This window comes from Kogia breviceps, chromosome 3, assembly GCF_026419965.1.
Source record: "Kogia breviceps isolate mKogBre1 chromosome 3, mKogBre1 haplotype 1, whole genome shotgun sequence".
Lineage (NCBI taxonomy): Eukaryota > Metazoa > Chordata > Mammalia > Artiodactyla > Physeteridae > Kogia > Kogia breviceps.
Window position 1 is genome coordinate 163,018,355 of NC_081312.1, and position 125,152 is coordinate 163,143,506.

The window sequence follows — 125,152 nt, forward strand, 5'->3', positions numbered from 1 at the left end:
GCAGTGTTCCTTGGGGCCACCTAAGGCCATATTTATGACTTCACAGCTGCCATTTCTGCCGCATTAAAGTGAGATGTGTCCATGTTTCTACTGGTGAATGAACCTCAAGGAGATCTTCTGACTGGCATACATTTGAGAGCAGCCACAAAGACATTATTAGTATTTATTTACCAAAAGTTAAGATTTGAGATTGGAATTCTGCGCACACCAAAATTATTGCCCTTGTACGAATTTCTTTTAATATAACTTGATTATGATAATATTTGAAAAAAGTCACACTTTTTATTCTACTGCAATGCCATTAACATATTATGCAATCATTTGTTTTCAGTTCCCTTTTATTCTTTGTCAGGTGCCCCAGTTGTTTCATGGGAGCTGATGAACAGAAGACACTGTCCTGGGAAATGTCTGTTCCACCCAGTTCCATGTGTAGTGAGGAAAGTGTGCACAGTGTGTGGATCAGTTCCTTAACTGAGTTAAGGGACCTACCTGAAATATGAGCATTTATGTCTCTCACTGTTCACTCACTCACATTTACTTGCTTACCGCCCCCCACACGCCTGTCCTTTCCTCTCTATCTAGCCTAGCACATTACAGACCAGTTTGCAAACTCATTTCCTACTGAGGCCAGGCAGGTAATAGAAACGAGCAAGGTGGACTGGGCTTAAGGGAAGGTAGGAAGTGGTGGAAGCTGAGGGGAACTTGAGAGCTCAGGAGGCCTTTATCTAAGGGAGGCAGCTGCCAGTGAGTCCTTATCTTCCAGCATTTAAAGAGGACCTAGGTTGTTAAGAGAGTGGATCCTAAGAGATCTCATCACAAGAAAAAAAAACATTTTTTTCTTTTTCTTTTTTGTATCTATATGAGATGATGGATTTTCACTAAACTTACTATGGTAATCTTCACAATATATGTAAGTCAAATCATTATGCTATATACCTTAAACTTATACAGTGCTGTATGTCAATTATATCTCAATAAAACAGGAGGAAAAAAGAAAAAATGAGAAAATATTAATATGAAAAAATGTGAAAGCTTACAAACTAGAAAAAAACATTAATATGGCTGTTTCTGAAGGCCCAGTTACCTAAGATTGTCACCAAAGTATCAACAGGAAAGTCTGTTACAAATGCTTACAATTCTGATATGTATTATGCCACAGCATAATTTTGTTTCTCCAAAACCAATTACTTAGAAGTCACCCCCTCTTCCCTCCATTCTTAACTTACCAACTCTAGATGCCTCTAATGGGCCCTATTACTCACCATACCTTTGCCATTCAACAGAATCCATTTCCACATACCCGGAATAACACTCTGTCAACAGCTACTTTCTACTTTCAAAATGGATTCAATGTACTATCATAAATTTAAGTTGGAATTCTTTACCATTTGCCATAAGGAACTTGGGAATTAAGTCAACATTCCAGTCTCTTCCTCTCCCCATTGATGCTGGTGGTGCTCCAGGTATTTTAAATCTTTTGTATAACTAAAACCAAAACAAAAAACACCCATAATGTAACAAAATTTAACTTTCATTGAACAACTATTTTTTGATGAAGTGATTTTGGTATAACTAAATACCACCAACATGAGGTAAAGTACAAGTACATTTCATTTTTAATCAGAACATTTAGCACTATTCCAATACATATGTAAATTAAATATATTACTCAACTCATGAATGCCAAGATAAATATTGCAGAGGTGGTGTGTGTTTGCTTTTAACTAGCAGGAATACAAAACAAACTATTTGTTATGATGTACTAGTTTTGCAGATACATCCCTTACTATTTGTAGAAATCATTTAAACTCATTCTCTATTGAATAAAAAGCTAACAAAGGCTTAATTTTGCTTCTGTGGTTACATAGGGAGTTAAAAATAAATTTTGGATTTTTCAAATCATAAAAGACAATTAAAATTAGTTCCAGTTAATTTATAATTTACGTGAGTTTGAGGCTCTAAAAGCACCTTGCAGCTTAAAATTTAATATTCATTCAAACTCATGAATTCTATTGCTAAGGTGGAACAGAACAAGCAAAGGTGGTATATATTCACTCAATAAAAACCCCCAGGCTTCCCTGGTGGCACAGTGGTTGAGAGTCCGCTTGCTGATGCAGGGGGACATGGGTTCGTGCCCCGGTCCGGGAAGATCCCACATGCCGTGGAGCGGCTGGGCCCGTGGGCGATGGCCGCTGAGCCTGCGCGTCCAGAGCCCGTGCTCCGCGACGGGAGAGGCCACAACAGTGAGAGGCCCGCGTACCGCAAAAAAAAAAAAAAAAAAAAAAAACAAGTTCTTGAGTACATTAAAAAAGAGAGAGTACACAACCCAGTCAAAAAATGGGCAAAACATCTAAACAGACATTTCTACAAAGAAGACATATATATGGCCAAAAAACACATGAAAAAATGCTCAACATTACTAATTATTTGAGAAATGCAAATCACCTCACACCAGTAAGAATGGCCATCATCAAAAAGTCTACAAACTATAAATGCTGGAGAGGGTGTGGAGAAAAGGGAACCCTCCTACACTGTTGGTGGGAATGTAAATTGGTGTAGCCACTATGGAGAACAGTATGGAGCTTCCTTAAAAACCTAAAAAGAGAGCTACCATATAATCCAGCAATCCCATTCCTGGGCATATATGTGAAGAAAACCATAATTCAAAAAGATACATGCACTCCAATGTTCACTGCAGCACTATTTACAATAGCCAAGACATGGAAGCAACCTAAATGTCCATCAGCAGAGGAATGGATAAAGAAGATATGGTACATATATACAATGGAATATTACTCAGCCGTAAAATAGAATGAAGTAATGCCATTTGCAGCAACATGGGTGGACCTAGAGATTATCATACTAAGTGAAGTAAGTCAGTAGAGGAAGACAAATACCATACGATATCACTTACATGTGGAATCTAAAGAAAAAATGATACAAATAAACTTATTCACAACACAGAAACAGACTCACAGATTTCGAAAACAAACTTATGGTTAACAAAGTTTGAAACATGCAGGGGAGGGATAATCTAGGAGTTTGTGATTAACATACACACACCACTATATATAAAATAGATAATCAACAAGGACGTACTATATAGCACAGGGAACTCTACTCAGTATTCTATGATAAGCTATATGCGAAAAGAATGTGAAAAAGAATGGATATATGTATATGTATAACTAAATCACTTAGCTATACACCTGAAACTAACAACATTATAAATCAACTATACTCCAATATAAAATAAAAATTAAATTAAAAAAAAAAGAAAGAGGACAGCTTGCTCATCTTACTTAACACTAGCTAATAAATATACTAGGTGAAAAAGGAATGACGCCAGCGCATCGCTCCACAGATGATTTACGATGGAGAGTTCGGTGGTCATCACCTCAACCAGGTCAAACTGAGCATCATGAACAGTGATGCTGATGCAGGCACTGTGCCTCCTTATGGGATGCAGTATGAAGTGCCCAACAATACCTTCTTATAAACTGGCCTAGACTTCCCAAAAGAAAAGAGGCGGCGAGACTTTTGTAGATTAAGAGAATAAAGGGAAACAACACAAAAGGCAATGAATGCTTAAACTAGTTTTAAAAAAAAGAAGACAAACCACTCCTAAACAGCAATATACAACATTCTTGGGATCAATGGGGAATTTGAATATAGTCTGGATATTATGGTTAATCTTAAGTGTGATAATGGTATTATGATTATGTTGGAGAATGTTGTTCTTCACAGATGAATGCTGAAATATTTAGGTCAAGTATCACGTCTATTACTTTCAATGGTTCAAAACCAATAACACAAACAGACAAGAAGCAAAAAAATATTCCACTGGTATTATTCTTTGAACTTCCCTGTATGCCTGAATATAGAGAAAAAAGCTTTCTGATATAAACATTAAGTTTATTTCATCAAAGTCACTATTTTAAAAGTAACTGACAATATCTATATATCTCCTATAAAGCACAGTACAGCTCAGATTCATACGCATGGATGGTAAACAAACCCTACACAGAGAAATAAATATATTTAGTAAAATACACTTTGGAAACGCTTCATGTGCTCATTTTCTAAAGAAGTAGGAAGCACAGAGTATAGCAAAAGGAACTAAGCTTTGACATGGAAACACCTAAATATCCATCAACAGAGGAATGGATAAAGAAGATGTGGTACATATATACAATGGAATACTACTCAGCCATAAAAAAGAATGAAAGAATGCCATCTGCAGCAACATGATGGACCTAGAGATTATCATACTAAGTGAAATAAATCAGAAAGAGAAAGAAATACCATATGATATCACTTATATGTGGAATCTAAAATATGACACAAATGAACCTATCTACAAAACAGAAACAGACTCATAGACACAGAGAACAGACTTGTGGTTGCCAAGGGGGAGGGAAGCTAGGGGAGAGATGGAGTGCGACTTTGGGATTAGAAGATGCAAACTATTACATATAGAACGGACAAACAATAAGGTCCTACTGTATGGCACAGGGAACTGTATTCAATATCCTGTGAAAAACCATAATGGAAAAGAATATGAAAAAGAATATATAGAGAGCTTCCCTGGTGCCACAGTGGTTAAGAATCTGCTTGCCAATGCAGGGGACATGGGTTCAAGCCCTGGTCTAGGAAGATCCCACATGCTGTGGAGCAACTAAGCCCGCGTGCCACAACTACTGAAGCCCGTGCACCTAGAGCCCGTGCTCGGCAACAAGAGAAGCCACCACAATGAGAAACCCGCGCTCCACAACAAAGACTAGTCCCTGCTCGCCGCAACTAGAGAAAGCCTGCATGCAGCAACAAAGACCCAATGCAGCCAAAAATAAATGTAAATAAAATAAATTTGAAAAAAGAATATATATATGTATGCATAACTGAATCACTTTGCTGTACAGAGAAATTAACATAACATTGTAAATCAAATGTACTTCAATAAAATTAAAAGAAAAAGGAACTAAGCTTTGGAATCATATAACCTGGGTTATCAGCCCATCTCCGTGATCTTCAGCCCACAGAAACTATTTTGCCATCTAAAAAATGGGGATAAAATCTTTTTGAGTGACTGGGAAGATAACTAAGACCATGTGGAAAGCACTGGCACTGTGCCTGGCGTATGTTAGGTCTTCATCAAAAAGTACCCTCCATGCACCGTCAAGTCTACGCTCTATTAACTTCGAGAGAGAACAGATAACTGCTCCAGATGGCAAAAAAGGTCACAATTTGAATTTCTACAAGCCCCAAACTAGGAGCTCCTGAAAATTATGATGTTACAGATAATGTTACAGATAATGATGTTACAGATGTTACAGATAATGTATTTAATAAAACAAAATTAAAACCATCTATAAAAAATTCACAAGTAAAAGACTCAAAGTACAAAAGGGATATTAATTTATTTTAATACTTACATCTTCCAGCGGTGTTATAGATGCACTCTCTCCTCCATAATATGGGTTTCTATCCATGTGAAGAACTTTCTTTCCATTCACTGACATTATACCTGACAGGATACATTCCTACAGGGAAAGCGTAAGTATCTTCAAAGGAAGGAAAATGCTACTGCATGTTTCAAACAGATAATTTTTACAAGCCTGTTATTAAACATTCTTTTAGTAATTAATACTTATGTATATGCAATATATGATATAATTTTTAAGGACAAAGCCCTAAAGCAACCAGGGTTCAAAGTGTGTTCTGTGGCCCGAGTCCAAAGGTTTAAACTATTTTCATAATAACACTAAGACATTATTCATTTTTTCCCACTGTATTACACTTGCACTGACAGCACAAGATCAATGGTAGATAAAACAAATTAAGGCGGTGGCTCTAACTGCACTAGTCATTATATTCTTCACCACAAGGCACTCATGGTTTAAAAAAAACAAGGCCAGTTTCACTTAAGACTATCCTTGATGAAGCATTAAAAATCACCTCTGTTAACAATACCCTTGAACACCCACCTTTTAAATATCCTGTGTAGCAAAATGGGAAGTTCACATAAAGCAATTCTGGCTCAAGGAAAGCCTTTGTGCGACTGATTTGTAAGCTGAACTAGCTACTTTTTTCATGGGTCATCATTTTTTTTAAAACTATATTTATTTTTATTTATTTATTTTTGGCTGCATTGGGTCTTTGTTGCTGTGTGCGGGCTTTCTCTAGTTGCGGTGAGCAGGGTCTACTCTTCGTTGCAGTGTGCAGGTTTCTCATTGAGGTGGCTTCTCTTGTTACGGAGCACAGGCTCTAGGCGTGTGGGCTTCAGTAGTTGTGGCACAGGGGCTCAGTAGTTGTGGCTCACGGGCTTAGTTGCTCCGCGGCATGTGGGATCTTCCCAGACCAGGGCTTGAATCCGTGTCCCCTGCATTGGCAGGCGGATTCTTAACCACTGCCCCACCAGGGAAGCACCATGGATCATTATTTTTAATTGGAAAAATAACTGACAAACTATGATTATTCAGACTTAGGATTCTGGCAGACATTTTCTCAAAAATGAATGTCAAGGAAAATAACCAACAGTATTTGTTGCCAAAAATGAAAAGTCAAAATTTTGAATGAGGGACTTCCGTGGTGGTGCAATGGTTAAGAATCCACCTGCCAAGACAGAGGACACGGGTTCGATTCCTGGTCCAGGAAGATCCCACATGCCACGGAGCAACTAAGCCCATGTGCCACAACTACTGAGCCTGTGCTCTACAGCCCACGAGCCACAACTACTGAGCCCATGTACCACTACTACTGAAGCCCGCACACCTAGGGCCCATGCTCTGCAACAGGAGAAGCCACTGCAATGAGAAGCCGGTGCAAGCAAGGGTAGCCCCTGCTTGCCACAACTAGAGAAAGCCCGTGTGCAGCAATGAAGACCCAACACAGCCAAATATTAAAAATAAATAAATAAATGTATTGAAAAAAAAATTTTTAATGAAAATTTGAATTTTGGAAAACTTACATCCACCACCATGGGTACATCAGATCCCCAATACTTAAAGGACTTTTCAGACAACATCAGTGATATTAACAAATATGAGCTTTTGATATGGCATAACGAAATGTGTCAACAATTCAAAAGACCTGCATTACTAAGTAAAACAGTACTTTCCCAAGTGACCAATGAATGATGTTACAAAATCATACAGGAGGTTAAAAGAGAAATTCAAAGTGCAAGCTAGATTAACTGATTTTAATGTAACGGAACAAGAAATGTTCACTGATGTGGTTTCAAATTTCATATTGTAATTAATCTTTAAAAATACCCTGCCACTTGTGTTTAGGTGTAAATTATAAAAGGGTACCTACAACAATCTGAAAGGCTATTAAAATATTCCTACTTTTTCTAACTACACATCTGTCTAAAGCCTGATTTTCTTCATATACTTCAGCTATGACAAAAATTATGAAAGACTGAACAACACCAAAGCAGATAAAAATCAGCTATCTTTTAAAATAGATATTAAAGAGATGTGCAGAAAATGTAAAACAACCATACTCTTCTCAGAAATTTTTTTGTTTTGGAAAACAGTTATACTTCAAAAAACTGTTATTCATGTTAACATGTAATGAGTTTATCACCATTATCTTTAAGTGAATAAAATCCATTTTTAAATTTCTCAGCATTGATTTCTAATAGGATAAATACTGACAGATACTCTTACAAGCAAAAGCTCTTCAGGGACCTCAATTTTTAAGAGTGTAAATAGATCCTGAGACCAAGAGTTTGAGAACTAGACCCCTAAATGAAGCATCCAGGACAACCATTAATCAACTGACAATCAACAGAGGATTATAAACCATCACTCTCAGTAAAAAGGTAAACAAAGTGTGAATACACTAAGACATACCAAATCAAGATGGGGTGGGGGAGCAGTCAAGAAAGTCAATCCAATCAATGGATTAATGAGAAGAAACACAGAGATGGGATATTCATTCACCCAAAACCCTTATACCAGAGTTTAGGTGATAAGAGCTTTATTTTTTTTAATGACAAAGGAAATTCTCTGTAACTATAAATCCTAGTGCTTCTCAAATTTATCCAAGACTCCAGACAACAAGCTCATCCCCCTAGAAGCCTAACTCTGAAATCTTTATTTTCAAAAATTCATACATATCTCAAATTCTCCTCCATCATGTACTATTCATTTTAATATTTTTAAAATATTTTAAATTAGTTACTGTCAGGTTCAAATTTTACTCCAAGAGGGTGCATCATTTCTTATTTAGATCAAGAAACATTATGAGCACTCCAGGCCACCTCCAGCCATAACCACTCCTCAGCCCCAGCCCCCGCTCAGGACTTTTTTTTTTTTTTTTTTTTTTGTGGTATGCAGGCCTCTCTCTGTTGTGGCCTCTCCCGTTGCGGAGCGGATGCGCAGGCTCAGCGGCCATGGCTCACGGGCCCAGCCGCTCTGCGGCACGTGGGATCTTCCCGGACCGGGGCACGGAAGCCGTGTCCCCTGCATCGGCAGGCGGACTCTCAACCACTGCACCACCAGGGAAGCCCACGCTCAGGACTTTTAAGAGCAAAGATTTGTTCTACCTGTTTTTGAACTCTGAATAAATGGCATCTTGTAGTATACACCTCTTGTATACACCTTTTAGTCAACATATGTTTACAAGATTCATCCATGTTTTGTTTGCAATCGAAATTTTCTTACTCTTACTGCTATACAGCAGGGGTCTCTAAAGTACAGGAGCCAAATCCAGCCTGCAGGCTATATTTGTAAATAAAGTTTTACCGGTAAACAACCATGCCCATTCATTTACATATTGCTGTTTTCACTGTACCACAGTGGAACTGTAGCTGTGACAAAGTCCACGTGGCCTGAAAAACCTGTGGATTTTTACAGGTTTGCCTAGCCCTACCAACAGTGGATTTCAAAGAGAGCTCCTGATTTGGTATCACCTGTGAACTTGTTAGAAATGTAAATTCTAAACAGATTCTGAAAGTTTACTTTGCATCCACATCATCGGTATGCCTTGCTACAACAGAACGCAGGGCCCCACCCCCAGAGCTTCTGAGTCAGCAGGTCTGAGGTGAGCCTGAGAATCTGCACTTCTCACCAGTTCCCAGGTGAGAATACTGCTGGTCCAGGACCAGTTTCAAGAACCACTAGTAAAGCAGTGCTGCTCAAACTTTATTAAACACCTGGGGATCATGTTAAACTGTAGATTTTGATTCAGCGTAACTGGGGTGAGGGGTGTAACCGTCTGCATCTCTAGTAAATTCTCAGATGTTGCAGAAGCAGTTGATCCATGGACCACACTGCGGGTAACAAAGCGATAGGAGTCTTTTGAATGAATACTCCGCATGGATATTCCACAACTTATTTATCCATTCTATTACAGGCGGACATTGGGATCATTTCCAGTTTGGGGCTGTTACAAATAATGCTCTATAAACATTCTCAATGTGTCTTTTATGTATGCACTTGTTGGACAGATATCAGATACTGCCAAACAGCTTTCCAAAATGGTTGTACCAATTTCATATGCTGTGTCAGCAGTATATGAAAGTTCCTGTTGTTTCAAATCTTTGCCCAACATTTCTGTTCTGGCCTTTTAATTTTAGTCATTCTAGTTAGGATGTGGTTTAATTTACATTTCCTGACAAATAATGAGGCTGAGCACTTTTTCATAGTTTAGTGATAATTGTAGTATCTTCTTTTGATAAGTGTCTATTCATATTATTTGCCCATTTTTAAAGTGGGGTTGCTTTTTTTTTTTACTGCTATATAAAAATTCCTTATATATTCTAGATAGTTAAAAGTGCTTTATTGGTTATATATATATATTGCAAATATCTTCATTCCACAGCTTGACTTTTAACTTTCTAATGAGGTCTTGATAAACAGAACTGAAAGTATTTTAACTGTAAAAATTAACTCCAATAGTATCAAAAGCAAATCACCTGCTTTAAAAAAAAAAAAAAATCTAGCGGCTTCCCTGGTGGCGCAGTGGTTGAGAGTCTGCCTGCCGAAGCCGGGGACACGGGTTCGTGCCCCGGTCCGGGAAGATCCCACATGCCACGGAGCGGCTGGGCCCATGAACCATGGCCGCTGAGCCTGTGCTCCGCAACGGGAGAGGCCACAACAGTGAGAAGAAGTACTAACATAAGATTCAATATATTATATGAAAGTAGAATAATATTTACAATCTCAAAAACAGATTATGACATAAACAGAGGAAAACCAAATAGTCACATTTCCAGTCGACAAAAGTAGACTTCACAGTTCAACTTCTGGAAGCAAAAACACAGCAAGCAACTTTGAGTGTTGCACAGCTTCTATATATAACTTTTCATACTCTACTGCAAATAAGCATGACCCACTCACTGGACCATGGCTCCAAAGCAAGCACTGAAGGCTGAGGCCTAATAAAGGACCCAGGAATATGAAGATTCAGCAGTCCAAAGAGCTGATACTAACTACCTTTAAAGGCATCACTTGGAGCAAATATATTAAAAGCTAATTAATAATTTGCAGGTTCACTGATTCTTCTAAACCCATTTATAAAAGATTGCTTTTACAATGCCAAGAGAATACATAGAAGCACAAATGTAATACTTTAAATTTTACTTTACAACATGGGATGAAGTCATTAATTCACTGATAAAACCAATCACATCTGAGTATAGGGTGTATATTAATGATCCCAAAATTTTAGTATCTTCCCAAATTAACAACTCAAAATTAAAATCTACTACTATCTGGTGAATACAGAATAAAAAGCAAAGCACATCAAAGTCAGAAAATACTCTAAGTGAATTTCCTTTTTTCACACTAGAAAACGTGGACCATCCATCATCTATGTCAAGAATACTGATAATTTTTACCAGGAAACATATATGAATGAATATTAACCAACACATTAGTTTTAAAACTAACAGATGAGAGTGCTCCACACTTAATTTCAAGTTCACCCACAATTGACCTGAACAGGATAATATACACTCACAACCAAAATAACGAAAACTGTAAAACCATCTTCAGAATCCAAGTTTTTTTTGGTATTTTGTTTGCTATTATGCCTTATTTATTTTTTATTTTTAGGGCTTAGAGCATATTAGGTGCTCAGTATGAATAAGTGAACAAATGCATGCATGCATGCATTAATGATGCACACAGGATGCCTGGCAATCTCAGGTGGGTCTTTCATCCAAACTGAGCTCAGGCCCAGAATCCAAGTTAAGATAATGGCATCTGCCACCCAAATGGCTCTTCATGTTGGCCTACATAAAGAGGTAACCAGATTAAACTAAATGTGTGAAGTTCAGCTGCAGCAAAATTCTAGTCTGTGCAGATGTGTGGGTGTGGTGATGGTCAGGAAGTACCAAAAACTCAGTGATACTGAGGCTCACTTCCCTTCAGCACCTACACATAGCGCTAGGTTTGCCATAATCAGAGTAACTAACTCAAACGGACAGCACCTAAATATACTAGGCGAAGTAGGAGCCTGTATAGTGTTCCCATATATGAATTGTGACGAACCTAAACAGAATTGCCAAGGCCACTGGTACTAAATAGTATACCAGTATCCTGGAAAAGTTAATGCCCACCCCCCTTCCTACTTAGAGGGCAACTCAGGCTTGGAAGAGAATAGAACCAGAGTATGTTAATATTCTGATGTAAAAAATAATAATTCTGATGTAACTTCCAAGTGACCAAACTAAACACTATTAACACTCTAAATCCTCCTGCATTTTCAAGTTCTGGAGTGATTAAAAAAAAAAAAAAGAAAGAAAGAAACAGAAAGTAAATGCACACAAAAATGTGATCAGGAAAACAAGGTACCTAATAACTCATCCTAAAGAAAAGTGCCTTTCTACTTATCTAGAAAATGTATTAACTAGAAAACTTTTAAATCATTTAATCTCAGTGGTATATGTCTTACAGCAATAACCCAATAAAAATGGATGTTAGTTTTCAGCAGAATAAGTTTCTTTAAATGTCTCTGTCCCTCTAATGCATCTCATCAAAAGCTGTGAAAGATAACTTTTCTTGAAATTTGGCTCTACTTAGATCATTCCTGCTCAAAACCCTCTCTCACTGGCCTAGAAGATATAATTCAAACTTCTTAACCTACTATCTTCAGCATCCTTGGTGATATACCTTCTTTCCAACACTGTTTCCATTACACCTCTTCATACCTTCTGTTTCACACAAAATAAACTCCTTATCCCCTAAATATATACCCTTTTCTTAATACTGACTTATACTGCTCTCTGCCTAGAAAATCATTCCTCCTCATGTTCAAAACTTACCAATATTTTTTAAACTTTTTCAGTTTTATTGAGATATAACTGACATACAGCACTGTAAAGACTTAAGGTATACAGCATAATGATTTGATTTACATACAACATGAAATGATTACCACAGGTTTAGTGAACATCCATTATCTCATATAAATACATTAAAGAAATGGAAATACATTTTTCCTTGTGATTTACGCTCTTAACTTTCATTCATAACATATAGCAGTGTTAATTATCTTTATCATGTTGTACATTACATCCTTAGTACTTATTTATCTTATAGCTTAAGTTTGTTCCTTTTGATTACCTTCATCTAATACCCCCTTCCCCCTACCCTGCTTATCAATTATTTTTTAAAGCCAACTTCAATAATTCCTTCTTTATGCAGGTTTTTCTGATTCCCCTGTCTGAATTCCCACATGCATGAATTCCCTATGGCACTTAGTACTTTCTCATATTAACTCATATTATAGTTACCCCCACATGAGCAAAAGCTATTCATAGACAGTTGTGTTTGCCTTTTTATTGCCCATAATCGAGCACAACAGTCACAGGTAACTGAAATTGAGTAGGCCATTACTCCAGTAAGTCTTTAATCAGGTACTGTGAGAGGGGACATAAAGGTAACTGCAGGGTATCAGGTATGTGAGCCAAACGTTTACCTAGCGGTCTTTCCAACCAAATGTCTCACTACTACCTCGAAAAGCTGAAATATGTCTGATTTTACTTCTATTCTACTGGACCAGTATGCTTAAGGCTGATTTAAAATACAGACTGCCTACATAGTATTTACACCTTCCAAAAATAAGACATCTGGACACATTGGTCCTATGATCACTACTGCAGTGGAAAGTTGTTTGTCCACAGAACTCTAACAGCAATGACAAGGATTTTCAAGGCGTAAATATAAAAGGCAATTCAAGATTTTTAAATCAGGTACAACAACTCCTCTTTGAAGTCACAAAATTTTAATAAAGAGAAAGGATGAAAAGTATGGCTGGGATATAAAACAATGTTTTAAACAAATGCTGCTGAGAATCATCTGGTTAGATACCACTAAAGTCTCCTTTTCAATTCAAAACTCCTTACGAAAATTACCATGTAGCAAAAAACAAAACACTGCTGGGAAGCACAAGCAGCTGTGGAGCTAGTTACCCTTATTTTATTATTTATTACTATTTCTAAGAAGACTCATGAATTTATTGCCAAGCCCAAAGTCAATCAGAAACAGCAAACTAAGTGGTCAGAGGCTGTCAACAGTCAGCAGCCTAACCAAAGTAAGCAAACAGGAAAAAATGAAAAGTAGACGGTAGAACTAACTGCCAAAGCTGAGCAGTCTAAGAGGACTTAGTAAGGAGGCCAAAGTTCCTACAAAGCTCCCTAGGTCTCAATGGCTTCATTATGTTATAGCATAACAGTAATTAATCCTCCTGATGTAAAATCTTTGTTATCAACTACATTAACTATGTTCCTTAGTTTGTTAAAGAAGTTGTGATATCATTTGAAAGGTTTTTAATCTAAAAGTTATGGTTGTTTAAAGGGATAGCCCTCGCGCTTCCCTGGTGGCGCAGTGGTTGAGAATCCGCCTGCGGATGCAGGGGACACGGGTTCGTGCCCCGGTCCGGGAGGATCCCACATGCCGCGGAGCAGCTGGGCCCGTGAGCCATGGCCGCTGAGCCGGCGCGTCCGCAGCCTGTGCTCCGCAAAGGGATAGGCCACAGCAGTGAGAGGCCCGCGTACCACCAAAAAAAAAAAAAAAAAAAGGGATAGCCCTCAATTCCTTAAAGAACTCAATTATATGAAATATTCTATTTCTCCTAGACAGAATGAAGATTTTGCTCTAGTTTATACTAAATTGTTTTATGCCTTCTTTATCAAAGTTACTATCAATATTTGTGCACTATTATGACCTTATTTTAGATGTAACAATCGATACAAAACAATGACATTAGGCAACACAGAGAAACCCCAACACTTCCTTACACTTTATATTAAAAGTAACAAGTTAATCGCACTAAAAAATGCACTGACACACAGGCATCATGCAGTATTTGGTACCCACAACTGATAGCACACACCTGTTTTTAGGTTCTTAAATCTCAGACACTAAATATTTATAAAACAAAAATTAAGAAAAGTAAATGGTATGTTCACATCAATTACTCAAAATTAATTATAATTTGAGGCTTTTTAACTTTGGTGATCTCTTCATTTAAGTAATCAAAGTCCCTGTATCACTAAAAATGAGGATATCAGATTTTATCACTATCAAAATCATCCCGGGACTTCCCTGGTAGCGCAGTGGTTAAGAATCCACCTTCCAACGCAGGGGACACGGGTTCGAGCCCTGGTCCGGGAAGACCCCACATGCCGCAGAGCAACTAAGCCCGTGAGCCCCAACTACTGAGCTTGCGCTCTAGAGCCCGCGAGCCACACCTACTGAAGCCCACGTGCCACAACTACTGAAGCCCGTTCGCCGCAACCACCGCAATGAGAAGCCCGCACACTGCAAGGAAGAGTAGCCCCACTCCGCCACAACTAGACAAAGCCAGCGTGCAGCAACGAAGACCCAATGCAGCCAAAAATAAATAAAATAATAAATGACAGCAGAAATTTATCTGATTGCTAGTTAAGTATGCATCTATCATTCACCAAAAAGGTCACAACTGATCCAAATGAAAATTTAAATAAGGTGCATTATCTTAACTTGGTTGTTATGCAATAAGACTGTGCCCTCTTTAAGACAAAGTGATACTTCTGAACTAGGCATACAGAAACCTGCATGAGAAAGGATTTGCACTTATTTGTCTGTGTTTAACTAGCCTAATCAAGAGCAAATCTGAAAGACCAGCAATAACCGTAGAAAAACAGTGGAACTAACTAGCTCTTACAATATGCTGGCAACAACAGTGCCCATTCCAGTGGGCAAAATCCACCACAAACTAATAAGCTCAGCTCAGAATCCCAATTAAGCACTTAGAAAATGAAAAAAGAAAATGAAAAAAACCACCCTGCAGTGGGTAGGCTATTCATTTAGGCATCTAACAATCTTCCAACTCACCATCAAAAAAGAAATTCAACCCAATACCTCACATTCAAAATGACTAAACAGCTTTCTAGGTAAGTAATCTCATCTACTCGGTACTATTTCCTAGCCAATCCCATTTCTTTTTCTGGACTGTTGAAACATAATGAAGCATTCAGAAATGAGTATAATCCAACAATCACCATAAATCACCATAAACAGAAAAATGACATGCCAGAAAAGTGCCATTCTAGTTCCGAACAATCGTTTCCTAAAAAACTGGCCAAATGCAAGTTTGACAGTTTTCTCTTGTCCAGAGAAATCTAAAATAGTTACTTTGGAGTGTTAGCTGAAAAAAAATGTTAATTTGATCTTGAGAGATTACAATGCATTTCAACAAATTTGTAGTGGTTTACATTAAATGACTCTGGACTTTGAGATCAGTCTGTATGGGATACACAAGATCAAAATCAGTATTCATCTTTTAAAACAAAGCAGTCCAGTGTCAGAATTTCAAAATTCCAAAAAACTTTTGATAACGGAAATGGTCCTCTCTTCAAATGGAATTCTTTTGCAAGATGAACAGTCTTCATTTTCTTTTAAAAGCACAAAAAGAAGTAAAACATCTGCCTGTATTATTTGCAGAATATTATCTAAAGTTCTCTAAGCAGACAGCCAGGAAAATAAATTTACCATATTACGCACACCATGCAGCAGTAGAGAACCTGGCCTCTAGTACCCCATCACCAACCTCTTTCTCAGGGGAAAACCTCCACAAGAGACAATGTAGGCAAGGACAGACCACACAGAAGGAAAAGATGGCAAAGGCCAGGTGAGAAAGGACTAGACAAATTTTGAGGAAACTTATTTCCAATTCTACAGTTGCTCAAGTGGGATGGGGGGTGGCTAAAAGGAAAGGATAATGCTTCTCACCTGAAGTGGGGAAGGAGAATAAGAAATCTAATTTTCTCCAAAAATACAAGTTCATTGAACTTAATTACCTACCAAACAGTGATTATCCCAGTGACTCGTCACCGACTCCGACTAGTAAATAGTAGAGGCTGAAGTCTAAGTAGGAAATGCCACTGTGATTGGCCTCCACCCTCCCCCACTCCGCCGGCTGCTTTTCCGTTTCCAATCGCGAGAGGCCATCAACCCGTAAGGGAGACGCATCAATACACCAATCCGGGCTTTTCCGGCCTCTGCTGCAGCAGAGCGGACTCTCGTTTCCCACCTACTCTTATTCGGCCGTCACGACTCTCCCAGGCACCTGCCGGACCGGGCTTTCCATCCCCCAGTGTCTCCTCCCCGTCCAGATGCGCCGCCCGGCCCGCAAGCCCCGCCGCAGGCCCGACCCGCCTCCGCTCCAGAGCGCGGCCCGAGACGGCGGCGGAAACCGGCCCCACCCGGAGACCCTCGGAGGAGACCCTCGGACGCGAGGCGCGGCGCGGCGCGGCGCGGCCCGCGGGGATGGGGAAAAGGAGGCTGGGCAGGGCGTGCGGCCGGCCCCCTCCCGACCCTGGACCCCAGCCCCCGGCCCCGGGACCCCCGCCCCTCCCCGCCGGGCCTCACCGTCAGGCCGGTGCCCAGCACGATCACGTCGTACTCCTCATTCATGGCGGGGCCGGGCGCGGACGGAAGCCCAGAAAAAAGAAAAGGTTCCGTACTCTAGGGGACGGGAGCTAGGCGGCCACCCTGAGAAGGCGGAGGAAGCGCTCAGGCACGGCCCGGGCACAAGGGAAAAGGGAAGCGGGAGCAGAGGGAAACGGAGCTGGCAAGGAGGGAGCCAGCCGCCACCTCAGACGGAAAGAGAAGAGCGGTGCGAGGAGGGAAGGGAGGGCAAGGAGGAAGAGAAGGAGAGGCGGGCGGCAACCGGGGCCTCCGCAGCCGGGGCGGGGCTTAGAGGAGGCCGTCGATCACGCCCTTCCCGCTCGCTCATTGGCTAGATCCCCGTCGCCCGCCCAACCTTCTTCCTTTCCTACCTCTCGCGAGAAGAAGGCGGGCCGTGCCCCTTGTGGATTCCGGCTCTCCACGCGGCGCGCTGCCACCGTGGTTGGGGGCGGAGGCGGTCGCGCGCTGGCCCGGGAGGGCAGGGGCGGGAGCGTGCTTGCGGCCGGGGGGCAGCTGTCCAGTTCTTTACTCCCGCCGCCCAGCGGGAGCTGAGGGTGCGCCCTGGGCCCAGACCCTTGCCGCCGCCCTTGGACTCTGGGCCAGGACAGCGGGCGGCCGCTGCCGGGGGCCCCGCAGACCCGGAGCTGACGCCATGTGGCCTGACCCTGGCTGCGGCTCAGCGCCCTGCGCCCCTACGGCGCGCCTAGGCTGGTCTTTTGCAACTTCTCTTGCTTTTCTTTTTATCCTGCCTCCCTTTCCTGAAGGAAAAAGGACCCAACATAGTTTAAGGAATTCAGAAATCACTGTTTTCTCTTACTTCCCGCTCTATGTCGTCCTTGCTTGATGCATTGCCCCTTGTGCAGCCTTAGGACATTTAGAAGAATTTTAAAAAACGAAAAACGAACAAAAAAACCTTCCTTTTAAAAAGTAACCCTTCGCATAAAGGGGAAGGCCAGATTTGATTGGAAGCAGGTCTGCGCCTACTGAGGGCTATAACTTAAACCAGCTGTAAAAATAGCTAACCAGTATGTGCATCGGTTTACGCCATGAGAGTAGCAGAAAAGAGTCCCTGTTTGCCTTCCATTCCCTCTACCCCTGACCGCCCGGCCCTCCAAACCCACACACCTTTTTTTAGGATTCTGTTTGTCATCTCCAGCTCTGGGTGAGGTGTAAGCAGTGGCTTGTGTTCTCAACCAGAGAGTAGACCCTATACAGGCCTTCTAGAAAAGTGATTTTCCTAAAGGCCTTGACAACCTGTGTTTTCAGCCTGTGATAGGTTTGCATACTCAGCAGACAAGAGTTGCTATTTCCTTCAAGATTTACTCTCAAACATACCTGGATAAGTGCTATTACGAATAACATAATAGCGTAAAGTAAATCTTGGTAGACGGATCTGCTTTCCTTCATGTTTAAATCACTCTGATTCAGGAAAGAATGTAACAATTTTTTACAATGTTTCTTCACCCCTAACCAGAGGTTAAGAAGGTATATTATACTGGACGATGGACCTTTTTGGGGGGGTGGGGGGGAGAAGAAAGCTGCTTAAATTTACAATCTTTTTTTTTTAAGATGTTTTTGATGTGGACCATTTTTAGAGTCTTTATTGAATTTGTTACAATATTGCTTCTGTTTTATGTTTTGGGTTTTTAGCCAGGAGGCATGCGGGATCTTAGCTCCCCCACCAGGGATTGCACCCCCTAGTTAGAAGGTGAAGTCCCAACCACTGGGCCACCAGGGAAGTCCCTACATTCAATCTTAATTGGATTTGTATACATTAGTAACCAAATGAATTTTTACAAGTAGACAAAAATCAAGTGCAAAGTTACTAGACTACTGAACAGATTGTGTAACAGTGTAACTGACTTTTCTTTGGGTAAACAGATGATGCCTTAAGAAAACCCTGCTGTTGCTCTCTAAGTAGTCAGGTGTCACGTGTATCTAACATGTTTACAAACAACAGGAATTTATTTCTTACAGTTCTGGAGTCTAGGAAGTACAGGGTCAAGTTGTGTCTGGTGAGGACCAGTTGCCTGGTTCACCCTGCCTTTTCACTGTGTCCTTATGTGGCTGAAGGGACAAGGGATCTCTCTGGGGGCTGCTTTTATAATGTTACCTATGTTTTTAAACTGACCAAAAATATTGACTCATTTTTTTTAAACTAGAACCTTTTTCACATATTGCCATCAGCCTCTGAATGTTGAAGAAGCTTTTAAGCATATCAGCTGAATTATGTTGCCATGTCTTAAGTGAAGGATTGTTCAATACCCACATGGAATTACTGAAAAACTTAAAGGTATTAGATAAGAGAACAGAATTTAAGGTTAATAAGTCTCCTCAGTCTGATCCCTTACACTCGTTTTTTTGTTTGTTTTTACTTTTTTGTTTTATTTTTATTACACACTATAAAATACACTGCATGCTACACAATACACTGCATAACCTTCTAGCAGGGGTAGACAAGCATAACTGAGTTATTTTTCATCAATCAGGAAAATGCTTCCTTAATCAATGTTCTCCAAACCCTTTGACACATAGTAACGATTAACTCCAGAGATGCGCGTATCTCTTTCCATCAAATTCCACTGATATGAATAATGGGCAACCCTTTTTTCCTTGCCCCCGTTAGTGAACCTGTGGATGCGTGCAGTGGCCATTCCCGGGATGAATAAGCACGCGGCCATGACGGCGATCCCGGGGAGAATCTCCTACACTCAAGTTTAGGTTTGTTGGCAGATAAGTCCTATGGCCCTGCAGAAGAACAAAAAAAAAAAAAAAAAAAAAAGAACTAATCTTCAACAGATTGAGTCCACCCCACCTATTCCAGTTGCCAAGGAACTTGGCAGACAACAAATTCTGTTTATGGTGCAGTGGCTTAAAAGCCACTAATTGGTTCAGTGTATCAAAGGCCACAGATGGCAGTTCCTGACAAGAGTGTGAAACCTTAGGTTGGGGGAAGTAGGTTGGTGGAGAGGAGTAGAAAACACCATCAACCTTGAAAATGTTTCAAATCTTTACACAAAGCAAGAGGAGTCCGGAGACAGTCTTATTTATACTTGGCACTGGGGAATAATTGCTGATCTGTTTCTCTGCCTGCACTTCACAAAGGAAGAGACAGAGTCCAAGGAAAAGAAAATTAGAGTGAACCTTAGTCCAGGCTGTCTCTCTCTGTCCAAAACCACAACAGTTTCTCAACCAGTATTCCCCCTCCTGGGTGTTCTCACAATTATCTTCTTAAAACTTGAATCAGAGCATGTTCATGCTTCTGCCTGTGTTTTGCACTTAGAGTAAAATGCAAATTCTTCAATAGGGCCTAAAAGGTATTGTTTAATCTGCCTCTTCTCCCCCTCCTGCTCCGTCTTGCCATACTTCTGGCTCACTACCCTCCAAACACACTAGTCTTTCAGTTCCTAGAATCTGGTGGAGCTTTCAACCAACCGAGGGCCTTGCACTCTTAGCAGTCCTGTGGCTACCGACCCTCATTTCCCCTCCTGCACCTCTTCTCACAGCTAGTTCTCTCCACTTCCTTAAGTTTCAGCTTAAAAATCTTCCCTGACCACTTTATCTAAAGTGGGTTCCCCTCAACTTTTATTCTCCATCAGCCCCCCTGCTTACTTCTGTCATTCCTTTTTTTAAAATAAATTGGTGATCATTTGCTTGGTTTTTGTCTGCCTGTGGATCAGAATGTAAACTCCCTGAGTCCCGCTGAGTCCCTGGCAGGTGATGAGTAAATATCTGATGAATGAATAAGAGACCTGGAAGTTGATCCCTAGATCTACAAGGACTAAATGTGATGAAATAGGTAGGTACCAGCTCCTCTTGGTACTTTTGAAAAGCACAGCTTTTCTTATGGCAGAACATACTAAAGTTCATATTTTAGAGGGTCTTAAAGGTAGGAATTGGCAAAACATAAATCTGTTTAAAATCAGGATGGCTAATGCTGAAGATAAAACATGATAGGATCTAGAAAAAAATTTAAGGAATTTCCAAAGATATATATTTTCTCATTTATGATAGATCATTTACTCCCCCATCTGACCCCCCAAACTCTTCATCTGTCCATGGTCTTCATCTCAGCAGTGACTGGCTCTACCCTGGGCCCAAACCAGAATTCTAGATATTGTCCTGATTTTGTCTTCTTTCTCTCCTTCCACATATATTCCTGTTTTCTTTTGCTGTGTCACAAAGCACCCTAAAACTTAGTGGCTTTAAAACAAACAAACCAACAAACGTAGTGGCTTAAAACAACAGGGTACTATTACCTCTTATGGTTCTGTGGGTTGAATGGGCTCAGACGCATGGGAATTGCTTGGGGCTGGGGCTGGGGTCATCTGAAGGCTCTAGTGATCTGGACGTCCAAGATGGCACCCACATGGCTAACAGTTGTTGCCACTGTCGGCTGGGAGCTCAGCTGGGGCTGTCAACCAGAGTGGCTATATATGTGTGACTTCTCCATTTGGCTTATACTTCTCAAAGTATGGCAGTTGTGTTCCGATAGTAGAAATTCCAAGAAGCAAGAAATCAAAAATAGAAGCTGCAGGCCTCTTAAGGCCCAGAACGTGCCACAGTGTCCCTTGTGCCATATTCTTTTGTCAAAGCAGTTACAGAGCACACCCAAGTTCAAAAGGAGGAGCTATAGAACCCAGCTATCAGTGGAAACAGGGTCAATGAATCTGCAGCCACCTTTAATTGGCCACAATGCCCCATTATGTTCTGGCCATTCCACCTCATAAAAAGCCTTGCAGTCCCTTCTCTTTACTCTCACGGCCACTACCCTAGTACCGGCCACCATCAAATTCTCTCCTAGATCATTGCAAAAGCTTCCTTCCATTTAGGGGTCTCTATGTTATAGCCCAAATGATCTTCATAGAAAGTGACTGAGTTGACCATGACTTTAAAGTCTTTCATGGGTCTCCATTGCTCTTAGCATAAAGTTCAAACATCTGGTCATTTCCTAAGAGGAGCCTGAATGATCTGGCCCTCAATTACCTAGTCAACCAAATCCTCACCCCAGCCCTCCTTCACCGTATTTTCTGATCCATTGCTGTATTCGTTAGTTGCCAGTCACAAAATCAGAGCCGCTCTAGGTATTTTAAACAGAGGCAGTAAAATATATGGAATTGCTTTCAAAACTTGTAAGGGCTGGAGGGGCGGCAAAAAAGGTGACCCAGAAGTGAGGAAGTGCCTGGGTACTAGGCTGGAGCAGAAGGGAAGTGTGTTACCCAACGCTCATGATTGCTGGGCTGCTCAGGCCGACCCACTGCCGGTACAGCCACTGCAGGGCCACTTTGCCACCACTGCCCCAGGAGCCCAGGAGTGCCCCTCACTCACTGATGCTACTGCTGCCCCCTCCCCGAGATGCTACAAGGGCAGGGAACATGGCTCCTCCCTCCCTCCTACCTCCAGTCTCCTACCAGCGCTTCCCCTCGGCAGCACCTCCCCAGAAGCGCCAGAAGCGAGTTGGCAGAGGGGTCTGGTTGGTGAACTCTGCTGACTCAGCCTCCTGCAACATAGGGAAAAACAGGCGTGGAGCCGGGAGCCAACAGGCAGCTGAGCAGAGAGCTAAATGCTTCTGCGTTCCGTGAACTCACCAGGCTGCTTCCCTTCTGTTTTCTGTTTGTTTGGCGGCACCGTGCCCTGCGGCATGCGGGGATCTTAATTCCCCAACCAGGGATCGAACCCGCGTCCCCCGCAGTGGAAGCGTGGAATCTTAACCGCTGGACTGCCAGGGAATTCCCCTCTTTCCCTTCTGAACATACTTTTCCCTCTATCTGAAATGTTACTTCCTTCTCCTTCTATTTGACCTTGCTTTCTCCTGCTTGTTAGAATTCTCAGTGCAGATGTCACCTGTTCCAGGAATCCTTTCTTAATGCCCAGTCGGGATTAAACTCCTCTATTCTGGGCTACACGGTTCTACCAACCCTCTCTTGACACTTGTCACCTGAGTGTTTACTGCTCTGTAGTCTTACTAAGTTGTATTCCACTCAGGGGTAGAACACTCCCTTTTCATCCTTACCACCTAACTCATAGTAGGCAGTAAATAAATATTTAATGCAAGGCTCAGAATCTGGGGGATAATTACAATGGCCTCTCAAAGGTCTGTGAGCCCTCAGATTTGTATGCAAAATATAGTGCTTATGTGAATTTTTCCAGAGAGAGGATCCACCACCAGATTCCCAAAGGGGTCAACGACTCCTAAATATTTAAGAAACTGTATGTATGGATAACGGAATGAACTCACAATATTCCTAAAATGTAAAGAAAAATGTAACTGCCAGGAAGAAACTGAGTATCAAAGACCATTTCAGTGTCTTAGCCTCCATCACAACTTTTATTGAACTCCTGTATGTAGAGAAGCAAAATCAGTACCAAGACTGATGATGTACATGGAAATACAAAATAATCTGCAAAATAGAAATCATTAGCAAGTGTAATTATTAGCAGCTCTGCAGAGATGCTTTGTATATGGACTGGGAGTTGGTGGAACTGGATGGGGCTCAGGTGTGGTGGCAGGACAGGTAAGCCAGGTGTCCTGATTCCCAGAAGAATCACAGGCACAGAGCAGGCATGTTCTAGACCCCTTTGCCCTTCAGGAAGATTCAGCTCACTCTAGCACCTAAGTGTAGAGACCTCATGGGATGAAGAAGTAATGACAATTAACTATTTCATTTCACATATGTGTTCCATCTTGAAAGACTAGACAGATCTCTAAGCTGCCCAAGCCTTAATGTTGCTTAGGTCACTTTAAAACCATTCACTTGGGGACTTCCCTGGTGGCGCAGTGGTTAAGAATCCGCCTGCCAATGCAGGGGACACAGGTTGAAGCCCTGGTCCGGGAAGATCCCACATGCCACGGAGCAACTAAGCCCGTGTGCCACAACTGAGCCTGCCCTCTACAGCCCACAAGCCACAACTACTCAATCTGCGTGCTACAACTACTGAATCCCGCACTCCTAGAGCCTGTGCTCCGCAACAAGAAGCCACTGCAATGGGAAGCCCGCGCACCGCAACGAAGAGTAGCCCCCGCTCGCCGCAACTAGAGAAAGCCCGTGCGCAGCAACATAGACCCAACGCAGCCAAAAAAAAGAAAAAACAAAAAAAACCGAGCTAGGCTTACAGCTACTAATCTCTTCCCACCTCCCCAAACAGTGTGCTGCTCCTCCAGTCCCTTGTAATCTACATCAGCATCTCCCAGTGCACTCAAGATGCTTTTCCTGGAGAGAGTTCCAGGGTCATATAAGTTGAAGTGCTGCCTTTTATACCCTCTTTCGGGAGAGCCACAATGAGGATGTAAGGGCTCTAAGGAGTTCTCACTGCCATAGCCATTCAGGAGAGAAACTGGCAGTATTTAATAAATGTAACATGTGTACACCCTATATCCCATCTCCCTACTCCTGGGTACGCATCAAAAATCAGTTTTCTGGTGTATAAGAAGATGTGTTAAAATGTTCATCGGATACCAATATGTAGCAGCAAAGAGTTGGAGGTAACCTTCCTGCAGCAATCAGAAGGATTAATCTACAATGTAGCCAAGTGAGGGAGGCTGAAAACAGAACGGGATTCCCAGTACAATGCCATTATTGTAAAACTGTAAATCACATGCATCTTATACATTGTTCAAAATATACTTATGTTTAAATACTTATGTTAAGTAGAATTGCAATGGCACTCATTAGAGAGCAGGTGCACGTATGGGGTGTCATCGCGTCCGAGGCAAGGAATAGTGACTTTATTCGGAAAGGCAGCTGACAGAGAAGATGGTGGACTCGTGTCCCAAAGAACCATCTTATCCGAGTTGGAATTCGTTCGGGCTTCTTTAATGCTAAAAGGGGAGGGGAGGTGGCTGGTTGTTGCAGACCTCTTGGTGCCAGAATCCTTTGTTCTTGCAGCTGTCCATGTAGGTCTGGTCACAATGTTCCTATAAACCTCCACCAAGACAACTGTTATTATCTGTTCTGCAACTTTTTATCTCTACATGAAAGGAAAAGTGTTATACCTTTAAAGGTCAAAGCCTTGAGAATGGGCTACCCCATAAATTCCAGGCTACAGGCAACATTCTTCTAAAAAAGGTGCAGAGCCAGCATGACTAAGCACAGGCAACAGAGCCCAAAAGTTAGAGCTAAAGGAACAGATCCAATATGGAGTCAGGTTTGTTCTTCTCTGTTACAGGGGAGCGGAGGCGGGGGGCGGGGGCACAATAATAAAATAAAAGAAGGAACATGAGATGATGTTTCGCAGACTGAACACATGCCTTTAATCTGACTCCTTCCTCAAAGTCTGCTAAAATGGCAATAAGGGAATAAAAAAGGATATAAACCCGTGAGTTCAAAGAGAATAGAAAAGGAGATCAGCCGTTGAGAGAAGGTGATGGAATTTTTGAAAGATAGAAAGCAGATGGTCAAATCTAACTGACTTAACAGACCAGAGGAAGCCAAAACTTCAGAGCCTGCACAGAGGTAAGGCATTAAGAAGCAAACGCATTCAAGCTAGAAGACCCCAGAAAACCAGAAGTTAGGGGGAATCTCAAAGGCCAGGCCGTGCGCGGGGGTGAAAACAGAACTGGCTGGAGGTACAGACAAGGAACAGTGGGTTCCTGGATCCCTCCTTCTCCCCCTGCCCCAACAAAGGCAGGCGGTTGAGTCAGCAAGGTCCTGATTCTGAAGCACTAGACACACAGAGAAAAAACACGCCACAGCTGAACAAATGGGATTCGCCGGGCCCGGTGCTCATAGTGGGGGAAGCAGGAGGTACATGGGAAATCTCTGCACCTTCCACTCTGTTTTGCTGTGAACCTGAAACCGCTCTAAAAAATAAAGTGTAGGAACAAAATAATAATCATAATAAATAGGGAGTTTTAAAATGCTTTGGCATGGATTCTCATTTTAAGAAAATAAAATATAGCATTTTCACTTGAGAAAATAAAAGGAATCCAAATGGCGCTTGTCAGGTGAGAAAACTGCGATGCAGGGAGAGTGACTATCTCCCTGGAGATGACATGGGGGGTGGGAGACATGGCCTGGGCACCCCCCCACCAGAACCGCTGGTTCCAGGTGACCAGCGGCCCTGCATCCCAGCAGCGGTGGGCCTGCAGCAGGCTGGCTGCTTCCTCTGGTGTTTATGGCCGCAGTGGTTTACTGGCTACTCAGGTGAACATCTAAAAACATCTGGACCTTTCCTCTTCCGTGGCAATAAAAACAACTTCCAAACAGGGTCGGGGGGTCTGTGCTGATGTATCAATATGTGGACCTGAGCTGTAGCCATTTTATTCTTGCCATTTCATTCACATTCAGGTGAGCTTATCGTCACGTTTATCTTGTTTTTGTTCCGTCATAAGGCTTTCAGGTCTCTGACGCTGCAGGTCCCAGTTTGCCTCCCTGCACTTCTCTTCACACAGTGTAGAGCCGCAGGGTTCTAGAACAGACGGAAAAGGATTTTGGAGGCCCCACTCAATCTCCCCATTTTATGGATGAGGAAACCCATGCCTAAGAAAGTCTCAGTAGCTTGTACCTCTAACCACCATCTGTCAGTTAATTAAGTTACATTTCCCTGCTGGTAGAATCCCATCAGCATTGTGTATATGTGTTAACACTTTTTTTTTTTGAAGTATAGTTAACTTACAATGTGTTAGCTTCAGGTGTACAGCAAAGTGATTCAGTTATACATGCGCACATATATATATCTTCTTTTTTAGATTCTTTTCCATTATAAGTTATTACAAGACATTGAATATAGTTCCCTGTGCTATAACAGTAGGTCCTTGTTTATTTTATATATAGTGGTGTGTATCTGCTAATCCCAAACTCCTGATTTATTTCCCCCCGGCCCCTCCCCATCCACTATCATTGTGTGTTTTACGAAAGCCTTGCTTTATGCTGTGAAGATTTTACTTTGGACCCAGGGAATCTCTTCACCTTTCAGGCCTCTGACCTACGAGGTTCGATTCACACTCAGAGCTGTCCGTGTGCTTCCTCTCTGCTTTCCAGGGAGTCTGAGCCAGCAGGCCCTGCCCCACTGGCTGTGCTTCACTGATTACCCTACTGGTCAGCACAGAGGAGAACACCCAATATGCAAGTTTAAAAAAATATGCATGGGCTTAATGTATCCTTGATGCCTAGTGCATCTCTCAACAGCATTTCTTTCGCTGTTTTAAGGAACACTCTCTTTTAAGCAGAAGCGAGGGCTGGGTGTTCAGAAGCTGGTCAGCAGCCCCTGGTCACCCCAGGTTGTGAAAACACACCCTCTGGTCAGCTCTGCATCTCTTGCCCACGCTTTCTCTTCTTCTCCCTCTTCCCTGTTTCTCTCTCTCTCCCTCCCTCTCTTTTTTTGCCTTCTTTCTCCCCCTTTCTTGGGCCTTTCTTCCCACGGCACCTTTGACACTTTCCAAGCCACTGACATGAGGTCAACTCTTCCTGTGTGTGTTGTTGGTGTGATGTAATGAAGTGTTTGTTTCCACCCCCTGGAACGTGCAGTAGGTCCCCGTCCCCCCTCCCGTCTCTGTCTCTCTATCTCTGTGTCTCTCTGACTTTGTGTCTGTCTCTGTCTATCTCTATGTCTCTGTCTCTGTCTTCCTAGCACTGTCAGGTGGTGGGTTTCTAGGGGCTCTCTCTCTCTCCGGGGGCTTTGCTCACTTCAAGGTGCAGAGTAAAAGGGCCTGGGATGTGGATGGAGAGCATGCCTCACTGCTGTGTGGTCACCCTTCCTGCTCGCTGCTCATCCAAGTGCCTCCTGGAAAACAGCTCTGAAGATTAGCATGCTCCTCAAACAGCTTTATTTGCATATTGGGGGCACAGGCTCTTGTCCTGTGGGAGGCACCTGGGGATCCTGTGTTGCACGAAGACCATCCCACCCTTCTTGTCATACGTGAAACTGGCCTTGACCTGCAGCTCGGCTGGTGGGCAGGAGAAATTCTTGGGCAAGTTCTCACGACCTTAGAGCCTAATGTTTCTACGGAGTCAGAACACTAACACTGCAATTCACCCTTAAAAAGCCAGTAGTATATATTTTTATTCATTTTTTATTTCAAGATAACACACATAGTTTAAAAATAGTCAAATAAAACTTGAGTATACGGTGGAAAGTAGTATGTGTTCCTTCCACCCCAGACCTCCACTCCCCACTGTTTCTTATGTGTCCTTCCAGAAACATTCTGTACATATACAAGCACAAACCCATGTTTATATGTACATGGTAGCTTATTTCACCGAGGTGACAAAATTGAGAAGTCTGCCAAGGAGAGCTGGGTGGGAGGATGATACTTGCAGTGATGAGCAAGGAGACATTGGGGCCACAGAGAAGATGCAGGGGATGGGGGGCCTGGAGGACAGGTGCAGGGACTCTGACTGGGACACCCACCTGAGCAGGACGGGGAGGGAGGCTGCCAACAGCGTCAGGGACTGCTTCTCGATTTAATAGTGTGGCGACGTGGGGAGATGGGAAGGGGAAGACATTAAGGGAAAAAAAACACTATTTGTTACAGTTTCTGGCCCCTTAGATCAAGAGGTTACGGGTACCACTTATAACACAAGCCTTTCCAGCCTCTTTTTATGTCAAACGCATCAAGAATGCCCTCGTGCGGGCTCCGACTGTGGATGCATCAGCTCAGGCCACAGAGCCAGTACCTGCCCTTTTCCACAACTTGGTTCTTTTTCTCCTTTCCTTTCAAAGTGTGTCTTTCCTCATGGCCACCTAATGCTTTTCCACGAGTGCTGGCATGAAACTTCATGACTGTTTCCAACCAGAAGGAACAATCTTCCCTTCAAAAGGTCAGGACTCTTTGGTGACAAACACGATTCAAAATAGCTTAGGGAAAAGGGAGCCATGTGGATGTTATGTGGCATCACCTAGACGCCCCCCTTCATGAATAACTCTCCACCTCAAATGCCAGGACTGCCGTGGCAGCCCCTGGGCTGTCAGCTCCTCAAGGGGCTGCATCAGCGCAGAAGAGACACCTTGCAGAAAGCCAGGTCCACGTCCAGGGACACGTCCTTGAGGGGCACATGGTCTCGCCCTAGATTTGGAAGGAAGACTCGCTGTCCAGAGTCCCGGGGGGCTGGTCCAGGCTGTCCTGTTGCCTGTGTAGCAGTGAGGCTCCTCCCTCCACCCCATCCTGTCCTCCATCCACAGGTGTTGACACTCCCTAATGGGCCACCCGCCCGCCGAACCCCATCTCCATCCCAGCCTGGGCAGGGAAGCTACTGGCTCCTGTAACCAAACCATTTGCGGAGCAGCAGCGCAGCAGCCCGGGACCCATGTGCCAGGGGCTGGATCGGGGGTTCGACCAGAGACCTGCTCCACGCTGGCCTCACATTGGCCGCTCACACCAGACAGAAGCCAGACTTCTCCTGTCTCTTCCTGTTGGGCTGTACCCCACAGGCCTGCAAGCCCTGCACTTGCCCAGCTTTAAGACCGAAGAAAGAGCTCAGAGTCAGCGAACGAGACATCAATGGTTTAATGGACGGGGGGAGCTTACGTGTCAGAAGCAGGGTCCTAGAGCGACACCCCAGCACAGTGGGCAGGACATGGCAGCAGGCTTCGCTGGTAGGGGGTGGTGTGAATTGCCAGTTATAGGGGGAATTACGTCAGGTTGGCTCCTTGGTTACCAGGGATACTAGCAGAGGGCACGCCCCTCACCACCCCTTTGACAAGAACAATCATCACCTGGGACCTGGCAAGTATGTAGGAAGGTCAGTCAGATGAGTGGGGTGTAGGTGAAGCAGGGGCTAGTCCAGCAGGGGATGCACGGAGAGCAAGAGAACAGCCATCTTGAGTGGCCTGACCATACATTGTCCCCAGGCCAGATGCTGGGAAAAGGCGCTGACTGGCCTTGACTGGGGCAGGCGGCTCCAGACTCAGGAAGAAGCAACGCCGGCTGTGCCCAGTTTAACCGTTCAGAAGCAGGCCACAGCCAGGCAACATAAGAGGCAGGAGAGTACTACTGAGTCGACAAACCATGACCCCTGGACACCATGGGCACCCTGTCCCCATCACTTAGTCTCTGCCGGGGAGCGCCCCCTGTCTGGCCCAGGGGAAGCTGGGGGCAGGATGCTGGGCCGTGACCTTGGACGTCCGGGATACCCCCTTGCTGCATGCTCCTGTTAACGTTTGTTTCTTCACAGGGTTTAAGTCTCCTGAGGTGGGCATCATGCTTTCTGAACTGGGCTCCTCACAGGCCCTCGACCGGGCATAACAAACGTGGTGGATGAACCGACACTAGTGCCTTGTAGTTTAAACGAAGAGGAATGGCATGGACTGCTTAGCAAGGGTGTCTCTAATCCCCACTTAGATGTACTTTTCAACTCATTCCAGACATTCAAAACAGTGCTAACCTATAAGTACAACAGCCCTTGAGGTTAGTAAGGAAAATGTAACATTAAGAGAATCAAGGCAAATTAAATAAAAACCCCAAACCTAACGAAATAGAGATGCCCAGCTCTCTTTCACACCCCTCCCCCACCCCCACAAGCCACAAAGGCCAGGTCAGAACCGCATACGCTCTGCAGATAGAGAGACCCTCAGGATCCTGTAGTGATCTGTCTCTCTATCTCTGTGTCTCTCCGCAGGGGCCCCCTCCCCCCACTACCTCTGTTCCCTCCGAGAACTGATTGGACCAGGATGGGCCCCTGACCTAAACCAGGCACATCCCCCTCCGGCCGCTTTGGAATCAAGACCGTGAGGTGCTGTTGGGTCCATTCAGCCCTCCGCTGGGAAGCAATGTGAATGCAGGTGCACAGGGGCTGCGCCTCGCCAGGAAAGTGCAGAGGTCAGGAAGCAGGGCCTCAGAGTCAGGGACCCTGAGGTCCTGGGGCTGGGACAGTACACCTGGGGCCTGTGGAGCCAGGGAAGACTTCTTGTGTGTCTTGTCTCTGGTTTTTGTGCTGACGACATCAGCTGAAAGGAAAAGGTTCCAAACAGGCCCTGCCCCTATCCACTGCCCTGCTGTCCATCTCATCCTTCTTTCATTTAGCAAGTGAGTGGCCCAGGTGAAACCTCTCCTGAGCATTTACATCCTGATAGGGATCAATGCCTTCTACCAAAGAGACTAATTTTCAAGGAATGAATTTCAGGCTTCTGCTGGGTGTGCATTTTCCAAGCAATCTGGAAGCTGGGGGGACCTGACTATATCCTGGGGGCAGGCCCTGGTGAGGACCAAATAAGTGAGAGAATTAAGAGTCTCGTGGCCTGCAGGGTGGGCTGGGCTCTGATCTGAGGTCTCCACACCTGAGGCCTCCCTCACACCTGCCCCGAGCACTGGCCCCTGTGCTTGGCCTGTGGGTGAAGCGTGGATGGACACGCAGCCCAGGAAGGGCAAAGGATTCTCTGTGAAAGCAGGGACCACTTTGGGGAGTGAGTGCGGGTTACCACAAGAGTTTCCCAGGAAAGGGAGATAACTTAGGAATTATACAAACCTAATAGGAGGTGAATCGTTTTCTTTCCAGAAGGGATTTGGGAGAAACACGTGTATTCCAGGACAGGTAGCTTGCAAGTTGCCATGGAACAAGATGCAGGGAGGAAACAGGCTGTGTTAGTCAGGGTTCTCCAGAGAATAAAAGCAACAGGATATATAGAGAGGTATGCACAAGAGGAGACTTATTATAGGGACTAGCTCATGCCTTATGGAGGCTGAGAAGTCCCCTAATCTGCTGTCTGCAAGCTGGAGGCCCAGGAGAGCCGGGGGTGTAGTTCAGTCCAAGTCTGAAGGTCTGAGAGCCAGGAGCAATGATGTGTGAGCCCGGGAGGAGATGGACATCCCAGGTCACCTGGAGCAGAGGGCAAATTTAACCCTCCTCTGGATTGAATTATGCCCCCCGCATTGATGAGGGTGATCTTCTTTACTCAGCCTGCGAACCAGAGGACTGACGGTGTAAGTTCCAGGTGGAGTCCCGAGGCCTGAGGACCAGGGCACCAATGTGTAAGTCCCAGTCCAAGGGCAGGAGAAGACCAGTGTCCAGCCCTGTGTCCATCAGAGAGAGCAGATCCCCTCCTCCAACTCTTATTTCTGTTCGGGCATCTGTGTTGGGGGGGGCGGTGATCTTTCCTCAGTTCACTGATTCAAATGCTCATCTTTTCCAGAAACACCCTTCCAGCCACACCTGGAAATGTTACCAGCGACCTGGGCACCCTCAGCCCTGTCAGGTGGACACATAATGTTAACCATCACACAGACCAACTGGATTTTAGATCCTCTAGGATTCTACCAGGTATGTAGTGAGATGCATGCCCCCCCACCATGGGTAGATGGGGCCACTGGAGCCTTTGACTTCAGTGGGAGTAAGCGATTTGCTGAAGAAACTCAGTCGATTAGTGGAAAAGTCAATCGTCCAACCAATATTGAGTGACTGGAGGTGCTTGGTACTGTAATGAGGACACGACAGTGGTAAACATCGCAGGCCCTGCCCTCCTAGAGTCGAGTCTGGTTTGAAGGACAGACACTGAACAAGTAGGGGGAATGGGATGTGAGTTACACAGAAGGGCAGGGGTCAGGCAGACGGCAAGAGAAGCTGGGAGCCCACATTCAGGTTCCCTACATGGGCTCTGCACCCTCCACTGCCTCACAACGGGGTTTCACTGGCATCCCCATTTTACAGATGAAGAAACTGGAGCCTTGAGAGGTTCAAGGTTTTGCCCAAGGTCACACCCCCAGTAAATGGCAGAGCCGGGGTTTGAACAAAAGTCTCTCTGACACCCAAATCTGGGCTCTTTTGGCTTTCTGTGGCAAATTATAGAAATCCAAGTCAAACTATCTTTGACAAAGAAGAGGATATTTGGGTCCCCTAATTTAGAAGTGTAAGTGTAGGCTTTAAGCGTGGCTAATCCAGAGGTTAAAATAATGTCACTGGGGGTCCATCCTTCTCTTCAGATATAGGACAGTCTCTCCCAAGTGGCAGACTTCATGGCCACCCAGATCATGTCCAGGCCAGTCACCCCAGTAAAGAGCTTCTGCTGTGGTGGCCTGGAGAGGACTGTGGAGACATAGCTTTGGTCACATGCCCATCATTAAACCCATTAGGCAACTGGGGGGCGGGGGTGAGGTCCTCCAATTACCCAGGCCTGGCCCGAGACTGCCCTTGGGTAGGCAGCAGCCCCACCTGAACTGCATGGAATCAGCTCCCCACAGGAAGAAGGGCTTCTGTTGCCGAAAGAGAGGGAAGGGATGCCGATCAGGCAAAACCAGGCCCACCATGGCTTTTTACCACTATTCTCTGTGTCGAGTTGCCCTTCCATCCTGCACTAAGCAGCACAGCCCCAAGTGCCAAGACTCTGAAGAGAATAGAATGAATGCTACGGATGAACCACGTTTTATCATAGGACCACCTAACAACTGGTATTTATTCATTCCACCACCTGTTAGCACACAGTAATTAGCGCTGTTCCAGGCCCAGGGACTAGAGGACTTTTTCTGAAGGCACAGGCCCTGCTCTTCAGGTGCTCTCCACCGGGCAGAGGAGGCAAACCGGTAAGAAGTTGGAATGTGTTAAGAGCAATGATAAAGGCACATGAATGCCTCCAGGATGTGTAAACAATGCTTTCCACTGAAAAACAAAAAGACAGAAGACTCAGTTAAATAAAAAAAAAAAAATGAGCAAAGAACTCGAATAGACAGTCCTCCAAAGGAGATACACCCATGGCCAACAAGCTCATGAAAAGATGCTCAGCATCACTAGTCATGAGGGCAATGCAAATCAAAATCGTGAGATAGCAGCCCACACCCATTAGGGTGGCTGCTGCATTGAAAAGTAAGACAAAGGATGTGTGGAGAAACAGGAGCACTCATACGCTGCTGGTAGGCATGTAAAATGGTGCAGCCACTGTGGAAAACAGCTTGGCGGTCCCTCAAAAAGTTAAACAGAATTACCCTCTGACCCAGCAACTCTGCTCCTAAGTATACACTCAAAATAACTGTAAGCAGGCACTCAAACATATATTTGCACACCAGTGTTCACACCAGTACAATTCACAAGAGCCAAAAGGAAACCCAGACGTCCATCAGTGGATGAATGTAAAACAGGTTGCGGTCTATACACGCCACGGAAGCTTCATCCATAAAAAGGAATGAAGCATTGATAGATGCAGTGAAACTTTGTGCTAAGTGAAAACAGTGCTACACAAAAGGTCAGGGTCACAAAGGCGTTGTGTAATTCCATTTGTATGAAATATCCAGCACAAGCAAATCCACAGAAACAAGGAACAGACTGGTGGTTTCAGGGTACGGGAAGGGGGGTGGATCGAGGAGTAAGCCCCTGCTTACTGGGGCTTATTCTGGGGTGATGAACATGTTTTGGAACTAGATAGAGGTGGTGGTTACACAATATTGTGATTGTACTAAATGCCATTGAATCACTCACTTTAAAATGCTTAATTTATGTGATATGAATTTCACTCAATGAAAAACAAAAGTGCCCATGAAGTAAGTTATACAAAGCATATGAGAAGTCAGGCCAGAGAAGTAGAGGTGATTAAGTGCATGGTGGGGTCAGGAGAGCCGTTCTGGGCACAGATTTCCTCTGGGGAGATGCTTTGAGTAACAGAGGCAAGCGCAGCTGTGTGCAGGGACCCACGGTTCCGTTTTCTTCTGATTTACAAGGAGGCTGGTGTTTCTCACCAGGGAGATGGGCCTTCACTGCGGGGTCAGCCCCGAGCCCGGCTGTGCTTGCTGGAGCTTGTTTAGAGCTTGCTTGTTCAGAGATGGGAGGAAGGGCTGTTCTCCAAGGACTGTGCGTCCCCTGCCCCATTGCTGCGGCTGCACAGCATCCTGGGCAGGACAAAGCGGCCCTTGTGTGGATGAAGCAGCTACAAAGTACATTTTCCTCTGGGGGTGAATTGCCACCCTGCAAGGCAGGAAGGTTTCTTTCCATTGCACAGAGCACCTCATTTCATGTCTGAGGGGCCCCGGGCAATGCAGTCCACTCAGGTCTGGGCTGTGTGCTGTGGAGGGTGGGGACTTGGGAGGCTAGGGACCGCTTCCTGGAATCAGACGATGGAATCAGACAGAACCTGTTGGCAGGTGTGGCTCTGGAGTTAACGCATGCAAGTTCCCTGAAGGTTTCACTCTGCAGTTGGCTTGGGGAAAGGTAAGGCATTGGCATGCCCCCTCCATTTCCCCTTATTCTGGGCATTTCCTCCCCATTTAAGGCCCCCTTTCTGACACCCATCAGACCCCTCCTTCTCTTCTCCAGAATCCCCTTCCACCCGTCTGTTCCATTGTTCCGTTCTTTCAAGGTCTCTGACACAAATTCAAACCACTGCTTTGCGGTTCTGCTTTGGACAGGAACTAGCTAGTACTTATCATTAGCCAATTCATTTAACCCTCGTCATTAGCACAGAAAGCAGGTGCTGTATTGCTAAATCCACTGTACTGATAAGGAAACAGACTAAGAGAGATTGGGATTTGGCCAAGGTAAACAACTGGTTAGTGGCAGGATAGGATTCAAGCTCTAAATTTAATGCTAATAAACTGACCTCTACTAGCAAGCTGGTGATTGGAGAAATTATCCCTCCCAAATGACATAATGTCTCAACAGAGTAAAAATGAGATTTTTGTGGTAGCATCAGTGTATTTGCAGAGAGATGGGAGGTATTTGGACATAGATTTTATATGAGGAGGAGGTCTTTCTATAATCCCCAAATTATGTGACAGCCTATTCTACGTATACCAGAAGCTGCTATTTAACAGCTTTATTTCGCAAAAGGCTCAATAGCAATATTTGCTCTTTAAAATGACAAACAGGGCTTCCCCGGTGGCGCAGTGGTTGAGAATCCGCCTGCCGATGCAGGGGACACGGGTTCGTGCCCCGGTCTGGGAAGATCCCACGTGCTGTGGAGCCGCTGGGCCCTGAGCCATGGCTGCTGAGCCTGCGCGTCCGGAGCCTGTGCTCCGCAACGGGAGAGGCCACAACAGTGAGAGGCCCGCGTACCACAAAAAAAAGTAATAATAATAAAAAATTAAAAAAATAAAAAAATAAAATGACAAACAGGTGACTCTGAGTGAGCACAGGTGCACTGAGGCACTTTCTTCACAATCCTCTTAATTTAAATATATGCTGGATACAGAATCAAGAGTAAGACTCACCCAAGGCCACAGGCAAGCTGGGATGCTCTTCTCAACTCACTTCAAGTGCTCTGTCTCCTAGGAAGCCCCCAGACCCCCACGCCTTTTGTGTTATCCCCTCCACTAGACCTTGACATCCTGTGCTCAGGGACTGCATTTAAGTAATCCTCTTGTCCAGTGCTCTTTTAGTGGGAAAAAGGAGAAAGAGAGGAAGAAATAAAAGTTTCCAGAAGGTTTATTTACATTTCATTATAAAAAGACAGGCCAACTGATGATCATTTTATGTATAAAAATATCAAATCACTACGTTGTACACCTCAATTACGCTTCAACTGAAAAAAACAACAAGCCAATTAAAAAATGGGCAAAGGGGCTTCCCTGGTGGCGCAGTGGTTGGGAGTCCGCCTGCCGATGCAGGGGACACGGGTTCGTGCCTCGGTCCGGGAGGATCCCACATGCCGTGGAGCGGCTGGGCCCGTGAGCCGTGGCCGCTGAGCCTGCGCATCCGGAGCCTGTGCTCCACAATGGGAGAGGCCGCAGCGGTGAGAGGCCCGCGTACCACCAAAAAAAAATGGGCAAAGGACTCGAACAGATGTTTCTCCAACTGAGATGTACACATGGCCAACAAGCACACGAAAATGTTTAACATCATTAGTCATCAGGGAAATGCAAATCGAAACCACTTCACATCCAACAGGATGGCCAGAGTTGAAAAGACAGACGCTAACAGGTGCTACTGAGGATGTGGCGAAATCGGAACCCTCACACACTGCCGAGGGGAACTCGAAATGGAGCAGCCACTTTGTCACACAGCCTGACAGCTCCTCAAACAAGTGAACTTATACACTGGACCTACTTACACACAGAGCTGTCATAGGAGCCAGCACTCTTAGGTATACAGCCAAGAGAAACAAAGACACATGTCCACACAAACTTATGAAAGAATGTTCATAGCAGCATTAATCGTAACAGCCAAAAGGTGAAAACAACCCAAATGTCCATCAGCTGATGAACGGATAAACAAACTGTGGTTTATCTACACAATGGAATATTATTTGGTCATAAAAAGGAATGAAATGCTGACACATGCTCCAACCTGGACGAACCTTGGGAATATTGAGCCAATGAAAGAAGCAGTCACAAAAGACCACTTGACGTATGATTCCGTTGATGTGAAATGTCCAGAAATGGCAAATCCATAGAGGTAGAATGTAAATTAGCAGTTGCAGGGGCTGGCGGTTGGAGTGGGGAGGAGGGACCTAATGGCTCAAAGGCATGGGGTTTCCTTTTGAGCAATGAGGATGTTCTAAAATTAACTCAAGATGTTCTAAAGTCGGTGAGAGCTGTAAGTATCTACGAAGACACTAGAAACCACACTTTAAATGGGTAGGTTGTATGGAGTGTGAATTATATAAAGCTGTTTTTAAAAGAAAGTTTCCAGAAGGCACTGTGCCCCTTTCCACAATTCCTCTTTACTCATAATAAACTTAATTACTTGAATTTCAATTTTTAGCAAGTCTGATATACAATATTTTTAAATGCCTCATAAGCATTTTAATAAATACTAATAGTATTAAATATCCATTGTTGAGTTTGCTAAATAAACAATTTAATTTCTTAATATGACATATTTTCTCACAAAAGAATAAAATACTTATTACCTACTAGGAGTTTAGCATCTCTGTTCTCATAATAATCCAAGTCCCCGAGTCTATCTTTATGTTTGAATAGGTGATGGGTCTGCAGCTTCTACACTTGACACTTCTTGTAGCGTAGCAGTGGCCTGGAGGGTCTGCAGGAAAAAACAGTCCGCTTCCTGTCAGGCCCCAGAGGAACTGAGAGAACAGTGAGGTAAATTTACCAGCTTGCTAAACCCTGTCACGAACAAACAGACACCAAACCCTAGCGCTGCCCTCCCACCCCATCCCTGGGATTCCCACGCACTGTGACTAAACAGACCCAGGACAGGGAAAGGGAATTCTGCCTTTGATAAAAGCATCTGACAGAAATGAGAGTCTTTTGCTTTTTCAGCAAGGTATGTAACATTTGTACAAAAGGCCTGTTTACATTTAACTTTACAGAGCAACTGGAGGGTCTTAAAAATGACACTTTGGCTTCATACGTTTGCTTGTTTTGTCACTTCCCTCACAAAACCAGCCATGCCCGGTCCCTAGGACCTGGTAGCACCTAGCAGCCCTCAGAGTAGGGGTTCCGTGAGATGCTCGCGGTTTAATGAACGAGTGATGAGAACGTGTGTGCAGATGGAGGAGGGCAGGAAGAAACTATGAAAAAGTAGAAACACTGTATTTGTGTAATGAGAGTATGAACACATTGAATTCCTTAAAATTGCCTTTGGGTTTGACTATAATGCTATTAGATAAAATTTGGGTTACAATGTGCACCTGCAATTATACCCATTCAATAGAACCCTATGTAGCAGTTGAGAAGTATAAGGTGTGCCTATAAAGTACTAGCATGGAAGGATGTCCAAGATATAGTTATGAGAAAAAAAGGTGAACCCCCCCAAAGAAAGTATTAAATTATGATCATAGTTTTTGTAGTACCCTCCCCTGCAAAAGTATGTATTTGATTACATACATATAGATAAAAATCTGGAAAACTGCTCACTAAGCTGTTACCTCCGGTTGGTTCTGGAAAGTATAACAGGGAACTTTCACTTTCTGTGTTCATAGTTCTATATTGTTTGTGTTATTTGCATGATTACACTTTTATTGTAATAAACATTTAAAATCTTAAGGCTTTCCTGCCCTTTTATGTTTTCCTGCACTTTGATCATGTATTAATTTTGTATAGTTAGCAATAAAAAAAATTAAATCACCCATTTTATTTTTTTTAGTCTTTTTTAAAATTTCGTTTTTATTTTATATTGGAGTATAGTTGATTTACAATGTTGTGTTAGTGTCCGGTGTACAGCTAAGTGATTCAGTTATACATATACATATATCCATTCTTTTTCAGATTCTTTTCCCATATAGGTAATTACAGAATATTTAGAGTTCCCTGTGCTGTACAGTAGGTCCTTGTTGAATAAATCACCCATTTCAGCCACACCTTTTCTGTCTTTGGTAATTGCATTTAAAAAAATCTAATTCTTAAAACTCGTGCTCACTCTGAGGCCGGCACAGACCCAATTCTAAACCAGCACTGTATTTAGCTTTTCACGAGTCACCAGGCTCTCTGATGGGAAGAGCAGCTGTTCTATCAAATGGCAACTCCTTCCTCCTGCAGTGAAAATGTGGAATCACCCAGCTATTTTCATCTGCGTACATAATAATTTCCTTCCATAACCTGCCTTCTCCCTCTCCTCTCTCTTTCCTGTTTATCTGAGGGGAAGCTGTGTGTGCTGTCTAGTTGGACTTGGCCGTCAGGAAGGATGGTGACCACCTCAGAGGCGATAAACTAGAGGAATTGGTCTTATTAACAGTCATCACGTGAGATCTCTCTCTCTCTTTTTTATTTTTTATTTTATTTTATTTTTTTAAGAAGAGTCAAGGGGCTTCCCTGGTGGCGCAGTGGTTGGGAGTCCGCCTGCCGATGCAGGGGACACGGGTTCGTGCCCCGGTCCGGGAAGATCCCACATGCCACGGAGTGGCTGGGCCCGTGAGCCATGGCCGCTGAGCTGGTGCATCCGCAGCCTGTGCTCTGCAATGGGAGAGGCCACGACAGTGAGAGGCCCGCATACCGCAAAAAAAAAAAGAGTCAACTGTTAGTCTTTGGTTGGTCCAGTAATCTCAAAATTCTGAGTCTGGGAGTTGGGTCAGTGGCTGCTGACACCTCATATCCCACGTGGGTCGACTCAAAGGTGCTACTTCCTTCAGGAAACCTCTTCTTCCCTCCTGGAAGACAGAGCAAACAGAAGGTGATGGTGGCTTCTTTCTCAGGGAGCACCCTCTCAAATCTTTGCTCTGAACACACTCTAAATCACAACCTCATCATAACTTCCTCTTATTTTACTCAGAGGTATTTTTCGAGCCTTCCTGTAGAACTGGGTATTTCGTTTATAACATAGCCTTGGATGTATTTATTCACCAATCTGCCAGGGAGACGATCTGTCTTGTGATTTGCCCCATGAAAATATCTGGAGAATAGAATGTTGTTAATCGCTTGAAAACCACTTGTAAAGAAGAACTGGTTCGAGATTATTTGTGGGTTGTTTATTTTTTTTTTTGGTCCTTCCCTGTCCCTGCCCCTTCCCCCCACTTCGTCGTGGGTTAATCGTTTTGAAGGACATTACTTGCCTACAGAGTGCACCACCCCACCTTTGGATTAAGAGAAAAGGGAAGATTATTGTTTATCCCTGAGGTCTGGGGACCCCTGTTCCATTTTTGGACCCTGGCAGGTGGGCAAGGTCCCCACGGTAAACCAGCCGAGCTGTTGCAATGGGTCACAAAGCTGGGACGTCTGAGAAACTCATGTCACAATCAGTTGCTCCTCTCTCCCTGGTCCCATTCTTCCCTGACATTTGGAAAAATATGGTGAAGATCAATTAACCCAAGCAATGCAGATGCTGACTATAGAAGAGCCCCAGATACACGATCTCAGGCCCTGCTGTCGGGCCTGGCAGCCCGGCCTCTCCTGTGAGCTCCTTTGACTTGGCAAAACGAAACTGAGGTGAAAACCAAAAGGCAAAGCAGGGGAAATGTGGTCGGTCGGGCTGTTTGTCTGCTGTCATTAGCAACCCACTTTCGATCCACTTACTGTTTCGGACACCTGAATAGTAAAAGTGTTTGGTTATTATCATGGGGGGTGTCCTACGTGCTGAAAAAAATGAGTAAGACGTGTGTGTGTGTGTGTGTGTTTAGGGGGCAGGAAATTCACCACAGAGAAGTCAAGCTCACAAGCTCAGTGCTGAGGCCAGTGAGAAAAGACAATTTCCGGATTATGTTCAGGCAAATGGAGTGGGAAACTGAAATTCCTGCCTCGGCACAATTCTCATTGATATTTATTTATGTTTTTGGCTGCGCTGAGTCTTCGTTGCTGCGCGCGGGCTTGCTCTAGTTGCGGTGAGCAGGGGCTACTCTTCGTTGCGGTGCGCGGGCTTCTCATTGTGGTGGCTTTTCTTTTCGCAGAGCATGGGCCCTAAGCACGCGATCTTCAGTAGTTGTGGCACGTGGGCTTTGTTGCTCCACGGCATGTGGGGTCTTCCCGGACTAGGGATTGAACCCGTGTCCCCTGCGTTGGCAGGCAGATTCTTAACCACTGCGCCACCAGGGAGGTTCCCTCTCACTGATATTTAAGAGAGAAAATCTCCCAACTATTGGAAAGAGGCAGCGATGCAGCCTGATGCCTTCATGCAGAAATGCCTGGGTGACTGGACGTTCGGAGAGCGTCACACCCGTGACTAAGATGGCAGGGCGCCAGCTGGGTTTTCAGACACTTGGCTGTAGGGCAGACAATTTATTGAACTTTGCTGTGCCTCCACTGGACTGGATGGGTTCTTTTTTTTTTAAGATTTTTTTTTTTTTGATGTGGACCGTTTTTAACGTCTTTATTGAATTTGTTACAACATTGCTTCTGTTTTTTTATGTTTTGGTTTTTTGGCTGCGAGGCATGTGGGATCTTAGCTCCCCGACCAGGGATCGAACCCACAACCCCCTGCACTGGAAGTCTTAACCACTGGACTGCCAGGGAAGTCCCTGGATGGGTTCTTAGACTTAAAACTCTAAGATCTGAAGAATTTTGACAATACTGTTCCCTGTTGCTATCGGGGAAACCGACACCACACAGTAAGCCATGGAGATGCTTTTAACGACAGGTTACAAACAAAATAACAGTGCCAACTCTTCACTCAGCCCTTCAATGTGTCAGGCACTGTACTCTGGCGATTCTGCCAGGTGGGTGTTGCAGCCTTTGTGCAGATGAGAACCTTGAGTGCCAGACAGTGAAAGGCAGGGAGAGTTCTCTGCCGCCCAAGCCTGGTTCCTGGCATTCATCCTACACACCTGCTCTGACTCAGCATGGATGAGCTCGGGGGCACCCGAACATGGCATCTCGAGGGACTGAGATGCCCACAGAGGAGTCACGTGACTTTTCACGCCGTCTCTGTCCCTGGTTTGTGAGACGGGAAACAAAGGGGCCACTGCTCAGCAGAAACTGCCCAGCAGAGGCAAGGATGCTCCATGAACTGGAGTCTCACTTAGCGTCACCAGACCTGGCGGGACACCCACTTAAACCTAAATTTCAGATAAACCACGAACACTTTGTTAGTGTAATTATATCCTGCGAAATACCTGGGACATATTTATACTAAACAGTACCAGTGATTTACCTGAAATTCAGATGTAACTGCATCTTCTCTGGCAGCCCCAAGCTCACGATATCATATCGTTGCTGTGGACTCTGCTCAGAAAGCCCACTGATCACAATTATTTCCATCCTTCGAGGCCCAGCCCAGATAACATATCTTCTGCGAAGCCGTCTCCTCTCCCGGCCCCCAGCACACTGTGCCTGTCACAGAACAAGCCTTGCTCCTCTCTCAGACATCAGACTCGTGAGGGCAGAGGCTGGTCCTTTTCCCACAGCTCCTCACTGTGGAGTTCATTCATTCCACACTATGCCGACCGCAAAGCAGATGTGGATACTGATCTTGTGGGTTTTCGTTTCGTAGGAAAGCACGGCATTATCCGGGCAGTTATGAACAGCTGTGTGAAGGGATGGGACAAAGTGCTGCAGAAGGGCTGCTCTGAGGCTGGGGTCCTGCACGGCTTCTCTAGGGGGTGGTGCTCAGGGGCCCGGAGGAACAGGAGGAACCCACACGACAAGTCAAGAGAAATTTCCAGAAGACACTGAGGGGTAAGAAAATCTGGTCAGGTTGGGGAACTGAAGGCAGGCCTTCGACATGGAAGTGGGACCCAGAGAGAGGTTTTCTGCGCGGCGGGTGGCAGGGGACTGAGCTCCACCCCAAATGAAGATGGTGAGTTGGCAGTGGGTAGTGGGGGCACGATATAATCTGTTATAAGCTTTTTGGGCTGCTTGTGAGAATTACACAAAGGGAAGCACCAAAGTGGAAGAAGCAAGACCAGTCAGAGGCCATTATAGGAATTCAAGTGAGAGAGACATGGGGGAGGCAACATGGAAAGGGGCCCACTTGCTGTCCCACCTGTTCTGGAACTTGTCCACTCCCCCCAAGAAGTGGAGGCTGTCTCCCTTGGCTCCTGGGTGAGATTTTCCCAGCTGGCCTTGACGGATGGCAGGTGGGGAGGTGATGCTGCGTGACTTTCTCAGGCAGGTGGGGAAAGGCAGTGTGGATTCTGCCCGCCCTGCATGCTCCCCCCTGGGACCCCAGTCTCACTCGGTGAAGAAGCTCACACCAGCCCATAGGGAGAGGCTTCTGGTGGAAGCCCCTGTGAAGACCTGTGGCCGCCAACCAGCCACACGGACACCAGATGAGCCACCCGCCGTGCCTGGTCTGAATCCCTGACCCACAGTATCCATGAGCGCAGGAAATGCTGCTTCGAACCGTTAGACTCTGGGGTAAGATGTCGCACAGCCACAGTAACTGGAACAAGAGGATCCTGGTTGGAACTTGGGTGGGTGGCAGGGGACTTGGAGAAAAGAGGACCCACCTGAGATGCTGAAAGGAGACAATGTTAACAAGACGTAGTCATGAAAGGGATGGAAAACGTCTCAAGTAGGAAGATAGGAGGAAAGGCCTAGAGGGAACACATTTTTTAAATCCCTCTTTACATTTTGAATGGTGCATGCATTTCAGCTTGAGAGCTTAATTTGTTCAGTTTAATAATTTGATCCCTGGTAAAATGCAGATTACTCAGGGACTGGTAAAATTTGAGTTTTACATTCATTTATTAACATCTTAGCATGGATAAAGATTTTGAGATGAAATTTTCTTTTCCGTAAAGAAAATGGAGGGGGACTTCCCTGGTGGCGCAGTGGTTAAGACTCCACGCTCCCAATGCAGGGGGCCCGGGTACTCTCCCTGGTCAGGGAACTAGATCCCACATGCATGCTGCAACTAAGAGTTCGCATGCCGCAACTAAGGAGCCCGCAAGCCACAACTAAGGAGCTGCCAAGCCACAACTAAGGAGCCCGTGAGCTGCAACTAAGGAGCTGGCGAGCCGCAACTGAGAAGCCCGCCTGCCGCAACTAAGACCTGGCACAACCAAATAAATAAGTAAATTAATTAATTTTAAAAAAAGAATGGGGCTTCCCTGGTGGCGCAGTGGTTGAGAATCCGCCTGCCAATGCAGGAGACACGGGTTCGTGCCCTGGTCCGGGAAGATCCCACATGCCACGGAGCAGCTGGGCCCGTGAGCCATGGCCGCTGAGCCTGTGCGTCTGGAGCCTGTGCTCCGCAACAGGAGAGGCCACAACAGTAAGAGGCCTGCGTACCACCAAAAAAAAAAAAGAATGATGAAAAAAAAGAAAATGGAGGCACCTGAGGGCCAAGTGGGGAGATGTCCCCAAGGAAGGAAGGAGAAAGAAAATTCGGGACACAAAATGCAAATGATGCCTCCACAGGGCATCAGCCCTCTTTATCCTGCAGCTGTTACCGGGGAAGATGCCTGCAGCTGACATGCATGTGCTTACCATGTGCCAGTCACCTCAAGTATGACCCCACTGAATCCTCACGATGAACACGGAAGGCAGTGCCACTGCTGCACCTTCCACCAGGAAACCGAGCACAGAGGGGAAGTAACTGGCACAAGGACCCGTGCCCGCTCCACGTGGGACAAAGCCTGCATCTCCCCCCATACCGTTTGCACAGGTGGCCTCTTGTGTCTGTACAACGTCATGCATCTGTGAATGAGTGGGCTGTGCTCTGCTCCTCGGGACTTTAAAAACTGGGGTTAGGGAGTGAGTGTGTGTGTGCGTGCAGGGTGGGGGGACAGGTGACTGCACACAAACAGCCCTCATCAAGGCAGCTCTGAAAATGGCAGGTGGCAGAGTCTCCATCTGGCCCTCAACTTTGATTCTCTGCCAGCTATCATGGCTGAGCTGTGGCCAGCAGGACGGGAATGGAAATGATACACCTGCCTTCCTCTGTTCTTAATTTTTTTTTTTTTTTTTTGGTACGCAGGCCTCTCACTGCTGCGGCCTCTCCTGCTGCGGAGCACAGGCTCTGGACGCGCAGGCTCAGCGGCCACGGCTCACCGGCCCAGCTGCTCCGCGGCACGTGGGATCCTCCCTCACCGGGGCACGAACCTGCGTCTCCTGCAACGGCAGGCGGACTCTCAACCACTGCGCCACCAGGGAAGCCCTGTTTTTAATTTTTCAAAAAAATTTTAAAAGTTTTTAAAGGTTTTTTTAAACATTTATTTTTATTTATTTATTTTTGGCTGTGTTGGGTCTTCGTTGCTGCACGCGGGCTTTCTCTAGTTGCGGCGAGCAGGGGCTACTCTTCGTTGCGGTGCGCGGGTTCCTCATTGCGGTGGCTTCTCTTGTTGCAGAGCACGGGCTCTAGAGCGCAGGTTCAGTAGTTGTGGCGCACGGGCTTAGTTGCTCCGCAGCATGTGGGATCTTCCCGGACCAGGGCTCGAACCCGTGTCCCTTGCATTGGTGGGCAGATTCTTAACCACTGCACCACCAGGGAAGTTCCTACACCTGCCTTCCTAAAAGGGAGGTGCAACTCCCTTTACAGGCTGGTGAGCAGTCTTAGGGCCTGGACCATTGACACCAGGGGTCTATCTGTCCCCAACTGTCCTAACCCACCCTAGGTTGGCTTTGCCCAGGCTTTTACCTGGGAGAGAAATACACTTGTGTTTATGCCTCTGTTATTTTGGGTATTTGCTATGGGAGAATTTATATTGTAACTAATGTAGGCAACAAAGGAGGTGTGAATAGAGTGGATGGAAGCTCTGAGAAGGAAATGTGTGTAAATGTTTTATTGATCTTCCCTCTCCACACGCATGCGTAGAAGGTCAGGAAGGTGTTTTTGAGAAAATATGGGATCCACACTCATGGAGGTCCATTCTTCTTTGCTTTTGGAGTATGTGTTTTTCTTTACTTGCGGACCTTTCTTACTAAGCGATTTTTGTTTCAGTCTAATGTGAAATGATTAAATTGAGCTAGCTAAGCCCGCGTCAGCTGGAAGAATGGGGAGAGAGCGAGACCAGAGCTGTGGACCAAGGGACAGGGTAACCTGCAAGCTGGACTTTGTTCCTAGGTCTTTTATATAAGTTCATCTGAATCTCAGTTGATTGTGGATTTTCAGCAAAACAGGGAAAAATAAAGTCCATGCATGCTGTAGTCTGGCACGGGTGAATGCTCTAGCATCTGAGAGGTGCTCTGAAGTTATCAGAGACTAATCCAAACAGACATACCCCGCTGCATCCAGGCGGTGTCTTTCCACTCCAAGCATTTTAGTTAGCCTCTATGTACGACCATATCTATTCAAAAGAGGTTTTCGAAAAAAGGAGATACATAGGAAATTATCTCTGCAATGCTGTAGTCTGTTTTTTCTTCACTTATAAATGCACACCAAAAATTTTAGTTACCACGTGAATTTTGTGTAGAGCTAATTCACTCAATATAAAAAGACTCTTACAAATCAAGACAAACAAAACAACAGTCAAATATAATGCAAGACGTTGATTTCACCAGTGGTCTCAATCAATGGCCTCCCAGTATCCAGGCTCTGGGTGGTGCCCTCTGGCGCATGCTCTGCTTGATAGGAGGACTTGCTTTGGCTGATGGGATGGGAGTGTCTGCAACACACAGGGCAGAGACAGAAGGGCATTGGAGTCTCTTTTTCCTCTGTCCAATCCCTGCCATCAGGAGAGCAAGCCCGGGCCAGCCTGACTGAGCAGAGCCGACTCCATCCTGCACAGCTGGCTCAAGCGACAGGACGCCACCCGCCTGGCTTACATAGGATCAGCAAAGCACCAGGGGACCTGAAGCCTCTGGAGAAATCAACAGTTGTTTTCTAAGCCACTGGATTTTGGGGTAGTGTGTTGTTGACTAGGTCATAGCTAACTAATGATGATAAAAACTGAAAAAATGTAAGTGGCCAGTAAATCAATCTAAAGATCTTCAATCTGATCCATAATTAAAGAAATGCAGGCTTACAACAGTGAGATGGTATATCAAGTTAGTAGAAATTAAGAATGTGGTAGCACAGCTCTGGTGATGGCGTGTGGGAATCAGGCACTTTCCCAGGTGGTAGATTTTATTTATTTAATTAATGTATTTCAATTTCTAAATTTGTTTCGAAGTTAAACTCAGGACACATTGACTTCATAGGAAATCCACTGGAATGTTCTCCTAGGCTGAACACCTGTTTCCCCTTAGTCTCCCCTAACAGAGCATGTACATGCTAATTACTTTCATTTTGCAGGCACTGCTGTCCCACCCCTACCAGTTATACCAAGACCACCTAAACTGTGTGTGTGGTATTCTGAAGTTCTTAGTTATGCCCTAATTTCAATAACTGAAAAAGATTTTCTGCCATAAGCTATCACTTGAATTCTTTGGCTACTTTTGAAATGCAAAGAACTCTTAAATGATTCTCCTTTGGGGGGATTATTTTACAGGCATTAGTGACTAGCCCCTGGGGCTGTGCTGGTCCCAGGTGGTAGATTTGCTAAGGTATTCCAGCAACACTGAGTAGGGTGGGTGTGTGGACTCAAACGCCACCTCCTCTTTATGGGATTTCCTATGCTGCAGAACCAGGAAGATTATAAACCACGTTTCCTGCGCTCCCTTCCAGCCACGCTTCTGGATGTGAGTTGGATTCTGCTAACTGCAGAGCCTGGAGAGGTGCCCTGATCCTGCCAGCAGCACCGCTGGTCCTCAGGCCGTCCTGGTAACCGGGAGAGGAACGCCGGCATCAGTGAACCCTGAACAAGAGGTAATCACCACCCTGCGGTGTTTTTCATCTTGTTTCATGTGCCCCCGGGATGCCACCCACCCTTAAGTATGCTCTGAGTCTTCCAGAGACAGGGAAGAAGGAAAAGGAGGTTTAGCTCACACCACGAGGCTGGCTGAAATACCTGCGTCCATGCTGAGGTTGACGTTCTCGGGCCAGAAAAGGCCCCGTGGCAGCGCCTGGGTGGCTGAGGAGTGTAAATATTCTCCAGCGCTCTTCTCAGGAAAGCCTTGGCCTGTCCATGTTACAAAGTCAATCACCTTTCCGGGGGATGTTACAAACACTTTCCCATAGGCCTTCCTCATACAGGCCAAGCAAATCCTACTGTCACGGCTCAGGTCAGAGGCCAGGCCCCACTTCTACCTCGTTTTTCTCGATAAACATCACATCCCTCTTTCAAATTGGCTCTTGAACCCTCCACACCCTTGCCGGCTTATGAAAGCAATTTTAACAAGTCTACAGACCGTCAAATGTAAGTTCACATTGTTATTCGCGATGGTAGAAAATGTAACACACGTGTTCTACCAACCCCACTCCCTCTAAATACCCATGTCAGTTGAGGTGTTGGTGTGGGTCCACCTGAAGCTGTCTCCTTACCCTCCCTCCGCTCTCCTGTGCACCTGGAGCTTGGCCTCCATGGGCTTCCGGTCCCCCTCCCCCACCTCCCGCAGGACCGCTCCCTAACCCTGCTTTCAGTCGAATTTGACAAAGCTTCACTGGTTATCCCATCTACACCTCATCTTAACGAGAAAAAAGAACCCCAAAATGACAACATAAAAGAATAAATGTGGACAGTCATAATGATGGGGCATTAGACAGCCATTAAAGTAAAAGGTCACAGAATTCTGAAGAGTATTAGGATGTGCTTGAGATGTAACGTTGGGGTAAACCGCACATACAGCATCATCTCAACTATGTACATTTACAAAGACTAGGAAGAAGTAAGGGTGGTCACTTCAGGGCAGTGGAATGATCGGTTTTGTTTTCTCCTTTACTTTTTTATATTTTACAGTGGGCTCAAAAAAAAAAAAAAAAAAAGCCTGGGCGAATAAAAGGGACATTGCTCTGTGCCGCCACCTGCTGGCGGATCTAGGAGCGGCAGGGTGGATAAAGTGCTGCTCCCCACGCCCCCCAACAGCAGCGCTCTCATTTTCTGTGAGTTTTGTGCTTTCTTTTGCATGTTGCAATCCCTGTTCTACTTTTTTTTTTTTTTTTTTTTTTTGCGGTACGCGGGCCTCTCACTGTTGTGGCCTCTCCCGTTGCGGAGCACAGGCTGCGGACGCGCAGGCTCAGCGGCCATGGTTCACAGGCCCAGCCGCTCCGCGGCATGTGGGATCTTCCCGGACCAGGGCACGAACCCGTGTCTCCTGCATCGGCAGGCGGACTCTCAACCACTGCGCCACCAGGGAAGCCCCTACTTTTGTCTTGTAAATACTTTCTTGTATCTTTTTCTGGTAATGTGTGTTGGGTCCCAGCTCTTTTCAAATGACAGCAATTCTTTGTGTCCCTTCCGGCTTCTGCTCTGACCTCTCACGTGGATCAGCTGTGCTCTCGGAAGGACCTGCCACGGTCTCTGAACTTGGGTCGTGGACGAGGCGCTGGGAACCCTGGTGAAGGTGGTGGCCAGCATCGACGGGCAGCGCCCTTGGTCACGTCAGAGCCCCGACGGCTGTGCGGGGAATGCATCTGAGGGGGCACAGGAGGAGAACTTGGGGGGCTGTGGCAGCAGCGGTCTGGATGTGAAGCCGAGGCCTGAACCAGGGAGTCACCGTAAGGATGGAGCCGACCAGACTGGCCGGTCCTCTTGCAGAAGGAAGGGACCCGGGGAGGCGGGATGAAGGACGGTGTCACAGCTCAGGCAGCAGGCGCAGAATGAATGTACACAGTTTGGGGGAGGCTAGGGTTTTTTGAGGGTTTGTTTTTTTTTTACAATTTTTAATTTTATATTAGGGTATAGTTGATTTACAACTTTTTTTTTTTTAAATTTTTTATTTTAGGGGGAGGCTAGGTTTTGAGTGAGTTGAGTGTGGGGCAGCCTTGGGAGGTCCATGCAAAAACGTACAGCCGGCAGCAGAGGGGCAGGGCTGGAGGGACTCAACGGTCAAGGGGCAGTGAGATGAGAGTGGACGAGACGGGTGGAGGCACACTCGGCACAGGGACAGTGCACAGGGACAGTGGGGACAGAAGCATGTATTGGATAGGCCCTGACAGAGGTGCTCACGACAGATGGAAAAGGAAGGTCAGAAAGGAAAACCCAGAAGCGTGTTGTCAGAGGTGACAAGAAACGAGCTTCCGGAAGGTGGAAGTGATTGATAATTGAACCGAAAGGATCAGTAACATGAGGGCTAAAGGCACGTTACTTGATTTGGCAATTGGGTCCTGGTGACCTAAGAGCAGCAGTGAGGAAGCCAGGCAGCAGGGGCCTGCAGTGCCCATGAACCAGGAACCAAGCACAGGCTCTTCTCTAAGGAGGTCGGGATGAGAAAGGAGGCTGAGATGGAGGATAATCAGGAGGGGCTGCCCCTCGTAAGAGCCAGGGATGGAACGAGACTGGCCAGGAAAGGCCCTCAGCACAGCATCCAGAACACAGTAAGTGCTCAAGAAACAGAAGTTATCGTTCACTCGTTGGCTATCTCATGATCTACAACCTTACCATGTGCCAGGCATTGTTCTGGGCCCTGTAGATATAGTGAGTGACCAAGAGACACAAAAACCCTGGCCAAGGAGCTTACATCCTCGTGGGGGAGACAGACAACAGAGAAAATAAATAACTCAAGACAGTGGTAAATGCTATAGAGAAAACATGAACTAAGGGAAGAAGATACAAAATGTTGAAGGAGGGAATGAAATTCTAGATCTGGTGGCCAGGGAAGGGCCCCACTTTTAAGACCCAAAGGAAGTGAGAAAAGTACCTATAATTAGGAAATAATACTAACGATCACCACCATTGTCATTAGCATTCTCAATATATTACTACTGCGGCAATAGGTTGTAATTATATCATCACCACTATCTTTGCCACAATGCATGTTACTATCATCACTGCCCTCTCTGGCACTTGAGTAGCTTTGGCAGCAGCATCCAGCAGCCCTGTCCACGCTACAGGGGCGTTTTCAATGGAGAGCCATATGCTGGAGAACCAAGCATAACCCGACAGACCATCATCACGGCGAATGTGTAAGGCAGAGGCACAGCTTGGGGGGGACACGCACCTGTGTGCAGTCACTACAAAGAAAAAGCTGCTTCATGTGTGTGTTGAGGGGAGAAGGGCAGCCCCAGACGGGTCTTTCTGTCCCACCTGCAAGAAGGGATTGCATGTAACAGGCCATCCTCAGACCCAAAGGCAGGGACACGAAGACATCTCTGGAGCAACAGGGAACAGTAACTGCAGCTGGAGGAGGTGCAGATGGCGACAGTGTGTGACTCAGAGGTCCCACTCGTGTTTCAACCAGCACATTTATCCGGTTGTTAGGGATAAAAATCAGCCAGCACCGCCTGGGAATAACAGAGAACTGGACATTCCTGCTATTTGCTCAGCCTGCACGATGCTGAGAACGGGGGTGAGGGCGTGTGACGAGCTCTTACCAGATGACACTGAACGAGGGGACTTGTTTGTCTTGTTTGTGATCCATGCAAACGCTTTTTTAGCAGGTTGACCTGGACTAATAATTATTATTTGCATATAAAGAAAAAAAGAAAAGGAAAAGAAACAGGAAAAGAATCCAACTGTCTGAGGACTCATCCTTTCTTCAATCTGTTTAAGTTGCTACAAAATTTTTCAAAGTTACAATGTCAAGTGTTTCACTTCTCCACAGCCACAAGCTTCCGTGGGCAGGTGGCAGGTGGGACAGGAAATGTGACCTGTGGGACAAACCCCATTTTTCAAATGAGGTCGTGGAAAAGCTTTGTAAATATCTTCAATGCGTTTTGAGATGCCTTTATTATCCAAAGGGAGCCAATACAGAACTTGTCATTAAAAAAATAATAACCTCAAGATTAAAACATTATAGCTCAAGTAGCAGTGCTTAGACTATAGAATCGTTTCCATTCCTTGTAAATGTCTATGTAAACAGATCCCAGCATTTCCTTCCAGGCTTTGAAGCCGAAAATTAAACCATTGCAATGCCAATGAAAAGCCTATGAAAGAAGAAAGTATATAGGCCAATTATGTTTTACCGCTCAAGGCAATAGGAACTTGCTATATTCTAAATATTATTATCATGGCCTCACCACACACTCTTTATTAGAGAACACTTCACACACATACATAACAGTATGTACAGTGTATTTTCATGCTTCTCTAAGGATTCCAGACACCGACTTCATCATCATCATCTGACTCCACTGGAAGGTCAGAAAAAGTGAATCAGAGATTATGGAAAGATTCGATTGTGGGATGTGCAGTCATACAGCCAGGAAGACAGCAACCTCATCCCCGGAGAATCCACCACCAAAGCGGGGAGTGCAGGAGAGGGAGGGCAGAAAACACTGGCTACTGGCCCATTTCACTGCATCTGTGAATGGATTCAAGCAGCAGCACGTGAATTACTGTGGGTTCACTGTTTTCCTCTGGAAACGCCCTCAGCTGTTGCGCTGTGGTTGAAGCACTGAAGGACGTCCGGACTCCGAGTGAGCTGCTGAGCCAGGGCGCCCGTCATGTCCAGAGAGTCCCCGAGCCCAGAGCACAGGAGGAACTTGACGCAGGCCGCATGCTGCCCCGCGCAGGCCAGGTGCAGGGCTGGGTGGGACAGAGGCACCCAGCTCAGTGCATCACCTACAGCAGTACTGACTGGGGAGCAGGACGCCCCTGATAAAAACACCGACTCTTTCAATTGCACAGATTTCATAGTTCCATATTCTTCCCTATCACTTTGCCTATTCTGGATCAAAACATTTTTGCTTTTAACCTGACTTGGTCACAAATGGTTTTAAAAGTAACGAAACCAATCGGAGAGAATTTGAGAGACTTGTCTAGAACAACATAGTAAGTTAATGAGAAACAGGAGACTTTAAATAGTACAGAAGACATTTTCAAAGTTTTGTGAATTCTCTGTGTAAGTAAAAGTATCACCATGAGTAAGAATGAGGTAACAGAAAGAAAAACTGCTGACACAATCTTCTCATTCTGGTTAGAAATTGGCGCTGAGGGTTTCTGATGTGCTGTGAGCCATGATCCTGGGTCCTGCTCCCCTGTTGTTAGGAGAAAGTTTGTGTCCTGGGACTTAGTGACCTTCCTCTGCAGCCCTGGAGTGAGTTGTGAAGCATCACAAGGTCCTACTTAACCCTTGCAAGATGGACACTGGTGCACAGAGTGCTACTGAGAAGGTTTATTCTAAAGTCCAAGTCTAAGGAATTAGCTCTGAAAATATCCTTCTGAGCCCAAAATTTAAAAAATGATAGTAATTAAGGTTTTAATACATTCCGTAGAGAGAAGACCTATGAAGAATCTATGTAACACACCTGGGGAGCTGGTGTGATCATGGATTAAGATAGAAAGTGCTTTGATGTCACATATGTTGTGTGGTTTAAAATAAGAAAAACAACAACAGTAATACCAGCAGCAGTAAGGAGTAGTAGTCCTCATCGCTACCATGGTAACAGCAGTAGTTCTATAGCTTTGCAAATGGAGGAGGTGCTTTTTTAAGGAAAAGTTGCTGAGCTACTAGAGGAATAATATTAAAAGTAATATTTTTAACATAAAAGTCCATTGTTTACATTGTTTACATTCAGTTTACTAATAATTTTCAAAGCACGTGTAAAATGAGGTCGTACCTGATCGATTTCTTTCGTCCTTGGCGTTGATGTCGGCACCCAAGGATAAGAGTGTCTGGATTGTGCTTACGTGTCCTTCCTGAGAGTTGAAATAAACTTGTTACCACTGTAATGACGACAAAAGCAAGCCTTAAACATAAACTCTAATGCACATTAGGTGCTTTATCTAAAATACTCGACTGCTGAAACTGAATCTTCATATCTAAAGGAAGGCTCATCACATTACTCTCGTAATTCAGCATAAATCATTAAAGATGTAGGTGACATTTAGTTATTAGAATACAGATGATCAATTTTGTAGCCAAATCACTGACCACTATTGTTGGGTTTCCCTCAGTGTAAGGAGTATAAATCTTGTGATTAATCAGAAAACACAATTCTAAATCTCCCAAGCAAACACACTCTTTGCTAAATCTTTAGAGGAGAAATAAACTGGAAAAGAGTGTAACCTCCCCTGGATGGGATTCTTATCATAGCTGGCATTGTCCTTTGTGAAGCAATTGATAGACCTTTGTCCAGCCAGTTAGCCTGTCAGTACCTGCTGAGACTGAAACCAAGGCTGCAGGTTCAATCTTCCCACTCGCTTTTTTTTTTTTTTTTTGTGGTACGCGGACCTCTCACTGCTGTGGCCTCTCGCGTTGCGCAGGCTCAGCAGCCATGGCTCACGGGCCCAGCCGCTCCGCGGCATGCAGTATCCTCCCGGACCGGGGCACGAACCTGTGTCCCCTGAATTGGCAGGCGGGCTCTCAACCACTGCACCACCAGGGAAGCCCCAATTTTTTTTTTTTTTTTGCAGTACGCGGGCCTCTCACGTTGCGGAGCACAGGCTCCAGACGCGCAGGCTCAGCGGCCATGGCTCACGGGCCCAGCCGCTCCGCGGCACGTGGGATCCTCCCAGACCGGGGCACGAACCCGCGTCCCCTGCATCGGCAGGCAGACTCCCAACCACCGCGCCACCAGGGAAGCCCCCCACTCGCTTTTATCCCCGTGGCCACAGACCATGCTCTTAGCCCACCCTCCACTATATACCCACGTTCTCAAAGGGGGAACACAGGCAGGAGAGTGCAGTTCACCAGAAAAATGTTTATTCCTCTTGCTAGAAAAACAAGTAAAGGCAGGCGGCCAATAATATTAAAGATAGTGGCTACTTTTCTAGTGAAAACTTTTGTGTGTCTTCAATACTTCATACATCAGAGAGCCCAGTAAATGCAATTCCCTTTTCTTACTTAAAGAAATCTTCTGAAATCCAGTAAAAGGATAAGGAACTAGGAATTTCATACGATGGATTTTTACGGCTTCAAATAACATTATTCCTGAAAACAAAAAAGGGCAGGAGGGAACACAGAGCCCAGGCATTACATGGAGTAAAGGGCTCTTCTCAGTTTTTACCCAGAAACAAATAAAGGCAGGTTTCTATTTAAAGGGACACAGAGCTTTAGAATCATGACCATTTTTTTTTTTTTTTTGTGGTATGCGGGCCTCTCACTGTTGTGGCCTCTCCCGTTGCGGAGCACAGGCTCCGGACGCGCAGGCCTAGCGGCCATGGCTCACGGGCTTAGGTGCTCCGCGGCATGTGGGATCTTCCCGGACCAGGGCACGAACCCGTGTCCCCTGCATCGGCAGGCGGATTCTCAACCACTGCGCCACCAGGGAAGCCCAGAATCATGACCATTTTAAGAGTATGCCATAGGCAATTTCTTTTTTCCATAGAGATCAAGGAAAAGAACCACGACTACAGAGTAACTCATCTACAGTTAGGCAAGCCTCAGGAGGCAGGAACACTGTTCTGGAAAGAAACAAACCTTAGCTGCGTAGTGAAGTGCTGTGAGGTGGGTGGAGGCTGCTCTCACATCTACGTTGATGCCAAGCTCAGAGACCAAGAATTGGATGGCCTCATTCTGCCCAGTGACTGCTGCCCGGTGGATGGCCTGGGCCCCCAGGGAGTCCTCAGCAGAAACGCAAGCCTAGAGTTTGGGAGAGACATGAACAAAAGTAAGGAGCAGAGATACCTGGGTCCATGGACTTCTGACATTTTGGCAAAACTCTGTGGTCTACATACATTTTCCTGGGCACATGATACATACAAAGCTTTCGTCAGAATCTCAAAGGATGCTCTAACCAAAAAAATGGTTGAGATTCAACGCTGTAGGCTAAAGTGCCAAACAAATAGAGTTACTGGGCAGAGTCTGTTGTTATTTTTATTATGAAACAACTATTATTTATTGAATACTTATTTTGCGAACTGCTTTATGTACATTATGTTATTTAATCCTTACAGTAACCCTGTTTTACAAATGGAAACACTGATGCTTAAAGAGGTAAAGAGGACCTCAGAGGGGGGGATGTGGCAGAGCTGAGATTTGAACCCATGATCTGAACAACAGTTCTTCCTGTTTATCCCATGATCTAAAACTTGCAGGAAGAACTAAAGGGTTAAAACCAAACCGTTTCTATACCTTGTGTTTTTCGAGGAGCAGCCTGGCTACGTCGATGTGTCCGCACTGAATGGCATCCATGAAGGGTGTGAGGCCACACTTGTCTCTGCGGTCCGGTTCATACTGGCACCTAGAGCCCAAACACAAAGTAACAGCTGGGAACAGTCACTGCTTCAAACCCAACGGTGCTGACTCTTGACCACCTGCCTTATAGATGATCCGTGAGAACCTGGAGTGCTTGCCCTCCTTCCCCACCTCAGTATCTGTACTGAGCTCTTCGAGAGCAGGCTGGTTTCCCCAGCAAACCTGCTCCTCCTCTAAGCTTCTTGTCACATTTTAGGGACCGTGATCTCTCCAGCTTCTCATGCAGAGCCTTGAAGTCACCCCTCATCCCTCATAGCCAATCTATTACCAAAACCTCTCAATTCTACATCCAAAATATTAAACAAAACTGTATCCTTGTCTCCATCTTTGTCTTCACCCCTTAAGGCCAAGTCAACAGGGACTTCCCGGTGGCGCAGTGGTTAAGAATCCGCCTGCCAGGGCAGGGGACACGGGTTCGAGCCCTGGTCTGGGAAGATCCCACCTGCCGCCGAGCAACTAAGCCCGTGTACCACAACTACTGAAGCCCGTGCGCCTAGAGCTCATGCTCCACAACAGGAGAAGCCACCGCAATGAGAAGCCCACGCAAGAGGGATATATGTATATGTATAGCTGATTCACTTTGTTATAAAGCAGAAACTAACACACCATTGTAAAGCAATTATACACCAATAAAGACGTTAAAAAAAAAAAGCCCACGCACCACAACTAAGAATAGCCCCTGCTTGCTGCAACTAGAGAAAAGCCCATGTGTAGCAACCAAGACCCAATGCAGCTGGGAAAAAGAAAAAAAAAAGGCCAAGTCAACAGGCAACAGCCTCCTACCCGTTTTTCTCTCTTTGGTTCCGGCCCAGCCATTCTGTTCTCACCACTAACAGAGTAATCTTTTCACCACGTAGTTTGGGTACAGCCTCTCCTGGTGAAAACCTTTAACTACTTCCCAACCACAAAGGACAAAGCCTAAAACCTCAACATGACCTCCCATGGTCAGGATTATGTGGTATCCACTCACTTCTCCGGGACCCTCTGGCCCCTCCTCCCTGTGCTTAAGGCGACCCCCATTCTGTCCGGTCCCACTATCTTCTCGGTCCCACAGCCTATCCGTCCTCCTTCTTCCATTCCTATTGCTTCACATGGTCCTACCTCCTTCCATTCCTACCCATCTTCCCTTCTCCCCAGTCCTCCCTTCTTCTGTTCCTACCTTCTTCGTGGTCACACCTGTCTCCCCTTCCTCTCGGCCCTATCTCTCACCTGTCCCATCTTCTTCTGTTCCTACCTGCAACGGTCCTGCCTGTCCCACCTCCTTCGGCTCCCCTGAGTGCCAGGCTCTTTGCTGCCTTTGCACTTGCTGGTCCCCTCTGCTTTGAACATCCTAGTGTCATTCTTCACCTGGCCAACTCCAAGGCATCCTTCAAATCTCAGCTTCAGGAGGACCTCAGAGGCCCATCTTCTCCCCCAGATCTACAGGATGACCCCTGTTCCCGCATAGCATTGTGGACTTTCCCTTTGCAGTATCATCACCACTTGAAATTTTATGACATTTCTGCAATTGTGTGTCTATACTTGGCTTCCACACTAGCCTGCAGGCTGTTAGGGAAAGAACTGTGTTAACTGCTTATCACCCAGTGCTTAACACACACAGGAGGTGCTTAGAAAACATCTGTTGAATGAAGGAAGGAGTATTTATGACTGCAGGTATACAGTCCCAACGCGTAGGAGGCAAGCCTTACACAGTGATGCTTTCGGGGCACTCACTACATTAGGCCTCCTGTTCTTCTCATCGTCTCCTAGGTAACCATTTCCATCCTATGGATTCAATCATCACTTCTATGTTGATGAGGCCCACTCCCGTATCTCAGCCCACACCTCTCCTCTGGGCTAAAATCTGTGTCTAACTGCCCGCTGGATGTCTCTGCCTGGGTGTCTCATAGGTACATGTGACTCAACATGCCCAAGAGTGACACTGCCAGCTTCTCTCCAAGCCTGCCCCTCCTCCCCAGGTGTCATCTACCTCGGCAGGTGGCACCAGCACAGCATCAGCTGCTTAAGCAAGACACCTGGCCGTCATCCTGGACTCTTCCTTCTCCCTCATTCCCTTTGTCCCTTTATTCACCGAGATCTGGTGATTCTACCTCTCAAGTATCTCCAGACCTTTCTCTTAACCCTATAGTCAGCATCGTGGTCCAGCCACCACCATCTCTCCTGTTGAACTGCAACAGCCGCCAGACTGCGTTCACAGCACCCACGCTTGCTCCCCCTCCAACCCATTCTGTTTTGCAACCAGGGGATCTTTGAAAAATGCAAAGCTCTTATTATTCAGTGGTATCTTATACGCTTAGCACAAGATCTGGAATCCTCAGGTGGCGCCCAGCGTCCCACCCGACCTGAATCGCCCTTCCTCTGCAGCCTCCCCGTCACCCTTGGGAAACAGCATGTGCCTATCTTCTTTTGGTCTCTTCCGTGCACTGTGTTTGTCCCCGGCCCTGAGCATTCACAGTACTGTCACCCCTGCCTGGAATGCCCCCTCCACCCTGTCCCCATTTTCAGCCTCCTCCAAGTCATGGCGTCAGTGTCATTGGGGCCGAGATCCCTCATCCCTAGGCCACGTCCCAGGCTGCTGTGGGGACCTAGCAATTCCCTGTAACACTCATCAGACTCACATGAAGTGGGCAGCGTCTGGCTTTCCTGCCCGTCTGTGAGTTCCATGGGTTGGGGGGGGAAACCACATTATCTTGTTGCTGTGGTAGCCCCTGCGCCTGGTACAGTGAGTGCTGAGTGAGTATATGAATGTCTGTGAATGAACAGATAAAAGGCTAATGTTTCCCCAGGTTTGTTAGCTATTTTTGTTTCACCTTCTCTATCTGCTTAAGTCCTTTGTTCATGTCTGTTTTGGTACCTTAGATTCTTTATGAACATTTTGTCTGAGCTCTGATATTATGCAGCACTGATATTAACTGTCAGTTAGCAAATGTTTTCCTTAATCTGCTATTTTGTTCTTACCTCTGAAGAAGCACCTCTACTGCTTCTGAACAGCCATGCATTGCTGGATGGAGAGAGTTGAGAATGAGAGCTTTTTAGCACAAAAATAAAATGCTTCTTCCCTCCTGGCACCTCTCTGTGCCCCATCCCTCTAGCTGTAACTTCCAGGAAAGAGTATTAAGTTAGGTACACTGTCACCGCCCCCCAAAAAGACTAATTTAGCTGGATGAGTGGTAAAGGGCGATGTTTTCACTTAACAGGTACAAGGCTCACACTTGATTAGCTTGTCTTTATGAGACTTTGATGGCAAACATTCAATCTTAAACCTGCCTCCTGACTTTCGTGCTACAAATCCCTAGGACCAGTCAGTTTTTGCCCAAGATATGTAAAACGTTTTAAGAGTAATCCATGACAAAATAACCAGGAATTTAATTCTCCTGCTAGAAATAACTACCCTCTATAATAAAGATTTCGAGGGAGTTCCCTGGTGGCCTAGTGGTTAGGATTGCTAGCTTTCTCTGCTCTGACCCGGGTTCAATCCCTGGTCGAGGAACTGAGATCCCACAAGCCACACGGCGTGGCCAAAAAATAAAAAAAAGATCTTGACTATCTATTCTCCACTATGTTGTGTGAATGACTGGGCACTGACTGTTTCTCCACAAGAGCAGGGTAGTTCGTCAAACAATTCACGAGCAGAGAAGTTTTTCCACTCATGCGCAAAGTTTTATAAAGGATTCTTTGGTCCCTAACTGTGGCCAGAATAACTGTGTGCCTATCTCCTCAATGACATCATGTCACAGGTATTGATTTCAGAGAAACCTAAAAGCCCTGTATTCTAATTCAATGTGCTAACCAGAGGGCTAAAGATTATGTTCTAAATGTCTTGATCTGGACTCTCGGTCTACTTAATGCCCCTTTTGTCTTATACCATGGTGCTTTTGCTTTCAACTAAGATAATCTACAAATAAACAGTTCAGAGTTAAGGATAATTACTCCAAACAATGAAAATGGTAGTCCAGATTTATATTCAACATTGTCACTAGATAAGTCACATCCATTGAGCCCTGGTATTTAATTATAAGCACCTATATTTATTTAAATGGACAGCACCATAGTAGGTATTACTGAAGATACAAGGAAATAGTCCTCTTTCCTTTTGCTTTTAATAATAATAATGTCAAAACAGTTGTGAAAATAGCAGCTGTAGCTGTCCTGTGCTCACTGCATGTGGAGCACTGCACAGAGGGCCTTGCATGTGCCTTAATCCCTACGACCTTGTGATATGGGCATCATCATTATCATTACTTTGTGGCTGAGGAAACCTGCTCAAGAGACTAAGTTCCTTGCCCAAGGTCAAAGACTTAGTAAGGAACAGAACCAGCCTACTGTCTGACTAACTGGGGAGGAGAAGACAAATGTATGCGAAAAGTCACCTAAAACAAGAAAGAAGAGCATGTTAAGGGCCGGGTGACACTGGTTTTAGAAACTAAGCGTTTGCCAAAATACCCCAAAGCTGCTCGTATTCCTTGCCATTTCCCCAACCCCTCGCTCCCTGGCGGGTGGCATCCCACACAGCTCCGGGCCATACCTGCCGTGTGCAGCGGTGTTCTCCCGATTTTGCTCTCTGTCTTCCAGGCAGCTGGGCAAACAGCGAGCAGGTACTGGAGGATCAGAGGGTCGCCTTCTCGGCTGGCAATGTGGAAACTGTTCCAGCCATCTTTGTTCTTCAGGAGTGGATTGGCGCCGTGCTCCACGAGGTCCTGGACCACCTCAAGATTCCTCCTTGTGCAAGCCATCATCAGAGGAGTCCTAAGGTCAATCGGGACAAGCTGTCAGATGGAAGGGCAGCTGAGGCATTAGAAGCACTCGACCAGGGCTTCAGAAAAAGGCACACCCTTGGCAGAGACGGAAGACCTAGAGGATTCGGGAGTCTGGGAAGCAAAAAAACTGCTTTGGCTGGCAACTTCCCTGCCTGTCGTGAGGGCCCTGGGAGAATTAACAAGGGGAATATGATTGTGACGTGGGTGCCCCTACAGGTGGGGAATACTGAAGAGGCAAAGTTGTTTCTGAACTAGTTTTTAGTACGGCACTGAATTGGAACAGAGCTAGTCAAAATCACAGTTTGTGCTGAATATCTGCATAAGAGGTACTCTGCTGGGCTTATCCCATTCACCTCAATCAGTAACCGATAATTAAACTGTTCTAAAAAGGAGTTAAAAAAGAGCATTTAACATAGCGCCTTGCCGTAAGGAGCCGACATTGATGGAGCAAATGAAACGGCGTGATTACAATAAGGTTCTGAACTGATGTGTGTCCACAACTATGGGACAGTGAACTATATCACTATCAACTCCTCTTCTCCCACATCACTGATTTTGTGCTTCTGCCTTCTCATCTGCTATGACTCTCAGAAGCAGGGGCAGGTCTTGTTTACCTCCTGTCCCAGGGGCCGGCCCAGCTGGAGCTCAACATAACTACAGGGATCTCAGCCAGGATCTGTCCTCTGAGACTGCTTTGATATTACTTAATTACCAACAGTATTTTGATTTTTTATTTTTGGTAATGTAGTAAAGATAGTGAATGAGAAATCAAGAGGGAGACACCCAGATAAATGAAGGCTGGAATCTTCAAGAAGTGCTTTACAGAGCGAATGAATCCAGGGAAGGGACTTGAGAAAGCCAGCAAGGTGACAACTGGCAAAAATGTCTCACTGTAACTGCACTTCCTAAGCACACAATCAAATGAAACGTGCCCTTTTAACGGTTGTTTGAGAAGACTGTTTCCTTACGCATAGAACTGTTTAAGCATATGAAAATCAGTTTTGTGCTTAGTCACAGCCAAAGTGCAAACCTCAAAAAGTCACCAGGTCTACGCACACCGCCCCCCATACCAGTGGGCAAGATGCACTTTGTTTAGCTATCTGGCTGTCTGATGTGTTCCTTATTTATAACAGATCAGGAATCCCTCGTGGATTCATTCAGGAACTTCATTATGTTATGAATCTTCAGATGTTCATAACCTCTAAGGAGGTGGACAGAAATAGTACTGAAAATGATGTGGATCTAACACAATGCAATTACTGTGTGTGATGGTTACAGGTGAGCATCGTTGACTGTGGAGGTGGTCATGCAAGGCTACACGTGAGAAAATCACACAGGGCACCCGCCCCCGCCCCCGCCCCCCTCCACGTGTACGTATAACTGGTGAAATCCGAGTAAGTATACTGATTGTAGCAATTGCAGTTCCTGCTTCTTGTTACCTTACTGTGGCTGTTAAGATGTTAATTTTGGGGGAAGAAGGGGGAAAGGTGCATGGGACTTCTCCCATGTCTTTGCAAATTTCTGATAACCTATAACTACGAATTTCGAAGTATAAAGTTAAAACAATGTCACTGGTGAAGTAATCATTTAGCTAGATGTTCCTAGAAGAACATCCCGCCCTGGGGCTCATGCTATATATACGTAGAACACATAGACAATTTGTAGTTTGCTTATATTCTACCTGATCATGTACTTTACTGTTCTCTGCTCTATCATGGGAGGCAGTCTGGAACAGAAGATCGGAGCAGTTAACCCAAAAAGGGTAGCAACAATGTTCTGCTCAGTGGGGGAAGGCTGAGGGGCTATGGCGTGGAGACCGACCAAGGAGCGGGAATCTACGATTCTGTGGGGAATGGTGAGGATCTCTCCGCAAGTTCCGCCACCTACCAGTCGGCCTTCTTCAGGCTGTCGACCGCGGCCCCTCGGCCCAGCAGGTACCGCACGCAGTCCCGGTGGCCCATGGAGGCAGCCTCGTGCAGAGGCCGCTTGTAGTCTCGGTTGGCGGCCTCGATGTCCAGGTCCCAGGCCTCGATCAGATAGGCCAGGATTTCCCGGCGGCCGTGGCGCGCGGCGAAATGCAGAAGGGTGTCCCTGGCCAGCCCCGCGCAGCCGGCGCGCCCCGCCGCCCTTAGCTCCTCCCGCAGGGCACACAGCCGGCCTTCCTGAACTAGTCGGCACAGCCGCCTTGGGTCCGCGGGCGCTGCCATGACCCCTGGCTCCTCTCCCGGCCCGCCCCCCAAGGGCCCTTCCCGACCCTTCCTCCGGACGCCCCCGGCCTCGCCCTGCCGGCTCCGCCCCGGGCGGGCGCTCAGGTCTCCGGCTGACCACGCGCCCAGCAGGCCGCCGCGAACGCACTCTCGGAAGCTGCCGCCCGCACTGGTTTCACTTTGGGGCGAAACATTAGGTGAACCGCGGGACCGCCGCTGCGGGTCCCGGTCACTCGCAGAGTGGACCCGCGGGGACGGAGTGGGGCCCGCGCGTTCCCGCCCACAGCCCCGCCCTCCGCAGCCTGCCCCGCCCACAGCTTCGGCCCCGCCCCACCCCGACTGCTGCGGCCCCTCAGTGGGTCCCAGAGCTCGGAGGAACTCTGGGAAAGTTTCTGCTCGCCTCTTCCGCCCTAGCGGAAGCACGGACGGGGCGGGGCCCGCTAGCGGTAGCCACCCCTTCTCCGAGTGCGCGTTTCGATTGGCCGCCGGAGAAGTCCGTAAGCGCGCCCGAGGCGGCGCACGCGCATTCCAATTGGCCAGGGCCGCATTCCGTCAGCGTCGGAGGCAGGCTCTTCTCTGGGCTGCGGCGGGGGCGGAGCTGGTGGAGGAAATCCGCGGCCTTCTCGGGCTCGCGCTGCCCGTGGGATGCTGGGACTGGGTGGCAGGGCGGCTGTGGCCCGGCGGAGGCGGCGGAGGCGGCGGGACCCCCCGGTGTGGAGCGCCATAGTGCGTGAGGCCGACGGCGTGGAAGGGGGCGCGGGCGGGCCCAGCCGTGTGGACGCTGAACCTTTGGGTTCCTCAGCTGGTCCCGCCTCAGGGGGTCCGCGGGGGACTGGGGGGCCGGGCGCGGGCGCAGAGGGGCGCGGGCCGGCGGGGGTGGGGCGGTGAGGGGCGCGGCGGGGCGCGCGCGCGGGAGGCCGAGGCGCCCTGGGACGCGGGGGCGCGGCGCTGTTCGGCGGTGTGGGAGTCGCGGAGACGTGGCCTCCGCTGGGGGCAGCCAGCGTTTCCTTTCCTTCTGCTCTGCTGTTTTGACCTTGGGCGAGTCATTTTATGGTATCCTTTTGCCTCTTTCGTTTTCAGTCGCCCTCCCCCTAACCTGAATTTTAAGAAAATTAAGGTGATGTGGGAGGGCCTTGAGCGGGTGGAGGGTACTTGAGGTCTGAGCAAGCTGTGTGGGGTGATGGGAGACGTGAGGGTAGGTGTTGAGTTCTTTACCCCATCTTCCTGGATGTTCGTCATTTAACCCTCCTGGTGTTTTCAGTTCCTTTAGAGATAAAATGGGAGCAGCTGCTATTTGCCAGGCCGGGAGACAATTATGCTTTACATCTTGTATTGTACTCTGGCTTACAAAACACTTTACATTAATTATCTCATCCACAAACAACCCTGTAAGGAAGGCATCATGACAGGTGGGGAAATTGAGGCCTAAAGAAGTTAGCGATTTTCCCACGGGAGTACAGCTAATAAAGACCTCTGGAAGGAAGGATGGTAGCCCCGGTGAGGGTCTGCTAGTGCTTGGCACTCTGCTCAAATAAATTAAGGGAGATAAAATGAAAAAAGACCTCAGTATGTAAACAAGCTCATTTTACTTGTGAGCGGATTGAATTTGGTTAACCGAGTGTAATATGGATAGTCATCAGAGATAGAACCAGGTCCAATATCAGCTTTGCCAAAGTTATTGTCCCCTTGTATCTTTCCACTTCCAAAAAAAGGAAGGTGTAAAAGTGCTTTGAAGTGCATCAAGTTTTAGGACATGCCAAGCATTGGTCTTAGCTGTTGGTGTTGGTGCAAGTGGAAGTTGAGGTATCTGGTAGTTTCACACTTTTTGTTGTTAATCCCACTCCACATCCTCATTGCCAGTGACTCCACCTTCTCTTGCCTTATGCCTCCAGCTTCCTTGCTTTTAAAAACAAAACATGTTTGCACTATAGGACAATATTTTAAATTCAGATGATTGGTTATTTAACTGGTATCCCACATGCAATTCTGCCCCTTCTGTCTTCTTTAGGAACTTATTTTGGTCTGCGTTCCCCTTTAGATAACTAGATGACAATGTATGTTAACCTGTCCACAGCCCCTGTGGTTCTCTGGAGCAAAAGTTTGGTGTAGAGGGGACAGATCTTGACAGTAAGCTAATGAATGGAGCTATACTGGGGTCTTAAGGTTTCCCAGATGCTCTGCTCATTCCTTTTTGTGCAGGTGTTTGGAATTTGTGGTGTGCCCTGTGGTGTGCATTGTGATTTGCTGCTTGGCTGTCCTCTTTCCTTTATCTTTTGTTGTGTTTCGTGGTTCCAGTGTCGTGATCATTTGACATGTTTTGTGACCTGTGAGTGTGTGAACACCAAACTTGACATTGGACTTAGAACTCTAATTTCAGGTTTGTTGTCATCATCTTTCTCTGCTTGTCATTCCCTCCCCTCTATCCTTCCTAGGCTGATTTTATTTGAAGATTGAATGTGAATTCTGTCTTTGCCCATCTGTCAGTGGAATCATCTGCTCTTAGAGCATCTCACCAAAGCGTCTCGAATCTTGTGTCTCCAGTTGTCACAGACGTTTTGAGGACAAGTCTCATATCTCAGAGTACCTCCTGGAGCTTAACCTGGCATGCTACAGATAATTTTAAAAGAGAACAAACAGCCATTTTCAAAACTGAAAGCTTTCATTTTCCCTTCATTCCCGGAAGAAGTGATTAAAACAAAAACACGATTTCTCCTTTACTCTTCAACGTGGTTAATGATGTGATCATTGAGCTCTGGCTAGAAATGTCATTTACCTGTGTTGTTTTTTCTCTTCCAGTCTCACTAGTCCAAAAAAACTTGTTAGGCTTCACTTTCCCCTTCTCCCTATTTTTGCTGCTGCTGCCCTTAGGCCTTGACCACCTCTTGCCTCGGTTGGTAAAGTGACTTTCTGCCTTGTTTTCTTGACAGTCTGCATGTTTACTCATCCTCTGCCTGCCTCCAGAGTTACCATTCTAATGTGTAAATTTGGTTGGTCATTGACCCTGCTTAGAAAAGCGAGATGATTCTCTGAATTGCCTGTATGATAAAGTCCAAATTCCTAGGTGTTATATTTAAGGACATTTATCCTCTGTGTTTCCAAATTCTTTTCCATCCTTTTCCACAATCCATGAGCCTCTTGTTCTAATGAAACCCGGCTTCCCGGCACACCACTGCTGTGCTGTTTCTCTGTTTCTGCCCACACTGTTTCTTTTGCCTTCCCCGATGCTACTCATCTTGCAAGGCTTAACTCTTCATAAAGCCTTTTTCATCCTTCCTAACTGGTCACTTTTCTTCATTTTGTAAGTGCATTTGTGTAGCACTTATAGTGCCTTATGTATAGTAATTTGTGTGTGTTTTGAGAGCTGCCTTATCAAATTTGTTAGCTGCCTAACAAATGATGACAGGCGACATCATTTGTTTTTGAATCCTCAGTGTCTCGAATAGCATTTGACCCCAGAGATGCCAAGAGAGGAACCCCTCATGGTGTTTATAATGAATCTGGGAAATTATAGATACTTAAAAGTGGTTGTGGGTTGAATTGACAGTAGAAAAAAGCCTTTCAAATCTATAAATTCTAGTCTGTAAGTAATGGTTATTTTCTTGTTTTTCCATTCTTTCCCTATTCTTTCTTTTCCTTGCGAGAAACATGTAGAAAAGCTCTCGCCGTCCTTGTTTGCTGTAATAAGTGAGTGCTGTTCCAAGGGAGGAGCAGGTGTTTGTGGGTGTGAGGGGACCTAAGTGAGGTTGGGCCTGCAAGCCTGGACCTTTGGGTTTGTAGGGAAGCGGGATGTAGTGCTGGCAGGGACCCAGCTCTGCACTGAGAGTGAGGACTTGCGTGTTGTGTTTCCTTTCCGCGTTTGCTTCTTGTAGAGCTAATGGGGACAAAATATGTGGACGTTTTTCCATTTTGAGTGTACAGTATTTTGTGATATTTTCCTTATGCTTGCTATTTTCTAAATACTTGCTATCTTTGGTTATGGTGTTCCACAGTGATTTCTGAAAAGGGACAGAGAAATTAAAGCTGAGGTTTTTAGAAGCTGCTTTGAATATTTCTGGATGTGGAAGAGAGAATATTACCTTCCGTAGAAAGAACTCTGGGCTTGAGGAGTCAGAAGACCTAAGTTCCATCACCCGAGCCCCAGTGTCATCCTGGCACAATTGCAGGATTGTGCAAGATCAGATGAGAGTACCTGAAAGAACTTCCAAAAGTTATGAAGTACGTTGGACCTATAACATAGTGTAGGATTTCAAAGCCAAAGAAGACAACCTCATCTTCTTCAGAGGGAAGTGCCATAGTTGTGCATTTGTTCTTTTAATGCATTAATTTCATTAATATTTATGGAGCAGTGAGTGTTGGGTGCTGGGGCTGAGTGCCTTGCTCCTCCCACCAGACTATAAAGCTTTCAGCCTAGGGGCAGAAGACATGTTAATATACACTTAAACAACGATTAAGAAGACGTTAGTAAAACATACTATAGGGACTTTCCTGGTGGTACAGTGGTTAAGGATCCGCCTGCCAATTCAGGGGACACAGTTCGAGCCCTGCTCTGGGAAAATCCCATATGCCGCAGAGCAGCTAAGCCTGTGCGCCACAACTACTGAGCCTGCGCTCTAGAGCTCACGAGCCACAAATGCTGAAGTCCGCAGGCCTAGAGTTCATGCTACACAACAAGAGAAACCACCATGATGAGAAGCCTGCGCACCGCAATGAAGGGTAGCCCCCGTTGCCGCAACTAGAGAAAGCCTGCGTGCAGCAACGAAGACCCAATGTAGCCAAATAAATAAATAAATAAAATAAATAAATTAAAAAAACCATATTATAGTAATAGTAATAATTTGGATGTAAACGACATATTAAATATAGTTATACAGATAATTGTTACAGGTCTCTCAGAGACATACAGGGTGGTTTTATTACTACAGAGTGCTTTCTAGGTTGAATGAATACTTTCTGTCGCCCTGGAGTTGGGGACCAACACTGTTCATGTTGCTGAATTGGGCTCTTAGTTCTCTCAGGGCACAGTTTGGCCTGTGAAGTACCTGCTCCTGGTAACAATGGGCCAGCCGTGGGCACCTCTGCTGTCTCACCAGAAACAAGAGGGTGTCCACTTGATCTGCACGGAGCCCCTTGGAGAAGGGCGGGAGGCTTGTGGGAAGCTAACAGGACGAGGTTGGGTTTCTCTAGATTAGCGAAACCACCCAGCTGGGTTCTTGTTATGAGCTGTTTTATCCAGTCAGGCACCTGTGCTGGTGAGTTATCTTGAATTTTTTTTTTTTTTTTGGGGGGGTACGCGGGCCTCTCACTGTCGTGGCCCCTCCCGTTGCGGAGCACAGGCTCCAGACGCGCAGCCTCAGCGGCCATGGCTCACGGGCCCAGCCGCTCCGCCACATGTGGGATCTTCCCGGACCGGGGCACGAACCCGTGACCCCTGCATCAGCAGGCGGATTCTCAACCACTGCGCCACCAGGGAAGCCCTTGATTTTTTTTTTAAGTGGTTTTTAAATAATCTTTCCTTCCAGGAATTGTAGGCACTTATTATCTTCAGCTTGTCCATTTAGGTCTGTAAGCTGTAGATTTTGTAGGCCTTTTGTTTGTTTGTTTTAATTAATTTATTTATTTTTGGCTGTGTTGGGTCTCAGTTGCTGCACACAGGCTTTTCTCTAGTTGTGGCGAGCGGGGGCTACTCTTCATTGTGGTGTGTGGGCTTCTCCTTGCAATGGCTTCTTTTGTGGAGCACGGGCTCTAGGCACGCAGGCTTCAGTATTGTGGCACATGGGCTCAGTAGTTGTGGCTTGCAGGCTCTAGAGCATAGGCTCAGTAGTTGTGGCACACAGGCTTAGTTGCTCTGTGGCATTTGGGATCTTACCGGACCAGGGATCAAACCTGTGTCCCCTGCACTGGCAGGCGGATTCTTAACCACTGTGCCACCAGGGAAGTCCTGCAGGCCTTTTGGTATAAATTATGATTAACAAAGGTAGGGGAAGAAGGGAAGTGACTTGGTGTCAATTTCAAATGATCCTAAAATGGTTAGGGTAAGTGTGACTGCAGTAATAAACAGATCCAAATGTGTAATGACCTCACAATCCAAGCTCATTTCTCAATCCCATAACAGCCTCGGGTGGTTGCAGTTCGTGTGTGTGTGTGTGTGTGTGTGTGTGTGTGTGAGTGTGAGCATTGTGCAGGAGGAGTGGTGCTCTTTAAAGCAGTTATCCGAGGACCCAGGCTGCTGGAGGGTCTTCCTTTTCAAATGTGTGGCCTCTAAGATTCTCTGGGGTCACCCTTCCCTTCTCTGGATGGGAGCAGAGGACGGAGGAAGGAGCAGGAGAGGCTTTAATGGGCCAGGCCTGAAAGAGGCACACATCCCTCTATGCACATTCTGAGGGGCCTCCAGCTACCAACACGATGGGGAAGCGTGGAGCAGCCATGTGCCAAAGAGGAAGGGGACCGACAGTCTTCACCATGAAACCAGGAGCACTCCATTCCGCTTTGTGTGACTTTTATTTTTTTGTGGTACTCGGGCCTCTCACTGTTGTGGACTCTCCCGTTGCGGAGCACAGGCTCCGGACGCGCAGGCCCAGCGGCCATGGCTCCCGGGCTCAGCCGCTCCGCGGCATGTGGGATCTTCCCAGACCGGGGCACGAACCCGTGTTCCCTGCATTGGCAGGCGGATTCTCAACCACTGCGCCACCAGGGAAGCCCCATGTGACTTGTTTTTTAAATTGTCTTGCAGTCAAGAAGATGACAAAATGAAGCTAGGTGGATTACAACAGAATTGAGTCATAGCACATACTTCTCATTCAATAAGCGTTGGAATAACTGTTATTTGCACAATGTCGTGCTAAGTGCTTTGAGGAAGAAGCTGATGAGACATGTTCCCTGCCTTTTCATGGCTGGTGGTCATATACAGGTTTAGTGATGATCGTTCCAGGGGGGCTGAGGAGAGTCTTGTCTCCAGCAATGTGCCTGGCTGGGGGCGGGGGTGGGTGGGACAGATAATCATCAAGGTGAAGAGATCGGTGATTGTCAGAGGGCCGCACTCCAGGTGATCGCCACTTCAGAGTGAGATGCCAGGCTGGGGCTTGCACCTGTGCTCTGGTGAGGCGTCTCTCTGTGAGAGGACCATCACAGAAAAAGCAGCGTGGGAATGAGTAAAATTCTGTTTGACAAATGTTTTTCATACTTTCCCAGTGTTTTTCTATCGTCACATCTGAGGGATGTGACACATCTCTGTTAGTTACTGTGGTAGTCTCCAAGGGTACAGATACCCACTGTGGCCTGCAGGTGATTCCGCTGGGCCTCTGGGGCCTCACGTAGTTTGTTTGTCATCTCCCTCCATCCCTTTAACGGTGCACGTTCCTCACCGACCACTTTAAGTTTGCTTCTTGAAGAAACGTGAGCAGCTTCTAATAGTAAATGCCCTTGGAGAGCGATGCAAAGGGCACCTGCTGTTCAGAGGACGGAGGAGCAACACGAGGTTTGGGGACTCAGGAAAGCAAGAAGTAGCATTTGAGCATCTTTATTTTGATAAAGTTATATTCGAGCTGCTGGTTTAGAAGTATATTGACAAGAACAGAAGGTGGTTAGAATTTTACTTTAGTAATTTTAAATAACTTCACAAGAACATTGGTGCTGTTAAAATGTAGGCATCTTTTAGGAGACTCAGCACGGTGTGGTTCACGTGTAATCCTGAGCTGCTGGGCTTTGTGAGCCTCTGCATGGGTGTTGCCAGGTACTTTCATCTGTCTGGTCTGGTTCAGACCACATGACCATGGTGTGAACTCCGCATGGCAGCTTGTCAGGGTCCTCGTTGTGATGAGAAGGGAACCAAGGCTGTTAGGGAGGAGGTCTCCCAGCTCCGGATCCGAGCGCATCACACAGCTTTTGACTTAAGTGCCTTGTTAACTCCGGAGATAGGTGCAGGGGCCCCAGCTCCCCGTGCAGTGAGTCATAGCACTTCATCTCTCAGAGACCTGAGAGGCAGAAAGAATAGTCTCGGTTTCTGACCTCTCACTGAAGGCAGAAAAGTAAGAACGTAAAAGTGCTAGCTCTGCCTCCCAGATGAGAAGTCAGGGCTGCGGGGACCATTCCAGATGGACAGTGTAGTCGGCTGTGCTGGTACCCAGAGGCCAGATGGCCCAGTGTGGGCACCTCTCCCCCCAGCTGCTAGCCTTTGCTCTGTGATGGCTTCGTGTAGGACTGCTCAGGGATGTACCAGGACTCTGGAAGCAGAACACTTCCTGTAGGTCTGGGCCAGCACCAAGGTCCTGAGTCATATGAATTTGAGGGTTTGATATTGTTCATCTTATTCGTTTGTGATTTTATCTATGGAACCTTCTTTATTTTATTTTATTTTTTTTTTTTGTGGTACGCGGGCCTCTCACTGTTGTGGCCTCTCCTGTTGTGGAGCACAGGCTCCGGACGCGCAGGCCCAGTAGCCACGGCTCACGGGCCCAGCCGCTCCGCGGCATGTGGGATCTTCCCGGACCGGGGCACGAACCCGCGTCCCCTGCATCGGCAGGCGGACTCTCAACCACTGTGCCACCAGGGAAGCCCGGAACCTTCTTTAAATAAGATACTCTCTGTTGATAATTTTTCTAAACTGTCTCCAGTTTTAATTCTGGACACTGTATTTGCCAGCTTTGAAACAGTTGGGAATGTTTGAAGAGAAAGAAGAGATCGGTCTCATATCTGGGATCTACAGGGTTAGTGGGTTTATTGGCTGGAATTATTCAACTGCTCATGTAGTTGACCCAAGTGTGTTTGGAGCACCTGAATTAGGGGCCAGGATTCGTCAGTATAGTCGTTCCAGGGTTTCTGCAGGGAATTCGTTCCAGGACCCCCTATGGCACCAAAATCCGAGAGGGCTCAGGCCCCTTAGAGTCCACCCTGTGGACAGGGACCTGCGGATACCACATCCGCGGATTCAGCCAACCACAGGTCGTGTTGGTGTTTTTCATCTGCGGTGGGTGGAACTCGCAGGTGCGGAACTCATGGATCCCAAGGGCCAACTCTGTTCAGCAGGGCCCATTGTAGCTTCCTTATCTCTTCTGACAGTCAGCCCAGAGGTCCCCATTCAGACAAAATAGCAGTTAGGTTGTTGGCTTTGTAATATGAAGGATTTTGAGCAGAAGAGGTAAACTTTCGTGTCTTATTTTTAAAAAGAATAATCAGACTTCAAGCTTTTTTTTTAATATGGAAAAATTTCAAATTTATTGTTTTAACATAGAAAAACTGCACATTCATTTTTTCTGCCTCTGTAAGTATGAGGAATATGTTCAACAACAAAATAATTATAAAACCATTATAGTGGAGGGGATGTTTTCTGTTCATAATAAGTAATTAAGATATATGACTTGGCTTTTTTTTTTTTTTGGCTGCATTGGGTCTTCACCGCTGAGCGCCGGTTTTCCCTAGTCGTGGCGAGCGGGGGCTGCTCTTCGTTGCGTTGCACGGGCTTCTCATTGTGGTGGCCTCTCCTGCTGCGGAGCACAGGCTCTAGGTGCGTGGGCTCAGTAGTTGTGGTGCACGGGCTTAGTTGCTCCGCGGCATGTGGGATCTTCCCGGACCAGGGCTTGAACCCGTGTCCCCTGCACCGGCAGGCAGACTCCCAACCACTGGGCCACCAGGGAAGTCCCTTGGCTTTTTAAAAGGTATTTTCAGTAATACAGAAGAGGCTGTAATTGGACTGCTGATATACTTCATGTCTTGCCATTAGGTGACATCTTTATAATTTGAAAGTTATTTCAATGTTTTATGCAAATCAGTCACATCTAAGCTTTGTTTAACACAATAAGCAGATGTGTATATTTGTGTAGGGTTTTATAGTTTAACAAATCTTTTGGAGTGTGTGTTTTCTCATTTAATCATTGTTAACACCCCTGAGTCTTGGAGAAGCTACGGGGTCCTCCGGCCACTATGTGGCCAGCTGAGGGCTCACACCCAGTTTTTTTCCTCTTAAGTCCACTGTCCCCTCACTGTGACACTGCTTTTATCCGGCTGAGCATTTTTTAAAAATAAATTTATTTATTTATTTTTTGGCTGCGTTGGGTCTTCGTTGCTGCATGTGGGGTTTTAGTTGAGGCGAGCGGGGGCCACTCTGTTGCGGTGCGCGGGCTTCTCATTGCAGTGGCTTCTCTTATTGCGGAGCATGGGCTCCAGGTGCGTGGGCTTCAGTAGTTGTGGCTCACGGGCTGCAGAGCACAGCCTCAGTAGTTGTGGCTCATGGGCTTAGCTGCTCCACGGCATGTGGGATCTTCCTGGACCAGGGCTCGAGCCTATGTCCCCTGCATCGGCAGGCGGATTCTCAACCACTGCGCCATGAGGGAAGCCCAGCTGAGCATATTTTAAAATACTTCTTCATGACTTAACAGTTATACCACTGCATCTTAATTAACTCTGAATTCAGGTAGTGAAAAGGCCTCTAGCGTCCTTTCAGAGGGGCCTGTAGAACTATTTCTGTGTGTAGAAGTAATTTTTAAAAAGTCTTGAGGTATCCATGAAGTTTTTTTAAACTTCTGTTAAACCTTGAACGAATAAACTGAAATTTGGAAGGATCATTTCTGAAGAAGCCATGGGCTGAGGGGAGTTATTAAGATTATAAACTGTCAGATATACTCAGTGGTGTCTTGGTTTCAGTCATTTTCAGGCTTACAGAAAATGTTGAGTGAGATTGTGGCATTTGATACTGTAGTTTACTGGAGTATTTTTAGCACCTGTGAAAATATGGTACTGGTAGGAACTGATTTCTCCGTTGACCATCTCCTGTAAAGGGTCACGTTTTTATTTTTATTTTTTTTTAATTTATTTTTAAATTTATTTTTATTTATTTATTTTTTTTGCGGTACACGGGCCTCTCACTGTTGTGGCCTCTCCCGTTGCGGAGCACAGGCTCCGGACGCGCAGGCTCAGCGGCCATGGCTCACGGGCCCAGCCACTCCGCGGCATGTGGGATCTTCCCAGACCGGGGCACGAACCCGTGTCCCCTGCATTGGCAGGCGGATTCTCAACCGCTGCGCCACCAGGGAAGCCCTAAAATTTATTTTTATTTGTTATTTATTTTTGGCTGCGTTGGGTCTTCGTTGCTGTGTATGGGCTTTCTCTAGTTGTGGCGAGCAGGGGCTACTCTTCGTTGCGGTGCACGGGCTTCTCATTTTGGTTGCTTCTGTTGCTGCGGAGCAGAGGCTCTAGGCGCTGGGCTTCAGTAGTTGTGGCACATAGGCTCAGTAGTTGTTGGCTTTGGGGCTCTGGAGTGCAGGGTCAGTAGTTGTGGCGCATGGGTTTAGGTGTTCCGCGGCATGTGGGATCTTCCTAGACCAGGATCAAAACCATCTCCCCTGCATTGGCAGGTGATACTTAACTACTGCGCCACCAGGGAAGTCCCTAAAGGGTCACTTTAATTCTCTTGTATCTGTTCTTGTCCTCTTTTTTTTAAGTGTAACTGTTCTGTTTTACAGTAGTGTAACCGTTCTATTTAATGCCATAAGGAGGTAGTTAGATCTTACATGCTATAAAGTGCAGAAATAGGAATGAAAAAATACCTGGCAGAAAAATGACTAATATAAACAAAAATATTTCAATACTCTTGAGACAGAATTCTAGGCACAGTCACTGCTGTAGTGTTTTGCTGAGGGAGAATATGAAATTTTCTCCTCTGAAGATGCTGAAAAGTGGGCTCGATCCTCTTCTACTTGGGGGCCTTGCTCCTGTCCTGTGACATCAGTGCCCGATGCTGAGTTGCTCTCAGGGCCGAGAGGGGTGCACGGGGTGGGGTGGGGTGCATGGGGAGAGACGTACAGCAGTGGTGGGAAATCTACTGTGACTGTCCACTTAGTGCCTTCTGATTCTCAGACTTGGAGAAGCTGGGGTATACAGGGGATGATGCATGAGTTTTTTTTGAAAAGCTGTAGCCAACTCTTAAAATATTTATGGTTATTATGGTAGTATAAATGGCCTGGCTAAAGTCAAGGAAAAGTTGCCAGATCTCCGTTTATCCATTAGTGGCAACTTCTTTTTGAATGAGCATTTCATGATCAGGGCTTCTACAAAGTATGATAGGTGGAAAAGAAGGTTATTTTAGGGTCTTATTTTAGGATTTTCAAATCCTAAGGAAGAGATGCAAAGAAACTATAAAATGACTGAAAGTTGATAGGAATATGGGGAAGAGGGAAAGGGCTGGCTGGGTGGCCCACAGCCACTGTATTCCTGAAAATTAAGGTTAACTTGCTGGCTAGCTTGTAGAATTGCTGATAACTAACAAGTGTCCCATTTCTTCTGCCTGTTGATACAAAACAGTGAGACGGTTTAAGCGGAAGCATCTTACAGCCGTCGACTGCCAACATCTGGCTCGGAGTCACTTGGCCGTGACCCAGGCCTTCGGTCAAAGATGGACAAACAGAGACACAAACCACGGTCTCTATCCTAGACCCAGAACCAAAAGAGGGACTGGAGGTATGTCTTCCCCCCAAATACCTTGCGTTTCAGAATCTGTAGTGTGTGTGGCCTTTGAATATCTCCCGGTATTTGTAAATACTGCTACTGTGATCTTGTGGTTCTGTTGCAATACTTTGACACTTTTTCACTATTTGTGAGTTTTCTGTGAAAATTCCATCCTATCATAGTGGTTGGTAAAAGCCCCAGAAAAGCATGGCTGAATGAATTCCACTAGCTGGCTTAACTATAACGTAGTAGGGAACACATCCCAGCATCACCATGATTCCATTCTGCAACCGTCGTGATTTCCTGACTCTTCAGCAGTTCTCTTTGTCCAATCCATCGCTAGGTCCACTGTATCACTCTTTTTCTCTCAAATGTCCCCTCAGTGCTTTTACGGTAGATTGTGCCCTCTGTCACCTTGTACCTGGGCTGCTGCAATAACCCTCTCCTTGCCTTCAGACTTTATTTTTTCCATATCAGCTCGAATATCAAATAATGTTCCTGAGTACCATTTTCTGTCATGTCACTGCCACTCTCAAGAACCTCCAGTGTGGTACATTCCCTGTTACTATTAGGGACTCAGGCTCAATCCCCTGACGTTATTACATGCAGGCTCTACTTCTGGCAGCTTGTTTTCCTTATGACCCATCTAGTGCCAAGTGAATTCCCACTTTCATTAATACCTGTTTGTATAATCCAGATTGTCTTATTTCCCTGTGATACATCTCATTTCAGAATCCAGCTCAGATCTCACTAGTCATCTTCAATTCTTGTGATGTGATGGTAGTCTCTGTTTACCACTTTTTGGAAACACTGTAACCAATTGTATGAGGCAGTTTTAAACTCGGTGGTTATATAGTGTTTGATATTTTGTCTGTTTTGTGTGTATAAGTCAACTTCTCCTCTGTGTTGTGAGTTCTTTACTTTTAAAGACTTGTCAGCATGTGTGTTTCAGTGTGGAGTCCTAGCACTGAAAAGGTGGGTAGCTCTTCATAAATATTGGTGTAATTAACTCCACAATTAGAAAACATCAGAATTTAACCCTGGCCTATTGGCTTCAAAACTTGGGTTTCTAGCACATTGCCCCAGAAGCAGTTATAATTTTTTCTAACATAGAAAAAAGTGGTAGGTTTCGTATCCTGTTAAAAGCTAAACGTAGTTTTGTTCCACTCTTTTTTTACTTTAATTTTAAAAACTTTTAATTTATTATTTACTTTAAAATTTTTTTATTGAAGTATAGTTGATCCACTCTCTTAATTTTTTTTTTTTTTTTTTTTTTTTTTTTTTTTTTTTTTTTTTGTGGTACGCGGGCCTCTCACTGTTGTGGCCTCTCCCATTGCGGAGCGCAGGCTCCGGACGCGCAGGCTCCGGACGCGCAGGCTCAGCGGCCATGGCTCACGGGCCCAGCCGCTCTGCGGCATGTGGGATCTTCCCGGACCGGGGCACGAACCCGTGTCCCCTGCATCGGCAGGCGGATTCTCAACCACTGCGCCACCAGGGAAGCCCCTCACTCTCTTAATTTTTAAAGTGAGAATTCTGACTACAGCCATTTCAGGAAGGTACCATATATTTTGTTGTATATTGATAAGGTGTTTAAATACTTCATTGGCATTTTACAATAATTTATAGGAATTTTAAAATGCCGTGGTGATGTGTGAAATCACCAGATGGATTCCTCTCAGTGCCTGAAAAGTCTGTGAGGTCAGGGACTATATATACTGTTTTATTATATGATTTACATACAGTTTATATTTGTTTCCAAATCATAGGTGCTTAGTAAATACTTATTGAATGAATGTATAGACTAGATTAGATACCACTAATAATAGGAAGAAAATTCTGATTTTTATATTTTAAATAATGTGTCCGTTTCACAGGAGGAAATAACAATCAGTTGAAAGAGTTTTAACTGTCAAATGAGAAGAGTGGGTTTTACTGTATCCTGATAATCTAAATCATTTTCCTTTCTACTTATGCAAATTTAGATTTTTTTTTTTTTAATGGTAAGAACAAGCCAGGAGAGGTGAATTTTATGAGCAGATGTGTGAATGTGAGCAGTCATGTACTCCTGTCCGTTCAGGTATTCAGTTTGTATATATTGCAAGGTGTAATGTGGTCCTCACACCATCCAAAGACTGGTCTCTGTCTCTTTCCAAATGTGTATCTGACTGTATTATATAGCCCGATATAAATATTTTTTGGATTAAACTATTTATATAATCAGTTGACCAATAAAATACATCCTTGTCTCTTTCCTCTATTAAAATAGATAATTGAAAATTAGTTTGTCTTATTTGGGTCAACAAAGGGTCATCAGTCATTATTCATTTCTCGTTCACCTTGTTTGGGTTCTCTGTCCAGGTCGAGGATGCCCGGGATACAACCCTGAATTCTTCCTTGCTGGCCAGCAGCGGTGCACCAATGACATGGCCAAAAGCAATTCTGTGGGCCAGGACACCTCTAAGGACTCGGAGGACGAGATGATTTTTGCTGCAGAAGGCCACTGCGCCCTGCCTCAGGGAGGTGATGGAACAGCATGGCCACGCTCATCAGGGAAGCGGTCTCGGTCCTTCGAGGACGAGAGGAATCAAGCCACAGGGACCAGTCAGTGGGATGGGGTTTCTAGGAAGACCCCACGGCATCATCTGTCCCTGTCGTGCACACAGCCCAGGGAAGGCAGGCAGGAAGCAGAGGACAGTGTGTCATGGTTCTCTGCACAGCCTGGAGAATCCAGCCAGGAGGTGGAGGACATTGGTCCTGATCCTGTTCCTGACTCTTGCTATGGGCTTCTTGGGACCTCGTCCTGCCAGGAACCCCAGAGCCACATCTGCAGCCTGCCCAGCGAGGTCCTGAGGCACATCTTTGCTTTCCTCCCCATGGAAGACCTCTACTGGAATCTGAGCTTGGTGTGCCACTTTTGGAGGGAGATAATCAGTGATCCACTGGTATGGAAACTGCTTTTCGTTCTCTCATGTTTTCTCTAAAAGTCCATGGATTCGCTTCACTTAATGTTTACTTCTGACAATGGCGTTTCTGCAGAAATGTTGGTGTCCATTTGCCTCCAGAATCAAATCCCAATCTCCTGGAGGCAACTGGGACCTTCTGTGTGTGTCCCACTTTATTATTCCAGGCTCATTGCTGACTTCATTTATTATTCCAGGCTCATTGCTGACTTCAGTCCAGTCCATCCCTGTATTCTGTCCACAACAATGATGTTCTGCTTCCCAACTGTGGACTGCACAGTACTTTCCTTATCTTGGTCTAATCTGTACCCCACTTCCCCCAGCAAACCGAAAGGGCCCCTCATAGCATAGCTCTGTTGATGTCTTTCCTCTTCAAGGCTGCACTCTTAGACTAACACTTTCCCATTCCATCCCATTGAAATCACTCTCTCACTCTCTTCCTGGTGCTACTATAGTGATTTATACCTCTGTTCAAGCTTATCATGTCTGTTATGGTTTTAGAGAGCCTTCTTCCTCCCTTTAAATTATTAGCGCATTGCTAGAGGGGTGGTTGTCCTGTTTGTTTTTGCATTCGGCACTGTCTCACGATGTTCTACATATAGTAGGTGATAAGTAAATGAGTGTCGCATTTAGTCACGAGAGTACCTTTTGAAGATGACACAGGGGCAGTCCGTGATCTCAGAAAGGATATCCTGATACCGTTATCCTGTGCCCTGCCCTTCCCTTTGTTGTGTCATTATACTTCCCAGGTTCAGGTCTCCAGTAAGCCTGAGGGCTGGGAGAATGTTCTGCTTAGCTTGTATGTCCCTTAGAGCAGACATTGGGAATAAACCAGAGTTAGAGAGTTTAACTTATTTCAAATGCATTGAAGTTTAAAACCTTGGAGATGGAGGGAAAGGTGGATATATCAAAACTTAGTACATTTATCTTCCAAGCCCAAAAGATTTTGGAGGAAATTTCATATTGCTCTTGCTCCATTCTTTGCCTGGGGTCTTGTCTCCTACTTTCTAAGAAATATCTTTCTGTTTTTATTTGTGAACTCTGTTTTGGTTCAGTATTTCTACGCATTTAATTGAGATCTTTCTGATGTGAACTGGGGATAGATGAGGTTTCCCTCCATTCCGCTTGAGAAGATTTTGGGAAGATATCTCAGCTTATGCTTACCTCTTGATGTTTTTATCATCACCAGCAATGACTTGGTTATTTTCAGTGACCTTGTCACAGCTCTCATTTTCTTTTTATTTCTTGTAGTGTCTTTGTCTGGCTTTGGTATAAGGTTATGCTGGCCTCAGAATAAGTCTGGAAGTGCTCCCTCGTCAGTTTTTTTAAAGAGTTTGAGGGGGATTGATGTTAGTTCTTCTTTAAATGTTCAGTAGAATTTTTCAGTGAAGTAAGTAGTCTGGTCCTGGACTCTTCAACTTTGGGGGAGGCTTTTGATTACCGATTCAATCTTGGTACTCATTATTGGTCTGTTCAGATTTTCTGTTTCTTCATCATTCAGTCTTTGAAGGTTGTGTGTTCCTAAGAGTTTATCCATTTCTTCTAGTATATCCAGTTGGTTGATCTGCAGTTGGTCATAGTATTCTTATAAGGCTTCTTATTTCTGTGACCTCAGTTGTAATATTCCCCTCTCATTTCTGATTTCAGTTATTTGAATCTTCTCTTTTTTTCCAAAATATATCTAAGGGTTGTTGATTTTGTTGATCTTGCAAAAAAAACCTCTTAGTTTTATTGGTTTTTTTTTTTTCCTATTTTTCTATTCTGTATTTCATTTATCTCTGCTCTTTAGTCTTTATTATTTCCTCCCTCCTGCTAGCCTTGGGTTTAGTTTGTTCTTTTTGTAGTTCCTTTAGGTGTAAAGTTAGTTTGTTGATTTGTGATCTTTCTTCATTTTTAAAAAATATTTTTAAAAAACTATTTTATTTTTGGCTGTGTTGGGTCTTCATTGCTGCACGTGGGCTTTCTCTAGTTGCAGTGAGTGGGAACTACTCTTTGTTGTGGTGTGCGGGCTTCTCATTGTGGTGGCTTCTTTTGTTGCAGAGCATGGGCTCTAGGCATGTGGGTTCAGTAGTTGTGGCTCGCAGACTCTACAGCACAGGCTAAGTTGTTGTGACTCATGGGCTTAGTTGCTCCGCGGCCTGTGGGGTCCTCCTGGACCAGGGCTCAAACCTGTGTCCCCTGCATTGGCAGGTGGATTCTTAACCACTGCACCACCAGGGAAATCCAGATCTTTCTTCTTCTTTAATGTAAGTTTTTATAACTATCAACTTAAACTTTTAGCCCTGCTTTCACTTAATTCCATATGTTTTGTTATGCTGTGTTTTTGTTTTCATTTGTCTCAAGGTGTTTTCTAATTTCTTTGTGATTTCCTTTTTTGACCCATTGGTTGTTTTAAGTGTGTTGTTTAATTTCCACATATTTGTGGGTTTTCCAGTTTTCCTTCTGCTACTGATTTCTAGTTTCTATGGTGATTGAAACACATACTTTCTATAATTTCAGTCTTTTAAAATATGTTAAGACTTACTTGTTTTGTGTTGTTGTACGTCATCTTTCCTGGAGAATGTTCTATGTGTACTTGAGAAGATTGTATATTCTACTGTTGCTGGATGGAGTGTTCAGTATGACTTTTTGGTCCAGTGTTGTTTGTTCTATCCATTCTTGAAAGTGGAGTATAGAAGTCTCCTGTTATTATGTTGCTGTCTGTCAGTGTTTCCTTCATAGATTTAGGAGCTCTGATATTTGGTACATGCATATTTATAATTGTTATATTTTCTTGGTGAATTGACCCCTTTATCATCAAGTAATATTCTTTGTCTCTTCTAATAATTTGTTTTAAGTTATTTATTCGGCTGCGTCGGGTCTTCATTGAGGCACGCGGGATCTTCATTGCAGCGCTTGCTGTGGCGCGCGGGCTTTGTTGTGGCACGCAGGCTTCTCTCTAGTTGTGGTGTGCAGCTTTTCTCTTCTCTAGTTGTGGCGTGCAGGTTTTCTCTTCTCTAGTTGTGGCGTGGGCTCCAGGGCGCGTGGGCTCTGTAGTTTGCAGCACATAGGCTCTAGTTGAGGTGCGCGAGCTCAGTAGTTGTGGCATGTGGGCATATTTGCCCTGCGGCATGTGGGATCTTAGTTCCCTGGCCAGGGATCAAACCTGTGTCCCCTCCATTGGAAGGCGGATTCTTCACCACTGGACCACCAGGGAAGTCTCTCTTCTAATAACTTTTGACATAAAGTCTATTTTGTCTAATCTTAGTATAGCCACAACTCTCATGTTATTTAATCCTTGCTGAAGCTCTGAGCCATTAGTGTCCCAACAGGGACAGGACACTATTTCAGATAGGGAAATTTAAGCACTAGCTCTTCCCAGATTCTGTAAAAAGTTAATGTTGGAATCAAAACCGAGAGACCCCCTTCCTCCTAGTTTCCAACTAAAATTTGTGTAATTTTTCTACCCCATTTGCCCAGCTTTTGAATTGTAGAATATGATTGTTTTTCAAATAATTATCTTTATGTTTGTGGCCTGATCAGTTCTCTAATAGCCATTGCCTGCATGTTGTTTTGGATTTTTTAAACTGTCTAGTTCATTCCTTGGAAAAAGCTGTATCACCGATACCTGATGAATGAAGAGCAAGCTGTCAGCAAAGTGGACGGCATCCTCTCGAGCTATGGCATAGAGAAGGAGTCAGACCTGTGTGTGCTGAACCTCATCCGGTGAGTCCCTGTTTCCTGGGAGGAAGTCGGTTTCCAGAGTCCTTTCCCAGAAATCAGCACTTACTGGATCACCTTTCCCATGGACGCTGCTGTGAATGTCTTACAGCTACACAGCCACCACTAAGTGCTCCCCGAGTGTGGACCCTGGACGGGCGTTGTGGAGTCTGAGGGATCACCTCCTCCTCCCCGAGGCAGAGGCCTGCGTGCGCCAACACCTCCCTGATCTCTACGCTGCCCCTGCCGTACGTGAAGAGGCTGCAGGGAGGGGAGGGTTGGGGAGGCGACACCTTTTCTCTTTGGAAGAAAGTGTATTGGTGATCAAGTTTGGTTGAAGGTTATTTTAGATTTATTTTCAAAGTCTTCCTTCAGCCTTTGCTTTGAAGCCTTAATCTTGTCATTGGTCCATAGAGAAATAAAAGGCTATGTTGTTACAGATTCTTTAATTTGGAAGGAATTTTAAAAAGCATTTCATCCAATTTCCCATTCTGTTGAACGGTCCCAACAGAGGATGGTCATCTAGCCTCTATACACTTTGATTAGTAAGGATTTCTTTACAAGGCAGCCCATTGTATTGTTGACACCTTGGGTTATTTGAAAGAACCAGAGAAAAGAAGGATTTTGTACTGACACACAGTGAGTTAATGAGAAGCTGTAAATAGTCTCCAGTTTCCTTTGTCTTGTGGCTTCTCATCTGGATAGCGATTCTTCTTAAGTTTTGTTTTGGAAGCCACATGCAACCTCAGCCTCATTCTGCAGCCAGTCGAGGGTTGGAAATCCAGCCATGTGCATTTATTTCTCTGTCCATCTTTACTGAAGTGATTGTTGATGGAGTGAGATTTGTTTCTCAGTATGGTTGTAGTGAAAGGTGTGTGGAACTTTGCTTTTGTGGATGCATTTTTAACAGGGAGGCTTGCAGTAAAGTTAAGAATGATAGTTATATACTTATATGTTCGTTATTATTATTATTTTTTAAATTTGGTTGCGCTGGGTCTTAGTTGCGGCAGGTGGGCTCCTCAGTTGCGGCTTGCCGGCTCCTTAGTTGTGGCTTGCGAACTCTTAGTTGCGGCCTGCATGTGGAATCTAGTTCCTTGATCAGGAATCGAACCCGGGCCCCCTGCGTTGGGAGCGTGGACTCTTAACCACTGAGCCACCAGGGAAGTCCCTATATTTCTGTTATTGATATTTCCATGTTAGTGAACATTTTCTTAGACATTAATAAATGGAGCGTACTGTGTCCATAATAATTTTCAATAATTTAATATTTAGTTAACTTAATATTTAATAAGTATTAACTAATAATAATATAAAGTAAATAGTAAATTAACATCTTAATGCCATTGAATTGTCAGTCTTGATTTCCCCCTAAAGACTGCTGTCTTCTTTTGTATCCCCCAATATTTGTGCCTCCCAGGTGGGCACACATTTAATGGTGAGCTTGTTTGACTTGAGTGTCTGGACCTGAGAGCTCACACTGACCTGGCGGGGGTGGGGTGGGCTGGTGAGGAGGCGAGAGGATCACGTCTGTGCAGGGTCTTGCATTAAGTACTTTTTAAACGTTATTTAATCAAAGAAAACTTAAGAACTCAAACCTAAAAATGATGAGAAAGAAGGAATCCAGGGTAAAAGGAGACATGCCTGGTGTTTCCCAAATGTCATTCAGGAAGTTTGCATTCCATTTAGATGGTCTGAGGAAGGTACACGAACCCCAAACCTGGTTTTCTTCACCAGCTATCCCATGTGATTCTTACCGGTTGTGTTTTGGGTCTCATCTCCCATCCTGTCCACCTCCCTCCTCAGGGTGTCAACGTGTGGGCCTTGGTGGCGGCTGTCGTCCTCCTGTCCAGCAGCGTCAATGACATCCAGCAGCTGCTTTTCTGCCTCCGGCGGCCCAGCTCCACAGTGACCATGCCAGACATCACCGAGACCCTGTACTGCATTGCTGTGCTGCTCTACGCCATGCGGGAGAAAGGGATCAACATCAGCAACCGGTAACTGGCCCCCGCCCTGCCCCTTCCCTGCGTTATCGCTGGGCGGGCCCTACCACCCACTGCTCCGCCAGGTTCTCCGTGAGGTTTGAGTGCAGCGATGTAGGCAGGTGGGCTCTGTGAATGTGAGGTGCCATGGGGTCGTACACCATCCCCGAGGCAGTGTCTACCTTCAGGGCTGTTGAGCCTGGAGTGGATGGAGCCTTCTGTGTTCATACGTGGCTACATTTTGTTCCCCAAAGAGCACATACTGGTCTATCTCCTTTGCCTCTGCCCACTGCAGCCAGGCATCTCTCCCAGAACCGTGCTTTCCACATATTTACCTCCAACAGTGCAGGTAAATATAGCTCAGCTCTAGGTATATTTAAACCCTTTTTCTTCCCTTTTTTTCATAAAATGGTGGTACATATTTTATTTTTAGCAATGGTTAGGAGTCTAAAAAACATCTGAGGAAAAATAAGATACAGATTGTGACTGAATTTGAAAACCTCTAATCTGCTTTTTTCCTGTTAGGATTCACTACAACATTTTCTATTGCCTGTATCTTCAGGAGAATTCCTGTGCTCAGGCCACAGAAGTGAAAGAGGAACCATCGGTCTGGCCAGGGTATGTCTGTAAGGGTGTGTGTGTGTGTGTGGACGTCTTTGATTCCTGACTCTCGTACTTGAAGAGGAAAAGGTGTTTTGTTTTAACCACTTTATTGAGTTATAATTTACATTACATAAAATTCACCCATTTTAATTGTATAATTCAGTAATTTTTAGTAGATTTACTGAGTGCGCAACCAACATCATAACCTAGTTTTAGAACATTTTAATCACTGTAAAGGGGGGTGGCCCTCCCCTTTTTTCTGGTTAAATTTTATCCCATTTGGTTTCCTGTTTCATTTTTGACAGTCTATCACCTGATCTTTTCAAATTCCTTATTCTTTTCCTAATTTCTCTTCTGTAATGATTACAGCAAGAAAACAACCATCCAGCTGACACATGAACAACAGCTGATCCTAAGCCATAAGATGGAACCTCTCCAGGTGGTAAAAATTATGGCATTTGCAGGTAAGGGGGCTGCCATTCCTGGAATGCCTCTTACCGCCTTACCCGCCACCTGCCAGAATATCTTTACCTTAATCTAGTATTGAACTGCTACAATTAAATCATCTAAAAAGCAGTTGCCAAGGAGTAATTGCTTTTTCTTACCACTCCAGGGGGGGCATCCACACTGGAGTTCCTGGTGAACAAATGGTCCATAGGAGTTTGTTTGTGGGGTGGATGCCACTGGGATTGATCCAGCCTATTATGTATCATCATATCTGCTCAGACACTGATTGCTTATGGGGCAGTTGGTCATGTGAATCCCCTGTTCAGACAGTATCAGGAGCTCCTTGATTTCTATAGGGTGAAGTCTAGAAGGGCCTCCTACCTTTTGGTTCTAACATAGATTCCTCAGTCAGCTAATTGTGCTTCCTGGCTCTTAAAGTACTTGGTTGCTCTTTGAACCTTTGCTCATACTATTTTCTCTACCTGGAATGCCTTCCCGCTTCTTTTCTGCCTAAATATTCTACTAAAAACAACAGCCACTTTATTAAATGTCTGCCCTGTGCTAATCCTAACGTTCTGTGAGGTTGGTTTATTTTTAGGCTGCACTGCGTGGCATGCAGGATCCTAATTCCACAGGGATTGACCCCCCCCCCCCCCCCCCCCGCGGTGGAAGTGTGGATGGCCAGGGAATTCCTGGTTAATTTTATGTATGAGGTTTTAAAGCTCAGGGAAATTAAAATGATGTGGTCCAGATTAAATGAGCAAATATGTGATGGAGGTAGAATTCAAAGCTGGATCTATTTCTCTCCAGAAACGTGCCTTTTCCCCTCCCCTCCCATCCCCTCTCCGCCCCCTACTCCCTCTATCTCTCTGCCGTCCGATGTTGACCCCCGTCACTTCTGTGTCTTCTCGGTGGAGGCTTCCTCAGCCCTTTGAGACCGCCGTGATTCTGAACTCTCACTATGACTAATCTGTATTAACTGTTTGGTGCCTGATTACATAGGAAAAATAGCCAACACACACCTTCTGTAAACACCTCCAGACTGTCATTGTTCTGTTGATTTTCAAACAGCCCTGGTAGGTCAGAAAGGAGGTGCTATTTTTCTTCTTTTATAGGCAAGATTTTCTTTTTTGTTTCCAGATCCATATTCTTTTTCACTCTACTGTGTTATCATTATTCTCTTTTGTTTTTGTTCCAATTGTTCTAGCTGTGTTGGTGTTTTATTCCCAACTAGATTGTAATGCAGGAACCTTGCTTTGTGTTTGTGACACGCTCCCAGTGCCTAGTGTAGGATTGGGTGTGCAGTAGGTGCTCAGGAAATACTTGTTCAGTGGGTGACAGTTGACTAACTGAATAACTGAATGAAAGGCGGGGAGGAGGGGCAGATAGGATAGTTCAGAACGGGTTGGAAGGATCCTTGAATCTCATTTTCATGCTCTTGCTCTCGAAGCATGAATGGTGCCTAGGCCAGCATAGCTACCGTTTATGAGTTCCTCTGCTGGGTATCTGGGTGATTATCCTGCACACCTATGAGGTCAGTGTTACCCATACAGGCTGAGGAGCAGACTGAAGTGGCCCCTCTCTAGAGCTGCAGGGGCTGCGACCCCAACCCAGGTGGCTCTGTCTTGAGTCTGCTGCTCCCTTCACGGCACCGTTTTTAGTTTTCATCAGTACTGGAGAACTTGCCACTGTCTGGTCCCAGGCAAGCAGGGAGCTAGGCATGGGTGGGACCCGATTATAGCATCTGTGGGAACCGTTATTCCCGGTCAGAGGGTCACCTCCCTTGCTCTTGGCTTCCCCAGGCACTGGGAAGACCTCCACCCTGGTCAAGTACGCTGAGAAGTGGTCCGAGAGCAGGTTTCTATATGTGACCTTCAACAAGAGCATCGCCAAGCAGGCTGAGCTTGTCTTCCCCAGCAATGTCATCTGCAAGACCTTCCACTCCATGGCCTACGGACACATCGGGCGCAAGTGAGCATCGTGGTGCCACTGTTGCCATTACATCCAGTTATTGCTCTCAACGTTGCAGTCAGTACACCACAGTGACTCGGAGAAAACTTAGTGCTTTATCTTCACTTACAGGCAGGGAATATGGCCATTGAATATGGCCATAGATAGGTTTGTACTTCCACCCTATAGAGATCTATTGCTACTGAGGGAAGCATAACACTATCTCACTGAGGGAGGCATTCTCATGTGTCTGGAACTGAGGCACAGAAGGTCAGAGTGACTTGCCTAGAGTTCAGGGCATCACCAGTCTGGTTGACCCATTAAGGCTTTCCTCAGAAGCTGGAGGGGAGAAGACGAGGCTGAGGGGCACTTGTTCCAGGCACCCAGGGCCTCTGAGCTGCGTCCCCTTGGACGAGAAAGCTTCAGGGAGCTTCGAGGGTCCCCCCGGGGCCTCCTGGAGTCTGGTCCATGCCTTGGAACAGTGGTATCTGCTGTGAGCCACTTCGTCACCTGGGTTATTAGATGTGAATTCTGGAAAGCGTAGCAGAGCCCCTTCCAATCCTACGAGGATCTCACTCAGCTCTTCTGGCTTTTTCTCGTCACCTGTATGTGCCACTTCCAGTGACCTGGTGGTGTCATCAGAGAGAAGGGGGCAGGCCTGGGGGAGACAGTAAATCACGAGTTGCCACAAATGCCAACCCTGTGCCTTTGGGATGTGCATTGCAGGTACCAATTGAAGAAGAAGTTGAATCTCTTCAAGTTAACCCCCTTCATGGTCAACTCTGTCCTCGCTGAAGGGAAGGGTGGCTTCATAAGGGCCAAGCTAGTATGTAAGACTCTGGAAAACTTCTTTGCCTCGGCTGACGATGAGCTGACGATCGACCACGTGCCCATCTGGTGTAAGAACAGCCAGGGACAGAGAGTCATGGTCGAGCAGAGCGAGAAGCTGGTGAGTGTCTCAGTCCCTTTGGAGTTAGGGGTCGGGAGGAACAAGGGCTCGACATGGTGCCAGCTTGTACTGGTCTTTGATGTCTGTAGAGCTGCTGGCAGGAGGTAGAGGTGGAGGGGAGACCCTAGGCCGGTCGTGCTGGCTGTGAAGTGTACAGGGTTTTCTGTGAAGAGCACTCATCTTGCTTAGTCCTCAACCTGGTCCTCCATTTCACAGATGGGGCTCCTGCCCAGGGTTTATAAGAGCTCGTCGTGGGGTCTGCTGGTCCAGGGTCTAAAGATGTGATTCTCTTTTCTAATTTTTATCAAGTCTTTTCAGTCGTTGACCACACTTTTTTTTTTTTTTTTTTTTTTTTGCATTATGCGGTCCTCTCACTGTTGTGGTCTCTCCCGTTGCGGAGCACAGGCTCCGGACGCGCAGGCTCAGCGGCCACGGCTCACGGGCCCAGCCGCTCCATGGTATGCAGGATCTTCCCGGACCGGGGCACGAACCCGTGTCCCCTGCATTGGCAGGTGGACTCTCAACCACTGTGCCACCAGGGAAGCCCTGACCACACTTTTTATGAATTAACTGTTGGTTATAAATCTAGAGGAATCATCCAACCTTTCTTGGTTCATCAGATGCTGTGCTCCCTGAGCGATGCTCTACTGCTGGGTGTGGTCCAGCCCTTGGCTTTTGCCCATCTGGGTGCCTGGCGTTGACATGAGGCCCCCGTGGAGCTGTGGGAGGTCAGGGAGCGGCTGCTGTTCACCGTGAGCTGGGGCCTTTGCTTTGACCCCTGCACATGGACATGAACTCCTGATTTCAGGGTCATGACCTTCTCTTTACTGTGTTACTTGCTTACTAGAACGGTGTCCTCGAAGCGAGCCGACTCTGGGACAACATGCGGAAGCTGGGCGAGTGCAAGGAGGAGGCTTACCATATGACGCACGACGGTACGCACGTGCTGAGTCCTGAACCCCACCGTGGACCCGCTTCATTCCGATTTCTGACTCTTCTGCCCCTTCTTGTAGGCTACTTGAAACTCTGGCAGCTCAGCAAGCCTCTGCTGGCTTCTTTTGACGCCATCTTTGTGGACGAGGCCCAGGACTGTACCCCAGGTGATAAACCATTCAGGACACCAGTAGTCCCAAACACATAGCAACAGTGTTGTGAATGTGTAAGAGGACTCGTGTGTGCATAAGTCGATGATTCTTATCTGTCAGGAGGAGGAGTGTGTGACGCTTAGTTATTCAGAAACCCTTTGCTGTCTGACTGTGGATTTCAGCACTTGTCTCTCCACCCCCACCCCTCACCCAGAGGAGACTTAATTTTCTCTAAATGTTTTGCTTGTGTTATTATTAAAACATTGGCTGAGCCTAGGTCACCAGATGATTGGGTTGAGACTCATGTGGAGGGGGGCAAGGTAGTCAATTTAGAGTGAACGATTTGTGTTGTGTATTTTTCCAGTGGCTGATAGAAAATAGTGTGACTTGGTAGGTCATTTTGGGGCCTTAAATTATATTATCAGAGAAGATAACTTGCCTCATTTTATATTTGCCTATGTGGTTTCTTATACTCAATAATTTATTCAGGAGTAAAAATAATCTGCATTCGTAGGGTTTGAAGCTGTTTCTTTTGTTTGTTATAAAATTATTTCTCTGGATTGAGCGCACCTATGCTGGAGGGAAAGATAACTGCTGTCCAGTGTGCAAGCATTTTCATCCTTTTCTGTCTTAAGTTTGGTTTCTTTTTGTTCCGCGGGTTGGTGTCTCTTCAGAGCCCTTACTTTCCATCTTCTTGGTCGCAGCGATCATGAACATAGTTCTGTCTCAGCCATGTGGGAAAATCTTCGTGGGGGACCCACACCAACAGATCTATACCTTCCGAGGTGCAGTCAACGCTCTGTTCACAGTCCCTCACACTCACGTCTTCTATCTCACACAGGTAAGCGCTGTCTTTGCTTCCCAGTCCCCAGACGCGTATATACACACAAGCCTTGTGGCTCCCCGCCCTGGTTCTCCAGTGTTGACTACGTGCCAGGCCCCGTGTGAGGGTTTTCATGAGGCTCACTGTGTGTAGCAAAGCCGTGCCTCTAAGCAGTGGCTCTCCATGGTTCTCAGGGGGTCTGCAAAGTCAAAACTGTTTTCATAATACTTATCTGCCTCTTGCACTATGTTGACATTTGTACTGATGATGCAAAGTCAGTGGTGAGACTGTGGCTGAGAATCTCGGCTTCCGCACCAGCCAGTCCTAGCAGTTGCCTTATTCTTCACTGCAAGGCACTGAGTCAAAAAAGAAAGCAGGCAGTTCACTAAGAACATCTTTTTTTAAAAGAATACTATTTATTTTTTATTTATTTTATTTTATTTTTTTTTTGCGGTACGTGGGCCTCTCTCACTGCTGTGGCCTCTCCCATTGCGGAGCACAGGCTCCGGACGCGCAGGCGCAGAGGCCATGGCTCACGGGCCCAGCCACTCCGCAGCACGCGGGATCCTCCCGGACTGGGGCACGAACCTGCGTCCCCTGCATCGGCAAGCGGATTCCCAACCACTGCGCCACCAGGGAAGCCCAAGAATACTATTTTTAAAAATATTTATTTTTATTTATTTATTATCTTCATTGCAGCACACAGGATCTTCTGGTTGCAGCACGCAAACTCTTAGTTGTGGCATGCATATGGGATCTAGTTCCTTGACCAGGGATCGAACCTGGACCCCCTGCATTGGGGGTGTGCAGAGTCTTAACCACTGGACCACCAGGGAAGTCCCTACTAAGAACATCCTTGATGGCACAGGAAAAATGATTAATTTCATTACTGTAGACCCTTGAGTCCATCTCTCTCACAGTCTGTGAGATGAAATGGGAAGTATGGGGAGGTCCTTCTGCCCCTGCAGTGTGCTGCTGTCTGACCAGGAGCACTTTTGTGATTGTGGTGTGAGCTCCACCGCTGCTTCTTTCATTTGTGCTTGAACGAGCAGCTGACCTACCAACTCTGGTTATTCAGACTTGGAGATATGGCATTTTCTCAAAAATGCATGCTATGAGCTGTGACTTCAAGGAAAACAGCTGACATATGTATTGCCGAAGATAGAATTCTTGCTTTCAAGTGAAATCCAGATTTTGGAAACCTTGTTTCCAGCATGAGCATGACAACTCCTGGGGCCTTGATTGTCTGGAAAGGCCGTTACATGTTCCTCCCCTTTTTAGCACTCATCTTTGCGAGGCTGTTGCACCAGGCTGCATGCAGACAGAGCTCTGAGATTTGGCTCTCTTCTTTTAAGCTGGGCACTAAAGACATTTGCAAAAATGTAAAAACAGTGCCACTCTTCTCTCTAACTTTTGTTTTGGAAAATACCATTTAAAAAATTTATTTTAATTTTTTGGCTGCGTCGGGTCTTGTTGCTGCGTGCGGGCTTTCTTTAGTTGCGGTGAGCGGGGGCTACTCTTTGTTGCAGTGTGCAGGCTTCTCATTGTGGTGGCTTCTCTTGTTGCGGAGCACAGGCTCTAGGCATATGGGCTTCAGTAGTTGCAGCATGAGGGCTCAGTAGTTGTGGCGTGTGGGCTCTAGGGCACCGCCGTGGGCTCAGTAGTTGTGGCTCGCAGGCTCTAGAGTGCAGGCTCAGTAGTTGTGGCGCGTGGGGTTAGTTGCTCCATGGCATGTGGATCTTCCCGGACCAGGGCTCGAACCCGTGTCCCCTGCATTGACAGGTGGATTCTTAACCACTGTGCCACCAGGGAAGTCCTGGAAAATACCGTTTTAAAAATATGTTCTGTATGTTATCATATAATGGGGTTATTGTTATATTGAAATGCACTAAAGTTGCTAATGTGGTAATTGTAGGTAGGTACAACACACGTAAATGATAATTGTCTTTGGGTCCTCACTAATTTTTTAAAGTATGAGGAGTCCTGAAACTAAAAGGTGTGAAAACCACTGCTTTTAAGAAACTCACTTCTAGTAAGAGGATGTGAGACTTCCAGTGAAAGTGCCAGTGTCATCTGAACTGTGTACTGTGTTCTGTTCTTTTCTAGGAGGCCCTGTAGCCCACTCAGTGACCTTATTTCCTGGAGTTTCCCTTGTTTGCTGTAAAGATGTAGGGTGGCGTCAACCCAGAGGAATTTTTTTTTTTTTTTTTGCGGTACGTGGGCCTCTCCCGTTGCGGAGCACAGGCTCCGGACGCACAGGCTCAGTGGCCATGGCTCACGGGCCTAGCCGCTCCGCGGCATGTGGGATCTTCCCAGACCAGGGCACAAACCCATGTCCCCTGCATCGGCAGGCGGACTCTCAACCACTGTGCCACCAGGGAAGCCCCAGAGGAATTTTTTTTAGTAGATGTTTTTTACTTTCAGATTTATAGAAGAGTTGAGAAGATGGTATAGAAAGTTCTTACACATCCTGCATTCAGTTTCCTTTATTATTCACGTCTTATATTCGTGTGGTACATTTGCTACAGTTAATGAACTACCGTGGATACATTATTATAAACTAAAGTCCATAGTTTATTCAGATTTCCTTGGTTTTTTACCAAACGTCCTTTTTCTATTCCAGGATCTTATTCATGTGACCCTATCTGCATTCAGTTTTCAAGTCTTAGGCTCCTGTTGGCTGTGCTCTGTGGTTTCTCACACTTGTCTTGTTTTTGGACCTCGAAGAGGACTGGTTAGGTGTTTTGTCAGATACCCCTCTATTGGTGTTTGTCTGGTGGTTGCACTGATGTTTTGGGAGGAGGGCCTTGGAAGAAAAATTGCCATTTTCATTACAAGGTATTGGGGGCCCATACTGTCAACGTGGTTTATTTATTTATTTTTAAAAAAATATTTATTTGTTTATTTGGCTACACTGGGTCTTAGTCGTGACAGATGGGCTCCTTAGTTGTGGCATGTGAACTCTCAGTTGTGGCATGCATATGGGATCTAGTTCCCCAACCAGGGATCGAACCTGGGCCCCCTGCATTGGGAGCGCATAGCCTTACCCACTGCACCACCAGGGAAGTCCCCTGTCAACATGATTTATAACTGATGATGTTGTCTTGGTCCCCTGGCTGAAGTGGTGCTTGGCAGGTCCCTTCACCGTGAAGTGACTCCCCCCGCCACCCCTCCACACTTTGTGCCTTGGAAGGAAGTCACTGCCCTCTGCGCTCACTCGGGAACAAGAGTTGGAGTGTCTACATAGATTATTTGGAATTCTTCTGCAAAGGAGATTTTGTGTCTTCTCTTCCATTTATTTATTCATTTATTTATTTGTGCCAGTATGGACTCGTGGATCTTTATAATTTGAGTTATGGCTCACTTAGAATAGTTCTATAGCAACAAAGTACTGTTTGTTGAAAGTCTTGCTTTCCTTAGGCTGTGTTTTTGATATTCACCAAAGTACACAATACTTCATTACCTTAAGTTATCAGTGAATGGAAAAAGGCAATAAATACCATGAGTTTGGGCAAGAATAGTGTCTTTCCAGCTACAGTAGTCAAGGGATTAGTGTGTTGAGCCTCGTTTTGAAGGGTAAGAAGTTACTGCCATGTAGCATGGCAGGGGGAGGGCAGGGAATGCTCAGGAAATGGTGATTAGTCCCATGGCTGGTTATGTAGGGTTTGAATCGATGTTGAGGGAGCCTCAGGGGGCAGGGAGAGGCCCCCTTCCTCCCTTAATCTTCTGTATAATATACGCTTCTTTGTTAGAGGCAGTTTGGAAAGAATGGTAGATTTGCTTAAAAGAAAAGTTTGCTGCTGGTCTCGGGGAACGAAGGGGCTAGGGCTGTCCAGGCTGCAGGAGTCCTGAAAGTCCACACGTCACCTTTTCTTTGTGGAGTGCTCTTCCTTTTTGTGGCGAGGCACAGGGCTTGATGAACACGTGAGGGAAAGATTCAGCTGGCAGAGGGAAAGAGGCCAAGTTGGGGAGGCATGAGGTAGGGGTCTCTGAGCTGCACTGGGAACAGTGGTAAGAAAACAACTGTAGAAAACATGGTGGAAGATTGTCAAGGTTTGAATTTGGGGGCAAAAGATAAAGAAAAGCAGGTAACTCTCAGGTTTCAAGATAGAAAATGCTATTCTGAAAACTTAGCATAGTGATTCTTTGCTTGCCAAGCTCCTGTTCTGTTTAAGTCGGTTTACAGTAGGGAATTTCCAAGTACCCATTCCAGGTCGGGCGAGTCAGAGATGCTCAGTGGGGTTTGGCGAGGCCAGGCCTTGGCGGTGGTAGCAATGCTCTCACGTTCTTCAGGGGGTGTTAACTCCTTTCGTTGTGTTGTTCTCCCACAGAGTTTTAGGTTTGGTGTGGAAATTGCCTATGTGGGAGCTACGATCTTGGATGTCTGCAAGCGAGTAAGAAAAAAGACTTTGGTTGGAGGCAACCATCAGAGTAAGGCTTTCAGTTACTCGTATTTGTTACACAGATTAGCTTCCCTCTTTATCTGGATTTGCCCTAGAGTTTGTGCTCTCTCCCAAAAGGTGGCATTCGAGGTGACACGAAGGGGCAGGTGGCCCTGCTGTCCCGGACCAACGCCAACGTGTTTGATGAGGCCGTCCGGGTGACGGATGGAGAAGTGCCTGCCCGGATCCACCTGATAGGGGTAGGAGTGCGTTTCTGTTCTCTGCTCTCGCCCGGAAACATTGCCGACACACAGAGCCGATGAAAACAGCCCACATATCCAGGCTTACTCTGCACACAGGCATTTGGGTTTGTGACTGTTCCCGAGTCTGCGCTGTGAAGTCCTTCCCCCTGGCCATTCTGGTCCAGCGAGTCCAGTAAAGTCTGGCCAAGTGAGGACTGTGGACCTTTTCCTTCGTTCTTTAAAAAAAAAAAAAAAAGAATGCCCTTCTCACCTGTGTGCACGCGGGGCTGCCGCCTGCCTGAGTGTCCTGGGGTGTGATGATCAGTTGTGTAAGACAAGCAAGGTGAGGGCACAGCTGGGAGGTGCCCTGAGCTCTGGATGCAGAGTGGACACTGGTTCTAGCTCTGCTTCTTCACTAACTGTGTGTGGCTTGTGGCAGGTGACTCAGCCCCTCTGTCTCTGGGACAGTGACACTGCCTGTTTCACAGGGAAGCTAGGAGGGTTGAGTGACATGTGTATGGCGTTTTTAACTCTTGGAAGCAGAGTTTTATGTCTAAGAGACATTCACCGGTTCATCTATGAAAAAAATATTTTCCAGGGCCTACTCTGTGTAGGCCTTCAGTACATACAGTAAGTGAATCAAAATCAAAAAATTTCTGATGCTCCTTTTTAAAATTTATAAAGATTATTGTAACCAAGTGACAGAAGTTTTGGAAATTAAAAGGAAAAAATCACCCTTAATCTCAGTGTTTTATGTAAAAATTCTTATTTTTGCTAATTATTTATGTCTTTGGCCTTATAGTTGTGTATTTTTACACAATTGCATTTAGAGTGTACATAAAAGAGTATGCGTTTTTTACTCCACCCACGAGCATATTTTCTCCCATGTTGCTATTTGAGTGACTTTACAATACTTCCTCAGTGGATATAGCATAGTTTAGCCATCTTTGTTATTGTAAGGAAATGGTACTGTTGGAGCATCTTCCACGCTGGGCAGGCTGTGAACTTGTTCTCTCCCCCTCTCACTCCCACATGTGTCATCCCGCTTGATCACTTCTGGTTACGTTATAATCTGCACTCTTATTTTGGTCTCTGTTTGATGTTAATGTTTTATGTGTCCCTTCCCCAAATGATCTAAACCCTTGGAGTGTGGAGCCTTTGTCCTGGGCCCCAGTCAGCTCTCAGTACACGCCTCCCGGTAGAGGTGGGCTGAACTAGGAGGGTCAGGCCCTCTCCTCCAGGAGCTGACCTTTTAACAAATTCAGTACCTGTAGACAGTCTAGTTCTTTCCTCAGAAGAAACAACGGCGAGTGTTTGTGCTCCACACTCGGTATTCAGGTCTCATCTGTCTTCTTTGCTGCAGCTGTTTTATATTCCTGGAAGGTAGATGATTTAAATTGCCTTCTTTGACATGAAAGCAACATGCAGCTAGTTCTTGCCCTTTTTCTAAACGTAGGAGAAGTCTGAGGGAGCAGCCAGAGCTTAGCACTGGGTCATCCCGAGTTTGCAGGCTGCGTTGTAGCCTCTGCTTTTGTGCGTGATGAAGGTTCCCACTTGCTGTCTTTATGCTTTGGGTGCAATTTGAGATCTGTTTCCAAAAAAATCGTCTCATTTCAAAATCCCACCTCTACGTTTGCTTTACTTTGTCCTGTTAACAACAGTAACAAAAATAAGACAAAAAATTAAAAACAACAGAACACCAAAAAAATCCCACCAAAAAACTTTTTCAGGGGATTAAATCATTTGGATTGGACAGAATCATTGATATTTGGACGCTTCTTCAGCCGGAGGAAGAACGGAAGAGACGTGAGTGTCCTCCTTGCTGCGTGGGGTGGACGCAGGCACACAGTGGCGGGGTGGAGGCGGGCGGGCAGGTTCTGAGTCAGTTCCCGTTTGCTCTGGAGGAGCCGGTGTGGCTTCTTATCAGCGGTGAGATGCCGGAGACCTCCTGTTTTCAGAGGCACTGATGGCTCTTTCCAGACCCTTTTCTCAGGAGTCTAAGTTTCTCTGTCATGCTGGCCCCTAGGCCGTCTTCCCCACCATCTTTCTGTCTGCCCAGGCGACCTCACACACCGAGACTTCTGCATGGGCCCCATGTGATCCTTTCTAACATTTCTGTAGCGCTTTCGTTTTTTCATTACCGCGCAATTTCGAATCCCTGAGAAGCAGACAAGGATGTCAAAGGCAGGGCTCTTGACCCTGAGTTTGGAGCTGGAGGGGCTATGGCACAGGTCACTGCGCTGACTTGCCCAGGCGTCCGCGGCAGGTTAGTGATGCCGTCGAGCCTGGACCTGGGTCTCCAGCTCTGAGACCATTCATCATGTGGTCAGTTAGGAGTGCAGGTCGGCGCAGCCTGTGTCACCTTGACCCCTACGCATGTTCCCTCTAGGAAACCTCGTCATTAAAGACAGGTTCATCAGAAGGTGGGTGCACAGAGAGGGCTTCAGCGGCTTCAAGCGGTATGTGACTGCGGCCGAGGACAAGGAGCTGGAAGCCAAGATTGCAGTCGTGGAGAAATACAACATCCGGATTCCAGAGCTGGTGGAAAGGATAGAGAGATGCCACATAGAGGACTTGGACTTTGCAGGTGAGGGACACGGGGGCTCTTCACTCCCCCTGGGGGCGGGGGCAGCCGGCCTCCGGTGCCTCTTGCCAGCGTGGACATCATGGGTGACCAGAGGTGGCTGTGTCAGCGGAACAAGGCTGCTGTTCTCCTGTGGCCCCTTTATTTCTGTTCTACTTCCAGTTCGTAGAAGGGGCTCCCAAGTCCCATCTCTGCTACTGGGTGACCCTGGGCAAACCCCCAGCCTCTTCTGGGCCTCTGTCCCCTCATGCGTAGGAAGCAGACGGTGGGCAGCCGCCGTGAGCTCTGGACTGGGACTTGGCCGTGTTCGCAACACCTGCAACGAATTTCTACTTTCCCCTCGTCTTTTTTTTGTCTCTCCCTTTTTTTTTGTGACTGAGTTTCCTTTTCCCCCCTTTTTCTGCAAAGCCACACCCAGGCAAGAAAACGTAATTAGCGTTTTGGGAGTGGTGGGAAGTATAAGCTTTTCTCCTCTTTCCTTTCTTTCCCCGTCACCCCCTCATCTGCCCATTCGCTGTGTTTCTGTTCCAGAGTACATCTTGGGCACTGTGCACAAGGCCAAAGGCCTGGAGTTTGACACTGTGCATGTCCTGGATGATTTCGTGAAAGTGCCTTGTGCTAGGCACAACCTCGCTCAGCTGCCCCACTTCAGAGTTGGTAAGAAAACCGCTGCTGCCTCACTGCCTGGCTGCCTTGCTTTTTCTTGCACGGTGTGGCTCTTGGAAGGATCCTTCTAGAACAAGAAAATCCTCCTGCTCCTAAATTTGTTGTTCTTAGACTATGTGTTTAGAAAAACTGAGCTTCCGGGGTCCACCTCCCTCAGGGCTGCTCAGAGGGCAGCTGTGTTTATTGCGTCCTGTTTAACCTGCACCAGCTCTTCAGCTGTGGGTTTTTCCCCATCAGACAGAAGCTCTAAAACATACAGTTTACCTGCTCACCAAGGTGTTTTTCCTTTAATTCTCCTTTTTATTAGAGGCCCGAAAATCATACAAGGGATTAGCGTAAGCACTCTATCATTTGCTTCTGTATCAGTTTATACTCAAGGCTACCTGTTAAACTCTAAACATCAGTGCTGTTGTTTTGGTTTTAAGTCTTAGAATAAAACTATTTGAAGTTTTCCCACAAACAGACAAACAAAAGCTCTCTGTTAGTCATGGAGTCAAAATTTGGGTGTTCTGTGCCCCTAGTCTGTTAGGGTTTTGTTTGTTTTCGGAGTTGGTGTTTGTGGGACATTTTTGCTTTTATAAAACCAGCAAATCCTGAGGATTTTTTGGGGTGATAGGGAGTAATAAACTTTTTTTTTTTGCTGTGTTGGGTCTTCGTTGCTGTATGAGGGCTTTCTCTAGTTGCAGTGAGCAGGGGCTGCTCTTTGTTGTGATGCACGGGCTTCTCATTGCAGTGGCTTCTCTTGTTGCGGAGCACGGGCTCTAGGTGCACAGGCTTCAGTAGTTGCAGCACGTGGACTTCAGTAGTTGCGGCATGTGGGCCCTAGAGCACGCGGGCTTCAGTAGTTGAGGCATATGGGCTCAGTAGTTGTGGCGTGGGCTGTAGGATGCACGGACTTCAGTAGTTGTGGTGCATGGGTTCAGTAGTTGTGGCTTGTGGGCTCTTGAGCTCAGGCTCAGTAGGTGTGGCGCATGGGCTTAGTTGCTCCACGGCATGTGGGATCTTCCCGGTCCAGGATTGAACCCATGTCCCCTGCATTGGCAGGCAGATTCTTAACCACTGCGCCACCGGGGAAGACCCGAATAGTAAACATTTAGATGAGAATATAAATTTCTGTAAGCAGGCTTCTGTGTTGATATTTTTTTTCCCTTTGCTTTCTTCAGAGTCGTTTTCTGAGGACGAGTGGAATTTACTGTATGTAGCAGTAACTCGTGCCAGGAAGCGTCTCATCATGACCAGGTCACTGGAGAACATCTTGACTTTGGCTGGGGTAAGAGAACAGCACGAGTTAATTTAACAACGTCCGGATTTTACCGGGTTTGAATAAGGGATCAGCCAACCCAGGGCCTTCGAGGCTTTTGGTTGGGGGTCTGCATCAGAAGAGAGGGGCTTCTCTTTCTTGGGTGCTTGGAGGCTGATTTCCAGTGGGGGAGGGTCCTTCCTAACCACAGAAACAAAAACCTGGGTTCTTTTCTGAGTCAGTTTTTAAAGTTCTTTTAAAAATACTAACTGCGCTCATGTCTTTGGTAAGTTCTCCCTGCTCAATTAGCGCTCAGCACTCTTAGGGAAGAACAGCAAGAATGTCCTCTGTGTCTGCACATCCTCCTCCTGCTCCCTGGTCCCTTTTGAACTGGTAGACTCCAGACTTGGACAGAATGTGTCCTGCCAGGGAGAGTGAGTGTTCAGGCATCTGCCCTTGTCACTGGTGAGAAGCAGGAAAGTGTCAGCCCTCCCTCTTTACCCCTCACAGACCAGCCCCCTCCCCCACCCCCTCATTTCCACGTCTTTTCTGCCTTTCAAGGTTTGGAGGATAAGCTGTTTTTTCAACCCTGTTGGGTTGAAACTGAACAGAAATTTGAGCTAATGGTTATTACTTCATCTGTCCTTCCTTGAACCAAAGATTCTTAAGCCTGAAAAGTAAAACTTACACTTAAAAGAGACTGTAAATTTTTTTTTTTTGCTTTTGGCTGTGCTGCATGGCTTTCAGGATCTTAGTTCCCTAACCAGGGATTGAACCCTGCATTGGAAGTCTTAACCACCGGATTGCCAGGGAAGTCCCTATAAATACTCTTTTTTCCTTAGCCATCTCCAAAACATGTGAGGTTTCATACAGTAGGAGGATTTAGTCCAAGTGCCACAGTGCATGTTCTCTCAGAGGTGAGAACACTGGGAGCCGTGGAATCTCAGCTTTGCTGTTGATGGCTTGGGACCTGGGCTGGGGGAGATGGAGGGCAGTGGTCCTTTTTAGTAAGTGGTGTCTGCAGTCTCAGAGTTGGTAAGTGGTGGTAACACAGGACCCTGATGCTCATAATTGACTATCTGTTGAGTGTCTGATGTGTTCCAAGTGCGTGTCTAGGCCCTGGGGGTGTGATAGTGGGCAGGAGAAATTCCTCCCCTCACAGAGCCTGAGTTCTAGGATGAGAGGTAGATGGTAAACAAGTTAGCAAATAGCATTTCTCTTCACATTCTTGAGGAAGAGTGTGTCAGCGCTTAAAAGGGAGAAATTGCAGATGAATACTCTGTATGACCTGTCGTGGCAGCAAAAGCTTCTTGCGTGAGACTGATGACCTTGCATTTTTATCGCACTTTTCTCTGAACCCTCTCTGGCATTTGTCTTCCGTGCCTCTCTAAGACAGGCCTGTTTGGCCATAAGAATGTTTCTGAAATTTGAAGTTAGCTGCATGCTTCCCCAGCAGCTTTGCTTCGCCTGGGCCTCACTGTGTGTAACAGCTAATGTGTCAGCGCTTAGAACTGTAAGCCTTTTTCTTTGGCTGCACCCTTGGTGGCACCTGGGTCACCCAGTGGGGTTTCCAGAGAGGACTTAGAGCAGAGTGCTGCCATCTCTTTCTGTCAAGGGCCAGATGGTAAATATCTGAGGCTTTGCAGGCTTGTGGTTTCTGCTGCATCTTCTCAACTCTGCCACCACAGCAAAGAGAGCCGTGGGCCATCTGTTAACAAGTGGTGGGCCACGTCCCAATAAAACTTTATTGACAGCAGCAGACGCTGGTCTGGATTTGGCCCCTGGTTGCAGTTTGCTGAGTCCTAGTGTAGAGATAAGCATGGCTTTTTTTAACCTCTAAAATCAGTACCCTAGGGAGTGATGTAGGAGAGTAATTTTTATGTACAAATAATCTGTACCTACTGTGTGAGTTTTTGCATAAACTTTGATCATAAGTAATTTTTTTTAGAACCTGTAGTATGGTTTTCTTGTAGAACCTGTGTTATGGTAGTGGTTTGATCTGTAACAAAAGCAGATTGTTACATCCATGACTTTCAGTGGAGGTCTTGTAGAGCAGTGATGTTTCACAACATGGGCTACATAAGGAAAATTTTGAGACGTTTTAAAGTTGAGAAAATGGTATATCGAATTCCCATGTACAAATCACCCCTGTGTATATTTGGAGTCCACGTCTCTAAAACACCATGGACCTTTCTCTTGTAACCACGGTCCCATTTTATATCTTATAAAATTTATGATGGTTCCATGTGGGCTTTACTACACATTCTGCAGTCATACTTTTATGATTGTCTCAGAAATGTCTTTTTACAGTTGATTTGTTCAAATTAGGACCCAAACGCATGTTTGTTATAAGGTTGTTTTTTTTTTTTTTTTTTTTTTTTTTTTGGTCGGTACACGGGCCTCTCACCGTTGTGGCCTCTTCCGTTGCGGAGCACAGGCTCCGGATGTGCAGGCTCAGCAGCCATGGCTCACGGGCCCAGCTGCTCCGCGGCACGTGGGATCCTCCCCGACCGGTGCACGAACCCGCGTCCCCTGCATCCGCAGGCGGACCCTCAACCACTGCGCCATCAGGGAAGCCCTGTTATAAGGTCTTTTAAGCTTCTTAATTTAGAGCAGCCCAGAACCCCCAGCATCCTTTCTGACGCTCCTGTCTTTTTGTGGAAACCGAGTTGGTTGGCCCCCAGAACGTCTCCCATTCTGGGTTTGTTCTGCTCTCCCCCGCCCTGGGCTCCCCATCACTGGAAGTCACTGCAGGGGCATGACTGGATTTGGATCTGACTGTTCTGGCCAGAATTCTCCATGGTGGGGTGGGCAGGGGGCTTTGCTTTGTGTTGCATCCCATCAGGAGGCAGTGATTTCAGATTCTCTCCCTGTTAGTGATGCTCAGACTGTTCACCTTTTTAGTAGACAGAGCTAGGAAATCTGTACTTTTGAAAAGAAAAATCAACAGTTCTGATTATTGTCATACTGATAATTCCAATCACAATTTTAAATTTAAACTTCTTGTTGTTAAACGTGACACAAATGTGTAAAACACACGGGCAGGTGCAACTAGGGGTGAGGTGGGCGTCCACCCAGGTCAGGAGAGTGGGTCTGCCAGCTGTCCCCGCTGCCTTCCTGGTGGCCTCAACAGCCAGCACCCCCATCCCACCCCCAACCCCGGTAGGAGCCGCCGCCCCAGCTGTGACCACGAGCACTTTCTCACTTTTCCTCAGAGTTTTTTGCCGAGTGTACACCACGGACAGTGAAAACCTTTTCTTCACCCGCTGTCCTTCCGCTCCCGTTTCGTGAGGCTGCTCTGTGTCTGCACTGTCGGAGCCGGTGGCCAATTACATTTATAAACCTCATCACTTGTGGTTCTCCAGCCCAATCAGATTGAACCTTTAAGGATTTTTACTTCTTTTAAACGCTTGAATCTTTCCTCTTAAACTGAAAATCTTTGTTCTGAATAGTATTTATTACTTGCTTATTTACACTATTCTGTGTATAAAAGTTTTAAAGTAATACCAGTATTACTGTTGGCAGAATACTGTATGGAGTTAAAGATTTCCTACCAGCTCTGTTTCCCCACATTCCACTGAGGATGTGCAGTCAGAACGGCATGTTCTGAAGGTGCCTGAGATGAGTCTTTCCTCTTTGTGTGGTTTGATCATCAGTTTAATTGCAGGCAGATATGTTTCTTTGTCTACACTTCCTAAAAGAATTGCTTTTCTGTTTGATAATCTTTTTTGAATGTATAAAACATACGTTTTCAAAGTGAAAACTTTGTAACAGGTGTATCCCCGAGAAGTCTCATTCCCTCCCTGTCTCCTGCAGACTTTCTCTCCCTCCATTGTTGATAGCTAGTTTTTATTTACTTATTTATTTTTGGCTGTGTTGGGTCTTCGTCGCTGCACACGGGCTTTCTCTAGTTGCGGCAATCAGGGGCTGCTATTCGTTGTGGTGCGCAGGCTTCTCATCACTGTGGCTTCTCTTGTTGTGGAGCAAGGGCTCTAGGTGCGCAGGCTTCAGTGGTTGCAGCACGCGGACTCAGTAGTTGTGGCATGTGGGCCCTAGAGCACGTGGGCTTCAGTAGTTGTGGCACGCGGGCCCTAAGGCACAGGCTCAGTAGTTGCGGCACACGGGCTTAGTAGCCCTGCGGCATGTGGGATCTTCCCAGACCAGGGATCGAAGCCGTGTCCCCTGCATTGGCAGGCAGATTCTTAACCACTGTGCCAACCAGGGAAGTCCTGATAGCTAGTTTTTAAAAATTAGTTTTTGTTTTATCCTTCAGTATTTCTTTTTGCAAATATTGGCAAATATGTATATATGTATTCTTCTGTTCTGCTTTTTCACAGAAAGTAGCATTCTGTAATATTCTGTACCTCACTTTGTCACCGAGAAATAGACATGAAAATCACTCTTTATCAATTTCTTTTTTTTAACATATCTTTTTAATACATCTTTATTGGAGTATAATTGTTTCACAATGTTGTGTTAGTTTCTTCTGTAAACAAACAAAGTGAAACAGCTATATGCACACACATAACCCCATATCCCCTCCCTCATGTGTCTCCCTCCCTATCCCACCCCTCTAGGTGGTTACAAAGCACCGAGCTGATCTCCATGAGCTGTGCAGCAGCTTCGCACCAGCCATCCATTTTACATTTGGTAGTGTATGTATGTCAGTGCTACTCGCTCACTGCGTCCCAGCCTCCCCTTCCCCCTGTGTCCTCAGTCAGTTCTCAACTTCTGCATCTTTATTCCTGCCCTAGCACTAGGTTAATCAGTACCATTTTTTTAGATTCCATATATATGTGTTAGCATATGGTATTTGTTTTTCTCTTTTTGACTTACTTCACTCTGTATGACAGACTCTAGGTCCATCCACCTCACTACAGATAACTCATTTTTGTTCCTTTTTATGGCTGAGTAATATTCCATTGCATGTATGTGCCACATCTTTATCCATTCGTCTGTCAGTGGACATTTAGGTTGTTTCCATGTCCTGGCTATTGTAAATAGTGCTGCAGTGAACATTGTGGTACATGTTATCTTTTTGAATTATGGTTTTCTCCAGGTTATATACCCAGTACTGGGATTGCTGGGTCATATGGTAGTTCTGTTTTTAGTTTTTTTAAAGAAGCTGCAAACTGTTCTCCACAGTGGCTGTATCAATTTACATTCCCACCAACAGTGCAGGAGGGTTCCCTTTTCTCCACACCCTCTCCAGCATTTATTGTTTCTAGAGTTTTTGATGCTGGCTCTTTATCAGTTTCTAAAGCTCTTTCTCCTTTTTACAGCTGAGTAGTATTCACTGTGTCCATTTATCATGATTTATATAGCTCCTCACTGATGGATATTGGGTTCTTTCCAATCTTTTGGTTTTAAAACTAATGCCACAATGCATAATCTTATGCACAAGTCATTTTCTGTTTTTGCCAGTGCTTCTTGGGGATACATTTCTATAGTCTAAATTTCTGGGTCAAGGGTAAATGGATGTATCATTTTTCTAGATATTGCCAAATTCATCACATAGATTTTATACCCTAGAGTCCCACAAGTTATGTATTAGAGTCTAATAGGCTTTTAAAAACTACCCGGAAGCTTATCAGTTGATCACTGCATGTATTTTATGGGGAAAATGAATTTTCTCCATGGAAAAAAGAACACAAACTCTAGAGAAATACTTCCCCCTTACTGAGGCTGGGCTGGGAAACATCTGTTGGCCCACAGGGGGGCTCTAAGGAAGCCCCAGAAATATGGCCCATTTGCATGACTAGATGTTTCTAAGTCTGAAGGACCTTGCATGAGGACTTCTGCTTTTTTTTTTGCGGTACGCGGGCCTCTCACTGTTGTGGCCCCTCCCGTTGCGGAGCACAGGCTCCGGACGCGCAGGCTCAGCGGCCATGGCTCACGGACCCAGCCGCTCGGCGGCATGTGGGATCTTCCCGGACTGGGGCATGAACCCGTGTCCCCTGCATCGGCAGGCGGATTCTCAACCACTGCACCACCAGGGAAGCCCCTGCTTTTTCTTTATTGCAGCTGCAATATGAATCAGTTTGGGGACATCCTGTTTCAGAAGTGGCTAAGTCTACCCTCAGCTCATGGGGGATCTTGGAGGCTCTGGATGAGGAGAGGAGGGTAGTCACTGGAGCAGGTGAAAGCAAGTCGTGCCTGGTGAGGGTTTAGAACAAGAGGGAGCCCTTGTTTCCTGCTGCCTTATCACCTGTAGGGTGACAAGCCGTCCTGGTCTCCCCTGTAACCAAGAGTAGGGCAGGCAGACTCCTTTTTCTCTGACCCCCTTGGAAAATCTAGGTAAACACCTTTTGTTTCTTTAAGTTTTGAGGAAGCGAGGGGATCATTACATTATTGAATTATTAAATGACATGGAGTTATGCTGGTCGCTCACAGATGCTTCTCAGGCTCAGCATCTTGGATTCTGAACCCAGCGCTCACGGGCCTCTCCTTAGAACAGGGCCTGCACAGAGTCAGCACTCAATGCGCGTTTGTGGGATGAGGGACAGCAGCATCCCCTTCTGTTGTGAGGCTTTGCGGGGCTGATTCTACAGATCCAGGTCAGACTGGGTCCTCTACGTGGGTGCTCTGAGACCTTGGCAAGTTACTCATAGTTCTGTACCTCTGTTTCCTAGTCTGTAATACTGGCAAAATGGCGATCACCGCACCTCAGAGGAGGCGGTTAGAGAAGGGTTGTGATGAGCTGATTAGATAACTGCATTACAGTCGATTGGGAGAAGCATCGGGGTCCTCAAAGACGGCTACTTGTCTTTGGGACGTTGACCTCCAGGGACAGGGACCGAGGGAGGCCTGGCATTTAGGAGGAGATTAGTAATAAGCAGGACATATAATAGTAAATCATAAAACAGGTAAATATGATTGCATCGAGATGTAAAGCTTCAGTGTAATAAAGTAATAGCTAAAATATAGTTAACCCTTAAAAAAACATCTTTCATGATGCAGCTGTTGTTTTGCCAGTTTTACTGGTAAGGAAACTGAGGCACAGAGTAGAATGAATCACTTGCCCAAAGGTGCACTACCCCAAAGTGGGTAGACTGGGCTGTGAACTGAGGTGAGTCTGCAGGGCCTGTGTCCTTCACCATGCCAGCTGCTGCTTTGCATGAAGTTAAAAGACCCGTCATGGAGTGGAGGGGACACGTCCCCCATCCGTCCTGCATGTTCTTACTGAGCGCAGCTGTACTCTGGGCACAGTGCTGAGGTCGTGGGCACGAGCCAAGCATAACTCTGCCCTCCTTGAGCTTATGTGATTGTGGAAAAGAGGACCCACACAGTCATAAAGAACCACACATTCTTGAGAGACAGGCAACCTAGTGGGTAAATGGGCAAAGGAAGCCCCAGGGGCCAGGGAATCTGTTAAAAAATATATATTTATGCAACCTCCTTGATGGTCAGGGAAATGCAACCTAAAATTGTCCGATGGGTGAGAATGAAGAAGTCTGTCCTTTCAGATTCTGGCCAGGATGGTTGAGGGTGAGCACTGGTTCTCAAAATGTGGTCAGGGGAACCTTCTGGGAACCTTTCACAATACACACTGTACGTGTACTCCGTGCTCTTCTCATAATACTGGGTAGTTACTTGCCCTTTTCCCTCAGTGCTCTCACAAGTGTACAGTGGAGTTTTCCAGAGGCCACATGGCATGTCGGTACCACGGATTGAACCCAGAGGCAGAGATGGGAGCCCAGTTGCCTTCTTTTAAGCCAGACATGAAAGAGATTTGCAAAAATGTATAGCAAGCTACTCTTCTCGTTAAAGTTTTTTTTTTTTTAATAAAAACGCTGCAATTATTTGAGCCATTGTTTAAGTGTTACAGGCAGTAGAACACAATGCCTAATTGACATATTAGCTGTCCAGTCTGTTTATTTACTTTTATTGAGCTGATTTGTTTTCATGGTACCCTTTGTTTTCTTTTTTCTTTTTTGGCCACACTGCACGGCATGTGGGATCTTAGTTCCCCAACAAGGGGTTGAACTTGCACCCCCTGCATTGGAAGGCAGAGTGTTAACCACTGGACTGCTGGGGAAGTCCCTTGTTAAGTTTTTTTAAAATACAGTTGTTTTTCATAAAAATATACAGGTTAACATATGATAGGTTTATTATGTTATGTTTTAAATGAATTAATAAACATTTAAAAGCGTTTGGGACTTCCCTGGTGGTGCAGTAGTTAAGACTCCAGGCTCCCAATGCAGGGGGCCTGGGTTCGATCCCTGGTCAGGGAACTAGATCCCACATGCATGCCGCAACTAAGAGTTCGCACGCGTCAACTAAGGAACCCATGAGCTGCAACTGAGACCCGGCACAACCAAAAAACAAAAGTTTAAATTTTTAATCAGGTAAACATTAGTAGCTATAACTCATGGAAGCAATACTTCTTTGGAGCCTTTAATGTTTATTAGTGTAAAGGAGTCCCGAGACCAAAATGTTTGAAAACCGCTGCTCTGCAGCAGTGTTTTTCCAACTGTAGATTGCAATTTATTAACGATTTAGGAACCTAGTTAGTGGGTTATGATGATCTTTTTAAAAAAAAAGAAAGGGAAGTGGAGTAAAGTCTAAAGGAGGAATCAGTCCACAGCATGTGAGGTTACATACTATTTTGTGAAACTGATTTCAGTCTTTTATACATGCATGTGTGTGTATGTAGAATTGTAATGCTGAGTGGGTTTCTTGGCGTGGATCGGGGTCAGAAAAGGTAGAAAGCCCTGGAGGACCTCTTGCATGTGTGGGCGGGAAATCATGTACAAGGATGTTCATGGCTGTGTTGTGGGAAATAATTTGGTAACAACATCAGTCTCCACACAAAGGGACTGTCTTAATAAAATATGGGAGAGTGAGATGATTGAATCCTGTGTAGCACTTAAAAGAAATGTACTAGATGAGAAGCAAATTACTACGTAAATAAATACCTATAAGATGACACCTTATGTTCTTAGAAGTATATGTTAAGTGTAAAACCGGTTTAGAATGGATTGGAAAGGATGCATGCCAGATTCATGATGCTGCTTTCCCCTAGGGAGGGAATGTGGTGACAGATGGGCAAAGGGGACTCCAAGAAAATCTCTAATGTTATTTTAGAAAGGATTTCCCACAGTTAGATTGGGAACACTAGTGTTTATTTATTTTCTGTTCTTTCCTAAAGCAGGTAGCCAGATCCTGAAAGAGAGAAAAACCACATAAATCAGAACCTTGGACACGGATTTTGCAAAAATTGGATAAATAGCCAGTTGTAATCCAAAAAACCATGAAATCATAATTATTTTGTCAGCAAGTATTTGCAGTCTTACTGGTATGCCAGAACCTTGTTAACCTCCTGTGGGGCAGCAGCAGACCAGACCCTGGTCCCTGTTCTCATGGCATTTCCCATCTGGCGTTTGATCTGGGTGCCCGCTGTATGCAGCCGCTGAGCACTTCGCTCTCGGTGTTGTGTGTCTTCCTCACAGCAGCTGGGTGAAGTGGGTGCTGGCTTCTGTGCATTTTACAGATGGAGAAACTGGGACTTAGAGAGGTTGAGTGTTTGCCCCCTAGGACAGCCAAAGGCTTGCGAGATGGTAATGGGCAGGACTGATGTGGGCAGGTCTTTTAATCTCATCTGGGCTGTAAAGAGAATATACAAGTCATCCTTAATGATTCAGGGACAGGTCAGCCTAAGATAAAATCCAGAAATAGTCCTGAAATATCATAGCCAACAGTTTCACATTTGTCCATTAAATCTTTCTTTTTTAAACTGGCCGTTTTAGCAAGAATCCAGCTAGACTGGGTCCAGCCGTGAGTGTTCTCTTGGAGACGGTGTTACAGGCAGGAAGAAGGTAGAGAAACGGAGGGAAGATGCAGGGGTCAGTGCTCTTCTCATTCCGGGACTTGTGCAAGGTTTACAGAGTGTTGACAGCCCTCAGCTGTTGGGGTGTCCAAGTAGGAAGTGGCAGAGGCATTGCTGTGACTCTTGTCCTCACTCTTTCCTTCCCAGGAATACTTCTTGCAAGCAGAGCTGACGAGCAATGTTTTGAAGACAGGCGTGGTCCGCTGCTGCGTGGGGCAGTGCAGCAACGCCATCCCCATGGACACCGTGCTCACCATGCGGAAGCTGCCCATCACCTATGTACGTGTCTCGGCCGTGACCTCTGCTCTCCGTAGGATTTAGTTCAGTCGTCTGCGTGCCCAGCTGGGTTGTGGCTGAGGGAGGTGAAGGGGAAGCTCATCCGATCCTTCCATGAGGAAGGCCCGGAGGTGTCTGGTGGGCCTCAGTGTCACAGACGCTGGACACAGTGGGGCCAGGCTGGGTGACCACAGTCTAGGAGGTGGGCTTGTAAGGACTATTTACTTGGGGGCCCAGTTAGGTTTTTCTTGACTCTTCATCCCTTGCCTTGATACATTCTGGGGGATTTGATAGACCAGAGTCCACCCTGGGCGCTTGTGCTGGGGGAGGTGCGGCCGCAGGGCCACACGGGCGGGTCTGAAAGCATCAGTCATGATGGCAGCACTCGTGGTGGTTGGTTCACGCTTCTTGGTGGGAAACGCTTGCCCTTCAGTTGTTCCCCCCGCTCCCTTTTTCTCATCCCCCCCTGCAGAGCAACAGGAAGGAAAACAAGGGTGGGTACCTGTGCCACTCATGCGCGGAGCAGCGCATTGGGCCGCTGGCCTTCCTGACTGCCTCCCCCGAGCAGGTGCGCGCCATGGACCGCACCGTGGAGAACATCGTGCTGCCCCGGCACGAGGCCCTGCTCTTCCTCGTCTTCTGAGGTGCAGGGAGCTCTCTCCTCCAGCCAGGATGCTGGGCAGACAGACTCTTGCCTCCGCGGACGGCGGCATGGGGGGCTTCCTCCCCGAGACCGGACTCACTCACAGAGCATCTTCCAAGGAAGATGAAGCCGACTGGAGCTGGACTTGCCATGTCTCCACCCCTGGAGGTAGCCAGACCCCACTGCCCCTCCTCCACGCCAGCAGGCCAGGGATGCAGGGGATGGTCTTTTGATAAAAAAAAAAAAAAAGAAAAAGAAAAAGAAAAAAAAAGAAAAATTATGTATTTAAACTTTTATTACAAGGTTTCGATTAAACAGGCATTGTAGCACTGGTGTTCCACTGTGTGACGGCCCCTGCCTTCAGCCCTGCTTTTTCTGGACTTTCTCCTTTTCTCCTCTTACTCTTTTCAAAGCTCTGTAACTGTTCACAGTGCACACCAAGCAGAGTAGGAGGCTTATTGTCCAGGGTGACAACTAATGCATCAAAAATGAGATTTTTTGTGCTGTGGGGAATCACACATGTATAAGACACAGGGTGTGCCTTTGTTATCACGGGGTTCACAGCCTGAACAGGGAGGCAACATGACATATAACAAGACAAGTACAAAGTGACACTAGCTAGACACCTTGTGTTCCCACAGGTAGAACAGAAGACCAGAAATACCTGAGAGGGAGGTGGAGTAGGCCAGCCACGTTGTAGGGGAGACAGGAACAGGTGGAGATGGGCAGCTGGTACCTAGTTCACTGCCTGGGGATGCTGGGTGGATGTTGTAATAAAGCTGTTCTTATAGAGACCAGTGGAAAAACCCACGTCGCTTAGCCGTACATGGATCTGGTTTTTTACATTTTTGCCATGCAGCACTTCAGGGATGCAGATGGCAGGTGAGGGCATTGCCCAGAGAGTTCACCAGCTAGTGTCTGAGCCCAGTCAGCGGAGTGGAGAGCAGACTCCTAGCCTCGTTGTTGCGGCCGCCCCTAACCTCTCCCACGTCAGGCCTCTAGTGGAGTTTAGCGAGCAGGCCGGTGAGTAAAGCAAGGGTGCTGTTGGATCGGGCTGGGGTGCTTGGAAAGGGTGAGGGACATGTTAATGTCTGCATATGGCAGAGAATTCACAGAATGGTCCCTGAAGACAGAGGTGGGATGGGGTGCTTTGATATGCTCCGCCGGCATTCCTGGCCTGGCCTGGCCTCGCCTCATTTGGTGCTTTTGGTTAACTCAGAGCAAAACAGCACGTGAAAGGAAATGGTTTGGATTTGGAGGTCACAGTGCTCAGAGTCGTTCAGAAGAGGGGTTTGTGGGGGTGGGTGGCAAGAGGGGCCATGAACACGTTTTCTGGAAATCTGCTTTTACCAACCAGAGAGGAAGCAGCTTATTTATTGGGGAGAAGTCATGAGTTCTGTAGGCCTTCTCAGAGCACCTGATGTAGGGCAGGGCCCTGGTCACGGGTGTCTGCAGTCAGCTGTGGTCCTGACTCGGAGAGGTGACAGTAAGAGTTGTGATGGGTGTGGGGTGTTTGAAGGTGGGCTGCTCTGGTGTGGGGCAGAGGGCGTCCAGAGAGGGGGCCGCACTGCTGCTCTGGGGTGGGAGGGGTGTCTCTCTCAGAGGGGAGGTCGGAGGACCACCAAAGCGGGTGGTGCTGGAGCTGTTTTTAATAACGGGGTGAGTCGTTAGCTATTAAAGAAGAAAAGAATATTCTAGAAAGAAGGAACAGTATGATGGTGTTGGTGGTCATGGCACTACCAGGGCAAAATGTCAGCACTAGTATTTTGGTACTTATTTAAAAAATAATAGGATCCAGGAATTGATGCTGGTACTTTATTTTTTAAGTGTTAAGAATTTCTAAAAAATCAGTAACATCAAATGGTTGGTGTGTTTCAAATAGAAAAACAATTTTTAAATACACAGTAAAAATAGAAATGTTATTTATTTTAGTTTCTTATCAGTAATCAGTTTAAGATAGAAATTCCTATATAAAACTTACGATTTTGTTAAATATACTTATAAAGTTAATTATATTCTATTTATTTTTATTAAAATTTTTTATTGAAGTGTAGTTGATTTACAATATTATATTAGTTTCAGGTGTACAACATAGTGATTTAATATTTTTATAGATATACTCCATTTAAAGTTTTTAAAAATGGTTATATTTCCCTGTGCTGTACAATATATCTTTGTTGCTTATCTATTTTATACATAGTAGTTTGCATCCCTTGATCCCATACCCTTATCTATAAGTGTTAAATATCCATTATCACTTTAATATAAGTGATTAGATGGAAAGAGTAAAAGCATTATTCAAAAATGTAAACTAAACACTACATGAAAATGAAAATCTTTTAGATCTTTTATAAGGTATAGTCTTTAAAATATGGGGCTTCCATGATTTCATTTAGTTAATGTATTTTTGTGCACAGTTTTCTGTAGAAGTTTGTTTTGTTTTTACACCACGTAAATTGGGAGAAAAAATAATTATAAGCTAGTTCCAAATATTTTTCTTTGGTTTATTAATTTTTAAATAATCCCTCTTATTTGATAACTTAGAGGAGTTCTTTTTTCAGTTGTTTAAGAATGTGCAGTCTACTGATAGCAAGTTTAATTTTTTTTTGTTTCAAAGTTAGGATTTCTGATTTGTCTCTGTCTTTGACTTTATCATGTATATAGAGGTTCTGATGCAGAGTTACTCATATAAAAACAAATTATGTTATGTCATAATCCATTTGTTTAGAAGGTATTTGAAATAAAATAAAAATTATTCTTGGAATAGAAGTGTTAAAATATCATAGTGCATTGTACACTATGCATTAGTTTTTCCTTTCACATAATTATTCTCAAAACGTATTTCAGATTTTAGATTTTTTAAAAACTAGGTGATAGTATTTGACCAACCTGAAATATCGGCATAGAGAAATTTTAAAATGTCACAGAACATCAGCACCTGAAATTGCATTCACTAAAAGTACGCCACTGCAGGAAAGGCTTGGGGAAATGAGATGTGTGTGGCTGGAGAATGTATGTAGTAGGAGCCAGCTAGCAAGGGCCAGGTAACAAAGGGCCACGAAGGAGTTTGGGTGGTATCCTCAAAGATTATGAGTCAATGAGAGATTTTAAGACATTAGATTTTGTTTTCAGGAAGAACATTCCAGTTGTAGACTGGAGGATGTTTTAAGAAGGTCAGATCAATGAAGAGGCTCAGAGTTGTGATCTCTGCAAGAAATGACAACTGCTGGGCCTGGACCAAGACAGGCAAAATGGGTTTGGTGAGGAAGGGATGGATGTAGGGGAGTGGTCCTCAGAGTGTGGCCCCAGGTGAGCAGCATCAGCATCCCTTGGGAACTGGATAGAAGTACACATTCTGTTCTTCACCCACGTCTGCTGGATCAGAACCCATGCGACAGGCCCAGCAGCTGCCATTTAACCAGCCATACAGTGATTCTGATACGCACTGAATTCTGAGAACTTCTGCTCTCAGGATTAAAAAGTAGAATCATTAGGACTTAGTGCTTCAGTGGGAGTTGGTGATAGGAATCCCGATGGGACCCCCGGTCTTCTGGCCTGTTTTCAGGGTGGGTGAGGGTACCCATCATTGGGACAGAAAACATAGGATGTGGTAGGTTTGTATAAAAACAGTGATGGGTTTGGTTTTGACATGTTGAGTTTGGGTGCTTATGAGAAACCCAGGTAGATTTGTCCTGGAGGCTGTTGGGGAAACAGGTGTGTACATCAGCAGACTGGTTTGGGCTGGAAGCAGAGGGTTTAGAGCTGTCATGTGTAAGTGGTGGGTGAGGTAGATCAGTGTAGGGGTCTCTGAGCTCACCCCAGCATAGGGTCCAGCATAGGGTCCAGAGAGAAAAGAGCAGAGGACAACCAGGTTTGGGAGGAAAAAGGAAGAGAATTCTGTGAAGGAAGTGACAGCTAGTTCCAAAAGATAGAGCTGCTGCTGAATTCAGGAGAGGAAGGGGTTTAAGCAGGAGTGGGCTTCAGCATCCAGCACTGTCCAGACCAAGGGGAATGAAGGTACAGAGCCAGAGGTGATGGTGTTAGTGTGGTCAGTTTCAGTGAGGCCACGAGCCAGACCGTGGGGGCTAAAATGTGGGTGGGGTGCTTCTGGTAACTGGATGGACCAAACATACATATGTACTTCGGTTGCTTTCTGAAACCATACTCCAATGATGATAAATAGGATTCTTTTTTTAAGGCATAAACCTGTTAGGACAGAGACAACATGGAGGAGGTGACAGCCACAAGATTCTGGAGGTTGGAAGGCAGATAAGTGAGTGATAACTGACAGCTCACCTGAGAAAACTGAACCCTGAGCCCAAGAACTCTGAAAAGAGGTGGGACTCGATGGCACCGGGAACCAATGGAAGTAGGGGTAAAGGTGGAGCTGGGAACAGTGGCAGAGGGTTTGTTTAAAAGCCAGTTAAATCCTCACGTTCTTCCTGTTCTGTATAACTGGGCAGCATCTCATCCTCAGCCCTGGCAGAATCCAGAGGTTTAATCTCTGGGGAGGATGAAATCGAGGAGCAACTCATGTAAGAGACCAGGCACAGCTGAAGGCAGGGGCTGTAGTGAACGCAAGGCTGTTGGCCTTAGTGAGCTCGTGCTGCTGCAGCGGAAGACTTGTAAACCACAGACACTGACTCATCACAGGTCTGGAGGCTGGGAGTGTGAGATCAAGGTGCTGGTGTGTGTTTTGTCTGCTGAGGACCTGCTTCCTGGTTCATAGACCTGGTCTTCTCACTGTGTCCTCATGTGGAGGAAAGGGCGAGGGAGCTCTCTGGGGTCCCTTTTATAAGGACACTAATCCCATCGTGGGGGCTCCACCCTTATGACCTCACGAAGGTCCCACCTCCTAAGACCATAACCTTGGGGGGTTAGGAGTCAACATTCTAGTTTGATACACATATGCACACATGCACACACGTGCACACGCTTTATGTGGGAAATTGACAGCTCCTTCTCTAGGAAATATAACCAGCTTCAGCAGAAACACCGACAGTGACGTAGAGTTTCCTTAGGTGACTGGCCAACCAGAGCACCCACCATCTTCAGACCCCACCTAAGTGCTCAGAGTTTCAAACAGGATTTTAGTGCTCAACTCTTATTAAATAGGAGCAGCGAACTAACCAGTTGTGGATCACCAGCTGTTTGAAAAGAGCTCCAAAATGAAGTTTGGATATCAAAACAGAAAAGAATCAACTTGAAAGAAACGGTCTGTGCGGGGGAAAAAAAACATCTAAATTTCTTAAATATATTCAGAGAATAAGAGAAGATAGTGTATCCATGAAGCAGCAGGACCAAGTGTGTGTGTGTGTGTGTGTGTGTGTGTGTGTGTGTGTGTGTGTGTGTGTGTGTGTGTGTGTATTTGGAGACAAAATTAAAAGTATAAAATAAAAAACCAGTAGAGTTGAAAGAATTAAGTTGAAAAAATATCCAGGAAGTTGAGCTAAAACAAAGACTGAAAAAAGGAGGGACTTCCCTGGTGACGCAGTGGTTAAGAATCCACCTGCCAACGCAGGGGACACTGGTTCAAGCCCTGGTCCGGGAAGATCCCACATGCCACAGAGCAACTAAGCCTGTGCACCACAATGACTGAGCCTGTGCTCTAGAGCCCGCGAGCCAAAACTACTGAGCTTGCATGCCAGAACGTTGAAGCCCGTGCACTGTAATGAAGAGGAGCCCCTGCTTGCCGCAGCTAGAGAATGATGGCACGCAGCAACGAAGACCCAATGCAGCCAAAAATAAATAAATTTTTTTTAAAAAAGAATTGTACCAATTTAAAAATAAAGGGAGAACAGTAGTTAGAACCACTTTAAGATGTTGAGCATCGGGACTCCAAAGGAGTTTCAGGAAGAGAAAGCAGGCTGGAAAAATTTATTTTTAATCATGAAAAATTACCCAGAACTGAATATGAGTTTCCAGGTTGAAATGCTGGTAAAATGCATGAAGATGAACCTCCGGCAAGTCCATTGTGGTGGAGTTTCAGGAATAGTAGAGACAAAGATCGTATAGGCTACCAGAAAGAAGAATGTCATTCATCTACGTACAAAAGTCCAGGAATGAAAAAGTCTTCAGATTATGCAATCCCCGCCCTGTGGAGCTGCACCTTCAAAACCTGGGGGAAGTGATTTCCAACCTAGAATCCCAAACCCAGCCAAAGGACAAATAGAACAAAGGCACTTACACACGTAAAAATGTCATTCACCATGACGCCTTCCTCAGGAAGCTAAAGGAGGATTGAATTACAGCAAAGTCAAGGGCCAATCAAGAATGAGGAGGACCTTCCCCAGGAAACATGGAGCTCGACCCAGGAGGTGGGGGACACCTGGGCAGGATATTCAGTAAAGAGCTCTTGTGTGCCCTGGAGTTAGTGAGGAACACATAGAAAATGAAGCAAATGGGGTGGGGAAACAAGGCGATTATTAAGTCTTCAATAGTTGAAGGGATATGTTGTACAGGGGAGAGAAAGTGACCATGGTTTACCTCCCAGCTCAGCTGCACATAGTCTTCATAGTGTTAATAATGTCCACACGTGCCCATCGGCAGGGAGATGTGTAATGGTGGTGAGAAGGGGAGGCTCCATCTTCCTCTTCCACAGTAGGAAGTCGGTTATGATGCCTGAAACCTAAAAACAGAAGTCACTGGGAGCTTATTACTTGCAGATCCAGAGATACACACCCAAACAATCAGCTACAAGGTTTTGAATTGCTTTCCTTTTGGGAGGGGAGGGGAGTTGCTTTCTGGTAGGGGACCGTATGTAACTACTGACTTCATCTCTGTGCTGGGTGATCAACTTCGAGAACATGAGTGGGAGGTGGAGAAACTGACACCATCCATGTGGACGAGTCTCAGGAAGCGAGGCTGGAAGAGGTGAGGTGTCAGGGAGGGGACTAGGAAATCTGGAGTGGAAAATAACAGCAAAGATGAGCTAGGGAAGACACAGGTCGTTGATGGGTTGGGACCTGAAATATAAAAGGAAACCAGGTCAGTGCACAGGTAAGTGATGAGGCGTAAGTTCAGGTGGCTCCCAGCCGGTTATTTTATTTTTAGTGAAGTCACAGGTAACGTCTTGCAGAGGGAGTGTGGAATGCCTGGAGCAGGTGTCGACAGGTGGAAGCACCCACCCCACTGAGATAAGCACTGAGCTTTCAGTTGATGGAGAAGACAAGGGGTTAGATTTACTAAAATACAGTGTACTAAACACTAACGTGAACAGAAGTGCAAGTTCCCGTGTGGGAGATGGTCGTGTGTTGCAGGTCCGACCTGCTCCTGCAGTGGTGGCAGGCCTGCCTTCGCGCCGACCACCTGGGCTAACACAGGACTCAGGCACCTCTCCCATCAGACTGCTGTGGTTAATGCTTTCCCTCAAGCCTCGTCGTTTCCGTCAGTCCTTCCTAGTCACCCTGAGCCTCTGGGCATTTAAGAATGTGGCGTAGACCCCACCCCAACCGGGTCCCCCCGTTGCCCTCCCCCCCTCAGCAAATGGCACCACTGCAAGTTCTTCTGACGTTTCCTCTGAACTATCTCAAGTCCACCCGTTTCTCTCCATCCTCTGACCCTTGGACCAGTTCTCTGTCTCATTCCACCTGGCCTGTGCCAGCATCCTCAGCTGCTCTGCACGTCTCCTCTGGCCCCTCCCTCCTTTCCCTTCTTCACGTGGAAGGACATGTCTTTTTGTTGTTTTTGTCGTTGTGTTGTTGGCTGTGCTGTCTGGCTTGTGGGATCTTAGTTCCCCGACCAGGGATGGAACCCGGGCCCTCGGCAGTGAGAGTGTGGAGTCCTAATCACTGGACCGCCGAGGAAGTCCCAGGACACGTAGTCTTAAAGTGAAGACTAAATTATGTCACTGTCCTGCTTAAAACCTTGCAGGGGTTTCTCACTGCAATCAGACCATCAGTCTAACTCGGGCTGCAAACAGATGGGTCCTCTTTGCAAAGCCTATTATCTGCTCTGCCTTCACCCAAGGTCATCCTTTAAAGAACCTACCCAGGGCCTCAAGAAGCAGCCGGCAGGACTCAACATCCTGGATTGTTTTTTTCCTTTTTTAAATGTCCAATTCAATGGTCCTGGTTTTTTTTTTATGTAATCATTTTCCTAGTATTACGTTTTCTTGATCTGGAGCCCGTGGCAGAAAAGGTAACATTCTAATGAGTGGTTCGGAGCTGCATGAGGAAGGGCCACTGGCTTCCTGGCCTGAGGTGGAGGGACCTCACTGTCCTCCCCCTCTGCTCAGCCCATTTCACATCTCAGGGTAACTAACACTGTCCCCACTTTGTGTTACCAAATTCAGTATCAGGACACTTGGGGTCGTGAGTCCCCCAGACAGAAGCTCTAAAGGGCGTTGAACAGGAAATGTGGCGGTTTTGCAGAGGGTAGGCCGTTTCTGGCCTCCCTGCCATCTCTAGTGTCAGCTTTGCCGCCAGGTTGGCTTCCCTGCGGCAGGCTGCCTGTATCTTGTCGGGCAGTATGTCCAGATGCAGTAGTGAGAAGAAAGCCTGTCCTCTGTGTCTCTTGGGAGCAAGGAACCCTTCCCCAGGAGCTTCCCCTCACATCTCAGTGGTCAGAACCGGGTCACTTGCCCATTTCTAACCCAGCCGCTAGCAGGAGGGTAGCTTAAAATAATCAGGATTTGCTTTCCTGGAGTCTGGAATGAGGTCTGCTTCCTTTGGTATACATGATGGTGTGGAAGAGAATTAATACCCCAGAAGTGGGAACTTGTTTGAAAAGGAAGAAGAGGGGCAGGCAGTTGGCAGTTGCCAGGGCCTGATTGTCCAGTGTACACGTCGATCTCGTCCAGGAAACGACTGCAGCATTTATTAGCGTGGTAGACATACCCGGGACTGCACATTCTTTTATTTAGTTCTCCCAGCAAACCTGGAGGAGCGGATGATGAAGCAGCCTTTAGAGTGATTGATCAGTAGCACATAGAATAGTGCTCGGGTTAAAACAAGTGTGATCTCCAAACCTGTGGTCTTTCCAGCACCACCACATCAACGGTTGGAACTAGAACTCTTCAAAAAGCCCACATTTGTCAAAAACAAAGCATCAAAGGCTTTCCGATGTTCTCAGCCATGGCATTCTTCAAACCAAATTTTACTGCCAGTTAAAGTGTAGCTGCTGTAATTAGGACTTGGGGTGGCACCTAGAATTCTTTCTAAGCTCTCCCCTTGGGAAGTCCCCAGGCTAAGGCTCTAAGGCTTCTGGGAACAGACCAGAGACACCGCAGCCACATGCAGCCCAGGTGGCCCTGGACAACTTGGAATTAGAGAAGCTCAGGCGCCCTCTGGATCACATTCATCTCAAAAGGGGTTCTGAAGATTACACGCTTGTTTTGTAATTAGTGCTTTTGGCTCTCTGCCCAGAGAAGTGAGGAAACAGCCCTGGACAGATAACCATCCAAGTTCATGGTGATGGCATCCATCAGAAGGGGGCCCTTGGGTAGCACCTGGGACTTGCAAGAGCCTAAGATTCTGCTGATTGCACTCAGTCCCTGCAAGACCATCGCCCTTTAAGGCTGCTTTCGTTTCTGTTTGTTTATAATAGTCATCAAGCAGTCCTCCCAGAACCAGCTCGTGTCACAGGCCACCTCCGTGGGTTGTAAGAGAAGCACGGAGCTTCACAGTCTGCCTTCTGCCTCGTCTGTCACGTGAGCCCCACAAGTGGTCTGTCATTCCAACTGCCTCCTTCTCTTCTGAACTTGTCACTTGCTTCCCTCTGTCTTTGCCTGTATCATTCCCCCTATTTAGAACCCTCCCTGCCTATTTCTATTTATTTAAATCACAACCATACTTCAACTCAAGTCCCATCACATCTAAAATACTTCTCAAGTGTTCAGGCCTTTTAGTGATTTCTTCCCCTCCTGAGCTTAACATGATAATATTACTGTTCACGCCCCATGTGGCATTTATATCTGCTAATGTGTGGTATGAAGTTTTTGCTTCCCTTTGTTTTGCTATGTCTCCCCTTTTTTTGATCAGGCTGTAAGCACCTACAGGGTAAGAACCGAGAGAGAGAGAGCGAGAGAGCAAGAGCGAGAGCGAGAGCCTCACCTTTGTGAAAAGGACAATGCAGGTGTTGTTATCCCCACTTTAAAGATGGAATGTCGGTCCTTATAGCTTAAGTGACTCTCCCAAGGTGACAGGGCCAGTGAAGGGTAGGGTGAGAGCTTGGCACCCAGGTGGTCCGAGTCCTGTGCTCCTGCCACTGTTTGAGGTACTATTCAGCAAACTCCGCATTTATAGGACACGTAATAAAGGTTACAGGGGCTCAGAGGCGGACGATGTCACACATTTGAGTAGCTAATGAAGGATCCCTGGAGCAGGTAGATATCGAGCTGGCTCTTGAAAGGTAGATTGTATGTAGAGAGGATGGCCAAGGACTGGCAGATGGGTTGACCGTGGACGTTGTGCTTGGCCTGTGGGGACATAGGGAAGCGGTGGGGGGAAAGGTGGAGGAGGCAGCCTGGAGCAAGGCCCTGGATGGCCCTTGTGAGGGCTGTGATTTAGTCGAACCAGCTGCTATGTGATCCTGAGGGTCTGACTGCCATAATCAGTGAAGCTCTCTTCCTGTGCCCACCGGGGGTAGAACAGGGCCACAGGCTTCCTCTTGCAAGGCGACTCCTCAACCAAGGAAGTAGTGGATGCTGCCTTGAAGCAAGCGAGGAGCAGTGTTACCAGGTAAAACGGGCTGCTGCTGAGGATGAGGGAGGGTCCATGGGGGTAGAGTTGGGAGGCTTGTGAGCCTCCATTCCCCTTATATCTTTTTTTAAAAATTGGGGTATAGCTGATTTACAATGTTGTGTTAGTTTCAAGTGTACAGCATAGTAAATCTTTATGCATATACATATATCCACTCATTTTTAGGTTCTTTTCCCATATAGGTCATTACAGAGTATTGAGTAGAGTTCCCTGTGCTATACAGTAGGTCCTTGTTAGTTATCTATTTTATATATAGTAGTGTGTATATGTCAATCCCCATCTCCCAATTTATCTCCCCTCCACCCCCCACCCCATTTCTTAATTCCAATCCTGGGGCCTCGTCCTCATCCAATCAGTGCTCTGTCTTCCAGCCCTCCGGTCTTTTATACCTGCCGTAGCTGTAAATTCAGCTAACATGATTCAACACTGTGAAGACTTGAGCTCTTAAGTTGGGTTTCCTCTTGGCCTTGCATCTTGAAGGCATGCAATTCAGTGGTTACAGAATCTCTAGGTTTTAGACTGTGGCTTGAAACTTGAATAGAGATTTTAGGGATCTGAACTCGTGTTCTCTTATCTAAATTATTCAATGCCATGAATAGTAGCCACCTGTCTATGTCCTTGGATTTCTCCACCCACAATATTTTAGGCCAGCTGTGGTGCAGCCTCCCGGAGCTGGGCCTTCAGCGGGCGTGCCGTTCCAGGCCACTCCTGGGGAACTAGTTCACTGCCTGCCCTGGGCTGCTGGAGTCCCATCTCAGGCTGCTAGCCGAGCTTACGCTGTTTTCTGCCCTCTCTAAGGCAGATAACCATTTGAAGCTATTCCTTCTTTCCCTACTTCTCTGTAATTTGCAATACCTGTTACTAGTACCAAATTCCATACTGGTGGGACCTCGTCAGTGAGAAGTAATGAAAACTGAATCTGTAACAAGGCAAGAGAATATGTATTGGAAGAGTGGTGGGGGCTCATAGAATCACAGGAAGTTGGAGGATTAGGCTTGGGAAACAGGTAGGAACCCCAGCAGTCTGGAGAGCTAGGAAACAGGCAGCCTGACAACGTTGGAGGCCCCTGAAGCCTTGCTGGGCGCTGCTCCATCAGTTCTGTTGTGTTCCTTCATCCCATAGTCAGCGCTTCTCACCAGGTGAGGGCATCTGATGGGCCTCACGTGGCTCTGGGGCCCACACCTGGTGGGAGTCGGTGGAGGGGATATTGGCCTTTTTTGCGTTGTGGGAGGGAGGGTGCCCCACACAGTCGCGGGTCCCCATATTGGAGAAGAGGGAGTGTTACATCCCAGATAGCTCAAGACCACAAAAGTAGAATGGGTGGATTTTTAGATAGACCCTTAGGGGAGAACAGTGTGAACCACAATTCCCTCAGAAATCTAGCACCATATATTTATAAATTCTGTGAAAATAGTCACGTTGAATTCCTCATAGGTTCCCGCAGTGTGAGGTGTTGGGGATGCTCTGATCTGAAATCAGGCTGCTCTTGCCTTCAAGGAGCAGAGGCTTATGGGAGAACAGTCAAACTCAAGATTCTTGGCTACGTTCTCAAAATTCTGAGGCCAGCATTGAAGAAAGTGGATTGGGCAATTAGAAACACGGAGAAACCCTTAAATGTGCCTTTTTGGTCCCTGTTCTCCTACTTCCTAACGTCTAGAGGAGGGTTTAAAAAGATGAAAGTCAAAAGTTTTATTTATTGATCAAGGAAAATCAAGTTAAGATAAAAAAAGATGATGGACAATCAGTTTTCTTCATGACAAATGTGGTGGAGCACAGGAAATGAGAGAGGAGGGATAAATGTGAATTATGTAGGTTTGTAGCCAGCTGGTGACATCCTCTGGGCTAAAGACCTAACAGCTATAGAACTTGCAAATCCCTTTGGGTCCTATGTACCTTGTCCACTAAAAAGTAAAAATAAAAAGATCAACTCTTCTCAGTGCCTGGCAGATACTGACCCCCGATCATTCTCTTCACTCATTTGTCCAACATTTCCTGCATTTATGGAGTGCCAAGGATCGAAAGATAAATGCCACTTCTCTGGTGCCCCTGGGAAGTACTCTGGTATAATCTCCAAAGATGGTTTCCCTTGATTCCTTTCCTCCTTTTTTGTCATCCCCCCTCCCCTTGGGGCTTGGTGGCCTGGCGACTTGCTTTGACCAATAAAATGCAACAGGTGTGCCCATCAAATGTGCCAGCTCCTACCTTGGAGGGGCCTGGCGGTTTTTTCTTTCAGCCACCTGTAAGCGGTCTGGCTGTCCTGAGGCCGCCCTGCTCTGAGGAAGCCCAGGCTAGCCACATGGAGAGTTTACACAGGAGAGCACTGGGGCCCCAGGCAGTGAGTGAGGCCTTCTTAGACCTTCCAGCTCAGCCCAGCCACTAACTGAATGTAGCCGAGTTGATGACACAGAGCAGAACTGCCTGGCTGAGCCCAGTCGGGCCCAGAGACAGTAACAGTGGTGCGGAGCTGCTGTTGGGGTGGCCTGTGATGCGGTGACAGGTAACTGGAGGAGGTAGCCTCACACCAGGTCTGTCTGCAGCACCCTCCCAGGTTGGCTGGATTGGGGCTTCTGGGTAGGAGAGGGGAAGTGGTAGTTTTTTGGAGAACTCTCGCAGGCAGCCTACAGGTGGGGGCAGGTGGGAGGGAGTAGGAAGGGGGTCCTGATGCCACATAAGAGGTGCACCTGAGACCACCACATACCGTTTATCTGCCCTTCCAGCATACGTTGTTATGGTTTCCATGTCTGTTCCTCACTTCCAGGTCACCTTGTGTCCTCCCAGGCCAAGCCCTCTGGGCATCTGTCACTATTTGTGTGTAAAAATGGGGGCCAGATGTAGAACTTGAAGCAGTGCTTGGAGCTGTCAAAGAAGGCTAGGGAGATGGGTGCAGAAAGACAAGTGGCTGAGTGCTCCCCAGATCACTTCTTTTGTAGCTTTGCCTGAGAACCTGCTACCCTGTCTCAGAAAATTTGGCCTTACTGTGATTAGGAATCTTTTAATGTATTGATCTAGCATCTGTTAATGACCTTCAGGGCACTGCATCAGTCTCTGAGAATTCAAAGATGAAAGCACAATTCTTACTTTTCAAGATGTTCATCACTGCTTGATGGATAAATTCTGAGGCCATGGTATGTTCTGGCATTGTAGAGGTTACTTAAACATTTCCCTAGAAGGACTATACCACCTGGTAAGTGAATTCATTTTACCCCTTTAGACTTAAAAAGAAAAAGGAAGAAAGAAAAAAAAAAAAGGTCCTGATTGATTGATTGATCTGTCCCCACCCACCTCTTTTGGTCCTTTTAGACCTCAACTCCACCCAGCCCTGCTTCTATGTCTAGATCTAATTTTTGTCATATAATTTACGCAGCTTGAACTTGGTTGGTGCCTGGTAGATCGCAGACTTCCGTGCTGGACCTGAACCGGGTGATTCTGCATCTTCAAAGCAGCACCCCGCTGCCCCCTAGAGGTCATCATGTCACTCACGCTTCCAAAGATGATGGTGATTTTGAACCATAAATCCTTGAACTATCCCTGTGACTCAGCCCTCTTCCATCCCATAGAAACCTTTCAGATTCCTGGCTCCACTGAACATCTGCCCTTTCCTGTCAAATTAGTTTTAAAAATAACAAGGGTCATACACTTAAAGATTCTTGTAAGAACAAACCAGATCCAGTTAATGGTAAACTCTAGAAACTTAGGGGCAAGCAGCTGAAGAGAGAAGCAAAAAGTTTAGGTAATCAGGCAGGTTCAGGATAATCAAGTACTTAAGGCCAATAGTGAATAGAATGGCCCAGCTCATGTGTTAGCAATGAGTTTTCCTACTTGTTGAAACAGATGTTTGCAGATGGTGAAAATGGTGTGGCTCTGAAATCCCCAAAGCATCCATTTAAAATTCCTCCCCTTCCTTCCTTCACTTAAAAAAAAAAAATTATTTATTTATTTATTTCTGGCTGCGTTGGGTCTTTGTTGCTGTGCGCGGGCTTTCTCTAGTTGCGGCGAGCGAGGGCTACTCTTTGTTGTGGTGCGCAGGCTTCTCATTGCGGTGGCTTCTCTTGTTGCAGAGCAGGGGCTCTAGGTGCACAGGCTTCAGTAGTTGTGGCTCGCGAGCTCTCGAGCGCAGGCTCAATAGTTGTGGCACACAGGCTTCGTTTCACCGTGGCAAATGGGATCTTCCCGGACCAGGGCTCGAACCCATGTCCCCTGCATTGGCAGGCAGATTCTAAACCACTGTGCTACCAGGGAAGTCCCCCTTCCTTCACTTTTGACTAAGCCATCTAAATTCATGACATGAAGAAATTTATAAGAAATGGTACTTTGAGAGCCATGGCAGCTTGTGAATTGGTTGCTGTGCCTATGCCCCACCTCCCGTATGCTTGTGCTGTGTGATGGGGCAGCTGACACCTGGTTTATAGACCTACCCCTGCACCTGCCCCCATCCCGACTCTGTTCAGACTCTGGCATTAATTGAGCCACATGGCCTTGGGCAAGTCACTTCTCTAGCCCTCAGTTTTCCCATCTGTAAAATGAGGAGGTGGGACCAGGCCCATGATTTTATAA

The 125,152-nt window shown here is 46.1% G+C and overlaps 3 protein-coding genes, 1 long non-coding RNA gene and 1 pseudogene across 7 annotated transcripts in view; 2 read left to right on the forward strand and 3 right to left on the reverse strand.

The window, feature by feature from the left end:
• Positions 1-17,208, reverse strand: part of GDI2 (GDP dissociation inhibitor 2) — a 45,374-nt gene extending 28,166 nt beyond the window's left edge. The window contains exons 1-3 of the mRNA XM_059057498.2: positions 16,866-17,208; positions 5,433-5,540; positions 1,386-1,485 (exon numbers count right to left, since the gene is read on the reverse strand). Coding sequence (XP_058913481.1) covers positions 1,386-1,485; positions 5,433-5,540; positions 16,866-16,910 — 253 coding nt within the window. The 5' untranslated portion in view covers positions 16,911-17,208. The remainder of the gene's footprint in view (positions 1-1,385; positions 1,486-5,432; positions 5,541-16,865) is intronic.
• Positions 17,209-19,296: 2,088 nt separating this feature from the next.
• On the reverse strand, positions 19,297-21,732 carry LOC131752913 (NADH dehydrogenase [ubiquinone] 1 alpha subcomplex subunit 1 pseudogene; annotated as a pseudogene).
• Positions 21,733-34,732: 13,000 nt separating this feature from the next.
• LOC136793860 (uncharacterized) lies at positions 34,733-56,773 on the forward strand. Its single transcript, XR_010839883.1, has 4 exons — positions 34,733-34,969; positions 42,575-43,440; positions 47,590-47,773; positions 56,488-56,773. It is a non-coding gene; the product is annotated as an uncharacterized lncRNA (long non-coding RNA).
• ANKRD16 (ankyrin repeat domain 16) lies at positions 51,695-63,393 on the reverse strand. Of its 4 annotated transcripts, none has more exons than XM_067030194.1 (7): positions 62,787-63,393; positions 60,668-60,888; positions 59,101-59,143; positions 56,020-56,128; positions 55,366-55,527; positions 53,564-53,642; positions 51,695-51,928 (listed from the first exon to the last, which is right to left on the reverse strand). In XM_067030194.1, exons 1-7 carry the CDS (start codon positions 63,104-63,106, stop codon positions 51,822-51,824), a joined length of 1,041 nt encoding a protein of 346 aa, XP_066886295.1. In that variant the 5' UTR covers positions 63,107-63,393; the 3' UTR covers positions 51,695-51,821. The 4 variants fall into 4 exon arrangements, with proteins under 4 accessions (XP_066886295.1, XP_058913476.1, XP_058913468.1 ...); XM_059057493.2 differs by lacking the exon at positions 51,695-51,928 and adding an exon at positions 52,004-52,305; XM_059057485.2 differs by lacking the exon at positions 51,695-51,928 and adding an exon at positions 52,004-52,529.
• A 253-nt stretch (positions 63,394-63,646) lies between these two features.
• FBH1 (F-box DNA helicase 1) lies at positions 63,647-110,227 on the forward strand. The gene is made up of 21 exons (XM_067030195.1): positions 63,647-63,832; positions 75,398-75,553; positions 77,900-78,483; positions 82,076-82,206; positions 82,313-82,448; positions 84,004-84,194; positions 84,705-84,797; positions 85,152-85,246; positions 87,032-87,200; positions 87,906-88,128; positions 88,976-89,063; positions 89,142-89,228; positions 89,918-90,054; positions 94,368-94,467; positions 94,557-94,678; positions 96,391-96,466; positions 97,050-97,247; positions 97,776-97,901; positions 99,074-99,180; positions 109,127-109,258; positions 109,728-110,227. Coding segments are annotated over exons 1-21 (3,123 nt in total). The 5' UTR covers positions 63,647-63,831; the 3' UTR covers positions 109,899-110,227.
• Positions 110,228-125,152: the final 14,925 nt, after the last annotated feature.

Bases quoted from the DNA above. Each gene is read 5' to 3' on its own strand.
- ANKRD16 (XM_067030193.1), bottom strand. From the start codon at position 63,106: ATGGCAGCGCCCGCGGACCCAAGGCGGCTGTGCCGACTAGTTCAGGAA. The intron at 56,129-59,100 runs GTAAGAACAAAA...TTTGGGCTCTAG, and splicing joins GTAGAGGTGCTTCTTCAGAG to GTGCCAGTATGAACCGGACC. The intron at 52,982-53,563 runs GTACGACCTCAT...TCCTAACAACAG, and splicing joins GGACGAAAGAAATCGATCAG to GGGAGCAGGACCCAGGATCA.
- FBH1 (XM_067030195.1), top strand. The intron at 78,484-82,075 runs GTATGGAAACTG...TAAACTGTCTAG, and splicing joins AGATAATCAGTGATCCACTG to TTCATTCCTTGGAAAAAGCT. The intron at 99,181-109,126 runs GTAAGAGAACAG...TTTCCTTCCCAG, and splicing joins ACATCTTGACTTTGGCTGGG to GAATACTTCTTGCAAGCAGA.